The sequence below is a fragment of the Telmatherina bonti genome, assembly GCF_933228915.1.
Source record: "Telmatherina bonti genome assembly, chromosome: 13".
NCBI classification, from domain to species: domain Eukaryota; kingdom Metazoa; phylum Chordata; class Actinopteri; order Atheriniformes; family Telmatherinidae; genus Telmatherina; species Telmatherina bonti.
This window is the reverse complement of record NC_136611.1, coordinates 2,765,940-2,910,118: the sequence shown is the minus strand read 5'-3', so window position 1 is coordinate 2,910,118 and position 144,179 is coordinate 2,765,940. Positions and strand designations below refer to the sequence as shown.

The 144,179-nt window shown below is 44.3% G+C and overlaps 2 protein-coding genes across 2 annotated transcripts; one reads left to right on the top strand and one right to left on the bottom strand.

The window, feature by feature from the left end:
• Positions 1–51,382: 51,382 nt before the first annotated feature.
• On the bottom strand, positions 51,383–93,182 carry snx2 (sorting nexin 2). The gene is made up of 15 exons (XM_079251838.1): positions 93,016–93,182; positions 87,025–87,118; positions 86,584–86,744; positions 84,869–84,935; positions 84,419–84,462; positions 81,719–81,860; positions 74,218–74,296; positions 72,864–72,939; positions 70,050–70,163; positions 69,854–69,947; positions 69,564–69,769; positions 67,539–67,682; positions 52,852–52,932; positions 52,421–52,492; positions 51,383–52,343 (listed from the first exon to the last, which is right to left on the bottom strand). The coding sequence occupies exons 1-15, from the start codon at positions 93,106–93,108 to the stop codon at positions 52,293–52,295; spliced, it is 1,518 nt and encodes a 505-aa protein (XP_079107964.1). The 5' UTR covers positions 93,109–93,182; the 3' UTR covers positions 51,383–52,292.
• A 985-nt stretch (positions 93,183–94,167) lies between these two features.
• rnf214 (ring finger protein 214) lies at positions 94,168–103,075 on the top strand. The gene is made up of 6 exons (XM_079250971.1): positions 94,168–94,463; positions 98,417–98,679; positions 98,747–98,880; positions 98,958–99,186; positions 99,271–99,480; positions 102,072–103,075. The coding sequence occupies exons 1-6, from the start codon at positions 94,343–94,345 to the stop codon at positions 102,813–102,815; spliced, it is 1,701 nt and encodes a 566-aa protein (XP_079107097.1). The 5' UTR covers positions 94,168–94,342; the 3' UTR covers positions 102,816–103,075.
• The last annotated feature ends 41,104 nt before the right edge of the window (positions 103,076–144,179 follow it).

Genomic DNA, 144,179 nt, shown 5'->3' with positions numbered 1-144,179 from the left:
ATGATGAATAACCAGCTCCTCTTCCATCCCATAATGATCCATAACCAGTTCCTCTTCCATCCCATAATGATCCATAACCAGCTCCTCTTCCATCCCATAATGATGAATAACCAGCTCCTCTTCCATCCCATAATGATCCATAACCAGCTCCTCTTCCATCCCATAATGATCAATAACCATCTCCTCTTCCATCCCATAATTATCCATAACCATCTCCTCTTCCATCCCATAATGATCCATAACCAGTTCCTCTTCCATCCCATAATGATCGATAACCAGTTCCTCTTCCATCCCATAATGATCGATAACCAGTTCCTCTTCCATCCCATAATGATCCATAACCAGTTAATCTTCCATCCCATAATGATCCATAACCAGCTCCTCTTCCATCCCATAATGATCCATAACCAGTTCCTCTTCCATCCCATAATGATCCATAACCATCTCCTCTTCCATCCCATAATGATCCATAACCAGCTCCTCTTCCATCCCATAATGATCCATAACCAGTTCCTCTTCCATCCCATAATTATCCATAACCATCTCCTCTTCCATCCCATAATGATCCATAACCAGTTAATCTTCCATCCCATAATGATCCATAACCAGCTCCTCTTCCATCCCATAATGATCCATAACCAGCTCCTCTTCCATCCCATAATGATCCATAACCATCTCCTCTTCCATCCCATAATGATCCATAACCAGTTCCCCTTCCATCCCATAATGATCCATAACCAGTTAATCTTCCATCCCATAATGATCCATACCTAGTTCCTCTTCCATCCCATAATGATGAATAACCAGTTCCTCTTCCATCCCATAATGATCCATAACCAGTTCCTCTTCCATCCCATAATGATCCATAACCAGTTCCTCTTCCATCCCATAATGATCCATAACCAGTTAATCTTCCATCCCATAATGATCCATAACCACTTAATCTTCCATCCCATAATGATCCATAACCAGTTCCTCTTCCATCCCATAATGATGAATAACCAGTTCCTCTTCCATCCCATAACGATCCATAACCATCTCCTCTTCCATCCCATAATGATCCATAACCAGTTCCTCTTCCATCCCATAATGATCCATAACCATCTCCTCTTCCATCCCATAATGATCCATAACCAGTTAATCATCCATCCCATAATGATCCATAACCAGCTCCTCTTCCATCACATAATGATCCATAACCATCTCCTCTTCCATCCCATAATGATCCATAACCAGTTCCTCTTCCATCCCATAATGATCCATAACCAGTTAATCTTCCATCCCATAATGATCCATAACCAGTTCCGCTTCCATCCCATGATGATGAATAACCAGTTCCTCTTCCATCCCATAATGATCCATAACCAGCTCCTCTTCCGTCCCATAATGATCCATAACCAGTTCCTCTTCCATCCCATAATGATCCATAACCAGTTAATCTTCCATCCCATAATGATCCATAACCAGTTCCTCTTCCATCCCATAATGATGAATAACCAGTTCCTCTTCCATCCCATAACGATCCATAACCATCTCCTCTTCCATCCCATAATGATGAATGACCAGTTCCTCTTCCATCCCATAATGATCCATAACCAGCTCCTCTTCCATCCCATAATGATCCATAACCAGCTCCTCTTCCATCCCATAATGATCCATAACCAGTTCCTCTTCCATCCCATAATGATCCATAACCAGTTAATCTTCCATCCCATAATGATCCATAACCAGTTCCTCTTCCATCCCATAATGATCCATAACCAGCTACTCTTCCATCCCATAATGATGAATAACCAGCTCCTCTTCCATCCCATAATGATCCATAACCAGTTCCTCTTCCATCCCATAATGATCCATAACCAGCTCCTCTTCCATCCCATAATGATGAATAACCAGCTCCTCTTCCATCCCATAATGATCCATAACCAGTTCCTCTTCCATCCCATAATGATCCATAACCAGCTCCCCTTCCATCCCATAATGATGAATAACCAGCTCCTCTTCCATCCCATAATGATCCATAACCAGCTCCTCTTCCATCCCATAATGATCCATAACCAGCTCCTCTTCCATCCCATAATGATCCATAACCAGCTCCTCTTCCATCCCATAATGATCAATAACCATCTCCTCTTCCATCCCATAATTATCCATAACCATCTCCTCTTCCATCCCATAATGATCCATAACCAGTTCCTCTTCCATCCCATAATGATCGATAACCAGTTCCTCTTCCATCCCATAATGATCGATAACCAGTTCCTCTTCCATCCCATAATGATCCATAACCAGTTAATCTTCCATCCCATAATGATCCATAACCAGCTCCTCTTCCATCCCATAATGATCCATAACCAGTTCCTCTTCCATCCCATAATGATCCATAACCAGTTCCTCTTCCATCCCATAATGATCCATAACCAGCTCCTCTTCCATCCCATAATGATCCATAACCAGTTCCTCTTCCATCCCATAATTATCCATAACCATCTCCTCTTCCATCCCATAATGATCCATAACCAGTTAATCTTCCATCCCATAATGATCCATAACCAGCTCCTCTTCCATCCCATAATGATCCATAACCAGCTCCTCTTCCATCCCATCATGATCCATAACCATCTCCTCTTCCATCCCATAATGATCCATAACCAGTTCCTCTTCCATCCCATAATGATACATAACCAGTTAATCTTCCATCCCATAATGATCCATAACCAGTTCCTCTTCCATCCCATAATGATCCATAACCAGTTCCTCTTCCATCCCATAATGATCCATAACCAGCTCCTCTTCCATCCCATAATGATCCATAACCAGTTCCTCTTCCATCCCATAATGATCCATAACCAGTTCCTCTTCCATCCCATAATGATCCATAACCAGCTCCTCTTCCATCCCATAATGATCCATAACCAGTTCCTCTTCCATTCCATAATGATCCATAACCATCTCCTCTTCCATCCCATAATGATCCATAACCAGTTCCTCTTCCATCCCATAATGATCCATAACCAGCTCCCCTTCCATCCCATAATGATCCATAACCAGTTCCTCTTCCATCCCATAATGATCCATAACCACTTCCTCTTCCATCCCATAATGATCCATAACAAGTTCCTATTCCATCCCATAATGATCCATAACCAGCTCCCCTTCCATCCCATAATGATCCATAACCAGTTCCTCTTCCATCCCATAATGATCCATAACCAGTTCCTCTTCCATCCCATAATGATCCATAACAAGTTCCTATTCCATCCCATAATGATCCATAACCAGTTCCTCTTCCATCCCATAATGATCCATAACCAGTTCCTCTTCCATCCCATAATGATCCATAACCAGCTCCCCTTCCATCCCATAATGATCCATAACCAGTTCCTCTTCCATCCCATAATGATCCATAACCAGTTCCTCTTCCATCCCATAATTATCCATAACAAGTTCCTATTCCATCCCATAATGATCCATAACCAGTTCCTCTTCCATCCCATAATGATCCATAACCATCTCCTCTTCCATCCCATAATGATCCATAACCAGTTAATCTTCCATCCCATAATGATCCATAACCAGTTAATCTTCCATCCCATAATGATCCATAACCAGCTCCTCTTCCATCCCATAATGATCCATAACCAGTTCCTCTTCCATCCCATAATGATCCATAACCAGTTCCTCTTCCATCCCATAATGATCCATAACCAGCTCCTCTTCCATCCCATAATTATCCATAACCAGTTAATCTTCCATCCCATAATGATCCATAACCAGTTAATCTTCCATCCCATAATGATCCATAACCAGTTCCTCTTCCATCCCATAATGATCCATAACCAGTTAATCTTCCATCCCATAATGATCCATAACCAGTTCCTCTTCCATCCCATAATGATGAATAACCAGTTCCTCTTCCATCCCATAACGATCCATAACCATCTCCTCTTCCATCCCATAATGATGAATGACCAGTTCCTCTTCCATCCCATAATGATCCATAACCAGCTCCTCTTCCATCCCATAATGATCCATAACCAGCTCCTCTTCCATCCCATAATGATCCATAACCATCTCCTCTTCCATCCCATAATGATCCATAACCAGTTAATCTTCCATCCCATAATGATCCATAACCAGTTCCTCTTCCATCCCATAATGATCCATAACCAGCTCCTCTTCCATCCCATAATGACGAATAACCAGCTCCTCTTCCATCCCATAATGATCCATAACCAGCTCCTCTTCCATCCCATAATGATCCATAACCAGCTCCTCTTCCATCCCATAATGATCCATAACCAGCTCCTCTTCCATCCCATAATGATCAATAACCATCTCCTCTTCCATCCCATAATTATCCATAACCATCTCCTCTTCCATCCCATAATGATCCATAACCAGTTCCTCTTCCATCCCATAATGATCGATAACCAGTTCCTCTTCCATCCCATAATGATCGATAACCAGTTCCTCTTCCATCCCATAATGATCCATAACCAGTTAATCTTCCATCCCATAATGATCCATAACCAGCTCCTCTTCCATCCCATAATGATCCATAACCAGTTCCTCTTCCATCCCATAATGATCCATAACCAGTTCCTCTTCCATCCCATAATGATCCATAACCAGCTCCTCTTCCATCCCATAATGATCCATAACCAGTTCCTCTTCCATCCCATAATTATCCATAACCATCTCCTCTTCCATTCCATAATGATCCATAACCAGTTAATCTTCCATCCCATAATGATCCATAATCAGCTCCTCTTCCATCCCATAATGATCCATAACCAGTTCCTCTTCCATCCCATAATTATCCATAACCAGTTAATCTTCCATCCCATAATGATCCATAACCATCTCCTCTTCCATTCCATAATGATCCATAACCAGTTCCTCTTCCATCCCATAATTATCCATAACCAGTTCCTCTTCCATCCCATAATGTCGAATAACCAGTTCCTCTTCCATCCCATAATGATCCATAACCAGTTCCTCTTCCATCCCATAATGATCCATAACCAGTTCCTCTTCCATCCCATAATGATCCATAACCAGTTAATCTTCCATCCCATAATGATCCATAACCAGTTAATCTTCCATCCCATAATGATCCATAACCAGTTCCTCTTCCATCCCATAATGATGAATAACCAGTTCCTCTTCCATCCCATAACGATCCATAACCATCTCCTCTTCCATCCCATAATGATCCATAACCAGTTCCTCTTCCATCCCATAATGATCCATAACCAGTTCCTCTTCCATCCCATAATGATCCATAACCAGTTCCTCTTCCATCCCATAATGATCCATAACCAGTTCCTCTTCCATCCCATAATGATCCATAACCAGTTCCTCTTCCATCCCATAATGATCCATAACCAGCTCCTCTTCCATCCCATAATGATCCATAACCAGTTCCTCTTCCATTCCATAATCATCCATAACCATCTCCTCTTCCATCCCATAATGATCCATAACCAGTTCCTCTTCCATCCCATAATGATCCATAACCAGCTCCCCTTCCATCCCATAATCATCCATAACCAGTTCCTCTTCCATCCCATAATGATCCATAACCAGTTCCTCTTCCATCCCATAATGATCCATAACAAGTTCCTATTCCATCCCATAATGATCCATAACCAGTTCCTCTTCCATCCCATAATGATCCATAACCAGTTCCTCTTCCATCCCATAATGATCCATAACCAGTTAATCTTCCATCCCATAATGATCCATAACCAGTTAATATTCCATCCCATAATGATCCATAACCAGCTCCTCTTCCATCCCATAATGATCCATAACCAGTTCCTCTTCCATCCCATAATGATCCATAACCAGTTCCTCTTCCATCCCATAATGATCCATAACCAGCTCCTCTTCCATCCCATAATTATCCATAACCAGTTAATCTTCCATCCCATAATGATCCATAACCAGTTCCTCTTCCATCCCATAATGATCCATAACCAGTTCCTCTTCCATCCCATAATGATCCATAACCAGTTAATCTTCCATTCCATAATGATCCATAACCAGTTAATCTTCCATCCCATAATGATCCATAACCAGCTCCTCTTCCATCCCATAATGATCCATAACCAGCTCCTCTTCCATCCCATAATGATCCATAACCAGTTCCTCTTCCATCCCATAATGATCCATAACCAGCTCCTCTTCCATCCCATAATGATCCATAACCAGTTAATCTTCCATCCCATAATGATCCATAACCAGTTCCTCTTCCATCCCATAATGATCCATAACCAGTTCCTCTTCCATCCCATAATGATTCATAACCAGTTCCTCTTCCATCCCATAATGATCCATAACCAGTTCCTCTTCCATCCCATAATGATCCATAACCAGCTCCTCTTCCATCCCATAATGATCCATAACCAGTTCCTCTTCCATCCCATAATGATCTATAACCAGTTCCTCTTCCATCCCATAATGATCCATAACCAGCTCCTCTTCCATCCCATAATGATCCATAACCAGCTCCTCTTCCATCCCATAATGATCCATAACCAGTTCCTCTTCCATCCCATAATGATCCATAACCAGCTCCTCTTCCATCCCATAATGATCCATAACCAGCTCCTCTTCCATTCCATAATGATCCATAACCAGCTCCTCTTCCATCCCATAATGATCCATAACCATCTCCTCTTCCATCCCATAATGATCCATAACCAGCTCCTCTTCCATCCCATAATGATCCATAACCAGTTCCTCTTCCATCCCATAAGGATCTATAACCATTTCCTCTTCCATCCCATAATGATCCATAACCATCTCCTCTTCCATCCCATAATGATCCATAACCAGTTCCTCTTCCATCCCATAATGATCCATAACCAGCTCCCCTTCCATCCCATAATGATCCATAACCAGTTCCTCTTCCATCCCATAATGATCCATAACCAGTTCCTCTTCCATCCCATAATGATCCATAACCAGTTCCTCTTCCATCCCATAATGATCCATAACCAGCTCCTCTTTCATCCCATAATGATCCATAACCAGCTCCTCTTCCATCCCATAATGATCCATAACCAGCTCCTCTTCCATCCCATAATGATCCATAACCAGTTCCTCTTGGATCCCATAATGATCCATAACCAGTTCCTCTTCCATCCCATAATGATCCATAACCAGTTCCTCTTCCATCCCATAATGATCCATAACCAGCTCCTCTTCCATCCCATAATGATCCATAACCAGCTCCTCTTCCATCCCATAATGATCCATAACCAGTTCCTCTTCCATCCCATAATGATCCATAACCAGTTCCTCTTCCATCCCATAATGATCCATAACCAGTTCCTCTTCCATCCCATAATGATCCATAACCAGCTCCTCTTCCATCCCATAATGATCCATAACCAGTTCCTCTTCCATCCCATAATGATCCATAACCAGCTCCTCTTCCATCCCATAATGATCCATAACCAGCTCCTCTTCCATCCCATAATGATCCATAACCAGTTCCTCTTCCATCCCATAATGATCCATAACCAGCTCCTCTTCCATCCCATAATGATCCATAACCAGTTCCTCTTCCATCCCATAATGATCCATAACCAGTTCCTCTTCCATCCCATAATGATCCATAACCAGTTCCTCTTCCATCCCATAATAATCCATAACCAGTTAATCTTCCATCCCATAATGATCCATAACCAGTTAATCTTCCATCCCATAATGATCCATAACCAGCTCCTCTTCCATCCCATAATGATCCATAACCAGCTCCTCTTCCATCCCATAATGATCCATAACCAGTTCCTCTTCCATCCCATAATGATCCATAACCAGTTCCTCTTCCATCCCATAATGATCCATAACCAGTTAATCTTCCATCCCATAATGATCCATAACCAGTTCCTCTTCCATCCCATAATGATCCATAACCAGTTAATCTTCCATCCCATAATGATCCATAACCAGTTCCTCTTCCATCCCATAATGATCCATAACCAGTTCCTGTTCCATCCCATAATGATCCATAACCAGTTCCTCTTCCATCCCATAATGATCCATAACCAGTTCCTCTTCCATCCCATAATGATCCATAACCAGGTCCTCTTCCATCCCATAATGATCCATAACCAGTTCCTCTTCCATCCCATAATGATCCATAACCAGTTCCTCTTCCATCCCATAATGATTCATAACCAGTTCCTCTTCCATCCCATAATGATCCATAACCAGTTCTTCTTCCATCCCATAATGATCCATAACCAGTTCCTCTTCCATCCCATAATGATCCATAACCAGCTCCTCTTCCATCCCATAATGATCCATAACCATCTCCTCTTCCATCCCATAACGATCCATTACCAGTTCCTCTTCCATCCCATAATGATCCATAACCAGCTCCTCTTCCATCCCATAATGATCCATAACCAGTTCCTCTTCCATCCCATAATGATCCATAACCAGTTCCTCTTCCATCCCATAATGATCGATAACCAGTTCCTCTTCCATCCCATAATGATCCATAACCAGTTCCTCTTCCATCCCATAATGATCCATAACCAGCTCCTCTTCCATCCCATAATGATCCATAACCAGTTCCTCTTCCATCCCATAATGATCCATAACCAGTTCCTCTTCCATCCCATAATGATCCATAACCAGCTCCTTTTTCATCCCATAATGATCCATAACCAGCTCCTCTTCCATCCCATAATGATCCATAACCGTCTCCTCTTCCATCCCATAACGATCCATAACCAGTTCCTCTTCCATCCCATAATGATCCATAACCATCTCCTCTTCCATCCCATAACGATCCATTACCAGTTCCTCTTCCATCCCATAATGATCCATAACCAGCTCCTCTTCCATCCCATAATGATCCATAACCAGTTCCTCTTCCATCCCATAATGATCCATAACCAGTTCCTCTTCCATCCCATAATGATCGATAACCAGTTCCTCTTCCATCCCATAATGATCCATAACCAGTTCCTCTTCCATCCCATAATGATCCATAACCAGCTCCTCTTCCATCCCATAATGATCCATAACCAGTTCCTCTTCCATCCCATAATGATCCATAACCAGTTCCTCTTCCATCCCATAATGATCCATAACCAGTTCCTCTTCCATCCCATAATGATCCATAACCAGTTAATCTTCCATCCCATGATGATCCATAACCAGTTAATCTTCCATCCCATAATGATCCATAACCAGCTCCTCTTCCATCCCATAATGATCCATAACCAGTTCCTCTTCCATCCCATAATGATCCATAACCAGTTCCTCTTCCATCCCATAATGATCCATAACCAGTTCCTCTTCCATCCCATAATAATCCATAACCAGTTCCTCTTCCATCCCATAATGGTCCATAACCAGTTCCTCTTCCATCCCATAATGATCCATAACCAGTTCCTCTTCCATCCCACAATGATCCATAACCAGCTCCTCTTCCATCCCATAATGATCCATAACAAGTTCCTCTTCCATCCCATAATGATCCATAACCAGATCCTCTTCCATCCCATAATGATTCATAACCAGTTAATCTTCCATCCCATAATGATCCATAACCAGTTCCTCTTCCATCCCATAATGATCCATAACCAGTTCCTCTTCCATCCCATAATGATCCATAACCAGTTCCTCTTCCATCCCATAATGATCCATAACCAGCTCCTCTTCCATCCCATAATGATCCATAACCAGTTCCTCTTCCATCCCATAATGATCCATAACCAGTTCCTCTTCCATCCCATAATGATCCATAACCAGTTAATCTTCCATCCCATAATGATCCATAACCAGTTAATCTTCCATCCCATAATGATCCATAACCAGTTAATCTTCCATCCCATAATGATCCATAACCAGTTCCTCTTCCATCCCATAATGATCCATAACCAGCTCCTCTTTCATCCCATAATGATCCATAACCAGCTCCTCTTCCATCCCATAATGATCCATAACCAGCTCCTCTTCCATCCCATAATGATCCATAACCAGTTCCTCTTCCATCCCATAATGATCCATAACCAGTTCCTCTTCCATCCCATAATGATCCATAACCAGTTCCTCTTCCATCCCATAATGATCCATAACCAGTTAATCTTCCATCCCATAATGATCCATAACCAGTTAATCTTCCATCCCATAATGATCCATAACCAGTTCCTCTTCCATCCCATAATGATCCATAACCAGCTCCTCTTCCATCCCATAATGATCCATAACCAGTTAATCTTCCATCCCATAATGATCCATAACCAGTTCCTCTTCCATCCAATAATGATCCATAACCAGTTAATCTTCCATCCCATAATTATCCATAACCAGTTCCTCTTCCATCCCATAATGATCCATAACCAGTTAATCTTCCATCCCATAATGATCCATAACCAGTTAATCTTCCATCCCATAATGATCCATAACCAGCTCCTCTTCCATCCCATAATGATCCATAACCAGTTCCTCTTCCATCCCATAATGATCCATAACCAGTTCCTCTTCCATCCCATAATGATCCATAACCAGTTCCTCTTCCATCCCATAATAATCCATAACCAGTTCCTCTTCCATCCCATAATGGTCCATAACCAGTTCCTCTTCCATCCCACAATGATCCATAACCAGCTCCTCTTCCATCCCATAATGATCCATAACCAGCTCCTCTTCCATCCCATAATGATCCATAACCAGTTAATCTTCCATCCCATAATGATCCATAACCAGTTAATCTTCCATCCCATAATGATCCATAACCAGCTCCTCTTCCATCCCATAATGATCCATAACCAGTTCCTCTTCCATCCCATAATGATCCATAACCAGTTCCTCTTCCATCCCATAATGATCCATAACCAGTTCCTCTTCCATCCCATAATAATCCATAACCAGTTCCTCTTCCATCCCATAATGGTCCATAACCAGTTAATCTTCCATCCCATAATGATCCATAACCAGTTAATCTTCCATCCCATAATGATCCATAACCAGCTCCTCTTCCATCCCATAATGATCCATAACCAGTTCCTCTTCCATCCCATAATGATCCATAACCATCTCCTCTTCCATCCCATAATGATCCATAACCATCTCCTCTTCCATCCCATAATGATCCATAACCAGTTCCTCTTCCATCCCATAATGATCCATAACCAGTTCCTCTTCCATCCCATAATAATCCATAACCAGTTCCTCTTCCATCCCATAATGGTCCATAACCAGTTAATCTTCCATCCCATAATGATCCATAACCAGTTAATCTTCCATCCCATAATGATCCATAACCAGCTCCTCTTCCATCCCATAATGATCCATAACCAGTTCCTCTTCCATCCCATAATGATCCATAACCATCTCCTCTTCCATCCCATAATGATCCATAACCATCTCCTCTTCCATCCCATAATGATCCATAACCAGTTCCTCTTCCATCCCATAATGATCCATAACCAGTTCCTCTTCCATCCCATAATGATCCATAACCATCTCCTCTTCCATCCCATAATGATCCATAACCAGTACCTCTTCCATCCCATAACGATCCATAACCAGTTCCTCTTCCATCCCATAACGATCCATAACCGGTTCCTCTTCCATCCCATAATGATCCATAACCAGTTCCTCTTCCATCCCATAATGATCCATAACCAGTTCCTCTTCCATCCCATAATGATCCATAACCATCTCCTCTTCCATCCCATAATGATCCATAACCAGCTCCTCTTCCATCCCATAATGATCCATAACCAGTTCCTCTTCCATCCCATAATGATCCATAACCATCTCCTCTTCCATCCCATAATGATCCATAACCAGTTCAACTTCCATCCCATAATGATCCATAACCAGTTCCTCTTCCATCCCATAATGATCCATAACCATCTCCTCTTCCATCCCATAATGATCCATAACCAGTTCCTCTTCCATCCCATAATGATCAATAACCAGTTAATCTTCCATCCCATAATGATCCATAACCAGTTCCTCTTCCATCCCATAATGATCCATAACCAGTTCCTCTTCCATCCCATAATGATCCATAACCAGTTCCTCTTCCATCCCATAATGATCCATAACCAGTTCCTCTTCCATCCCATAATGATCCATAACCAGTTCCTCTTCCATCCCATAATGATCCATAACCAGTTCCTCTTCCATCCCATAATGATCCATAACCATCTCCTCTTCCATCCCATAATGATCCATAACCAGTTTCTCTTCCATCCCATAATGATCCATAACCAGTTCCTCTTCCATCCCATAATGATCCATAACCAGCTCCTCTTCCATCCCATAACGATCCATAACCAGCTCCTCTTCCATCCCATAACGATCCATAACCAGCTCCTCTTCCATCCCGTAATGATCCATAACCAGCTCCTCTTCCATCCCATAATGATCCATAACCAGTTCCTCTTCCATCCCATAATGATCCATAACCAGTTCCTCTTCCATCCCATAATGATCCATAACCAGTTAATCTTCCATCCCATAATGATCCATAACCAGCTCCTCTTCCATCCCATAATGATCCATAACCAGTTCCTCTTCCATCCCATAATGATCCATAACCAGTTCCTCTTCCATCCCATAATGATCCATAAACAGTTCCTCTTCCATCCCATAATGATCCATAACCAGTTCCTCTTCCATCCCATAATGATCCATAACCAGTTCCTCTTCCATCCCATAATGATCCATAACCAGTTAATCTTCCATCCCATAATGATCCATAACCAGTTAATCTTCCATCCCATAATGATCCATAACCAGCTCCTCTTCCATCCCATAATGATCCATAACCAGTTCCTCTTCCATCCCATAATGATCCATAACCATCTCCTCTTCCATCCCATAATGATCCATAACCATCTCCTCTTCCATCCCAATATGATCCATAACCAGTTCCTCTTCCATCCCATAATGATCCATAACCAGTTCCTCTTCCATCCCATAATGATCCATAACCATCTCCTCTTCCATCCCATAATGATCCATAACCAGTTCCTCTTCCATCCCATAATAATCCATAACCAGTTCCTCTTCCATCCCATAATGGTCCATAACCAGTTCCTCTTCCATCCCACAATGATCCATAACCAGCTCCTCTTCCATCCCATAATGATCCATAACCAGCTCCTCTTCCATCCCATAATGATCCATAACCAGTTAATCTTCCATCCCATAATGATCCATAACCAGTTAATCTTCCATCCCATAATGATCCATAACCAGCTCCTCTTCCATCCCATAATGATCCATAACCAGTTCCTCTTCCATCCCATAATGATCCATAACCAGTTCCTCTTCCATCCCATAATGATCCATAACCAGTTCCTCTTCCATCCCATAATAATCCATAACCAGTTCCTCTTCCATCCCATAATGGTCCATAACCAGTTAATCTTCCATCCCATAATGATCCATAACCAGTTAATCTTCCATCCCATAATGATCCATAACCAGCTCCTCTTCCATCCCATAATGATCCATAACCAGTTCCTCTTCCATCCCATAATGATCCATAACCATCTCCTCTTCCATCCCATAATGATCCATAACCATCTCCTCTTCCATCCCATAATGATCCATAACCAGTTCCTCTTCCATCCCATAATGATCCATAACCAGTTCCTCTTCCATCCCATAATAATCCATAACCAGTTCCTCTTCCATCCCATAATGGTCCATAACCAGTTAATCTTCCATCCCATAATGATCCATAACCAGTTAATCTTCCATCCCATAATGATCCATAACCAGCTCCTCTTCCATCCCATAATGATCCATAACCAGTTCCTCTTCCATCCCATAATGATCCATAACCATCTCCTCTTCCATCCCATAATGATCCATAACCATCTCCTCTTCCATCCCATAATGATCCATAACCAGTTCCTCTTCCATCCCATAATGATCCATAACCAGTTCCTCTTCCATCCCATAATGATCCATAACCATCTCCTCTTCCATCCCATAATGATCCATAACCAGTTCCTCTTCCATCCCATAACGATCCATAACCAGTTCCTCTTCCATCCCATAACGATCCATAACCGGTTCCTCTTCCATCCCATAATGATCCATAACCAGTTCCTCTTCCATCCCATAATGATCCATAACCAGTTCCTCTTCCATCCCATAATGATCCATAACCATCTCCTCTTCCATCCCATAATGATCCATAACCAGCTCCTCTTCCATCCCATAATGATCCATAACCACTTCCTCTTCCATCCCATAATGATCCATAACCATCTCCTCTTCCATCCCATAATGATCCATAACCAGTTCAACTTCCATCCCATAATGATCCATAACCAGTTCCTCTTCCATCCCATAATGATCCATAACCATCTCCTCTTCCATCCCATAATGATCCATAACCAGTTCCTCTTCCATCCCATAATGATCAATAACCAGTTAATCTTCCATCCCATAATGATCCATAACCAGTTCCTCTTCCATCCCATAATGATCCATAACCAGTTCCTCTTCCATCCCATAATGATCCATAACCAGTTCCTCTTCCATCCCATAATGATCCATAACCAGTTCCTCTTCCATCCCATAATGATCCATAACCAGTTCCTCTTCCATCCCATAATGATCCATAACCAGTTCCTCTTCCATCCCATAATGATCCATAACCATCTCCTCTTCCATCCCATAATGATCCATAACCAGTTCCTCTTCCATCCCATAATGATCCATAACCAGTTCCTCTTCCATCCCATAATGATCCATAACCAGCTCCTCTTCCATCCCATAACGATCCATAACCAGCTCCTCTTCCATCCCATAACGATCCATAACCAGCTCCTCTTCCATCCCGTAATGATCCATAACCAGCTCCTCTTCCATCCCATAATGATCCATAACCAGTTCCTCTTCCATCCCATAATGATCCATAACCAATTCCTCTTCCATCCCATAATGATCCATAACCAGTTAATCTTCCATCCCATAATGATCCATAACCAGCTCCTCTTCCATCCCATAATGATCCATAACCAGTTCCTCTTCCATCCCATAATGATCCATAACCAGTTCCTCTTCCATCCCATAATGATCCATAAACAGTTCCTCTTCCATCCCATAATGATCCATAACCAGTTCCTCTTCCATCCCATAATGATCCATAACCAGTTCCTCTTCCATCCCATAATGATCCATAACCAGTTAATCTTCCATCCCATAATGATCCATAACCAGTTAATCTTCCATCCCATAATGATCCATAACCAGCTCCTCTTCCATCCCATAATGATCCATAACCAGTTCCTCTTCCATCCCATAATGATCCATAACCATCTCCTCTTCCATCCCATAATGATCCATAACCATCTCCTCTTCCATCCCAATATGATCCATAACCAGTTCCTCTTCCATCCCATAATGATCCATAACCAGTTCCTCTTCCATCCCATAATGATCCATAACCATCTCCTCTTCCATCCCATAATGATCCATAACCAGTTCCTCTTCCATCCCATAACGATCCATAACCAGTTCCTCTTCCATCCCATAACGATCCATAACCAGTTCCTCTTCCATCCCATAATGATCCATAACCAGTTCCTCTTCCATCCCATAATGATCCATAACCAGTTCCTCTTCCATCCCATAATGATCCATAACCATCTCCTCTTCCATCCCATAATGATCCATAACCAGTTCCTCTTCCATCCCATAATGATCCATAACCAGTTCCTCTTCCATCCCATAATGATCCATAACCAGCTCCTCTTCCATCCCATAACGATCCATAACCAGTTCCTCTTCCATCCCATAATGATCCATAACCAGCTCCTCTTCCATCCCATAATGATCCATAACCAGCTCCTCTTCCATCCCATAATGATCCATAACCAGTTCCTCTTCCATCCCATAATGATCCATAACCAGTTCCTCTTCCATCCCATAATGATCCATAACCAGTTAATCTTCCATCCCATAATGATCCATAACCAGCTCCTCTTCCATCCCATAATGATCCATAACCAGTTCCTCTTCCATCCCATAATGATCCATAACCAGTTAATCTTCCATCCCATAATGATCCATAACCAGTTCCTCTTCCATCCCATAATGATCCATAACCAGTTCCTCTTCCATCCCATAATGATCCATAACCAGTTCCTCTTCCATCCCATAATGATCCATAACCAGTTCCTCTTCCATCCCATAATGATCCATAACCAGCTCCTCTTCCATCCCATAATGATCCATAACCAGTTAATCTTCCATCCCATAATGATCCATAACCAGTTCCTCTTCCATCCCATAATGATCCATAACCAGTTCCTCTTCCATCCCATAATGATCCATAACCAGTTAATCTTCCATCCCATAATGAACCATAACCAGTTAATCTTCCATCCCATAATGATCCATAACCAGTTCCTCTTCCATCCCATAATGATCCATAACCAGTTCCTCTTCCATCCCATAATGATCCATAACCAGTTCCTCTTCCATTCCATAACGATCGATAACCAGTTCCTCTTCCATCCCATAATGATCCATAACCAGTTCCTCTTCCATCCCATAATGATCCATAACCAGTTCCTCTTCCATCCCATAATGATCCATAACCAGTTCCTCTTCCATCCCATAATGATCCATAACCAGTTCCTCTTCCATCCCATAATGATCCATAACCATCTCCTCTTCCATCCCATAATGATCCATAACCAGTTCCTCTTCCATCCCATAATGATCCATAACCAGTTCCTCTTCCATCCCATAATGATCCATAACCATCTCCTCTTCCATCCCATAATGATCCATAACCATCTCCTCTTCCATCCCAATATGATCCATAACCAGTTCCTCTTCCATCCCATAATGATCCATAACCAGTTCCTCTTCCATCCCATAATGATCCATAACCATCTCCTCTTCCATCCCATAATGATCCATAACCAGTTCCTCTTCCATCCCATAACGATCCATAACCAGTTCCTCTTCCATCCCATAACGATCCATAACCAGTTCCTCTTCCATCCCATAATGATCCATAACCAGTTCCTCTTCCATCCCATAATGATCCATAACCAGTTCCTCTTCCATCCCATAATGATCCATAACCATCTCCTCTTCCATCCCATAATGATCCATAACCAGTTCCTCTTGCATCCCATAATGATCCATAACCAGCTCCTCTTCCATCCCATAACGATCCATAACCAGCTCCTCTTCCATCCCATAATGATCCATAACCAGCTCCTTTTCCATCCCATAATGATCCATAACCAGCTCCTCTTCCATCCCATAATGATCCATAACCAGTTCCTCTTCCATCCCATAATGATCCATAACCAGTTCCTCTTCCATCCCATAATGATCCATAACCAGTTAATCTTCCATCCCATAATGATCCATAACCAGCTCCTCTTCCATCCCATAATGATCCATAACCAGTTCCTCTTCCATCCCATAATGATCCATAACCATCTCCTCTTCCATCCCATGATCCATAACCAGTTCCTCTTCCATCCCATAATGATCCATAACCATCTCCTCTTCCATCCCATAATGATCCATAACCAGTTCCTCTTCCATCCCATAATGATCCATAACCAGTTCCTCTTCCATCCCATAATGATCCATAACCAGTTCCTCTTCCATCCCATAATGATCCATAACCAGTTCCTCTTCCATCCCATAATGATCCATAACCAGCTCCTCTTCCATCCCATAATGATCCATAACCACTTCCTCTTCCATCCCATAATGATCCATAACCATCTCCTCTTCCATCCCATGATCCATAACCAGTTCCTCTTCCATCCCATAATGATCCATAACCAGTTCCTCTTCCATCCCATAATGATCCATAACCAGTTCCTCTTCCATCCCATAATGATCCATAACCAGTTCCTCTTCCATCCCATAATGATCCATAACCAGTTCCTCTTCCATCCCATGATGATCCATAACCAGTTCCTCTTCCATCCCATAATGATCCATAACCAGTTCCTCTTCCATCCCATAATGATCCATAACCATCTCCTCTTCCATCCCATAATGATCCATAACCAGTTCCTCTTCCATCCCATAATGATCCATAACCAGTTCCTCTTCCATCCCATAATGATCCATAACCATCTCCTCTTCCATCCCATAATGATCCATAACCATCTCCTCTTCCATCCCAATATGATCCATAACCAGTTCCTCTTCCATCCCATAATGATCCATAACCAGTTCCTCTTCCATCCCATAATGATCCATAACCATCTCCTCTTCCATCCCATAATGATCCATAACCAGTTCCTCTTCCATCCCATAACGATCCATAACCAGTTCCTCTTCCATCCCATAACGATCCATAACCAGTTCCTCTTCCATCCCATAATGATCCATAACCAGTTCCTCTTCCATCCCATAATGATCCATAACCAGTTCCTCTTCCATCCCATAATGATCCATAACCATCTCCTCTTCCATCCCATAATGATCCATAACCAGTTCCTCTTCCATCCCATAATGATCCATAACCAGTTCCTCTTGCATCCCATAATGATCCATAACCAGCTCCTCTTCCATCCCATAACGATCCATAACCAGCTCCTCTTCCATCCCATAATAATCCATAACCAGCTCCTCTTCCATCCCATAATGATCCATAACCAGCTCCTCTTCCATCCCATAATGATCCATAACCAGTTCCTCTTCCATCCCATAATGATCCATAACCAGTTCCTCTTCCATCCCATAATGATCCATAACCAGTTAATCTTCCATCCCATAATGATCCATAACCAGCTCCTCTTCCATCCCATAATGATCCATAACCAGTTCCTCTTCCATCCCATAATGATCCATAACCATCTCCTCTTCCATCCCATGATCCATAACCAGTTCCTCTTCCATCCCATAATGATCCATAACCATCTCCTCTTCCATCCCATAATGATCCATAACCAGTTCCTCTTCCATCCCATAATGATCCATAACCAGTTCCTCTTCCATCCCATAATGATCCATAACCAGTTCCTCTTCCATCCCATAATGATCCATAACCAGTTCCTCTTCCATCCCATAATGATCCATAACCAGTTCCTCTTCCATCCCATAATGATCCATAACCAGTTCCTCTTCCATCCCATAATGATCCATAACCAGTTCCTCTTCCATCCCATAATGATCCATAACCATCTCCTCTTCCATCCCATAATGATCCATAACCAGTTCCTCTTCCATCCCATAATGATCCATAACCAGTTCCTCTTCCATCCCATAATGATCCATAACCAGCTCCTCTTCCATCCCATAACGATCCATAACCAGCTCCTCTTCCATCCCATAACGATCCATAACCAGTTCCTCTTCCATCCCATAACGATCCATAACCAGCTCCTCTTCCATCCCATAACGATCCATAACCAGCTCCTCTTCCATCCCATAACGATCCATAACCAGCTCCTCTTCCATCCCATAATGATCCATAACCAGCTCCTCTTCCATCCCATAATGATCCATAACCAGTTCCTCTTCCATCCCATAATGATCCATAACCAGTTCCTCTTCCATCCCATAATGATCCATAACCAGTTAATCTTCCATCCCATAATGATCCATAACCAGTTAATCTTCCATCCCATAATGATCCATAACCAGCTCCTCTTCCATCCCATAATGATCCATAACCAGTTCCTCTTCCATCCCATAATGATCCATAACCATCTCCTCTTCCATCCCATAATGATCCATAACCAGTTCCTCTTCCATCCCATAATGATCCATAACCAGCTCCTCTTCCATCCCATAACGATCGATAACCAGTTCCTCTTCCATCCCATAATGATCCATAACCAGTTCCTCTTCCATCCCATAATGATCCATAACCAGCTCCTCTTCCATCCCATAATGATCCATAACCAGTTCCTCTTCCATCCCATAATGATCCATAACCAGTTCCTCTTCCATCCCATAATGATCCATAAACAGTTCCTCTTCCATCCCATAATGATCCATAACCAGTTCCTCTTCCATCCCATAATGATCCATAACCAGTTCCTCTTCCATCCCATAATGATCCATAACCAGTTAATCTTCCATCCCATAATGACCCATAACCAGTTAATCTTCCATCCCATAATGATCCATAACCAGCTCCTCTTCCATCCCATAATGATCCATAACCAGTTCCTCTTCCATCCCATAATGATCCATAACCATCTCCTCTTCCATCCCATAATGATCCATAACCAGTTCCTCTTCCATCCCATAATGATCCATAACCTGCTCCTCTTCCATCCCATAATGATCCATAACCATCTCCTCTTCCATCCCATAATGATCCATAACCAGTTCCTCTTCCATCCCATAACGATCCATAACCAGTTCCTCTTCCATCCCATAATGATCCATAACCAGTTCCTCTTCCATCCCATAACGATCCATAACCAGTTCCTCTTCCATCCCATAATGATCCATAACCAGTTCCTCTTCCATCCCATAATGATCCATAACCAGTTCCTCTTCCATCCCATAATGATCCATATCCAGTTCCTCTTCCATCCCATAATGATCCATAACCAGCTCCTCTTCCATCCCATAATGATCCATAACCAGTTCCTCTTCCATCCCATAACGATCCATAACCAGCTCCTCTTCCATCCCATAATGATCCATAACCAGTTCCTCTTCCATCCCATAATGATCCATAACCAGCTCCTCTTCCATCCCATAATGATCCATAACCAGTTCCTCTTCCATCCCATAATGATCCATAACCAGCTCCTCTTCCATCCCATAATGATCCATAACCAGTTCCTCTTCCATCCCATAATGATCCATAACCAGTTCCTCTTCCATCCCATAATGATCCATAACCAGTTCCTCTTCCATCCCATAATGATCCATAACCAGTTCCTCTTCCATCCCATAATGATCCATAACCATCTCCTCTTCCATCCCATAATGATCCATAACCAGTTCCTCTTCCATCCCATAATGATCCATAACCAGCTCCTCTTCCATCCCATAACGATCCATAACCAGCTCCTCTTCCATCCCATAATGATCCATAACCAGCTCCTCTTCCATCCCATAATGATCCATAACCAGCTCCTCTTCCATCCCATAATGATTCATAACCAGTTCCTCTTCCATCCCATAATGATCCATAACCAGTTCCTCTTCCATCCCATAATGATCCATAACCAGTTAATCTTCCACGATCCATAACCAGTTAATCTTCCATCCAATAATGATCCATAACCAGCTCCTCTTCCATCCCATAATGATCCATAACCAGTTCCTCTTCCATCCCATAATGATCCATAACCAGTTCCTCTTCCATCCCATAATGATCCATAACCAGTTCCTCTTCCATCCCATAATGATCCATAACCAGTTCCTCTTCCATCCCATAATGATCCATAACCATCTCCTCTTCCATCCCATAATGATCCATAACCAACTCCTCTTCCATCCCATAATGATCCATAACCAACTCCTCTTCCATCCCATAACGATCGATAACCAGTTCCTCTTCCATCCCATAATGATCCATAACCAGTTCCTCTTCCATCCCATAATGATCCATAACCAGCTCCTCTTCCATCCCATAATGATCCATAACCAGTTCCTCTTCCATCCCATAATGATCCATAACCAGTTCCTCTTCCATCCCATAATGATCCATAACCAGTTCCTCTTCCATCCCATAATGATCCATAACCAGTTCCTCTTCCATCCCATAATGATCCATAACCAGTTCCTCTTCCATCCCATAATGATCCATAACCAGTTAATCTTCCATCCCATAATGATCCATAACCAGTTAATCTTCCATCCCATAATGATCCATAACCAGCTCCTCTTCCATCCCATAATGATCCATAACCAGTTCCTCTTCCATCCCATAATGATCCATAACCAGTTCCTCTTCCATCCCATAATGATCCATAACCAGTTCCTCTTCCATCCCATAATGATCCATAACCATCTCCTCTTCCATCCCATAAAGATCCATAACCAGTTCCTCTTCCATCCCATAATGATCCATAACCAGTTCCTCTTCCATCCCATAATGATCCATAACCAGTTCCTCTTCCATCCCATAATGATCCATAACCAGTTCCTCTTCCATCCCATAATGATCCATAACCAGCTCCTCTTCCATCCCATAACGATCGATAACCAGTTCCTCTTCCATCCCATAATGATCCATAACCAGTTCCTCTTCCATCCCATAACGATCCATAACCAGCTCCTCTTCCATCCCATAACGATCGATAACCAGTTCCTCTTCCATCCCATAATGATCCATAACCAGTTCCTCTTCCATCCCATAATGATCCATAACCAGCTCCTCTTCCATCCCATAATGATCCATAACCAGTTCCTCTTCCATCCCATAATGATCCATAACCAGTTCCTCTTCCATCCCATAATGATCCATAACCAGTTCCTCTTCCATCCCATAATGATCCATAACCAGTTCCTCTTCCATCCCATAATGATCCATAACCAGTTCCTCTTCCATCCCATAATGATCCATAACCAGTTAATCTTCCATCCCATAATGATCCATAACCAGCTCCTCTTCCATCCCATAATGATCCATAACCAGTTCCTCTTCCATCCCATAATGATCCATAACCATCTCCTCTTCCATCCCATAATGATCCATAACCAGTTCCTCTTCCATCCCATAATGATCCATAACCAGTTAATCTTCCATCCCATAATGATCCATAACCAGTTCCTCTTCCATCCCATAATGATCCATAACCAGTTCCTCTTCCATCCCATAATGATCCATAACCAGTTCCTCTTCCATCCCATAATGATCCATAACCAGTTCCTCTTCCATCCCATAATGATCCATAACCAGCTCCTCTTCCATCCCATAATGATCCATAACCAGTTAATCTTCCATCCCATAATGATCCATAACCAGTTCCTCTTCCATCCCATAATGATCCATAACCAGTTCCTCTTCCATCCCATAATGATCCATAACCAGTTCCTCTTCCATCCCATAATGATCCATAACCAGTTCCTCTTCCATCCCATAATGATCCATAACCAGTTCCTCTTCCATCCCATAATGATCCATAACCAGTTCCTCTTCCATCCCATAACGATCGATAACCAGTTCCTCTTCCATCCCATAACGATCCATAACCAGCTCCTCTTCCATCCCATAACGATCCATAACCAGTTCCTCTTCCATCCCATAATGATCCATAACCAGTTCCTCTTCCATCCCATAATGATCCATAACCAGTTCCTCTTCCATCCCATAATGATCCATAACCAGTTCCTCTTCCATCCCATAATGATCCATAACCAGTTCCTCTTCCATCCCATAATGATCCATAACCAGCTCCTCTTCCATCCCATAATGATCCATAACCAGTTCCTCTTCCATCCCATAATGATCCATAACCAGTTCCTCTTCCATCCCATAATGATCCATAACCAGTTAATCTTCCATCCCATAATGATCCATAACCAGTTAATCTTCCATCCCATAATGATCCATAACCAGTTCCTCTTCCATCCCATAATGATCCATAACCAGTTCCTCTTCCATCCCATAATGATCCATAACCAGTTAATCTTCCATCCCATAATGATCCATAACCAGTTAATCTTCCATCCCATAATGATCCATAACCAGTTCCTCTTCCATCCCATAATGATCCATAACCAGTTCCTCTTCCATCCCATAATGATCCATAACCAGTTCCTCTTCCATCCCATAATGATCCATAACCAGCTCCTCTTCCATCCCATAACGATCCGTAACCATCTCCTCTTCCATCCCATAATGATCCGTAACCAGTTCCTCTTCCATCCCATAATGATCCATAACCAGTTAATCTTCCATCCCATAATGATCCATAACCGGTTAATCTTCCATCCCATAATGATCCATAACCGGTTAATCTTCCATCCCATAATGATCCATAACCAGCTCCTCTTCCATCTCATAATGATCCATAACCAGTTCCTCTTCCATCCCATAATGATCCATAACCAGTTCCTCTTCCATCCCATAATGATCCATAACCAGTTCCTCTTCCATCCCATAATGATCCATAACCAGTTCCTCTTCCATCCCATAATGATCCATAACCAGTTCCTCTTCCATCCCATAACGATCCATAACCAGTTCCTCTTCCATCCCATAACGATCGATAACCAGTTCCTCTTCCATCCCATAATGATCCATAACCAGTTCCTCTTCCATCCCATAATGATCCATAACCAGTTCCTCTTCCATCCCATAATGATCCATAACCAGTTCCTCTTCCATCCCATAATGATCCAGAACCATCTCCTCTTCCATCCCATAATGATCCAGAACCATCTCCTCTTCCATCCCATAATGATCCATAACCAGTTCCTCTTCCATCCCATAACGATCCATAACCAGCTCCTCTTCCATCCCATAACGATCCATGACCAGCTCCTCTTCCATCCCATAATGATCCATAACCAGCTCCTATTCCATCCCATAATGATCCGTAACCAGCTCCTCTTCCATCCCATAATGATCCGTAACCAGTTCCTCTTCCATCCCATAATGATCCATAACCAGTTCGTCTTCCATCCCATGATGATCCATAACCAGTTAATCTTCCATCCCATAATGATCCATAACCAGTTCCTCTTCCATCCCATAATGATCCATAACCAGCTCCTCTTCCATCCCATAATGATCCATAACCATCTCCTCTTCCATCCCATAATGATCCATAACCATCTCCTCTTCCATCCCATAATGATCCATAACCAGTTCCTCTTCCATCCCATAATGATCCATAACCAGTTCCTCTTCCATCCCATAATGATCCATAACCATCTCCTCTTCCATCCCATAATGATCCATAACCATCTCCTCTTCCATCCCATAATGATCCATAACCAGTTCCTCTTCCATCCCATAATGATCCATAACCAGTTCCTCTTCCATCCCATAACGATCCATAACCATCTCCTCTTCCATCCCATAACGATCCGTAACCATCTCCTCTTCCATCCCATAATGATCCGTAACCAGTTCCTCTTCCATCCCATAATGATCCATAACCAGTTCCTCTTCCATCCCATAATGATCCATAACCAGTTAATCTTCCATCCCATAATGATCCATAACCGGTTAATCTTCCATCCCATAATGATCCATAACCAGCTCCTCTTCCATCTCATAATGATCCATAACCAGTTCCTCTTCCATCCCATAATGATCCATAACCAGTTCCTCTTCCATCCCATAATGATCCATAACCAGTTCCTCTTCCATCCCATAATGATCCATAACCAGTTCCTCTTCCATCCCATAATGATCCATAACCAGTTCCTCTTCCATCCCATAATGATCCATAACCAGTTCCTCTTCCATCCCATAACGATCCATAACCAGTTCCTCTTCCATCCCATAATGATCCATAACCAGTTCCTCTTCCATCCCATAATGATCCATAACCAGTTCCTCTTCCATCCCATAATGATCCAGAACCAGTTCCTCTTCCATCCCATAATGATCCAGAACCATCTCCTCTTCCATCCCATAATGATCCAGAACCATCTCCTCTTCCATCCCATAATGATCCATAACCAGTTCCTCTTCCATCCCATAACGATCCATAACCAGCTCCTCTTCCATCCCATAACGATCCATGACCAGCTCCTCTTCCATCCCATAATGATCCATTACCAGCTCCTATTCCATCCCATAATGATCCGTAACCAGCTCCTCTTCCATCCCATAATGATCCGTAACCAGTTCCTCTTCCATCCCATAATGATCCATAACCAGTTCGTCTTCCATCCCATGATGATCCATAACCAGTTAATCTTCCATCCCATAATGATCCATAACCAGTTCCTCTTCCATCCCATAATGATCCATAACCAGCTCCTCTTCCATCCCATAATGATCCATAACCATCTCCTCTTCCATCCCATAATGATCCATAACCATCTCCTCTTCCATCCCATAATGATCCATAACCAGTTCCTCTTCCATCCCATAATGATCCATAACCAGTTCCTCTTCCATCCCATAATGATCCATAACTGCTTCCTCTTCCATCCCATAACGATCCATAACCAGCTCCTCTTCCATCCCATAACGATCGATGACCAGTTCCTCTTCCATCCCATAATGATCCATAACCAGTTCCTCTTCCATCCCATAATGATCCATAACCAGCTCCTCTTCCATCCCATAATGATCCATAACCAGTTCCTCTTCCATCCCATAATGATCCATAACCAGTTCCTCTTCCATCCCATAATGATCCATAACCAGTTCCTCTTCCATCCCATAATGATCCATAACCAGTTCCTCTTCCATCCCATAATGATCCATAACCAGTTCCTCTTCCATCCCATAATGATCCATAACCAGTTAATCTTCCATCCCATAATGATCCATAACCAGTTAATCTTCCATCCCATAATGATCCATAACCAGTTAATCTTCCATCCCATAATGATCCATAACCAGTTCCTCTTCCATCCCATAATGATCCATAACCAGTTCCTCTTCCATCCCATAATGATCCATAACCAGTTCCTCTTCCATCCCATAATGATCCATAACCAGTTCCTCTTCCATCCCATAATGATCCATAACCAGTTCCTCTTCCATCCCATAATGATCCATAACCAGCTCCTCTTCCATCCCATAATGATCCATAACCAGTTAATCTTCCATCCGATAATGATCCATAACCAGTTCCTCTTCCATCCCATAATGATCCATAACCAGTTCCTCTTCCATCCCATAATGATCCATAACCAGTTAATCTTCCATCCCATAATGATCCATAACCAGTTATTCTTCCATCCCATAATGATCCATAACCAGTTCCTCTTCCATCCCATAATGATCCATAACCAGTATCTCTTCCATCCCATAATGATCCATAACCAGTTCCTCTTCCATCCCATAACGATCGATAACCAGTTCCTCTTCCATCCCATAATGATCCATAACCAGTTCCTCTTCCATCCCATAATGATCCATAACCAGTTCCTCTTCCATCCCATAACGATCCATAACCAGCTCCTCTTACATCCCATAACGATCGATAACCAGTTCCTCTTCCATCCCATAATGATCCATAACCAGTTCCTCTTCCATCCCATAATTATCCATAACAAGCTCCTCTTCCATCCCATAATGATCCATAACCAGTTCCTCTTCCATCCCATAATGATCCATAAGCAGTTCCTCTTCCATCCCATAATGATCCATAACCAGTTCCTCTTCCATCCCATAATGATCCATAACCAGTTCCTCTTCCATCCCATAATGATCCATAACCAGTTAATCTTCCATCCCATAATGATCCATAACCAGTTAATCTTCCATCCCATAATGATCCATAACCAGTTAATCTTCCATCCCATAATGATCCATAACCAGTTCCTCTTCCATCCCATAATGATCCATAACCAGTTCCTCTTCCATCCCATAATGATCCATAACCAGTTCCTCTTCCATCCCATAATGATCCATAACCAGTTCCTCTTCCATCCCATAATGATCCATAACCAGTTCCTCTTCCATCCCATAATGATCCATAACCAGTTCCTCTTCCATCCCATAATGATCCATAACCAGTTCCTCTTCCATCCCATAACGATCGATAACCAGTTCCTCTTCCATCCCATAACGATCCATAACCAGCTCCTCTTCCATCCCATAATGATCCATAACCAGTTCCTCTTCCATCCCATAATGATCCATAACCAGTTCCTCTTCCATCCCATAATGATCCATAACCAGTTCCTCTTCCATCCCATAATGATCCATAACCAGTTCCTCTTCCATCCCATAATGATCCATAACCAGTTCCTCTTCCATCCCATAATGATCCATAACCAGCTCCTCTTCCATCCCATAATGATCCATAACCAGTTCCTCTTCCATCCCATAATGATCCATAACCAGTTCCTCTTCCATCCCATAATGATCCATAACCAGTTAATCTTCCATCCCATAATGATCCATAACCATCTCCTCTTCCATCCCATGATCCATAACCAGTTCCTCTTCCATCCCATAATGATCCATAACCATCTCCTCTTCCATCCCATAATGATCCATAACCATCTCCTCTTCCATCCCATAATGATCCATAACCAGTTCCTCTTCCATCCCATAATGATCCATAACCAGTTCCTCTTCCATCCCATAACGATCCATAACCATCTCCTCTTCCATCCCATAACGATCCGTAACCATCTCCTCTTCCATCCCATAATGATCCGTAACCAGTTCCTCTTCCATCCCATAATGATCCATAACCAGTTCCTCTTCCATCCCATAATGATCCATAACCAGTTAATCTTCCATCCCATAATGATCCATAACCGGTTAATCTTCCATCCCATAATGATCCATAACCAGCTCCTCTTCCATCTCATAATGATCCATAACCAGTTCCTCTTCCATCCCATAATGATCCATAACCAGTTCCTCTTCCATCCCATAATGATCCATAACCAGTTCCTCTTCCATCCCATAATGATCCATAACCAGTTCCTCTTCCATCCCATAATGATCCATAACCAGTTCCTCTTCCATCCCATAATGATCCATAACCAGTTCCTCTTCCATCCCATAACGATCCATAACCAGTTCCTCTTCCATCCCATAATGATCCATAACCAGTTCCTCTTCCATCCCATAATGATCCATAACCAGTTCCTCTTCCATCCCATAATGATCCAGAACCAGTTCCTCTTCCATCCCATAATGATCCAGAACCATCTCCTCTTCCATCCCATAATGATCCAGAACCATCTCCTCTTCCATCCCATAATGATCCATAACCAGTTCCTCTTCCATCCCATAACGATCCATAACCAGCTCCTCTTCCATCCCATAACGATCCATGACCAGCTCCTCTTCCATCCCATAATGATCCATTACCAGCTCCTATTCCATCCCATAATGATCCGTAACCAGCTCCTCTTCCATCCCATAATGATCCGTAACCAGTTCCTCTTCCATCCCATAATGATCCATAACCAGTTCGTCTTCCATCCCATGATGATCCATAACCAGTTAATCTTCCATCCCATAATGATCCATAACCAGTTCCTCTTCCATCCCATAATGATCCATAACCAGCTCCTCTTCCATCCCATAATGATCCATAACCATCTCCTCTTCCATCCCATAATGATCCATAACCATCTCCTCTTCCATCCCATAATGATCCATAACCAGTTCCTCTTCCATCCCATAATGATCCATAACCAGTTCCTCTTCCATCCCATAATGATCCATAACTGCTTCCTCTTCCATCCCATAACGATCCATAACCAGCTCCTCTTCCATCCCATAACGATCGATGACCAGTTCCTCTTCCATCCCATAATGATCCATAACCAGTTCCTCTTCCATCCCATAATGATCCATAACCAGCTCCTCTTCCATCCCATAATGATCCATAACCAGTTCCTCTTCCATCCCATAATGATCCATAACCAGTTCCTCTTCCATCCCATAATGATCCATAACCAGTTCCTCTTCCATCCCATAATGATCCATAACCAGTTCCTCTTCCATCCCATAATGATCCATAACCAGTTCCTCTTCCATCCCATAATGATCCATAACCAGTTAATCTTCCATCCCATAATGATCCATAACCAGTTAATCTTCCATCCCATAATGATCCATAACCAGTTAATCTTCCATCCCATAATGATCCATAACCAGTTCCTCTTCCATCCCATAATGATCCATAACCAGTTCCTCTTCCATCCCATAATGATCCATAACCAGTTCCTCTTCCATCCCATAATGATCCATAACCAGTTCCTCTTCCATCCCATAATGATCCATAACCAGTTCCTCTTCCATCCCATAATGATCCATAACCAGCTCCTCTTCCATCCCATAATGATCCATAACCAGTTAATCTTCCATCCGATAATGATCCATAACCAGTTCCTCTTCCATCCCATAATGATCCATAACCAGTTCCTCTTCCATCCCATAATGATCCATAACCAGTTAATCTTCCATCCCATAATGATCCATAACCAGTTATTCTTCCATCCCATAATGATCCATAACCAGTTCCTCTTCCATCCCATAATGATCCATAACCAGTATCTCTTCCATCCCATAATGATCCATAACCAGTTCCTCTTCCATCCCATAATGATCGATAACCAGTTCCTCTTCCATCCCATAATGATCCATAACCAGTTCCTCTTCCATCCCATAATGATCCATAACCAGTTCCTCTTCCATCCCATAACGATCCATAACCAGCTCCTCTTACATCCCATAACGATCCATAACCAGTTCCTCTTCCATCCCATAATGATCCATAACCAGTTCCTCTTCCATCCCATAATTATCCATAACAAGCTCCTCTTCCATCCCATAATGATCCATAACCAGTTCCTCTTCCATCCCATAATGATCCATAAGCAGTTCCTCTTCCATCCCATAATGATCCATAACCAGTTCCTCTTCCATCCCATAATGATCCATAACCAGTTCCTCTTCCATCCCATAATGATCCATAACCAGTTAATCTTCCATCCCATAATGATCCATAACCAGTTAATCTTCCATCCCATAATGATCCATAACCAGTTAATCTTCCATCCCATAATGATCCATAACCAGTTCCTCTTCCATCCCATAATGATCCATAACCAGTTCCTCTTCCATCCCATAATGATCCATAACCAGTTCCTCTTCCATCCCATAATGATCCATAACCAGTTCCTCTTCCATCCCATAATGATCCATAACCAGTTCCTCTTCCATCCCATAATGATCCATAACCAGTTCCTCTTCCATCCCATAATGATCCATAACCAGTTCCTCTTCCATCCCATAACGATCGATAACCAGTTCCTCTTCCATCCCATAACGATCCATAACCAGCTCCTCTTCCATCCCATAATGATCCATAACCAGTTCCTCTTCCATCCCATAATGATCCATAACCAGTTCCTCTTCCATCCCATAATGATCCATAACCAGTTCCTCTTCCATCCCATAATGATCCATAACCATCTCCTCTTCCATCCCATAATGATCCATAACCAGTTCCTCTTCCATCCCATAATGATCCATAACCAGCTCCTCTTCCATCCCATAATGATCCATAACCAGTTCCTCTTCCATCCCATAATGATCCATAACCAGTTCCTCTTCCATCCCATAATGATCCATAACCAGTTAATCTTCCATCCCATAATGATCCATAACCAGTTAATCTTCCATCCCATAATGATCCATAACCAGTTCCTCTTCCATCCCATAATGATCCATAACCAGTTCCTCTTCCATCCCATAATGATCCATAACCAGTTAATCTTCCATCCCATAATGATCCATAACCAGTTAATCTTCCATCCCATAATGATCCATAACCAGTTCCTCTTCCATCCCATAATGATCCATAACCAGTTCCTCTTCCATCCCATAATGATCCATAACCAGTTCCTCTTCCATCCCATAATGATCCATAACCAGCTCCTCTTCCATCCCATAACGATCCGTAACCATCTCCTCTTCCATCCCATAATGATCCGTAACCAGTTCCTCTTCCATCCCATAATGATCCATAACCAGTTCCTCTTCCATCCCATAATGATCCATAACCAGTTAATCTTCCATCCCATAATGATCCATAACCGGTTAATCTTCCATCCCATAATGATCCATAACCGGTTAATCTTCCATCCCATAATGATCCATAACCAGCTCCTCTTCCATCTCATAATGATCCATAACCAGTTCCTCTTCCATCCCATAATGATCCATAACCAGTTCCTCTTCCATCCCATAATGATCCATAACCAGTTCCTCTTCCATCCCATAATGATCCATAACCAGTTCCTCTTCCATCCCATAATGATCCATAACCAGTTCCTCTTCCATCCCATAATGATCCATAACCAGTTCCTCTTCCATCCCATAACGATCGATAACCAGTTCCTCTTCCATCCCATAATGATCCATAACCAGTTCCTCTTCCATCCCATAATGATCCATAACCAGTTCCTCTTCCATCCCATAATGATCCATAACCAGTTCCTCTTCCATCCCATAATGATCCAGAACCATCTCCTCTTCCATCCCATAATGATCCAGAACCATCTCCTCTTCCATCCCATAATGATCCATAACCAGTTCCTCTTCCATCCCATAACGATCCATAACCAGCTCCTCTTCCATCCCATAACGATCCATGACCAGCTCCTCTTCCATCCCATAATGATCCATAACCAGCTCCTATTCCATCCCATAATGATCCGTAACCAGCTCCTCTTCCATCCCATAATGATCCGTAACCAGTTCCTCTTCCATCCCATAATGATCCATAACCAGTTCGTCTTCCATCCCATGATGATCCATAACCAGTTAATCTTCCATCCCATAATGATCCATAACCAGTTCCTCTTCCATCCCATAATGATCCATAACCAGCTCCTCTTCCATCCCATAATGATCCATAACCATCTCCTCTTCCATCCCATAATGATCCATAACCATCTCCTCTTCCATCCCATAATGATCCATAACCAGTTCCTCTTCCATCCCATAATGATCCATAACCAGTTCCTCTTCCATCCCATAATGATCCATAACCATCTCCTCTTCCATCCCATAATGATCCATAACCATCTCCTCTTCCATCCCATAATGATCCATAACCAGTTCCTCTTCCATCCCATAATGATCCATAACCAGTTCCTCTTCCATCCCATAATGATCCATAACCAGCTCCTCTTCCATCCCATAATGATCCATAACCAGTTCCTCTTCCATCCCATAATGATCCATAACCAGTTCCTCTTCCATCCCATAATGATCCATAACCAGTTCCTCTTCCATCCCATAATGATCCATAACCAGTTCCTCTTCCATCCCATAATGATCCATAACCAGTTAATCTTCCATCCCATAATGATCCATAACCAGCTCCTCTTCCATCCCATAATGATCCATAACCAGTTCCTCTTCCATCCCATAATGATCCATAACCAGTTCCTCTTCCATCCCATAATGATCCATAACCATCTCCTCTTCCATCCCATAATGATCCATAACCAGTTCCTCTTCCATCCCATAATGATCCATAACCAGTTCCTCTTCCATCCCATAATGATCCATAACCATCTCCTCTTCCATCCCATAATGATCCATAACCAGTTCCTCTTCCATCCCATAATGATCCATAACCAGTTCCTCTTCCATCCCATAATGATCCATAACCAGTTCCTCTTCCATCCCATAATGATCCATAACCAGTTCCTCTTCCATCCCATAATGATCCATAACCAGTTCCTCTTCCATCCCATAATGATCCATAACCAGTTTCTCTTCCATCCCATAACGATCCATAACCAGTTCCTCTTCCATCCCATAACGATCCATAACCAGTTCCTCTTCCATCCCATAACGATCCATAACCAGTTCCTCTTCCATCCCATAACGATCCATAACCAGCTCCTCTTCCATCCCATAACGATCGATAACCAGTTCCTCTTCCATCCCATAACGATCGATAACCAGTTCCTCTTCCATCCCATAATGATCCATAACCAGCTCCTCTTCCATCCCATAACGATCGATAACCAGTTCCTCTTCCATCCCATAACGATCCATAACCAGTTCCTCTTCCATCCCATAACGATCCATAACCAGCTCCTCTTCCATCCCATAACGATCGATAACCAGCTCCTCTTCCATCCCATAATGATCCATAACCAGTTCCTCTTCCATCCCATAATGATCCATAACCAGTTCCTCTTCCATCCCATAATGATCCATAACCAGTTCCTCTTCCATCCCATAATGATCCATAACCAGTTCCTCTTCCATCCCATAATGATCCATAACCAGTTCCTCTTCCATCCCATAATGATCCATAACCAGTTCCTCTTCCATCCCATAATGATCCATAACCAGTTCCTCTTCCATCCCATAATGATCCATAACCAGTTCCTCTTCCATCCCATAATGATCCATAACCAGTTAATCTTCCATCCCATAATGATCCATAACCAGTTAATCTTCCATCCCATAATGATCCATAACCAGCTCCTCTTCCATCCCATAATGATCCATAACCAGTTCCTCTTCCATCCCATAATGATCCATAACCATCTCCTCTTCCATCCCATAATGATCCATAACCAGTTCCTCTTCCATCCCATAATGATCCATAACCAGTTCCTCTTCCATCCCATAATGATCCATAACCAGTTCCTCTTCCATCCCATAATGATCCATAACCAGTTCCTCTTCCATCCCATAATGATCCATAACCAGTTAATCTTCCATCCCATAATGATCCATAACCAGTTAATCTTCCATCCCATAATGATCCATAACCAGCTCCTCTTCCATCCCATAACGATCGATAACCAGTTCCTCTTCCATCCCATAACGATCGATAACCAGTTCCTCTTCCATCCCATAACGATCCATAACCAGCTCCTCTTCCATCCCATAATGATCCATAACCATCTCCTCTTCCATCCCATAATGATCCATAACCAGTTCTTCTTCCATCCCATAATGATCCATAACCAGTTCCTCTTCCATCCCATAATGATCCATAACCAGTTCCTCTTCCATCCCATAATGATCCATAACCATCTCCTCTTCCATCCCATAATGATCCATAACCAGTTCCTCTTCCATCCCATAATGATCCATAACCAGTTCCTCTTCCATCCCATAATGATCCATAACCAGTTCCTCTTCCATCCCATAATGATCCATAACCATCTCCTCTTCCATCCCATAATGATCCATAACCAGTTCCTCTTCCATCCCATAATGATCCATAACCAGTTCCTCTTCCACCCCATAATGATCCATAACCAGCTCCTCTTCCATCCCATAACGATCCATAACCATCTCCTCTTCCATCCCATAATGATCCATAACCAGTTCCTCTTCCATCCCATAATGATCCATAACCAGTTCCTCTTCCATCCCATAATGATCCATAACCAGTTAATCTTCCATCCCATAATGATCCATAATCAGTTAATCTTCCATCCCATAATGATCCATAACCAGCTCCTCTTCCATCCCATAATGATCCATAACCAGTTCCTCTTCCATCCCATAATGATCCATAACCAGTTCCTCTTCCATCCCATAATGATCCATAACCAGTTCCTCTTCCATCCCATAATGATCCATAACCAGTTCCTCTTCCATCCCATAATGATCCATAACCAGTTAATCTTCCATCCCATAATGATCCATAACCAGTTCCTCTTCCATCCCATAATGATCCATAACCAGTTCCTCTTCCATCCCATAATGATCCATAACCAGTTCCTCTTCCATCCCATAACGATCGATAACCAGTTCCTCTTCCATCCCATAACGATCCATAACCAGTTCCTCTTCCATCCCATAATGATCCATAACCAGTTCCTCTTCCATCCCATAATGATCCATAACCAGTTCCTCTTCCATCCCATAACGATCGATAACCAGTTCCTCTTCCATCCCATAATGATCCATAACCAGTTCCTCTTCCATCCCATAATGATCCATAACCATCTCCTCTTCCATCCCATAATGATCCATAACCAGTTCCTCTTCCATCCCATAATGATCCATAACCAGCTCCTCTTCCATCCCATAATGATCCATAACCAGCTCCTCTTCCATCCCATAATGATCCATAACCAGCTCCTCTTCCATCCCATAATGATCCATAACCAGTTCCTCTTCCATCCCATAATGATCCATAACCAGTTCCTCTTCCATCCAGTAATGATCCATAACCATCTCCTCTTCCATCCCATAATGATCCATAACCAGTTCCTCTTCCATCCCATAATGATCCATAACCAGCTCCTCTTCCATCCCATAATGATCCATAACCATCTCCTCTTCCATCCCATAATGATCCATAACCAGTTCCTCTTCCATCCCATAATGATCCATAACCAGTTCCTCTTCCATCCCATAATTATCCATAACCATCTCCTCTTCCATCCCATAATGATCCATAACCAGTTCCTCTTCCATCCCATAATGATCCATAACCAGTTCCTCTTCCATCCCATAATGATCCATAACCAGTTCCTCTTCCATCCCATGATCCATAACCAGTTCCGCTTCCATCCCATAATGATCCATAACCATCTCCTCTTCCATCCCATAATGATCCATAACCAGTTCCTCTTCCATCCCATAATGATCCATAACCATCTCCTCTTCCATCCCATAATGATCCATAACCAGTTCCTCTTCCATCCCATAATGATCCATAACCATCTCCTCTTCCATCCCATAATGATCCATAACCAGTTCCTCTTCCATCCCATAATGATCCATAACCAGCTCCTCTTCCATCCCATAATGATCCATAACCATCTCCTCTTCCATCCCATAATGATCCATAACCAGTTAATCTTCCATCCCATAATGATCCATAACCAGTTCCTCTTCCATCCCATAATGATCCATAACCAGTTCCTCTTCCATCCCATAATGATCCATAACCAGCTCCTCTTCCATCCCATAATGATCCATAACCATCTCCTCTTCCATCCCATAATGATCCATAACCAGTTAATCTTCCATCCCATAATGATCCATAACCAGTTCCTCTTCCATCCCATAACGATCCATAACCAGTTCCTCTTCCATCCCATAATGATCCATAACCAGTTCCTCTTCCATCCCATAATGATCCATAACCAGTTCCTCTTCCATCCCATAATGATCCATAACCAGTTCCTCTTCCATCCCATAATGATCCATAACCAGTTCCTCTTCCATCCCATAATGATCCATAACCATCTCCTCTTCCATCCCATAATGATCCATAACCAGTTCCTCTTCCATCCCATAACGATCCATAACCAGTTCCTCTTCCATCCCATAATGATCCATAACCAGCTCCTCTTCCATCCCATAATGATCCATAACCATCTCCTCTTCCATCCCATAATGATCCATAACCATCTCCTCTTCCATCCCATAATGATCCATAACCATCTCCTCTTCCATCCCATAATGATCCATAACCAGTTCCTCTTCCATCCCATAATGATCCATAACCATCTCCTCTTCCATCCCATAATGATCCATAACCAGTTCCTCTTCCATCCCATAATGATCCATAACCAGTTCCTCTTCCATCCCATAATGATCCATAACCAGCTCCTCTTCCATCCCATAATGATCCATAACCAGCTCCTCTTCCATCCCATAATGATCCATAACCATCTCCTCTTCCATCCCATAATGATCCATAACCATCTCCTCTTCCATCCCATAATGATCCATAACCAGTTCCTCTTCCATCCCATAACGATCCATAACCAGTTCCTCTTCCATCCCATAATGATCCATAACCAGTTCCTCTTCCATCCCATAACGATCCATAACCAGTTCCTCTTCCATCCCATAATGATCCATAACCAGTTCCTCTTCCATCCCATAATGATCCATAACCAGTTCCTCTTCCATCCCATAATGATCCATAACCAGTTCCTCTTCCATCCCATAATGATCCATAACCATCTCCTCTTCCATCCCATAATGATCCATAACCAGTTCCTCTTCCATCCCATAATGATCCATAACCATCTCCTCTTCCATCCCATAATGATCCATAACCAGTTCCTCTTCCATCCCATAACGATCCATAACCAGTTCCTCTTCCATCCCATAATGATCCATAACCATCTCCTCTTCCATCCCATAATGATCCATAACCAGTTCCTCTTCCATCCCATAACGATCCATAACCATCTCCTCTTCCATCCCATAATGATCCATAACCAGTTCCTCTTCCATCCCATAATGATCCATAACCAGTTCCTCTTCCATCCCATAATGATCCATAACCAGCTCCTCTTCCATCCCATAATGATCCATAACCATCTCCTCTTCCATCCCATAATGATCCATAACCAGTTCCTCTTCCATCCCATAATGATCCATAACCATCTCCTCTTCCATCCCATAATGATCCATAACCAGTTCCTCTTCCATCCCATAACGATCCATAACCAGTTCCTCTTCCATCCCATAATGATCCATAACCATCTCCTCTTCCATCCCATAATGATCCATAACCAGTTCCTCTTCCATCCCATAACGATCCATAACCATCTCCTCTTCCATCCCATAATGATCCATAACCAGTTCCTCTTCCATCCCATAATGATCCATAACCAGTTCCTCTTCCATCCCATAATGATCCATAACCAGTTCCTCTTCCATCCCATAATGATCCATAACCATCTCCTCTTCCATCCCATAATGATCCATAACCAGCTCCTCTTCCATCCCATAATGATCCATAACCAGTTCCTCTTCCATCCCATAATGATCCATAACCAGTTCCTCTTCCATCCCATAATGATCCATAACTCTATTCTTTATTCTGGATTCTGTATCCTGATTCCTGCAGGTGATAAAATGAGTTAGTTGTGTCGGAGTCCGTTGTTGGGACTGTGAGCTGGTCTGTTGTCGGTTCCACGTCGGTCTTTTTGTATCCAAACCGCATCCAGACAGAAATTTCCCTCTTCTAGGAACAAACTCATCAGTTTGGGTCGGCTGCTCATCTTTTAGTGAATTATCCTCTGAAACACGTCTGCTGCCGTCTTCCTCCATGTTTATGTATCGCAGCGTGCCGTAAAGCTAGACGTTACTGCAGGCCTGGAACAGTCAGATCCCAGTTTTACATTGCCTCACACACACACACACACACACACACACACACACACACACACACACACATACACACACACACACACACACACACGCGCGTGTTACATGTGTCGCCCTGAACATGTGTAAGAAATAACGAGAAAAGGCATCTTGCAGCTTTTACAGTGCAGCCTCTCTCCCCGCCGCTGTCACACTTCATCAAAGCTCCATCACCAATGATAATGTGACCCGGCCGACTCAGCACCGCCGCTCCCCGCTGCCCAGAATATTGGCAAGTGTCAGATAGCCAATAGATTTATGTATGCAAATCACCCGGATCGATGGCGTCTGCCACGGACCCAGATCTACAAGCGCGCCACATCGCCCGCAATATTTCCTGTCAGATAAAATCCAGCGGCAGAGCGAAGGGAGCGGCGAGGAAAAAACTTAATATGAGAGGAAAAATGATGTGAAGAGGAGCAGAAAGCGGAGATATGATGAAGGCGGCTCGCTGTGGAGATGGCCAATCAGCAGAGAGAATAAATCTGCACGCGGCTGTCAGGAGGCGGCGGGACGACGCTTCACAGTCGCATCACATCCGACGCCAACGTGTCAAATCTTCTTCTCATCCTGGATTTTCCTCATTTTTCCAGGATTCTGATCAAACTCATCATAATTACTGTAAAACATGAAGTTTTCATAATTAATGTGTTTTAATTTCACTAGAATGTTAAATAAGATCAAATCTTATTAGTTTAAATCATTTAAAAAGTTTTAATCACTAAAATGATTTTTAAAAATTGCATTTTTTTATGATCAATAATAAAAATTTGTCCAGTTTTATCTTTTGTGTTGATTGAGGACGTTTTATACTCTAATTTAAAACATGTATATTTAATTTTATTTACAATAGTTGTGGGGAAAAAAATAATTTTTTAAGTGAAATTTTTCTATTTTCTCTTAATTTAATGTTTATTTTTTTTCATTGTTCTAATTGTAATTTTGTGAATCCATTTTTTTTTTTACAGGAAATCAACCAACTTGCCTTAAAATGACACTAGAGACATGACAACAGGGTGTAAACGTTGTTGCTTGGTCCCTGCGATGCACCGGCCACCTGTCCAGGTGTTCCTGCCTCCCGCCTGATGATTGACAGATTCCTGCAAAACTTCATTTGACTAAACGGCATAAAAATCAAGGAATGTTAAAACTATAAAATGGTTACATTATTGGGGAAATTAATTAATTTTCTGCAGCTACAAATAAAGTGATGTTTTACTGTATTTCATGTTGATTTTAATTATTTGAATTTGTGTTAATTTTGTGGATATTTAAAAATACGTTTCTAATTGTTAATCAACCAAAACAACTAAATATGACTTAAAATCTTAACACTGAAGAAGTTTGAATGAAAATGTTTCATTTCAGACTGTAGTTTTATATTTTGCATTCAATGAGACTTATTTAATTATAAAAATAATTTGTTTTACAATAATTGTTGTAAAAAATATTCTGTAATTTTAGTGAAATTTTGCTATTAAATATTTTCTGATAATTTTTTAAAACAATTTTTGAATGAAACCAAAAACATGCAGCATAAAACATCTTTTACAAGAATGATCTCACTTAATTTAGCAAGAAGTGTTTGTATTATATTGCTAGATTAATAATAAGATATGACATATGGTATGATATATAAACCAAATTAAACACAAATATTCTGTTATTCCTTGTATAAGTTCTTTAATCATACATGAAAACATTATTTAAAATTTTATCAGGAAAATGTTCCACTTTTTATTGTTTTGCATAAATAAAACTTAGTTTCTTTGTTTGTTTTTTTAAAATAAAGTGTATTATTAAATAAGCTGTATAAATTTAAATAATTTAAATACATATTTTTTACCTATTTGCATATTTAGTTTTCAGCAGCTTTATTGAAATATTTCTGGTCTGTTTACATGTTAAAACTGGAACATTTTTCAGCCAGCAGAGCGACCAGACCCCCCCCCCAACTAAGCGGAGAGGAGGGCGGCGAGACGGAGGAGGAGGGGGGCGTCGCTAACAGCTGCCATGTCGCCGCGTCCCCTCTGGGAGCCGCCCGTCAAACGAAAGGTTGTGCCACATCTGCATAATCGTTACCACGACGGCAGAAAGTCATTCTGGGAAACAATCAATGTTGTTTTAAAGAGACTTTTAAAAAAAAGGAAAGAAGGAGAAGAGGCGTCTCATGGCGGCCGGCGGCAGCATTTTACCTGCAGACATTACTGACCTGGTGGCATTCAAGCCTTTAAACGCCGGCATTTAACGCTTCACACGCCACGTTGTAAAAGAAAATGTAATGTTTGGACACGTGGCGACCTGTCCAGGGAGGCCCCACCTCCCATCCGATGATCGTTAGGTTCCAGCATTCCCGCGGCCCTTCCACGCGGTGAGGAAGATAAATGAATGACTGTAAAAGGAACACTGTAAAAAAAATTAGAAAAAAATGTTGAAATGTAGCAAAAATCTATGATGACAGAAAAATTTTTCCATTTGATTTTGTATTGTTGCTTCACAGGTTTTCAGATTCCAGAAATTTTATTATGAATTTTAACTTTATATAAAAGATTTATAAATTAACCAGAAAAGCAGGAGGTAAAGTGGGTTTTGTGTATTTAAACTTTAAAGAGTTAGCAACTTGTCATTATTAGATTACGGTCCACAGTGTCATAATTTCACTATTTAAGCATTATCTTTTTCTCCAGTGAGAATTTGTTTCATACTTTTATTTAGAGGACAAAGTTTTACTGTTATATTTTATTTATATACCTTTACATACATCTAGTCCAGGTCTCGCCTGTTTTCATGTCCAAGAAAACCAAACTATCTCCAACTGGCTTCTTTCAGACCCGAGGAGGAAATCTTACGCTCAGAAACAGTAACTGGAAGGCTAGCTGCTAGCTCGCTGCAAGCTCTGTCGTTCACCGTTTGCTGCCCAGACGCTTTAGGGGGACGGACCGGCCTGTCCCCCTAAAGAGTATGATTTTAGGCTCTTTTCTCACTTTACAGCTGAATTCTGTCATTTAATTATTGCAGAAAATAAAAGTTTTTCACATTTACAGATTGTAGTTTACTCGCGAAGAAATGCTGCGTTGGTCTCCGCTTCCTACGACATTGGTGCTGCCATATTGGTTCTGAGAAGTTATTGATGTTTAGAAAACTATTCTCAGCTTTTGTCATGATCATGTGATCTGCATGTTGGCAGTTTTTGTGGTGGTAAACATAAAAAAGCAGGCTAGCTGCTAGCGACTCATCTGCTACAGCAGGCTTGCTGCTAGCAACTAATCTGCTACAGCAGGCTAGCTGCTAGCAGCTTGGCTTCTCCTGGGTCTCTGGATGTTCCAGTCTGCTTCCCGATGCTGGATTTCATGTTCCAGACCGCTTGCTGAGCCTGAATCACGGGATTAACGTGTTTCTGTCAAGCAGCAACCTTCAGCGGTTTAAAGTGAAGCCTATGTGGAAGTGCATAAAACTGCAGTTCCCCCTTCATCCACTAGGGGCTGCAAAACAGAGCAAATCCCCATAGACTCCCATGTTAAAAAGACCAACTTCTCGGCAGAAATAAACACGTTTACAGCAGAAATAAACATGTTTACAGAAGAAATAAACACGTTTACAGCAGAAATAAACATGTTTACAGCCTGGTACAAAAATCCCTTTTAGGTTTAATAGGTCCGGTTTACCTTCATGACAACTGTGGGGGGAGTGAATTTTTTTCTAACTCGCCCGTTTAAAAGTAATTTAGTCTTGAAGTTCGACATATTTAGGGGCGTGTCCTTTTGATTGACAGGTACCCGATCTCCTGCTTCAAGTCAGAAGAACGTACAACAACCGCGGTTTTTAGCCGGTTAACAACGTGACTTAGCTTTTTTACCTCCATTAGCTGGTTAGCTCCTGTTAGCTCTGGGTTAGCTCGGTTAGCTCTTAGCTACAGAAAGCTCAAAATTTGCTCGATGTCAATCATCCACCATGATGCTCACAGCCCCCCTCTCAGCTCCACCTCTTTGCCCATATTTCTATTTTCCGGGTGAGACGACACGCATGCCCCTGCCAAGATGGTGATGGTCGGAACCGCCCACCGAGCTTCAATTCAGCTCTTCAGAAACCTATGTTGACGTCACGAAGGCTCCGGCCATCTTTTACATACAGTCTATGGTTGCTGCATCAGAGCAGATACCTGGAAGCCTCTAGGCTGTGCTAGCAGCCCTTTGTTGCTGTTAATGTTACAATGAAGTTGGTTGTGACAGATTCAACCGTCACGGTGTTAGAGATATGGAGACAACAGTTTCTGTGTTGATGAGAAGCTTTGATATTTTTCATTCATGGAATCAATAAAAATATAAAATATCAACATTTTCCTCACAGTAACGTTAACTCCTAAATAAAACACAGAGACATCTCTCATTTCTACATCACGCTAACGTTTTCTGCATCTGCTGGTTTTTACTCGACATGAAGAGGAAACACTTTGGGGAACTTTCCACAGCTGGATTCCCATCCTGCCACCAGACATTATTAAACCTCCAACCAGAGGCTTTTAGTCCTGCTGCTGTCAAACTTCCCAGCTCATTGTAAGTGTGCTCGGAAGTTAAATCTGCTAGCTAAACCTGTTAGCGAAATCTGCTTACTAAACCTGCTAGCTAAACCTGCTTGCTAAATCTGCTGGCTAAACCTTCTAGTTAAACCTACTAGCTACACCTGCTAGCTAAACCTAGCTAAACCTGCTAGCTAAATCTGCTAGCTAAACCTTCTAGCTAAACCTACTAGCTAAACCTGCTAGCTGAATCTCTGTCAGTTGGCAGTTTGAAAAAGAGCAGGATTTTGGAAAATCATGCATGTCCCGATCAGCAACAAGCTGTTTGAAGTGAACTCATCAGAGCTGAGCTGGTTGGGAAAGTGTGGCGTTTGCTAGCAGCATCCTCCAGCTAGCTTTTAGCCTCCTAACATGACGGCATAACAATGTAGCGTCACTGAGAATGGTCTATAAGGCTGAGCTAATGACTAATATGGTCTATTAGTCATATGTTACATGATTTTATCTGAGTCATCCATTGTGCAAACTTAACATTCTGACATTTAATCATGTTTGACTGGGCTACACGGTGGTGTAGCGGTCAGCGCCACCTCCCTGTGGGGAGACTGCATGTTCTCCCAGCGTATCCATCGGTTCTTTCCAGGTTCTCTGTGCAAACACCTGTGTGTCAGGTTAACTGGTCAGTAAAAACCTTTCCAGGTGTCACTGTGAGCAGGACTGGTAGTTTGTCTTGTGACAGGTGTCGCTGTGTCTCGCCCAGAGACTGCGGCGCTGAATGACTTAAATCAGCTGCAAAACCTCAGAAAAGGTTGAAAACTAGAAAGAAAGAGAATTTACAGAATGTGAGAATACGATGGAGGAAAAGACAAAGAGGAGACTAAACAGAGGAAATAGGAGCAGAGAAGGAGGAGAATGAAGAAGCCAAAGGCGAGGAGGGCTTGTTTTCAATCAGCAGATAAGACGTAGAAAGAGATTAATCCTACTGGCCGGCGAGCTTCTTCCAGCTTCTTATCTGCTCGCCTTCATCAACTCGGGACACATTTCATAGAAATTTGCGAAATCAGGAAGCAGCGTATCACGTCATCGATCAGCGGCAGACGCCGGCTCATACATCCTCCAGGATTCACAATAAGCTGCAATTGACACTTTTTATAAAGTTTCTCCGGAATAATCCGCTGCTTCAAGGTCAAACGGAGTTGGAGGTTCTCATGGAACGCCGCGGGAATCCCGTTTACAGCAGCTCCAAGTCAACCGGCTGCAGACGCCGCCGCCAGACATGCCATGGCCAGACCCGCCGCCGCTTCAACGCTGATGATGGGAGGAAACACCAGGACCAGGACCAATCATTAACATCCGTCAATATCACCTGATCAGATGGTTCAGAACCTAGACTGAGTCAGGGTTTTATGTCACAAAACTGTAACTGGAGGAGGAGGAGGTCTGTGATAACTCGGTTGGTGTAAACTAAAGTCTTTCCAGCAGCGGATGTGAAACCCAGTAAACCCAGTGGAAGAACTGGTTTTGCTCCTGTAGGAACAGTGAAGAACTGGATCCACTAAAAACCAGTTTGGTCTCCTGGAGTTTTCCAGTATGGATGTTATCTTACTGGTATCGACTGATATTTGGATCAATCAGCCTGCGAAGCCCCCTGGCCCGAGTTCCACCAGTTCCCCCATCCTCCACCCTCCCAGTTCCACCAGTTCCCCCATCCTCCACCCTCCCAGTTTCACCAGTTCCCCCATCCTCCACCCTCCCAGTTTCACCAGTTCCCCCATCCTCCACCCTCCCAGTTTCACCAGTTCCCCCATCCTCCACCCTCCCAGTTCCACCAGTTCCCCCATCCTCCACCCTCCCAGTTCCACCAGTTCCCCCATCCTCCACCCTCTCAGTTCCACCAGTTCCCCCATCCTCCACCCTCTCAGTTCCACCAGTTCCCCCATCCTCCACCCTCCCAGTTCCACCAGTTCCTCCACCCTCCCAGTTCCACCAGTTCCCCCATCCTCCACCCTCCCAGTTCCACCAGTTCCCCCATCCTCCACCCTCCCAGTTCCACCAGTTCCCCCATCCTCCACCCTCCCAGTTCCACCAGTTCCCCCATCCTCCACCCTCCCAGTTCCACCAGTTCCCCATCCTCCACCCTCTCAGTTTCACCAGTTCCCCATCCTCCACCCTCCCAGTTCCACCAGTTCCCCCATCCTCCACCCTCCCAGTTCCACCAGTTCCCCCATCCTCCACCCTCCCAGTTCCACCAGTTCCCCCATCCTCCACCCTCCCAGTTCCACCAGTTCCCCCATCCTCCACCCTCTCAGTTTCACCAGTTCCCCCATCCTCCACCCTCCCAGTTCCACCAGTTCCCCATCCTCCACCCTCCCAGTTCCACCAGTTCCCCCATCCTCCACCCTCTCAGTTCCACCAGTTCCCCATCCTCCACCCTCTCAGTTTCACCAGTTCCCCATCCTCCACCCTCTGTTTCACCAGTTCCCCATCCTCCACCCTCTCAGTTTCACCAGTTCCCCATCCTCCACCCTCTGTTTCACCAGTTCCCCATCCTCCACCCTCCCAGTTCCACCAGTTCCCCATCCTCCACCCTCCCAGTTCCACCAGTTCCCCCATCCTCCACCCTCCCAGTTCCCCCATCCTCCACCCTCCCAGTTCCACCAGTTCCCCATCCTCCACCCTCCCAGTTCCACCAGTTCCCCCATCCTCCACCCTCCCAGTTCCACCAGTTCCCCCATCCTCCACCCTCCCAGTTCCACCAGTTCCCCATCCTCCACCCTCCCAGTTCCACCAGTTCCCCATCCTCCACCCTCCCAGTTCCACCAGTTCCCCATCCTCCACCCTCCCAGTTCCACCAGTTCCCCCATCCTCCACCCTCCCAGTTCCACCAGTTCCCCATCCTCCACCCTCCCAGTTCCCCCATCCTCCACCCTCCCAGTTCCACCAGTTCCCCATCCTCCACCCTCCCAGTTCCACCAGTTCCCCATCCTCCACCCTCCCAGTTCCACCAGTTCCCCCATCCTCCACCCTCCCAGTTCCACCAGTTCCCCATCCTCCACCCTCCCAGTTCCACCAGTTCCCCATCCTCCACCCTCCCAGTTCCACCAGTTCCCCCATCCTCCACCCTCCCAGTTCCACCAGTTGGTGGTGGATGAAGCTACTGGTGTTGTTTATGACAAACTGGTCCAATTCCAGGCTCCTGATTATGCTGCACGTGTTCCTCCTCTCAGATGTGGATCGTTGTGGGGGGGGGCGAGGCCATTCCCGCTCCGACAGCAGGAATAATGGCGCCTCCTCCCCCCCCCCACGCCGCTTTATGAGCCTCTTATCAGGCGGCTGGAGGTCGTCGATCACATGAGGTCATCCTGGCCACAGCACCACGAGGAGATACGGGACATGGAGGAGGAGCAGCGTTATCTGCCTCCTTCCTCCTCCTGCTCCTTCCCGTTCTCCTCCTCCTCCTCCTCCTCCTCCTCCTCCTTCTTCTTCCTGGTCTCCTCCTGCTGCTCCTCCTCTGGGGGCGGGGGGGGGGGGGGGGGGGGGGGGGGGGGGTAAAGGCTAAGAGTGTGTTACTAAGCATCTACATTATGTTGGAGCAGTGAGAGCAGGAGGTCAGCAGGAAAACACACGTTCCGAGGCAGAGGTGAAGCTGGAAAACTGCACGTTCCATTATTCTTCCGTTAAAGTGAAGCGGCGATTCCACTTTTCCTACATTAGTCGCCACCTGAGGCGTCTGGGAACGCCGCTGGAGCAGCTGGGAAACGCTCCCGTAGGATTCTAGACAGGAAATGATGCAACAGTCAAGATGGACGGTGAGTCCCGGAGCAGTCCGACATCATCCAGATACAGCCGCCGCTCACCAGGAGCAGAATTCCCAACTCCTACAGAAAGCCAGGTGGAGAGGCCGGGAACGGCACAGGGGGTGATGCTGGAACCAGCACTGGGAATGAAACTGGGAGTGATGCTGGAACCAGCACTGGGAATGAAACTGGGAGTGATGCTGGAACCAGCACTGGGAATGAAACTGGGAGTGATGCTGGGAATGAAACTGGGAGTGATGCTGGGAATGAAACTGGGAGTGATGCTGGAACCAGCACTGGGAATGAAACTGGGAGTGATGCTGGGAATGAAACTGGGAGTGATGCTGGGAATGAAACTGGGAGTGATGCTGGAACCAGCACTGGGAATGAAACTGGGAGTGATGCTGGGAATGAAACTGGGAGTGATGCTGGGAATGAAACTGGGAGTGATGCTGGAACCAGCACTGGGAATGAAACTGGGAGTGATGCTGGGAATGAAACTGGGAGTGATGCTGGGAATGAAACTGGGAGTGATGCTGGAACCAGCACTGGGAATGAAACTGGGAGTGATGCTGGGAATGAAACTGGGAGTGATGCTGGGAATGAAACTGGGAGTGATGCTGGAACCAGCACTGGGAATGAAACTGGGAGTGATGCTGGGAATGAAACTGGGAGTGATGCTGGAACCAGCACTGGGAATGAAACTGGGAGTGATGCTGGAACCAGCACTGGGAATGAAACTGGGAGTGATGCTGGGAATGAAACTGGGAGTGATGCTGGGAATGAAACTGGGAGTGATGCTGGAACCAGCACTGGGAATGAAACTGGGAGTGATGCTGGGAATGAAACTGGGAGTGAAGCTGGGAATGAAACTGGGAGTGATGCTGGAACCAGCACTGGGAATGAAACTGGGAGTGATGCTGGAACCAGCACTGGGAATGAAACTGGGAGTGATGCTGGGAATGAAACTGGGAGTGATGCTGGAACCAGCACTGGGAATGAAACTGGGAGTGATGCTGGAACCAGCACTGGGAATGAAACTGGGAGTGATGCTGGGAATGAAACTGGGAGTGATGCTGGAACCAGCACTGGGAATGAAACTGGGAGTGATGCTGGAACCAGCACTGGGAATGAAACTGGGAGTGATGCTGGGAATGAAACTGGGAGTGATGCTGGGAATGAAACTGGGAGTGATGCTGGAACCAGCACTGGGAATGAAACTGGGAGTGATGCTGGGAATGAAACTGGGAGTGATGCTGGGAATGAAACTGGGAGTGATGCTGGAACCAGCACTGGGAATGAAACTGGGAGTGATGCTGGGAATGAAACTGGGAGTGATGCTGGGAATGAAACTGGGCCTTTTCGCCTTCCACTCCTGCTCTCCTCGAAGGCGGACGCTTTTCTCTCCTTCGTGTCTGATTCAGAGCCTCTTCTTACATCTTTTTTCCTCAAATGTTTACATCATGGATGTGATCGGCTGGTCTCTCAACGCATTCGGGATTCTTCTGATTGGCGCTGGCGGAGTCCTGATCTACCTGAAGAGCCGTGAGATTCTGGCAACAGCTGGCAGGCTGGCTGAATTCTGTAACGGTATGTGCCGAGCTGGCAGTGCACAGACTCTTGCACTGACCGGACTCGACTGTAAGCAGGATACCAGTTTATCCCACACTGGTCGTCTTGCGTCGGTTCCAGAGCTGGTACACAGAATTGACAACAACATTGACCCCCCCCCCAATCATATCTGGATTAGGCTTCCCAGCGGCCTTGGGCCGATGCAACCCCCCTGAGAACGGAAGAAGACATGTTCATAGATGCTCTGTCCCCCCTCTGGGAATGATACTGGGCCTCATTAAAATTCGGAACCTGGCATTTTCTCAGGTGAGAAGCAGATTGGGGTTCCCCTTCTGTGCGTCAGGTCCGGACTGCGCTGCGGCTTTGTGGGTTGGGTGGTTGCACGTTGGTCTAACTGGACCTCCTCGAACTTTGCGGTCCAGGATGACCCGGGAGACCCGGTTTTCAACTGGACCAGAGTTCAGTGTTTGGGTCCAAAGATGGTTCAGATGAGGAACTTAGATTCCATGTTACCGATGTTCCTTGTAGATCCCGGAACGGAAGCTGTGGAAGTTCACGGCTGCCATGTTTTCTGCAGAAACCTGCAGCCTGAATATGACAGCTAGTCAATGCAGCCACCATGCAAACACGCCCCCTCCCCCCCCCCCCCCCCCCCCACGCCGACGTGACGCGAGGCCTCCTGACAGGCTGCAGCTCTGATCAGCAAATCCAGCTGCTGACACGGAAACACAAAACAGCTGGACGCCAAGAACAGCTTACAGATTAGTGACAGGATGAGAACGCAGGCCTGGAGGGTAAACGCCGGCGGCAGCATCCTCATCACAGTCTCAGTCATTTACACTATATACACACACACCCACCCACACACATTATACACACCCACACACATTATACACACACACTCATTATACACACACACTCATTATACACACACACACGCAACAGACCCAACATGCACGAGGCTAATTTCATCGCACGTCTCCGTCCTCTTACTTCCAAGCATCTCCTACGCTGCCATGCCATCAGTCAGTCCGTCCACCAGGGGGCAGTGCTGAGTGCAGACAGCAGTTCGTAGCTGTAAATGTCATCACAACCGTATGAAAACACCAGAAGAAGAAAACCAGGAAGCTTCTTTTCACTCAACTTTTTTGGGTGCTTTTATTTGGCGGTTTGTGTGTCGTCTTCTCCTGCTCCTCCTCTTCTTCTCTGGTTTGTTTCCCTGGCTGTGTGACGGCTGTACGGCCCGACGCTGCCCCTGGTGGTGAGATGGACGAAACTGTAGGTCTGCGTATCCGAGCTCTGCGTCCAGGAGAGATGGATCTCAGCCCGACACTCAGAAACGGACGATGATTATTTTAAAGTTTTTAGATTTGGAAGATTTTATTCCAACTTGTGAGAAATCAAATTTCAGCCGAGATTTCTCGACGTTAATGGCGGCCGACCTCCTGAACGCAGCGGGAAATCCTCGTAAAGAAAACAGTCCAGTCAGGAATGACATCCATTCCTTTATTATAATCAACTCAAACCAAAAAATGATCCTCTGGGAAATAAAAAGTCGTTTCAATCGTTGCACTTCATTCAATTCAGGAAAATGGAATCAAATATTCAATAAACCAAAAAGTTCAAGTTGAGTTTTCTGATTTTAGACAGACGACAGAATCAGAAACACTTCAAGTCTTTAACTTTCAGTCTGGAAGTTTCCAGAACCGAAGCGAAAGCAGACGTGAAGCGAAGATTCGCCGGGATTTACGCTTCGAAGTCTGTTTCAGGACGGACAAAAGGATCTACTCCATCTTCAGCTTCACTTCCGACCTGAACTCTGATCCAAAATCCTCCAGACTGGTTTGCTTCCGATTCTTCTGCAGGAATAACATCATCCAACAGATAAAAAATTATTTGTTTTCATTAAAAAGTAAGAGAAAAGTCCAGAAATGTGAAATAAAGAAATCCCACGCCGGCTGGGAATCCTGGTCTGAAGCTCGAAGGGAACGTCGACGTTCCGACACAAAACACGATGTTGCCTTCACTGTCGATCATGCAGCAACAAACGCAGGAGGGGCGGGGCCGAAGGGGGACGACGACGGTCCTCCTGACAGACCTTCCGCTCTGGTTGGCGATACGTGTGGCGTTCGGGGTCCTCAGGACATTTTGATGGTTTCAAACTCTGAACCACAAAAACACGAAACACGAGTTCAAACGAAAAAACCCGAAGAAAACCGGATTTCCTCCACGTTCAGCCTGAGGTTCTGGGCGGGGAGTGGGAGGGTGGAGGATGTGTCGGAGTGTGTATGAAGGACGTTTCTTGCCGTAAACAGTGATGGAAATACGATTATTCTACAACAATATCTGAACATTTTAACTCTTATTTCATGGAAACACGTTAAAATCTCTGCTCCAGTCTTCTGCCCCCCGGTGGACACACGTCGTACTGCGGTCATTCTGGCATCGCCGTCACATGGATGCTACATACATGCTATTTACTGCTTTTACTAGTTTACATTTAGCTCAAACACAAAATCTCCTCAGTTTGCCTTCGTTGTAAACGAGTCGATGGTTTGATTCCAGTCGAACATTTAGTTATTTGTTAACAAAAATCAAAATATTTGTAATTATATATATATATATATACATATATATATATATACATATATATATATATTTATATACATATATATATATATATATATATATATATATATATATATATATATATATATATATATGTATACATATATATATGAACATAAAAGTCAGAAATAGTTTAGGGTAAAACCGGATTTAACGCATCAGCTGTTAATTTACGGCGTATAAATAAAGTTGTGAGCTGAAGGAGAGTTTTTATGACAATAATCGGACATTTTGCCAGTTTGAAGCTGCAGCTTCCGTTCTCGTCAACGTCGTTTCTGTTCGGGAAGAAAGTTTTTTTTTTTTTTTTTTTTTTTTTACCTCGTTTCTTCACACGCAGAAAAAACGTGTAAAAACTCTGGAACGTTTACATGTGATCCACATGTAAATCATACACGGTCCATGTTTGAATCCTGTGATTGACACACAGTTTACGTTTTTACACAAGAACATGTCAATCATGTGAAGATCATGTAAATCCCAAACAACTCGCATCACATGTTTGACATGGGATTCACATATGAACCTCATGTAAATGACATGCTGGTCACATGTGGATCCCATGAAATTACTCCAAAAACTTCACGTGTTTTTGCTGCAAAGTTTCTTATTCTGACCAAACGAACTAAACTCAGACTCGAATTCTCATCCTGCTTTTCCAACTTTCTGGTTTTTATGGCAAGAATGTGTCTCATCATCCCTCCATCCATCGCTCCATCCCTCCCTCCGCCTGTCTCTCCGTCTGTCTCTCCAGGATCTACATCAGTTATTAAAGTTTATCTTCGGGTCTAAAACTGGACGAAATATTGATGTTTGTTGGCCGTAAATCTCAACCTCGTGCTGCGTTCACTGTCGCTCTGTTTTATGAGCTTTAGATCTTTTTTGTTTGTTTCTTTCCAGGTGAATGATGGTTTGGGACGTGGACATGTGAATGCAACATCGAGTTCAGCAGAAGAAGAAACCGAATCCAGAGCAGAAAAGTCCGTTTCAGGAGGGCGAGGACAGGGGGATTATGGGTAGTGTAGTCTGACTGGACGGACCATTATGAGATGGCCTTGGCCTCGGGTAGGAAGGCGTCCCAGTATTTAATCAGCTGCAGGGAGAAAAAAGAAAGAAAAAGGTTGTTTTATGATGAAAGTGTTGTAAATCAGTAATAATAATAATGTTTACCTGTTGTTGTGTCTGAACCAGAGACTCCAGGTATTTAATTATGATCATTTTAAAATCCTTCACTCTTTCTTTCTGGTAGAAAAAAAGAACCAAATGTTCTTTAACATGAATATATTTATAACATATTTAATGTAAATCAGTGTGAGAGAATAATAAGGAAAATGTGGACAAACAGGGAGAATAAATCTGTTTGTTGCCATAATAACTGACATTCCAGCAGGAAACAACCATATTATCTACAGCCAACATATAATCATGATCTTAGTTTCATATGAATTATAATACCGTTAATAAACAAAAGATTATGTAGATAAATTAGGAAAAACTAACAAACAAGATAAATAAAATAATTCAACAATGAAATTACAGTGTGATTAGAAACATGTCATATAAAGATAAATATGGCAGAATCCAGTTGTCTCACATCTCACCTCAAACCTGCTGACTTCTTTTCGAATGGTTTTAGAGATCTGCTCAAAGTCTCGTTCTCCCTGCTGGACCTTCCCCTCCAGCTGCAACACAAACACAAGTCCAGAGTCCTCCTGAAAACCCGCAGACTTCCACTGGACCTGAACACAACGGATTTACGCCTGCGCGCCTGGTTCATCAGCTTTTATTATGAAAAGTAAATCTGCTTCCTCTTCCTGCCTCGTTTCTAAACATGTTTTCACATCATGTCCCATCATCAATGTGTCGATCAGAACTGGAACATTTCTGATCGGAACCGATCATTAAACCAGAACAAAAGAGAAAAAAAACTAAGATTACATAACTGCTTCTAACTGGTTTTACTGGGCTGGTTTTACTGGGCCAGAACTTCACTAATGTAATGACATTAGGAGTAGGAACACACATGCTGTGTTAAACCAGTATAAACCAGTATAAACCTGCTGGGATTAGTGAGGTGAAAAACGTTCAGGTGGTCAGAACGACGACACACATGTGGAAATGTACATTATGTATGTAGGCCAACGGCAGACTTACTGGGAAGATAAAGTATTCTTTTACTGGTTTTACTGGTTTGACGACTGGAGGAATAAAGATTTCCAGTGAAACTACAGAATCTGCCTCCGGTCGTCACAAACCAGCAGAAAATGTTTCATTTTATTTTTAATAAATTATTCATTTTAATTGTTCGTTTAATTCATCAAGAAAAAAAGACTCCAAACCGTCAGAACCCCATGTTGGTCACCTCCATCCCATACCCGCCTGCTCCACCTGGTTCCTCCACCTGGTTCCTCCACCAGGTTCCTCCACCAGGTTCCTCCATCTGGTTCCTCCATCTGGTTCCTCCACCAGGTTCCTCCATCTGGTTCCTCCATCTGGTTCCTCCACCGGGTTCCTCCACCGGGTTCCTCCACCAGGTTCCTCCATCTGGTTCCTCCACCGGGTTCCTCCACCGGGTTCCTCCACCTGGTTCCTCCACCTGGTTCCTCCACCAGGTTCCTCCACCAGGTTCCTCCACCAGGTTCCTCCATCTGGTTCCTCCATCTGGTTCCTCCACCGGGTTCCTCCACCTGGTTCCTCCACCTGGTTCCTCCACCAGGTTCCTCCACCAGGTTCCTCCATCTGGTTCCTCCACCGGGTTCCTCCACCGGGTTCCTCCATCTGGTTCCTCCATCTGGTTCCTCCATCTGGTTCCTCCACCAGGTTCCTCCATCTGGTTCCTCCACCAGGTTCCTCCACCTGGTTCCTCCACCTGGTTCCTCCACCAGGTTCCTCCACCAGGTTCCTCCATCTGGTTCCTCCACCTGGTTCCTCCATCTGGTTCCTCCACCAGGTTCCTCCATCTGGTTCCTCCACCAGGTTCCTCCACCTGGTTCCTCCACCAGGTTCCTCCACCTGGTTCCTCCACCTGGTTCCTCCACCAGGTTCCTCCATCTGGTTCCTCCACCAGGTTCCTCCATCTGGTTCCTCCACCAGGTTCCTCCACCAGGTTCCTCCACCAGGTTCCTCCACCTGGTTCCTCCACCAGGTTCCTCCACCTGGTTCCTCCACCTGGTTCCTCCACCTGGTTCCTCCACCAGGTTCCTCCATCTGGTTCCTCCATCTGGTTCCTCCACCTGGTTCCTCCATCTGGTTCCTCCACCAGGTTCCTCCACCTGGTTCCTCCACCTGGTTCCTCCACCTGGTTCCTCCACCAGGTTCCTCCACCAGGTTCCTCCATCTGGTTCCTCCACCTGGTTCCTCCATCTGGTTCCTCCACCAGGTTCCTCCATCTGGTTCCTCCACCTGGTTCCTCCATCTGGTTCCTCCACCAGGTTCCTCCATCTGGTTCCTCCACCTGGTTCCTCCATCTGGTTCCTCCACCTGGTTCCTCCACCTGGTTCCTCCACCTGGTTCCTCCACCAGGTTCCTCCATCTGGTTCCTCCACCTGGTTCCTCCACCTGGTTCCTCCATCTGGTTCCTCCACCTGGTTCCTCCATCTGGTTCCTCCACCAGGTTCCTCCATCTGGTTCCTCCACCTGGTTCCTCCACCTGGTTCCTCCACCTGGCGGTGAGGCTGTGGAGGAGTTTCCGTCTCTTCTCTACAGAATGTAACTCGGCCACATTGAAGGCTTCCCAGTATGAACTGCTCCAACCACAGCGCTTCAGCTGGACTCAGGTCTGGACTGGGACTCGGACCCTCCAGAACCGTCCGTCAGTTTGTCTAGAGACGCTGCGAGGTTCTCTCGCTGTGTTCCGAGTCGCTGTTCTGTTGCAGAACCTCAATCTGACTGAGCTCCAGGTGATGATCTGAACGCCTTCCTTCAGGATGTTCTGGTGGAAGCAGGTTAATGGTTCCATTAATCCCAGCAAGTCCAGTTCCATCACACTGCCACCACCGTGCCTGACAGACCATCACACTGCCACCACCGTGCCTGACAGACCATCACACTGCCACCACCGTGCCTGACAGACCATCACACTGCCACCACCGTGCCTGACAGACCATCACACTGCCACCACCGTGCCTGACAGACCATCACACTGCCACCACCGTGCCTGACAGACCATCACACTGCCACCACCGTGCCTGACAGACCATCACACTGCCACCACCGTGCCTGACAGACCATCACACTGCCACCACCGTGCCTGACAGACCATCACACTGCCACCACCGTGCCTGACAGACCATCACACTGCCACCACCGTGCCTGACAGACCATCACACTGCCACCACCGTGCCTGACAGACCATCACACTGCCACCACCGTGCCTGACAGACCATCACACTGCCACCACCGTGCCTGACAGACCATCACACTGCCACCACCGTGCCTGACAGACCATCACACTGCCACCACCGTGCCTGACAGACCATCACACTGCCACCACCGTGCCTGACAGACCATCACACTGCCACCACCGTGCCTGACAGACCATCACACTGCCACCACCGTGCCTGACAGACCATCACACTGCCACCACCGTGCCTGACAGACCATCACACTGCCACCACCGTGCCTGACAGACCATCACACTGCCACCACCGTGCCTGACAGACCATCACACTGCCACCACCGTGCCTGACAGACCATCACACTGCCACCACCGTGCCTGACAGACCATCACACTGCCACCACCGTGCCTGACAGACCATCACACTGCCACCACCGTGCCTGACAGACCATCACACTGCCACCACCGTGCCTGACAGACCATCACACTGCCACCACCGTGCCTGACAGACCATCACACTGCCACCACCGTGCCTGACAGACCATCACACTGCCACCACCGTGCCTGACAGACCATCACACTGCCACCACCGTGCCTGACAGACCATCACACTGCCACCACCGTGCCTGACAGACCATCACACTGCCACCACCGTGCCTGACAGACCATCACACTGCCACCACCGTGCCTGACAGACCATCACACTGCCACCACCGTGCCTGACAGACCATCACACTGCCACCACCGTGCCTGACAGACCATCACACTGCCACCACCGTGCCTGACAGACCATCACACTGCCACCACCGTGCCTGACAGACCATCACACTGCCACCACCGTGCCTGACAGACCATCACACTGCCACCATCGTGCCTGACAGACCATCACACTGCCACCATCGTGCCTGACAGACCATCACACTGCCACCATCGTGCCTGACAGACCATCACACTGCCACCACCGTGCCTGACAGACCATCACACTGCCACCACCGTGCCTGACAGACCATCACACTGCCACCATCGTGCCTGACAGACCATCACACTGCCACCACCGTGCCTGACAGACCATCACACTGCCACCACCGTGCCTGACAGACCATCACACTGCCACCACCGTGCCTGACAGACCATCACACTGCCACCATCGTGCCTGACAGACCATCACACTGCCACCACCGTGCCTGACAGACCATCACACTGCCACCACCGTGCCTGACAGACCATCACACTGCCACCATCGTGCCTGACAGACCATCACACTGCCACCACCGTGCCTGACAGACCATCACACTGCCACCACCGTGCCTGACAGACCATCACACTGCCACCATCGTGCCTGACAGACCATCACACTGCCACCATCGTGCCTGACAGACCATCACACTGCCACCATCGTGCCTGACAGACCATCACACTGCCACCATCGTGCCTGACAGACCATCACACTGCCACCATCGTGCCTGACAGACCATCACACTGCCACCACCGTGCCTGACAGACCATCACACTGCCACCACCGTGCCTGACAGACCATCACACTGCCACCACCGTGCCTGACAGACCATCACACTGCCACCACCGTGACTGCCGGATGTAACGGGACGTACGTTCCACCTCAGTCTGGTTTTGTCAAGAAGTCTCCTGATGTTTCCTGGCAGATGTGAGACGATCTTCCGGTTCAGTCGTGGTTTTGGAACTCTCCCATGAGGGCATTTCTGTCGGACCTCTTTCTGATTGGTGCATCGTGAACTCCGAGCTTAACAGTCCAGTAAAGTCTGTCGTTCTTCACACGACGTTCTGGCTTCTTCTGAGACTCCTGGATGAATCGTCGTAACGTTGGAATGCCGAGCGAGTTAGGGTCCGGGTCCGAGGTCCGTTCCCGCTCACCATGTGTGGACGGCGGCTCTGATTGGTAGGCTGCAGTCCTAAACCTCAGAAGCGGCTTGTGACCCTCCAGACCGACAGATTTCAGTCACTAGCATGATGTGTTTCCGTTCTACATCTACTAGCCTGCTTCGCTTCCTCACATCGCTTCTGTTCACGTTGTTTCTGAACTGATCTGGGAAACTAAAATCAACTTTCATCACACGTCATGCGGGACTGTACGGAGGGGCAGGGTCTTTTTCACATGAGGTCATGTAGTCTTGGAAAGACTCTTCACTTAATGAATCAAATCAAATCTGCAAACCAGTAAATCAGGCGAATACTTGTCCCAGCACTGTATCCCGATGCGGGATCATGGAACCAGACCGGGTCTGGAGACGTCGCACGGATCAGGATGCGAAGCGTCACATCAAAGACTTCGTCTGACTTTACAATTTTCTGGTTTCAGAAAGAAAAACAAACTAAAACTGTTTTCAGGATGAATTTCTTCTCATTTCTCTGGTTTGAAATGTCAGAACGCTGAGAGGAAAACGACAAAGTGACTGATGTGACAGGAAAACAAACAGGACAGAAGCAGAGGATGGCGTAGCGGTGGAGGATGAGGCTGACGGACAGACAGACAAACGGCAGGTCCTACCTCCTCAATCTCCTGTCGCAGGAAGGCATGGCGGGAAAAATGCAACAAAATTTAAAAGGCTGAAAAAAAAGAAGCAGAAAGAGGAAAATCCACCGACAGGAGCAGAGCGAGAAGGAAAACCATCGGAATGGTGCAGAATCAGACGTCCGACACCGAGACGGAGACGTCGCTGATAATCACCAATAATCTGATAAAGTTTTACTGATTCAGGCAGAAACATGAAGACGTCAGGTGGTCTCCACGGTTTCAGCGGCCATGTTGGACGCTTTTCTCACGATAAGATGATTAAAGCGGGCTCAGAGTTCGTGGTTGCCGGGTTACAGCAGATTCCATTGATCACGTGATGGCTGTGGGGGCGGAGCTTAAGTCATAAACGTGAATCATAGGCCAAGTTTTTAACATCGGATTCATGTTTGTCAGACGTGTATCCCCGCTTCACCTTTTTCACGTGTAATTCACATGTTCCTGTCAAAAACACACAAAGCCACGATCCACGTTTTACACATGTGGATGAAAGGAAGGTGTCTGGCTGTGCGCGGTGCGGAGGCGGTCGGCGAGGCGCTGACTGAGTGCCGGGTTTCCGTCAGCACGCACCGGGACAGCACGGATGAACCAAAGAAATCTAATCCATAATTATGATTATTACGTGGTTTACATGTGCACACTCATGTGAACCACATGTGGTTGACACATAAATCACATGATGACAACATGTAAACCACTGGGATCACGTGTTTGGCAGGTTTTACTCGTGTGTTAAAATCGTTCCAAAACTAACGTTTGCACATGTGGAACACGTCTTTCTACACATGTGAACCACATGTGGAACACGTCTTTCTACACATGTGAACCACATGTGGAACACGTCTTTCTACACATGTGAACCACATGTGGAACACGTCTTTCTACACGTGAACCACATGTGGAACACGTCTTTCTACACATGTGAACCACATGTGGAACACGTCTTTCTACACATGTGAACCACATGTGGAACACGTCTTTCTACACATGTGAACCACATGTGGAACACGTCTTTCTACACATGTGAACCACATGTGGAACACGTCTTTCTACACATGTGAACCACATGTGGAACACGTCTTTCTACACATGTGAACCGCATGTGGAACACGTCTTTCTACACATGTGAACCGCATGTGGAACACGTCTTTCTACATGTGAACCACATGTGGAACACGTCTTTCTACACATGTGAACCACATGTGGAACACGTCTTTCTACACATGTGAACCACATGTGGAACACGTCTTTCTACACATGTGAACCACATGTGGAACACGTCTTTCTACATGTGAACCACATGTGGAACATGTCTTTCTACACATGTGAACCACATGTGGAACACGTCTTTCTACATGTGAACCACATGTGGAACATGTCTTTCTACACATGTGAACCACATGTGGAACATGTCTTTCTACACGTGAACCGCATGTGGAACACGTCTTTCTGCACATGTGAACCGCATGTGGAACACGTCTTTCTACACATGTGAACCGCATGTGGAACACGTCTTTCTACATGTGAACCGCATGTGGAACACGTCTTTCTACATGTGAACCGCATGTGGAACACGTCTTTCTACACATGTGAACCACATGTGGAACACGTCTTTCTACACATGTGAACCACATGTGGAACACGTCTTTCTACACATGTGAACCACATGTGGAACACGTCTTTCTACATGTGAACCACATGTGGAACACGTCTTTCTACACGTGAACCGCATGTGGAACACGTCTTTCTACACATGTGAACCACATGTGGAACACGTCTTTCTACATGTGAACCACATGTGGAACACGTCTTTCTACATGTGAACCACATGTGGAACACGTCTTTCTACACATGTGAACCACATGTGGAACACGTCTTTCTACACATGTGAACCACATGTGGAACACGTCTTTCTACACATGTGAACCACATGTGGAACACGTCTTTCTACACGTGAACCACATGTGGAACACGTCTTTCTACATGTGAACCACATGTGGAACACGTCTTTCTACACATGTGAACCACATGTGGAACACGTCTTTCTACACATGTGAACCACATGTGGAACACGTCTTTCTACACATGTGAACCACATGTGGAACACGTCTTTCTACATGTGAACCACATGTGGAACACGTCTTTCTACACATGTGAACCACATGTGGAACACGTCTTTCTACATGTGAACCACATGTGGAACACGTCTTTCTACACATGTCAACCACATGTGGAACACGTCTTTCTACACATGTGAACCACATGTGGAACACGTCTTTCTACACATGTGAACCACATGTGGAACACGTCTTTCTACACATGTGAACCACATGTGGAACACGTCTTTCTACACATGTGAACCACATGTGGAACACGTCTTTCTGCACATGTGAACCGCATGTGGAACACGTCTTTCTACACATGTGAACCGCATGTGGAACACGTCTTTCTACATGTGAACCACATGTGGAACACGTCTTTCTACATGTGAACCGCATGTGGAACATGTCTTTCTACACATGTGAACCACATGTGGAACACGTCTTTCTACACATGTGAACCACATGTGGAACACGTCTTTCTACACATGTGAACCACATGTGGAACACGTCTTTCTACACATGTGAACCACATGTGGAACATGTCTTTCTACATGTGAACCACATGTGGAACACGTCTTTCTACATGTGAACCACATGTGGAACATGTCTTTCTACACATGTGAACCACATGTGGAACATGTCTTTCTGCACATGTGAACCGCATGTGGAACACGTCTTTCTACACATGTGAACCGCATGTGGAACACGTCTTTCTACATGTGAACCACATGTGGAACACGTCTTTCTACACATGTGAACCACATGTGGAACACGTGGTTCACATGAGAGGCTTGTCAGCCTTGAAGTAAAATCAGATGTATTGATCAGTGATTATGTTCTGGGATTCCTCTTTGATCCACCAGTTGATTTCAGGTTTCTCTGTATTTCCATGACGATTTTCACAAAATAAAAGCAAAGTTTTGAAAGTTTCGAAAGAGAAAAACTATGATTTGCAGATGTTTCCAGTGAACAGTGTTCGGTGCATAAACCTCGGTTTCCGTCAAATCTCGTATTCGTTTACGCGAGGAGCCGCATAGCGTTATTTTGGGGTTGTTTTGGTTATTTTATTTTTGATTTTTTTTCTTTGCTTATGGGACTTTTCCGCGGTTTTTCGGAGCCTTTCACCCGCATTTAATTTTTTTAATTCATTGTAAAACTCTGAAATTCGCTGGTTTTTGTGCCGCTCCGCGCCAGCTCTACAGGCAGTGAACTGGTCACATGACCTCCTGTCACATCCGGGGACATGTAAATGCAAAAAAAGTGTTTCCATCACACTTTTATGATATACTTCCACATCGAAACATCTGGAAAACCACCTCATAAGAGTTTAAAAACCTTTTAGCAATATTTACATAATTTCCAAACGTAGGTGTTTCCATTAGCGTTTTTTAAATTGCAGTATTTAGTTTTTGCGCAAAGTCTCAATTTAAATTGTGTTTCCATCACATAATGATAGCTGTGTAACGGAAACACAGCTTGTGATGGACTAAGAACCCCTGGAATAGGCTCCGCCCCCTCACAACCCTGTATTTAGAATAATCTGTTCTTTCTGATCCTGTCATCCTGAGAAAAAACATCTAAAACAGCAGCTCTGTCTGCCTTGTTCAGAGATCCAATTAAACAAATCCATTTTAAACACCTTTGTTTCTATTTTCAGACAGCCACTGAGCTGTCAATAAAGTTTTATTTCCTCCCTCAGGACCAGAGAGACCACCTGAAAGAGTCCACTGTTGTCTGAAAAGTCTCAGATTTCCCCGATTCTGGACAAACTCAAGCAGAAATGATCTAAATAATAATAAAAACAAGGAAATATGATGGGCGAAGCAAAACAACAGAAGAAGCAGTTGTCTGAGAAATACTTTAAATAAAGTTTTCCTGTCTTTTCACTCATAAATAAAACATCATTTTTACTGAAAGTGTCTAGTTGTTATAAAAATCAGTTCATCAGAACAAATAAATCATTACATTCTTTCTTTTCTGTCAGTGAAAACTGGACTTTATTTCACAACACGAGTAGAAACTAAAGCAGGACAGAAAAGCTGCAGCATTAAAAGAAATATCATTAAAATTATTCATTTAAATCCTCTAAATAAAAAAATAAAATAAAGAGTAGATTTAGAGTGCAGTTTTTGATGACTTTTAAGGGTAAAAACTAAATAAAACCCTGACTTTGCCACAGAAGCGGTGGCTGTAGTTACAGGGAGCTGTCACAGGGGGCGCTGTGGGGAACCTGTAGCTGATCATGAAGCTTATTAAGATGATTTTTACATCCTCAGCTTCAGATTTACAAATAAAATGTTAAAAAATAATGAGATTATGAAGTAAAAGCCTGGATATTTTTACATGATGTATTTTATTCTGATTGGACGTTTGATTGGATCAAAGTTCTCCATGGAAACGCAGCTAATGATCCGTTATTACAACCCAGCTCAAATTTAGTTTGGACATGGTGTAAATAAAAAACAGAATATAATGATTTGCTTTTAAAACTTTATTCACCTGAATCTGTAACAAAGACGAGACGTGATTGTTTAACCTGATAAACTTTGTTTGTTATTTTAACTGTCTCCTCATGAAGCGGCCCCGCCCACTGAATAGCTAAGCTTTTCAGACAGGCTCCTTTTGTACCCAATCATGGCACCGCCTGTTTCCAATCAACCTTTTGCTGAAACAATAAGAGTTTAATAAAATGTTAAAAAGGTGTTTTATAAAACATCACTGGCGTCATGACGTCGTACCGTCCTCCTAATGGAGATTTATGTCGTATGGTAATTATTTAATCGATTATTATCTAAGAGATATCTTTCGTTCAAAAGCATTTTTATCGCGTTGTTTTCTAAAAGAAGCCTCCCACGTCCAGGTAAAGGTCCAGGTAGAGGACCAGGTAGAGGACCAGGTAGAGGTCCAGGTAGAGGACCAGGTAGAGGTCCAGGTAGAGGACCAGGTAGAGGTCCAGGTAGAGGACCAGGTAGAGGACCAGGTAGAGGTCCAGGTAGAGGACCAGGTAGAGGACCAGGTAGAGGACCAGGTAGAGGACCAGGTAGAGGTCCAGGTAGAGGACCAGGTAGAGGACCAGGTAGAGGTCCAGGTAGAGGACCAGGTAGAGGTCCAGGTAGAGGTCCAGGTAGAGGACCAGGTAGAGGTCCAGGTAGAGGACCAGGTAGAGGTCCAGGTAGAGGTCCAGGTAAAGGTCCAGGTAGAGGTCCAGGTAAAGGTCCAGGTAGAGGACCAGGTAGAGGACCAGGTAGAGGACCAGGTAGAGGACCAGGTAGAGGTCCAGGTAGAGGACCAGGTAGAGGACCAGGTAGAGGTCCAGGTAGAGGACCAGGTAGAGGTCCAGGTAGAGGTCCAGGTAGAGGACCAGGTAGAGGTCCAGGTAGAGGACCAGGTAGAGGTCCAGGTAGAGGTCCAGGTAGAGGTCCAGGTAAAGGTCCAGGTAGAGGTCCAGGTAGAGGACCAGGTAGAGGTCCAGGTAGAGGACCAGGTAGAGGTCCAGGTAGAGGACCAGGTAGAGGACCAGGTAGAGGACCAGGTAGAGGTCCAGGTAAAGGTCCAGGTAGAGGTCCAGGTAGAGGACCAGGTAGAGGTCCAGGTAGAGGTCCAGGTAGAGGACCAGGTAGAGGTCCAGGTAGAGGTCCAGGTAGAGGTCCAGGTAGAGGACCAGGTAGAGGACCAGGTAGAGGTCCAGGTAGAGGACCAGGTAGAGGTCCAGGTAGAGGTCCAGGTAGAGGTCCAGGTAGAGGTCCAGGTAGAGGACCAGGTAGAGGACCAGGTAGAGGACCAGGTAGAGGTCCAGGTAGAGGACCAGGTGGAGGTCCAGGTAGAGGACCAGGTAGAGGTCCAGGTAGAGGTCCAGGTAGAGGACCAGGTAGAGGACCAGGTAGAGGACCAGGTAGAGGACCAGGTAGAGGACCAGGTAGAGGTCCAGGTAGAGGACCAGGTGGAGGACCAGGTAGAGGTCCAGGTAGAGGACCAGGTAGAGGTCCAGGTAGAGGTCCAGGTAGAGGTCCAGGTAGAGGACCAGGTAGAGGTCCAGGTAGAGGTCCAGGTAGAGGACCAGGTAGAGGTCCAGGTAGAGGTCCAGGTAGAGGTCCAGGTAGAGGTCCAGGTAGAGGACCAGGTGGAGGTCCAGGTAGAGGTCCAGGTAGAGGACCAGGTAGAGGTCCAGGTAGAGGACCAGGTAGAGGTCCAGGTAGAGGACCAGGTAGAGGTCCAGGTAGAGGTCCAGGTAGAGGACCAGGTGGAGGACCAGGTAGAGGTCCAGGTAGAGGACCAGGTGGAGGTCCAGGTAGAGGTCCAGGTAGAGGTCCAGGTAGAGGACCAGGTGGAGGACCAGGTAGAGGTCCAGGTAGAGGTCCAGGTAGAGGTCCAGGTAGAGGACCAGGTAGAGGTCCAGGTAGAGGACCAGGTAGAGGTCCAGGTAGAGGTCCAGGTAGAGGACCAGGTGGAGGACCAGGTAGAGGTCCAGGTAGAGGTCCAGGTAGAGGACCAGGTAGAGGACCAGGTAGAGGACCAGGTAGAGGTCCAGGTAGAGGTCCAGGTAGAGGTCCAGGTAGAGGACCAGGTAGAGGACCAGGTAGAGGACCAGGTAGAGGACCAGGTGGAGGTCCAGGTGGAGGTCCAGGTAGAGGACCAGGTAGAGGTCCAGGTAGAGGACCAGGTAGAGGTCCAGGTAGAGGACCAGGTAGAGGACCAGGTAGAGGACCAGGTAGAGGACCAGGTGGAGGACCAGGTAGAGGTCCAGGTGGAGGACCAGGTGGAGGACCAGGTGGAGGTCCAGGTAGAGGACCAGGTAGAGGTCCAGGTAGAGGTCCAGGTAGAGGACCAGGTAGAGGACCAGGTAGAGGTCCAGGTAGAGGACCAGGTAGAGGACCAGGTAGAGGTCCAGGTAGAGGACCAGGTGGAGGACCAGGTAGAGGTCCAGGTAGAGGACCAGGTAGAGGACCAGGTAGAGGACCAGGTAGAGGACCAGGTGGAGGTCCAGGTAGAGGACCAGGTAGAGGACCAGGTAGAGGTCCAGGTAGAGGTCCAGGTAGAGGACCAGGTAGAGGACCAGGTAGAGGTCCAGGTAGAGGACCAGGTGGAGGACCAGGTGGAGGACCAGGTGGAGGACCAGGTGGAGGTCCAGGTAGAGGACCAGGTGGAGGTCCAGGTAGAGGACCAGGTAGAGGACCAGGTAGAGGTCCAGGTAGAGGACCAGGTAGAGGACCAGGTAGAGGTCCAGGTAGAGGACCAGGTAGAGGACCAGGTAGAGGACCAGGTAGAGGTCCAGGTAGAGGACCAGGTAGAGGTCCAGGTAGAGGACCAGGTAGAGGACCAGGTAGAGGACCAGGTAGAGGACCAGGTAGAGGTCCAGGTAGAGGTCCAGGTAGAGGACCAGGTGGAGGACCAGGTAGAGGTCCAGGTAGAGGACCAGGTAGAGGTGCAGGTAGAGGACCAGGTAGAGGTGCAGGTAGAGGACCAGGTAGAGGACCAGGTGGAGGACCAGGTGGAGGACCAGGTGGTCCTCTACCTGGTCTCCACCCTGATCCAGGTCTTCAGCAGGTTTACAGGAACTCCATCCATCAGAGAGAAAAAGCTGCAGTGTTTTCCTGACAGACTCCTGACAAGCAGCAAAACTCTCCTCGGCTCCAAATAAATGTGAGTTGTAACTCACGATCCGTCCTGGTCTGCAGCCTCTAACCGCCCCCCCTCCTCTCTCCTGAATACTGCTTGCATATTTATTTACTGAAAAACAAATCGATTAAAATAAATACATTTGAATCATATTTCTATCATAATTTTATGCTTTTTCTGTGTTATTTATTTATTTATTTATTATTTATTCAGTTTTATTTTTCAATTAATTATTTTAAGCATTAAAATGTTTTCTTGCATATTCATTTATGTTTCAATAAATAATGAAATAAATGTATTTTTCTACAATGTGTTCTTATTCCTTTTCATTTTTATTAAATTTCAATTAAATATTTAAAATATTTTAGTATTTAAAAATAAAATAAATTTAGAAATAAAATTCAGAAAGAAATAAAAAAAATTCAGAAAGTCAAAGGGATCATTATATCTATAAAGCTTCCCTTAGCAGAGAAAATTTGCTCAGCAGAACATCCAGAGCATCATTCTGCTGCCTAAATGCTGGACAAGACAAAATAAATAAATAAATCCTGAAATATCATTTTTTCTAAAATTCATCTTTTCTTTATTTACATCCAGGAAGTCATCGATGCTTTTTTCTGTAGATTCAACAACAACTGGACCCGGACCTGCACCTAGACCTGGACCTGGACCCGGACCCGGACCCAGACCCAGACCCGAACCCGGACCTGGACCTGGACCCGGACCCGGACCTGGACCCGGACCCGAACCCGGACCTGGACCTGGACCCGGACCCGGACCCAGACCCAGACCCAGACCCGAACCCGAACCCGGACCTGGACCTGGACCTGGACCTGGACCCGGACCCGGACCTGGACCCGGACCCGAACCCGGACCCAGACCTGTGACTTGACCCAGACCCAGGCCCAGACCCGGACCCAGACCCAGACCCAGGACCGAGACCCAGACCCAGACCCGGACCTGAACCCAGACCCAGACCCAGGACCGAGACCTAGACCCAGACCCGGACCTGAACCCAGACCCAGACCCGGACCCGGACCCGGATCCGGACCTGTGACTTGACCCAGACCCAGGCCCAGACCCGGACCCAGACCCAGACCCAGGACCGAGACCTAGACCCAGACCCGGACCTGAACCCAGACCCAGACCCAGGACCGAGACCTAGACCCAGACCCGGACCTGAACCCAGACCCAGACCCGGACCCGGACCCGGATCCGGACCTGTGACTTGACCCAGACCCAGGCCCAGACCCGGACCCAGACCCAGACCCAGGACCGAGACCTAGACCCAGACCCGGACCTGAACCCAGACCCAGACCCAGGACCGAGACCTAGACCCAGACCCGGACCTGAACCCAGACCCAGAACCGGACCTGGACCCAGACCTGAACCCAGACCCGGACCCGGACCCGGACCCAGACCTGGACCCAGACCCAGACCTGGACCCGGGAGGCTTCTTTCTGCGTTTGAACATGTGTTTCCTGAGGACTGAACTCTTCAAGTTTGTTAACCACAGCTGGTTTCCATGGCAACCCGAACAGTACCGTCCTCTCGGGCTACATTTCCTTCCTCTACAGACGTGATGGGGAGTTCTCGCTGCTGACTGGAACCAGTCTGGAACCAGTCTAACCGGACCTGGTATGATTCCAGACTGAGAAGGAATCCCTGTAGGTCAGGTCCTCTTACCTCTTTGATCTCGTCCTTGGCCTGCTGCAGCTTGTCAGGCTTGTTGGTGACTTGCAGTTTGGCTTCAGCTTCTCGTTTCTTCTGCAGCAGCATCTGGCTGTCCTGCCACTTCTGCCACGTCTTCATGCGGTGGTCGAACACGCCCTGGAACACGCCAGAGGAGCGCGGGTCACCATGACAACATAGACATGACATCTGCATCTCGTCTAACGAGCAGAATCGTCATAGAAACATAACGGCAGCGTTCCTGATCCCAGCGGGCTTCATCAGGACGCTCCATCCATCCATCCATTACTCCATCTATCCATCCATCCATCCATTACTCCATCCATCCATCCATCCATCCATCATCCCTCCATCCATCCATCCATCCATTACTCCATCTATCCATCCATCCATCCATTACTCCATCTATCCATCCATCCATCCATTACTCCATCTATCCATCCATCCATCCATTACTCCATCCATCCATCCATCCATCCATCATCCCTCCATCCATCCATCCATCCATTACTCCATCTATCCATCCATCCATCCATTACTCCATCTATCCATCCATCCATCCATTACTCCATCCATCCATCCATCCATCCATCATCCCTCCATCCATCCATCCATCCATTACTCCATCTATCCATCCATCCATCCATTACTCCATCCATCCATCCATCCATCCATCCATCATCCCTCCATCCATCCATCCATCCATCCATCATCCCTCCATCCATCCATCCATTACTCCATCCATCCATCCATTACTCCATCTATCCATCCATCCATCCATTACTCCATCTATCCATCCATCCATCCATTACTCCATCCATCCATCCATCCATCCATCATCCCTCCATCCATCCATCCATCCATTACTCCATCTATCCATCCATCCATCCATTACTCCATCTATCCATCCATCCATCCATTACTCCATCCATCCATCCATCCATCCATCCATCATCCCTCCATCCATCCATCCATCCATCCATCCATCATCCCTCCATCCATCCATCCATTACTCCATCCATCCATCCATTACTCCATCCATCATCCCTCCATCCATCCATTACTCCATCCATCCATCCATCCATCCATTACTCCATCCATCCATTACTCCATCCATCCATCCATCCATCCATCATCCCTCCATCCATCCATCCATTACTCCATCCATCCATCCATCCATTACTCCATCCATCCATCCATCCATCCATTACTCCATCTATCCATCCATCCATCCATCCATCCATTACTCCATCCATCCATCCATCCATCCATCATCCCTCCATCCATCCATCCATCCATCCATCATCCCTCCATCCATCCATCCATCCATTACTCCATCCATCCATCCATTACTCCATCTATCCATCCATCCATCCATTACTCCATCTATCCATCCATCCATCCATCCATTACTCCATCCATCCATCCATCCATCCATTACTCCATCCATCCATCCATCCATCCATTACTCCATCCATCCATCCATTGCTCCATCCATCCATCCATCCATCCATTGCTCCATCCATCCATCCATCCATCCATTACTCTATCTATCCATCCATCCATCCATTACTCTATCTATCCATCCATCCATCCATTACTCCATCTATCCATCCATCCATTACTCCATCTATCCATCCATCCATTACTCTATCTATCCATCCATCCATCCATTACTCCATCTATCCATCCATCCATCATACCTTCATCCCTCCATCCATCTATCCATTACTCCATCCATCCATCCATCATCCCTCCATCCATCCATCTATCCATTACTCCATCCATCCATCCATCATCCCTCCATCCATTACTCCATCCATCCCTTCATCTATCATCTATCCATCCATCCATCCATCACTTCACCCATCCATCAGCCATCCATCCATTACTCCATCCATCCATCCATCACTTCACCCATCCATCAGCCATCCATCCATTACTCCATCCATCATCCATCAACCTATCCATCATCCATCCATCCATCATCCATCCATCCCTCCATCAGACGGCTCCAACCTTCACGGCGGTGATCAGACGGACGTAGTCCCCCAGGAGTTCAGAGAAGAGGTAGAAGTCTGCGTTTGCCTGGTCCTGGTGCAGCAGGTCGATCTTCTCCTCCACCTCGGCCAGCTGGGACAGAGCTCGGGACAGCGCCGTGTGGTCCTCGCTGTTCCCCAACATGGCGGCCGACTTGGCGAACTGGGCCGTGTTGACAGACAGCTCTGAGGAAGACGTCATCATCATCATGTGGACGTGTCCAGAAGGATGAACGTCCGTCCCTCCACCCCTCCCTCTACCCGTCTCACCTTTCCGGTGGCAGACCAGAGACTCCACACTGGCGTGAAGTTTCCTCAGCTGGACGTCCAGATTCTCAAAGTGTTGCTGTTTCTCCTCGAACCACTGAAACACACGAACTTCACCTTCATTCATCCCTCCATCCACTTCCTTTTTTCCTCCCATATTCTCCCCATCCTTTCCTCCCTCCACCCTGCCTCCACTCACGGCGTCCGACTCGTTCATCTTGATGGTCATCTTACTGACGGCGTCGGCGGCCTTGTTGACCATCCGCAGGATCCCGGCGCCGCTCAGCGCCTGAGTGCTGACGGCCCGCGGCAGCTGGACGATAAACACACACACAATCATCTGACCAGTTTGATTCTTTTCTTCACCTCATCAGGGTTTCGGTTCATCCACCGTTTTTACCCCCTCCCCTCTGATTAGGATGTCCTGCACGTTCTCGTCCAATCAGAATTCCAGCAGCTGTTTTACGTGCTGAGCAGTTCCAACCTGAAGACGTCGGTCCTGAACTGCTGGCTCGTTTATCTACAGACCGCCTCATTTTTCTTCATTTTGGAAAAGTTTACTTTTTCCAGACGTACGGGGGTTTTCCTCTAACATCCCCCCCCCCCCCCCCACATCGACCCACCCTCCCCTCTCTGATCTCATTTAACCAGAACACCAGCAGTCAGGGGACGGCTCCGTCCCCGGGGTCCTCAAAGAAGGAGGGACAAGGGTAAGTGAGCGGAGGTGGGAGTGGAGAGCAGGGGAAGGGGAGGGGGGTTAAAATAGCCTTCACCCCCCCCCCTTGTTGGTTGTGTTTCATTAAGCGGCCGGACGAACCGACACGCTCGCTTCATCTGTTAAATCCATGACACGAAGCCATTTGTTCTGGAGCCGCCCCCCCACCCCCCACACCCCCCACACCGGACCAAACATTTCGCCGGATCACGTCTGAGTGGAAAATAAAGTCAGGAAACCTGTATGCTGACTTCATTCTATTTATTATTTTTATTTGATCGTTTTCTTATTTTTTTTTTTTTTTTATTACACGTAAAATCTTATTTCCTATTTATATTCATTTGTAATTTTTGACATTTTGTTTTTTATTGTTTTCTTACTTTAAATCATTTTTTTTATATAAAGTTTTTAATGTAATGAATATTTTTTTTAAACATTTTTTCACTAAATTCAGTTTTTATTTTATTGTCAGCAGATTTTATTTTCATTTTATTTTTTTCTTCTTTTCAATATTTCATTTTTCTTTTCTTTCCTGTTTCCTTGATTTTTCTTTTAAATAAGAATTCATAAATATAAATTGATTGGCTTCAGTCAACAGTTTTAAGGTTCCGGGAACTTTTAATTGATTAAAACCTTTTAATTCATCCTCAACCTGTAAAATATAGTAGTTTTTTTGTTTAAAAAATATAAAACTAACAATTTACTGCCATTTACTGTCAATAAGACGAATAAAACATATGATACGAGATTTTAAACACTAAATGTTCCCTATCAGCTGGTTTGGAAATTACCGAATACAGGCCCGACTCGACCGGGGACACGGCCCGACTGATCCATGACGGTGATGCAGCAGCCGCTTTTATGCGAAGCGACTCTGGGAAACATGCGAACTCCACACAGAAAGACCGTTCAGACGTCGCCCAGCTAAGAGTCGAACCAGCGAACCCGCAGACGAGATCATGCGAGCTGGTTAAGGAGCGGCATTTCGGGGTTTTCGACTTGGTGCAGAGGATTCTCTTCAGCTTTTCCAGGTCTTTCTCCCTCATTTCTTTCTATTTATCGTGAAACTGCATTTTGTTGCTGTTCGCTCCACACCCGCCATCTTTACTGGAAACGAACTGGTTACGTGACCCCCGACGTCTGGGGATGTGGAAATGCGAAAGAAGCGTTTCTAACACTTTTTTGCGATATTTGTCTAAATGATGACATTAAAGAACACGTTACTGGGATTAAAACCACCGCATTAGACTGGTTCCAGTCATATTTATTGGATAGATTTCAGTTTGTTCATGAACATTATGAGTCTTGGAGTTCCTCAGGGTTCTGTACTTGGACCAATACTTTTCACATTATCCATGCTTCGCCTTAATATCAGACCAGCTCTTATAGTTATGGGTAGTCTAGCCATCCATTACTTATGTAGCAATGGGGATGTTACCTGATGCACTGAGAAGTACCTCACTCTATTTCTCTAATATATTAATGTATAAATATATGACAATATGGCCGTCTCTAACTTATTTCTCCTTTTTTCTGCAAGTCTTCCTGAATAAGTGCAGTTGTACATGTTGATCTGTCTTTCCTGTCCTCTCCACCCCAACCAGTCGAGGCAGATGGCTGCCCTCCCTGAGCCGGGTTCTGCCGGAGGTTTTCTTCCTGTTAAAGGGGAGTTTTTTCCTTCCCACTGTCGCCGCGTGCAGCTCAGGATGGAGGATTGGATCCAAGTCATGACTCGATGCAACCAGTTAGTTTCTATTATAGGATATGTATGAATTGGCTTGAAATGATGTGGATGTAAAGTGTCCTGTGACAACATTGTTGTAAAGTGGCGCTATACGAATAAAGTTGAATTGAATTAAAAAACAGGACAACATGACAGGATTAAAACATTTTAACGTTTGAGCGTTTTTTTGCTTGTTTTTTTTTAAATATACGCGTTTCCTTTTTTATGTCATATTTAGGTTTTGTGTAAATCAAAATGTTATGAAAATGCAGTTTGAGACAACCTGGATCTAAAACTGAAGATCCACCAGCGACAGAGTATCCGAGAACTGGGAGGAATCTCTGTATGCCGGGACCGTGTAAACATTTCAGATGTATGTTGCTTTGACTCGATGAGGTCGGTAAATCATTGGACGTCTCCTGTGGGGTTGCCTGGGATCTCAGGTGGATAACAAACACTGAAACTTCTCTACATATCAGACCAAACGCAGAATTCAGCTCATTTTCCTGCACATTGATTGTAATGAAGAATTCTGCGATGTTACTGAGCATGCCCAGTAACCAGGCGGTTTTTACCTCGGAGCTCTCCAGGAACTGCAGGACGTCAGGATCCTTCAGCAGGATGGGATGCTTCACCGTCCTCATCAGATACCTGCAATACAGAAAGCGCTGGTTTGATTCCCACGCAGCTCATTCCACTGAAGCTTCTTCTAACCGAGGCAGTTTCCACTCATGAGGCCAGATTTTATCCTCCATCAGAGCGATCAGGAGAGACGTGTTTATCAGGAAACAATCCGCCACTGATCTGCTCGGAATCGGCTCATTTAATGGTTGTTTCAGATTAAAAGCATTGAAACAACCGCAGCTCATTTTAAAACATTAAAATAACCATTTCAGACAGAAATCCTGTATTCCTGTATCCATGTATTAAACCTGAATCTTTGGAGCGCACGTGGAAACATCTGGCGGACGAACGATCATCGTTCCCATCCATAAACTTCCTGCATTAAATATCATTCAGGGACAAAAAGAGATTTTTTGTTCCTGGGAAGAGACACAGGTTGTTCCTCATCAGTTTAATCAATAAAAATCTGAAAACTTTGGTCTTTTTTGCTCTTTATAAAAACTTGTGGAAAGTTTAATTATTTTTATGTAGTTTGATTAAATTAAAAAAAAAAAAAAACACACCAACGAGTTGTTTTATTAAAAAATGGAGCTCTAATTAACTTTCAAAGTGATGATTAATGAAGATTTTGGTCCTCTTTAGCCTCTCATGTCCATCAGCATGGAGTTCTGCAGTTCGGAGCTCCGTCAGCTGTCATTGGCCGACCTTCCTGTCAATCAAACGGCATCAGAAGGGCAGCGGACTGTTAGCCCCGCCCTCTTTTCCACTCAAACATGAGGATGTGTCATCCCGACCTACCGGTACCAGAAGGTCCTGACGGAGAGGACGACCCGGTACCAGGAGGTCCTGACGGAGAGGACGACCCGGTACCAGAAGGTCCTGACGGAGAGGACGACCCGGTACCAGGAGGTCCTGACGGAGAGGACGACCCGGTACCAGAAGGTCCTGACGGAGAGGACGACCCGGTACCAGTAGGTCCTGACGGAGAGGACGACCCGGTACCAGGAGGTCCTGACGGAGAGGACGACCCGGTACCAGGAGGTCCTGACGGAGAGGACGACCCGGTACCAGGAGGTCCTGACTGAGAGGACGACCCGGTACCAGAAGGTCCTGACGGAGAGGACGACCCGGTACCAGGAGGTCCTGACGGAGAGGACGACCCGGTACCAGAAGCTGGTCCATCCATCAGGAATTAACTTTTTCTCACATCATGATGAATAAACCAGTTAAACCAATAGGACTGAACGAGTCCCTGAAGGGTCAAAGGTCAACAGGATTGATACTTCATGTCCGGCGGCGTCTCACCTCTCCAGCGCCGACCTCCTCTTCTCCACAAACTCGTTGGACGATTGGTCCTCCTTCCCCACCTTCACCTTGGTCATCCCTGCAGGAGACGCCGCACTGCGTTAGTTTGTACACATTGCACGGTTCCAGGTGACCCCGGTCCAGAAGCCGGATCGTAGAACCCCCCAGCCATGACCCAACGGGTCGTCACCACGGCAACCAGCCAGCCATGACCCAACGGGTCGTCACCACGGCAACCAGCCAAATCCAGTCGGGTCCGCAGCACAACCACAGGGCTGCGGCGCAGGACCCCGACCTCCCTAACAGGGACGGTCAGCACAGCACCGACCCCCGTCAGAGACAAAACAAAACAAAAATAGAAATAGCAGAAAAATAATTTGATGAAAACAATCAGAAAATACTTTTTAAAAGGGAAAAAAACTAAAAGAAAAACTATAAAAATAAAAATTCAGAGCAGCAGAGCTGCCGGTTTCTTCATTTTAAGTCTTTTTTTAACCTTTCATAAGATTCTAAAGTAAAACAAAAAAAACCTCCGTCAAGCGCCGCAGTTCTTATATTCTGATTATTCCTTCTGTAGAAAGGTCTGGTTTCAAGTTTCTTTCTGTAATTTTTGGTTTTGTTTTTTATCATTAAAACGACCAAAAGAAGAACCGGTTTCTGGACTTCTGCTTCCTGAAGAGCAGAGTGTTGAGTACAGAACCAAGAGGTCCAAAGCTAATGGGTCAGCCCTGCTGCAGCCACATCTTCTCTTCCTGTGATGAAAATCCCAAAGGCGCCCCATGTTTCCATATCCTGGATCATAGAATCCGGACTGATTCCTCGACCTGGATCAGACTTCCAGGTATTTTACAGCCTGTTGGAAACGTGTCCGGCATCCTCAGCGCTCCGACCGTTTGGGTTGGAGATACGAGCAGAAATGCTGAACATGGACCTAAATCCCAATGTTAAAGAATCCTTTCTAAAGTTCCTGGACCCAGATCCAGACCCTGATCCAGATCCAGACCCTGATCCAGATCCAGACCCTGATCCAGATCCAGACCCTGATCCAGATCCAGACCCTGATCCAGACCCTGATCCAGATCCTGATCCAGATCCAGATCCAGACCCTGATCCAGATCCAGACCCTGATCCAGACCCTGATCCAGATCCAGACCCTGATCCAGACCCTGATCCAGATCCAGACCCTGATCCAGACCCTGATCCAGATCCTGATCCAGATCCAGACCCTGATCCAGACCCTGATCCAGATCCAGATCCAGACCCTGATCCAGATCCAGACCCTGATCCAGACCCTGATCCAGATCCAGACCCTGATCCAGACCCTGATCCAGATCCAGACCCTGATCCAGATCCAGACCCTGATCCAGACCCTGATCCAGATCCAGATCCAGACCCTGATCCAGACCCTGATCCAGATCCAGACCCTGATCCAGATCCAGACCCTGATCCAGACCCTGATCCAGATCCAGACCCTGATCCAGACCCTGATCCAGACCCTGATCCAGATCCAGACCCTGATCCAGATCCAGACCCTGATCCAGACGCTGATCCAGATCCAGACCCTGATCCAGATCCAGACCCTGATCCAGACCCTGATCCAGATCCAGATCCAGACCCTGATCCAGATCCAGACCCTGATCCAGACCCTGATCCAGATCCAGACCCTGATCCTGATCCAGACCCTGATCCAGACCCTGATCCAGATCCAGACCCTGATCCAGACCCTGATCCAGATCCAGACCCTGATCCAGATCCAGACCCTGATCCAGATCCAGATCCAGACCCTGATCCAGATCCAGACCCTGATCCAGACCCTGATCCAGATCCAGACCCTGATCCAGATCCAGACCCTGATCCAGACGCTGATCCAGATCCAGACCCTGATCCAGATCCAGACCCTGATCCAGACGCTGATCCAGATCCAGACCCTGATCCAGATCCAGACCCTGATCCAGATCCAGACCCTGATCCAGATCCAGATCCAGACCCTGATCCAGATCCAGACCCTGATCCAGACCCTGATCCAGATCCAGACCCTGATCCAGACCCTGATCCAGATCCAGATCCAGACCCTGATCCAGATCCAGACCCTGATCCAGACCCAGACCCTGATCCAGATCCAGATCCTGATCCAGACCCTGATCCAGATCCAGACCCTGATCCTGATCCAGACCCTGATCCAGATCCAGACCCTGATCCAGATCCAGACCCTGATCCAGACCCTGATCCAGACCCTGATCCAGATCCAGACCCTGATCCAGACCCTGATCCAGATCCAGATCCAGACCCTGATCCAGATCCAGACCCTGATCCAGATCCAGACCCTGATCCAGACCCTGATCCAGATCCAGACCCTGATCCAGATCCAGACCCTGATCCAGACCCTGATCCAGATCCAGACCCTGATCCAGATCCAGACCCTGATCCAGACGCTGATCCAGATCCAGACCCTGATCCAGATCCAGACCCTGATCCAGACCCTGATCCAGATCCAGACCCTGATCCAGATCCAGACCCTGATCCAGACACTGATCTGATCCGGACCCAGACCCTGATCCAGATCCAGACCCTGATCCAGATCCAGATCCAGACCCTGATCCAGATCCAGACCCTGATCCAGACGCTGATCCAGATCCAGACCCAGACCCTGATCCAGACCCTGATCCAGATCCAGACCCTGATCCAGACCCTGATCCAGACCCTGATCCAGATCCAGACCCTGATCCAGACCCTGATCCAGATCCAGACCCTGATCCAGACCCAGACCCTGATCCAGATCCAGACCCTGATCCAGATCCAGATCCAGACCCTGATCCAGATCCAGACCCTGATCCTGATCCAGATCCAGACCCAGACCCTGATCCAGATCCAGACCCTGATCCAGATCCAGACCCTGATCCAGACCCAGACCCTGATCCAGATCCAGACCCTGATCCAGATCCAGACCCTGATCCAGACCCAGACCCTGATCCAGATCCAGATCCAGACCCTGATCCAGATCCAGATCCAGACCCTGATCCAGATCCAGACCCTGATCCAGATCCAGACCCTGATCCAGACCCTGATCCAGATCCAGACCCTGATCCAGACCCAGACCCTGATCCAGATCCAGACCCTGATCCAGATCCAGACCCTGATCCAGACCCAGACCCTGATCCAGATCCAGACCCTGATCCAGACCCAGACCCTGATCCAGATCCAGATCCAGACCCTGATCCAGACCCTGATCCAGATCCAGACCCTGATCCAGATCCAGATCCAGACCCTGATCCAGATCCAGACCCTGATCCAGACCCAGACCCTGATCCAGACCCAGACCCTGATCCAGACCCAGACCCAGACCCTGATCCAGATCCAGACCCTGATCCAGACCCAGACCCTGATCCAGATCCAGACCCTGATCCAGATCCAGACCCTGATCCAGACCCTGATCCAGATCCAGATCCAGACCCTGATCCAGATCCAGACCCTGATCCAGACCCTGATCCTGATCCAGATCCAGACCCTGATCCAGATCCAGACCCTGATCCAGACCCAGACCCTGATCCAGATCCAGACCCTGATCCAGACCCAGACCCTGATCCAGACCCAGACCCTGATCCAGACCCTGATCCAGATCCAGATCCAGACCCTGATCCAGATCCAGACCCTGATCCTGATCCAGATCCAGACCCTGATCCAGACCCAGACCCTGATCCAGATCCAGACCCTGATCCAGATCCAGACCCTGATCCAGACCCAGACCCTGATCCAGACCCAGACCCTGATCCAGATCCAGACCCTGATCCAGACCCTGATCCAGATCCAGATCCAGACCCTGATCCAGATCCAGACCCTGATCCTGATCCAGATCCAGACCCTGATCCGGATCCAGACCCTGATCCAGATCCAGACCCTGATCCAGATCCAGACCCTGATCCTGATCCAGATCCAGACCCTGATCCAGACCCAGACCCTGATCCAGACCCAGACCCTGATCCAGATCCAGACCCTGATCCAGACCCTGATCCAGATCCAGACCCTGATCCAGACCCTGATCCTGATCCAGACCCTGATCCAGACCCTGATCCTGATCCAGATCCAGACCCTGATCCTGATCCAGATCCAGACCCTGATCCAGATCCAGACCCTGATCCAGACCCTGATCCAGATCCAGACCCTGATCCAGATCCAGACCCTGATCCAGACCCTGATCCAGATCCAGATCCAGACCCTGATCCAGATCCAGACCCTGATCCAGACCCAGACCCTGATCCAGATCCAGACCCTGATCCAGACCCAGACCCTGATCCAGACCCTGATCCAGATCCAGACCCTGATCCAGACCCTGATCCAGATCCAGACCCTGATCCAGACCCAGACCCTGATCCAGATCCAGACCCTGATCCAGACCCAGACCCTGATCCAGACCCTGATCCAGATCCAGATCCAGACCCTGATCCAGACCCTGATCCAGATCCAGACCCTGATCCAGACCCTGATCCTGATCCAGATCCAGACCCTGATCCAGACCCAGACCCTGATCCAGACCCAGACCCTGATCCAGATCCAGACCCTGATCCAGACCCTGATCCAGATCCAGACCCTGATCCAGACCCTGATCCTGATCCAGATCCAGACCCTGATCCAGACCCAGACCCTGATCCAGATCCAGACCCTGATCCAGACCCAGACCCTGATCCTGATCCAGACCCTGATCCAGATCCAGACCCTGATCCAGATCCAGACCCTGATCCAGACCCTGATCCTGATCCAGATCCAGACCCTGATCCAGATCCAGACCCTGATCCAGACCCTGATCCAGATCCAGACCCTGATCCAGACCCTGATCCAGATCCAGACCCTGATCCAGACCCTGATCCAGATCCAGATCCAGACCCTGATCCAGACCCTGATCCAGACCCTGATCCAGATCCAGACCCTGATCCTGATCCAGATCCTGATCCAGATCCAGACCCTGATCCAGACCCTGATCCAGATCCAGACCCTGATCCAGACCCTGATCCTGATCCAGACCCTGATCCAGATCCAGACCCTGATCCAGATCCAGACGCTGATCCGGATCCAGACGCTGATCCAGATCCAGACCCTGATCCAGACCCTGATCCTGATCCAGACCCTGATCCAGATCCAGACCCTGATCCAGACGCTGATCCAGATCCAGACCCTGATCCAGATCCAGACCCTGATCCAGATCCAGACGCTGATCCGGATCCAGACGCTGATCCAGATCCAGACCCTGATCCGGATCCAGACCCTGATCCAGATCCAGACCCTGATCCAGACCCTGATCCTGATCCAGACCCTGATCCGGACCCAGACGCTGATCCGGATCCAGACGCTGATCCAGATCCAGACCCTGATCCAGATCCAGACCCTGATCCAGACGCTGATCCAGATCCAGACGCTGATCCGGATCCAGACCCTGATCCAGATCCAGACCCTGATCCAGACGCTGATCCAGATCCAGACCCTGATCCAGATCCAGACCCTGATCCAGACGCTGATCCAGATCCAGACCCTGATCCAGATCCAGACCCTGATCCAGACCCTGATCCAGATCCAGACCCTGATCCAGACCCTGATCCAGACCCTGATCCTGATCCAGACCCTGATCCAGACCCTGATCCTGATCCAGATCCAGACCCTGATCCAGATCCAGACCCTGATCCAGATCCAGACCCTGATCCAGACCCTGATCCAGATCCAGACCCTGATCCAGATCCAGACCCTGATCCAGACCCTGATCCAGATCCAGATCCAGACCCTGATCCAGATCCAGACCCTGATCCAGACCCAGACCCTGATCCAGATCCAGACCCTGATCCAGACCCAGACCCTGATCCAGACCCTGATCCAGATCCAGACCCTGATCCAGACCCTGATCCAGATCCAGACCCTGATCCAGACCCAGACCCTGATCCAGATCCAGACCCTGATCCAGACCCAGACCCTGATCCAGACCCTGATCCAGATCCAGATCCAGACCCTGATCCAGACCCTGATCCAGATCCAGACCCTGATCCAGACCCTGATCCTGATCCAGATCCAGACCCTGATCCAGACCCAGACCCTGATCCAGACCCAGACCCTGATCCAGATCCAGACCCTGATCCAGACCCTGATCCAGATCCAGACCCTGATCCAGACCCTGATCCTGATCCAGATCCAGACCCTGATCCAGACCCAGACCCTGATCCAGATCCAGACCCTGATCCAGACCCAGACCCTGATCCAGATCCAGACCCTGATCCAGATCCAGACCCTGATCCAGACCCTGATCCAGATCCAGACCCTGATCCAGATCCAGACCCTGATCCAGACCCTGATCCAGATCCAGACCCTGATCCAGACCCTGATCCAGATCCAGACCCTGATCCAGACCCTGATCCAGATCCAGATCCAGACCCTGATCCAGACCCTGATCCAGACCCTGATCCAGATCCAGACCCTGATCCTGATCCAGATCCTGATCCAGATCCAGACCCTGATCCAGACCCTGATCCAGATCCAGACCCTGATCCAGATCCAGACCCTGATCCAGACCCTGATCCTGATCCAGACCCTGATCCAGATCCAGACCCTGATCCAGATCCAGACGCTGATCCGGATCCAGACGCTGATCCAGATCCAGACCCTGATCCAGACCCTGATCCTGATCCAGACCCTGATCCAGATCCAGACCCTGATCCAGACGCTGATCCAGATCCAGACCCTGATCCAGATCCAGACCCTGATCCAGATCCAGACCCTGATCCAGATCCAGACGCTGATCCGGATCCAGACGCTGATCCAGATCCAGACCCTGATCCGGATCCAGACCCTGATCCAGATCCAGACCCTGATCCAGACCCTGATCCTGATCCAGACCCTGATCCGGACCCAGACGCTGATCCGGATCCAGACCCTGATCCAGACGCTGATCCAGATCCAGACCCTGATCCAGATCCAGACCCTGATCCAGACGCTGATCCAGATCCAGACGCTGATCCGGATCCAGACCCTGATCCAGATCCAGACCCTGATCCAGACGCTGATCCAGATCCAGACCCTGATCCAGATCCAGACCCTGATCCAGATCCAGACCCTGATCCAGACGCTGATCCAGATCCAGACCCTGATCCAGATCCAGACCCTGATCCAGATCCAGACGCTGATCCGGATCCAGACGCTGATCCAGACGCTGATCCGGATCCAGACCCTGATCCAGATCCAGACCCTGATCCAGACCCTGATCCTGATCCAGACGCTGATCCGGACCCAGACGCTGATCCAGATCCAGACCCTGATCCGGATCCAGACCCTGATCCAGATCCAGACCCTGATCCAGACGCTGATCCAGATCCAGACGCTGATCCGGATCCAAACGCTGATCCGGATCCAGACGCTGATCCGGATCAGCACCAACATTAAACCAGTTCAGTCCTGAATGCAGATGAGCAGGAACATGAATGACCTCATACGGACACGCTTTTCTGTCGTCATGACGACGGAGACTTACCCACGATGCTTTTCTCTGGCGCGGGGGGGACGATGTAGCCGATGTGAAGGTACTTGGAGGCCAGTTTACTGTGTAGACCGAGAAAATCACTGAAACGGCGTTTAACTGAGAAGTCGCTCTGCGAGAAGAGGGACATGGACGTCTGCGGCACGAAGACAGAGAAGACATCATGTTAACATCCCAGCAGGTATACACACACACACACACACACACACACACACACACACACACACACACACATATATATACACTATTCACAAAAAGTTAGGGATATTCAGCTTTTGGGTGAAATTTCACAACAAGCCTAAAATGCCTTCAAACCTGTACAGGTGAACTTAATGTGATCTTCTCTAAGCTTTTAAATGCACATGTCCAACTGTTAAATGTTTCAATAAATTTTGCACAAGTTGCTGTTCTCTAACAAGGAGCTTAACGGCAAAAATCACGGCAGGTGTGTGATCCTTGTATTGACCAATAAATGTCCTGGTTCAATTAGAGCTGGTGTTTAAACAGTTGTCCTCATCATGCTGTTCACATTTTGACATCATGAGACCAAGACGACACCTAACAATGGAACAACAGTCCCTTGCCATTGCCATGCTTCAAACAGGACGTTCTCAGACAGAAGTGGCCACTGAGCTTGGAGTGTCACAGAGTGTCATCAGCAGGTTGCAACAGAGATATGGAGAGACTGGAAGAGTCACAGAAAGGCCTAGAAGTGGACGTCCTTTGGCCACATCCCGTGCTGATGACCGCTACATTGTGAACACTGCCCTGAGAAACCGGATGATGAATGCCACTCAACTCCAGGCACGTTTAAGAGAGGTGAGAGGCACCCAAGTGTCACGTCAGACCATTCCAAACCGTTTCCATCAGCGTGGTCTGCGTGCTAGACGACCTGCACGGGTACCTGACCACACCACCAGGCACAGGCATCATCGTCTTGCATGGGCCAGGGAGCATTTACGCTGGACGAGGAACCAGTGGGCCTCAGTGCTGTTCTCTGATGAAAGTCGATTCCCACTGAGCAGAAATGATGGCCGGCAACGATGTTGGAGACGTCAGGGAGAGCGCTATGCATCAGCCACTGTTGTCACCAGGCCAGCTTTTGGTGGTGGCGGTGTTACAGTGTGGGCAGGGGTGTCCACTTGGTACAGAACTGCCCTACACTTTGTGAATGGTACAGTGACAAGCCCATACTACCTGAATAACATCATTAATCCAGTGATTGTGCCCCTACATGAACAGCACAGGCCTAATTTCATCTTCATGGACGACAATGCTCCTGCTCATCGAGGCCGCATCATCAGGGAACGGCTGTTGGAGACTGGTGTACCTCAAATGGAACGGCCTGCACTCTCTCCAGACCTGAATCCCATTGAAAACCTGTGGGATCAGCTGAGCCGTCGTGTAGAGGCTCGAGACCCTGCACCCCAGAACCTCAATGACCTGAGGGCTGCCCTTCAAGAAGAGTGGGATGCCATGCCTCAGCAGGCAATAAGTTGCCTTGTGAACAGCATGAGACGTCGTTGTCAAGCTGTAATTGATGCTCAAGGGAACATGACGAGATATTGAGACGTTCACATTTTTTGTTGTGGTGTAACTACCATTGTTGTTACCTTTTGTGTTGAATGAATTTTTTGAGATGAGGAAATCAGTAGTGCATCCTTCTACTTAAATGTCTTACTTTTATGATATTATATCACTGTAGCATGAACATATTGCATTTTCCATAAATTTCACCTGAAAGCCAAATATCCCTAACTTTTTGTGTATATACATATATACATATACATATGTATATATACATATACATATGTATATATACATATACATATGTATATATACATATACATATATATATATACATATACATGTATATATATATATATATATATATATATATACATGTATATTTATATATATATATATATATACATGTATATTTATATATATATATATATATATATATATATACATGTATATTTATATATATATATATATATATATATATATATATATATATATATATATATATATATATACATGTATATTTATATATATATATATATATATATATATATACATGTATATTTATATATATATATATATATATATATATATATATATATATATATATATATATATATATATATACATGTATATTTATATATATATATATATATATATATACATGTATATTTATATATATATATATATATATATATATATATATACATGTATATTTATATATATATATATATATATATATATATATACATGTATATTTATATATATATATATATATATATATATATACACATGTATATTTATATATATATATATATATATATATATATATATATGTGTGTGTGTATATATATGTATAATATGTGTGTGTATATATGTATAATATGTGTGTATATATATATATATATATATATATATATATATATATGTGACCAGGTCTTCCAGTCAGACCAGAACCGGACCATGTCTTCCAGGTGGACCAGGACCAGAACCGGACCAGGTCTTCCAGGTGGACCAGGACCAGAACCGGACCAGGTCTTCCAGTCAGACCAGACCGGACCATGTCTTCCAGGTGGACCAGGACCAGAACCGGACCAGGTCTTCCAGGTGGACCAGAACCGGACCAGGTCTTCCAGTAGGACCAGAACAGCAGACTTGCTGGTTCCTCACCTTGGTGGTGACTTTATAGGCCATGTAGGCGTTCATGCCGTCACCTGGAAGACAGAACCAGGTGTCACGTTAACAGGTAACAAGCCTCCAAACAGAAACTGGAGATCAGCTCAGATATCAAACTGGTTTTACTGGTTTCTGACTGGTTTCTTTAAGGTCTCTGAGGTTTAACCCTCATGTCTCCCCAACAGTCAGCAGGTAAACGTCAGGGGCGTAGAATGATTGACACCTGCTGTCATCCAATCAGATCCATGTAAGCAGGCCCACAGAGGATTCTGGGAAATGGAGTTTCCCAGAACGAGTGGATCAATCATTTGTTTTCCTGCCAATTAAATGTTTAACTGAGTCAATCAGAAGTTAACCACTGATTTCTGCCTTAACTTCTCATTTGTTCCAGAACTTTCCAGGTTATTCCAGGAATACTGAGACATGACTTCTGGACGAACTCACCGACTTTCTCCGGGTCAGACACCGATATGTGGATGTCGAAAGAATCGCCGCCCTCCTCCTCTTCAATCTGCAGAAAACAGCAACCAAGCGTGATTGTCAGGTTTCAGATCAGTTGTCTGAGATACGACATCTGGACGTAGGATCCGGGATCGACTCGTCCTCCTGGATGAAGCTGAGCTTTATTTTACTTCCTAGTTCCATGTTAAACACACGAATAAACGTTGCTGCAAATCCACCGAAATGCACGGAATAAAAGCGGTTTTCATCGGATCCAGCAGCTTCAGCAGAAACCACCGGATCCAGATCAGTAGACCAAAACCGAAAAGGTTGCCTGAACATCTGATCAGAGCCGTCCTCGTTTTTCAGACCTTTCCTTTGAAGGGTTCTTAACAAACTGACCAAAACGGTGGAGCTTCACACAACGGCGTCTGCTGATTGGTTCAAAGATCATCGTTTCCCGTTTGACTCAGTCATCAGGACAAACAGGAAGGTCTCCATATTTGCAGATGATGTGGTTCTGTTGGCGTGGTTGAGTTTGGTGATCCTAACAGGTTTTCTGAGCACATGGTGTTGGTTGTTTCTCCTCCCAATCATCTTCACCACTTCCTTCTTCTTCTTCTTCTTCTTCAGGCTTTTCTACAGTTGGCAGACGTCCCCTTCTGATTGGTCGCTGCAGGATAGGACTGGGCGACACGACCAAAACCTCATATCCCGACATCGCTCATCTTACATCCCATAATGATCCATTACCATATAAACTGTGTAATGTTGTGTCAGCCATCAGTTATGTATCAGGTGTTGCTAGGCAACAGCAGCAGGGATCTCCTTCCATCTGGGGGAACTATGGCCGTATGACGTTCCACAGGTAAATACCTGCTGCAGCGTCTGGAGTTTATTCTCCTCCACTTGACGCTGCTTTTATTGACTCTATTCTTTATTCTGGATTCTGTATCCTGATTCCTGCAGGTGATAAAATGAGTTAGTTGTGTCGGAGTCCGTTGTTGGGACTGTGAGCTGGTCTGTTGTCGGTTCCACGTCGGTCTTTTTGTATCCAAACCGCATCCAGACAGAAATTTCCCTCTTTTAGGAACAAGATCATCAGTTTGGGTCGGCTGCTCATCTTTTAGAGAATTATCCTCTGAAACACGTCTGCTGCCGTCTTCCACCATGTTTATGTATCGCAGCGTGCCGTAAAGCGCATCTTGACATAAAATACTGCAGTAAAGCAGCTTATGGTGGCGTAAATGATATGAAACAACGGACATTTTCTATCGTCCAGACGATATATATCGTCATATCGCCCAAGCCTACTGCTGCCCGACCCAGACCCCCAGCCTTCAGGCAGACCAGAGTCCGCATCAGAGTTCCTGAGAGTTGATATTCAGACGGATCATCGGAGCACGGTGTGAACCAATCAGCTCCATAAAGAGGTCAGACTTCCAGATTTTCCCAACGGAGCGCCTGGAAGTAGACCGACAGGCCGAGGAATGGATTCATGGGGCAGAAAGTGGCTTTGCTGCCCCTGGATCAGTCTTTTATTTCTGCATCACAGATTCCGGAGAAGTGGAAACGTTCCTTGTGATCACTAGAGGAATCTGGGAAATATCATTCCTGAGATCAATCAAATCAAATCAAAGAGACTTTATTCATCCCCGAAGGGAAACACAATGGACCCCTTCCACCATTCCCTGACGAGGTGACCTCTTCAAACTCACCTCGTCGAACGAGGAGTGTGTGAACATGTCGTCGTGGGCGTGGCCAATGCGAGGGGTGATGACGGAAGTGGGCGGAGTGATGGGGGTGATGGCAGGTGAAGGGCCGTCCGACAGCAGGACGTCCCTCTCTGGACTGTCCAAAGACACTTCCTCTGTGGCCTCTGCGACAGACACACAACCACCTTACTCTGATAAAGATTACAGCAGTTTCTACCTACATTTAAATGAGAACAGACAGAAATTAGACGAAACGATGATGATTTGTTCACCGCAAGGCTCAAAAACCAACATGAAGGGAAGAATTACGGTAGCCCTGAAGTCCAAAATTTAAGCAGCACAACGGCAAGGTAGGAAGCAACATTAAGCTACTGTAAGAAGTACGTTCAAGTCGGCGAGTTCATTTTAGCTGCTTTATTTAACAACTTGTGTGCGAGTTCAAACCTGCGAACAGATCCTCCGTCTCATCGTCAAATAGCAAATCCTGTTTGGGTCCATTTGAGTTGGCGCTGATGTCCACCGCGGTCAGACTCGCCGACTGTTCACAGACAAACACAAGAAAACACCATCTGTCACTTTCTGAGAGGCGGACACGATGTTTGAAGCTAAATTACAGGAAATATCCAACAAGCGCGGTGAAATTTTCCCCGCCAGAAGTCCAAGTCAACGTTTCAGTTAAATTCAGTAAATTCCAGGTAACGATGCTAACACGTAGCATCCAGGATTAGCTCGTAATGGAGGTCTTTCAGAAGTGTAGATGTTCACAACAGAGTTGGAAGCGGCTGGATTAACATGAAAAACCACGTTAAGTTACGATCTCTGCATTAAGACTTGCAGGACAAACGTAGTCGCGTTGTTAGGCGTTAGCGATGCCATCTGATTAAACACAACGGCGAAGCATCCAGCGAGCGCCACACCTTCACACACATCGTACAACTTTTTAGCCCAACGCGAAGTTCGTTTATCCCGAGCGTTTTTCAGCCCAATACGACAAAACATGTCGGAGGATTTTTTTTTATCTAAAGCAAAACAAAAAAAGACCAAAATAACATCAAAAATCCCCTTTTTCCCCCAATCGACCAATGTAAAGTTGCACCAAATGTTACGTTACAAATGTGTTCTGGATTTCACGCGTGTCACGCGTGGATTTCACGGCCGGAGCTTCATGCAAAACCAGCGTTAAGAAGGGAGGAATGGACACTTTGACCCAAAACGGACGACTTTGACGCTTTTAGGCTGCACAAAGATTTTTCTTTGTTCATGGAGAAAATTCAACAAATTTCAGAAAAAGTGATGCGGTGCAGTTTTTGGTGGTGGTGCAGTTGAGTCATTAAACCCGAACATGCGCATCGCTGCCATGCATGGAGGCCGTTAATGTCGGGAGAAGATGGGATTATTGGTAAATTAGTCATTCAGCACGTTTAAACTCACCGGAGAACTAATAAATTATAAAATAAAAGAAAGTTTTCCAGGAAAAGACTCAGCTGTTGTTCATAAAAATATAATAAACATAAATATCAATATTTTTATTGAATATTTTTACCGTATCAACACATTAAATAATTTTTATACAATATTTCTATAATTATGATTTTAAAATATGTAAATATTTATTTTACATGAATATTAAAACATATTTAAATGTTTTCTAAAAATACATACTAAAACTAAATAAGTTAAAATAAGAATAAAAGTAAAGAAAACTGCACGTGTGCAGAAGGAAAATGTCTAAAAATGTGATGCTTTTTTTTATTTTATAATTCATACAACAGAGGATTAATTAAAAGTCCTTTTTTATCTCAGAATGAAATAAGTTTGATGTTTAAAAGTCGGTTGACTGTGCTGAGCGACGTCCTGGTCTGCACGGTGGCCCCGCGGACTCGTCATATTCCAGAGAAGAAGATGTTTCAGCTTCCTGTTGAACTGCAGAACTTCCTGTGTGCAGGAAGCGTGCAGCTGAAAAGTGATGCATCAGCAGAAACATGGAGGCAGACGGCGGTCACATCCAGTCGCCGAGCAGGATGGCCGACTCGCATCGTCACAGGAAGCTCACGCCGAGCTGTCAAAAAGGTGAAGCTTCTGGAAGGTCCCGTAAGGCAGATAAAAAGGCTTCATGAAGGATTCACTCCAAAGACAAAGTAAACTTCAGGATTATTTCACACATGGAAACGTACACGTATATCCATTTAAAATAAAAAGTTCTATTTATTTTCCCCAAATTATATGTTTGCTGATTTTATGCATCAGAAGCTGAAAAACACAAATCAAAATATAAACAAAAAAACAGAACAAGTAAAAAAGACTTAAAAAACAGAAATATATACAATAAAACATACAATATTTAATATATATGCACAAAAAATTATTGGATATCAATCTATTTAAATACATTATCAACAAATAAATATTGTGATTTAAATATATATATATATAACATGTTGATAAATAAATTATAAATTTCAATGAAATGATTTTAAATGTTTATAAATTCAAGTCCATTTTTAACATAATCTTTAGGTTTTCAACAATAATTATTCTATAATTCTTCTCACTATCAACTTTTATTACATCAATAATAATAAATATAAATAAAATGTAAATCAAACAACACAATTATGTAGATGTGAAACTGAACCAAATAAGGTTCAATCTTTTCACAAAAACAGGCGACAAAATCTGGAATTTTAGGTCAAAAGAGGCACCGGCGTTTCATCCAGTCGTTTGTGGGAAGAAGTATCGTTTCATAAAAAAGGTCAGAGCAAGCGCCAAGCGTCACGCGGTTAGCGTCAAGTGGCTAGCGCCACGTGGCTAGCCACTAGTGGAATATGTCGCTTGGTCACGATGTAAGAAGACGGGTTTCACACGTTAACCTCAAAACCCTGATTTCCAAGAAAATTGTGTCAGAAATTAAACCGACCTCTGATAAACCGAGTTCTGAGCTGAGAACTCGTAACTCGCAGACAACCCCGAAATCCCACATTTAAAGATGGCTGCGGGACCATCGTTGTCGTTAATAAAATTGTTTATTTTGTTTTCCGTTAAGTTTCTCATGTAAACAGCAGCGACTTGTTTCTTATGATCACGTAGCTGCGGTTCGTTTGTGAAAAATCGCATCAAAACTTGGTTTAATGATCATAATCACCTCAATCAGCTTGTGTTGTCATGACGACGTGATTTTCCTCTTATAAATATTTGTGGATGCTAACTGGTGGGGTGTTTTTGAGGCGTCCATTTTCCCCCATTTGGTGCAACCAGAAACGCAGCAAAGGGATGAAAACTTGCCTAAAATAAAGACCTTAGATGAAAATCTGGATGTTTTAAGACGCTGCAGGAAGTATTCGTTTATAACGATTCTAGATTATTCTTTCCATTCGTTCCTTTTCTTTATGACAGTTTCTACGAGTGAACAAGAAATGTAAAAGCTGTAAAAATGTGGAGCGAATCTGGGCAGCAGGTGGAGGTTTCTCAGGTCAGCGGGAAGAACAAACGCTGAATGAAAACACACCTGTACAGGAAGATGGAGGGATTTTAGCTGAGGGGACAGAAAAGAAGAGGACGGAGGACAGAAGAGGAAATGAGTGATGAAAACGAGCAGTTTCCTTTCTCCTGACTCAGCAAAGTGAACACACGCAGGAAGGTTTAACAAGCTTTCACCAGCTGGGTGAAGTGAAGGAAGCTAATCCTGAAGCTAGCTGCTGCTAACCGCTGCTGGGTCAAGTACAGGAAGCTAATCCTGAAGCTAGCTGCTGCTAACCGCTGCTGGGTCAAGTACAGGAAGCTAATCCTGAAGCTAGCTGCTGCTAACCGCTGCTGGGTCAAGTACAGGAAGCTAATCCTGAAGCTAGCTGCTGCTAACCACTGCTGGATAAAGTAAAGGAAGCTAATCCTGAAGCTCGCTACTGCTAACCGCCGCTGGGTAACGCAAAGGAAGCTAATCCTGAAGCTAACTGCTAACCACTGCTGGGGAAAGTGGGGGAAAGCCAATCCTGAAGCTATCTGTTGCTAACCACTGCTGGGTAAAGTAAAGGAAGCTAATCCTGAAGCTAGCTGCTGCTAACCACTGCTGGGTAAAGTGAAGGAAGCTAATCCTGAAGCTAGATGCTGTTAACTGCTGCTGGGTAAAAGCAAAGAAAGCTAATTCTGAAGCTAGTTGTTAACTACTGCTGGGTAAAAGTGAAGGAAGCTAATCCTGAAGCTAGCTTTTAACTACTGCTGGGTAAAAGTAAAGAAAGCTAACCCTGAAGCTAGCTTTTAACTACTGCTGGGTAAAAGTAAAGAAAGCTAATTCTGAAGCTAGTTGTTAACTACTGCTGGGTAAAAGTGAAGGAAGCTAATCCTGAAGCTAGCTTTTAACTACTGCTGGGTAAAAGTAAAGAAAGCTAACCCTGAAGCTAGCTTTTAACTACTGCTGGGTAAAAGTAAAGAAAGCTAATTCTGAAGCTAGCTGTTAACTACTGCTGGGTAAAAGTAAAGAAAGCTAATTCTGAAGCTAGCTTTTAACTACTGCTGGGTAAAAGTAAAGAAAGCTAATTCTGAAGCTAGTTGTTAACTACTGCTGGGTAAAAGTGAAGGAAGCTAATTCTGAAGCTAGTTGTTAACTACTGCTGGGTAAAAGTAAAGAAAGCTAACCCTGAAGCTAGCTTTTAACTACTGCTGGGTAAAAGTAAAGAAAGCTAACCCTGAAGCTAGCTTTTAACTACTGCTGGGTAAAAGTAAAGAAAGCTAATCCTGAAGCTAGCTGCTGTTGTGAAAAAATGAGAGGAGAAATATATCAGAAACAGAACTAGGAAGGACGGCCATATTTTTGGACCCGTTTCAGGTATTGGCTGTCAGACACTTTTATTTTAACAGAACTTTTATTCCGATTATGATTAAATCCTGACATGATCACCATGGCAACAGATAAAGAAAGATTTGATGGATTTGACCCTCAGATCTGGATCAAATCATCTTTAATACCTACAATTGAACTAAACTCAGAGTCTGGCCTGAAACAAAAACCTGCTCTGACAATCGGCAGTGAAACGGACTGCTGGCTATGCCTCCTGTTACCATGACGACCACGCATTGATCCTCACAGAGGAAGGAAATGATCCATTTTTTTATTTGGTTTTGTTCCTCTGGTGCTGGACCAGATAATATTGAATCAATAAAATAATTTAACTACGATTTGGTTTGAAGTTGGGATTATTTTCCCTCTTCGTGGGACGGCGTCTGAATAAAAGTGTTTTAGGACTGAAAGTGGAAAATTTAAGATAAAGATCAAAACTAGACAAGCTCTTGGAAAGCAGAAACCTCCGCCAAGCGCTGCGGTTCTCCTCATGTTCTGATTATTTCTTCTCTTCCTGTGATAAAAATCCCAAAGGCATGTTTTCATATCCTGGATCATAGAATCCGGACTGATTCCTCGACCTGGATCAGACTTCCAGATGTTTTACAGCCTGTTGGAAGCGTGTCCTGCATCCTCAGTGCTTCAACCGTTTTGGTTGGAGTTTTGTGCATTATGCCGAAAATGGCATAAATCACAATGTTAAAGAATCCTTTCTAAAGTTCCTGGATCCAAACGGTGATCCGGATCAGCACCAACATGAAACCAGTTCTTCCTTTTCACATTTCCAACTAGTCCTGAAAATTTTATGGCAATCCGTCCAGAACTTTAACTTATCAGAATAACTCTGGGTAAAACAAAACCTCCTAGACAGAGGTAAAAACATGTTTTATACTGAACGGGTAGTTAAAAAATTTAAAAAAAAATAAATAAATAAATAAAAACCTTATTTTTTATAGAGCAAACATGAAGATTTAAAGTTTCTGTTCAGATGGTTTGTTAGAAACTGGAATTAGTTGAGCTCTTGCTACTACTTTTTCAATGTGTTTTTACACGCGCGCGCGCGCGCGCACACACACACAGCATCTAAATGAATTAATCATCTCTATTTTTAATGTTGCATTAACTCTTCTGGATGATTTTGGATTTTCTAAACACGAGCAAAAACAAGCAGCTGTTAATGAATAAATTAAATCCATTTTTGCCCATATTTAAGGTATTTTAAAACTAAATTGAAAGTATTTAACTATTGAATGAAATTAGTTAAAACATAAAACACTTTTTCTGTTGGAAATGACCGTGAAGGCGTTTTTCCGCTGTTCCATGAACGCACCACCCGCACCTGTGTGACAGTCACCTGACTGCACGGAAACACACCTTTTTTACATCGACCCTCTTCGGCTCGTGGACCCGCGGCTCTGAAGGCCACCTTGCCGTGTTTTTTTACACGCAACATTCATGTGACTAAAGGTGGCACGTGAAGCTTCCACGCGCACCAAACCTCATTCAGAGAATTTCTCCTCCCAAGTTTTCCTCTGTTGACATGTGAAGGCATCACGCCCTGCTCCCTTTCTTCACCATCCTCACCTCCTCTTCATCATGCTCACCTCCTGTGTGCCCGCTGGGAGCAGGTCCTCCCCGGCCTCCACCTCCTGGAAGCCGCTGAGCTCGGGCGGAGGGTCCCTGGCTGCGTCCGCCATGTTCGCGTCGTCACTGCGGGCTTCCAAGCTAAAAGACACGCAAACACACGCACACACACGCACCGAAACAGCCAGGAAACGGTGAACTGACAGGAGGAGGAAGAGGAGCAGGGAGTCAGGTGGTTCCCGGTTCAGTCATGTGACCCACGAGCTGGCTGTCAGAGAGGAGCCGAAAGAAACAAGAGGTTTCACTCCGTCTTGAAATCACGCAACAGGGAATTTACTCAATACTGAACAGTAAAAAATAATTAAATTACCATAATGACAAGAGTTATTTACTATTACACAGAATTTATATACTGATGTACATATTATACTTTAAACAATGTACTTTGAAATACTTCAGGCATTAACCTCATGGTTTTAGTTATGCATATACATATTATATACACTATATACATATGAACTATATATATATATATATATATATATATATATATATATATATATATATATATATATATATATATATATATATTTTATTTTATTTTTTTGTTATTAAAAAAACCCCAAAAAACTCCTCCCTCACCCACTGCTCCCAACTCCTCATGCAGTAGTATATATATATATATATATATATATATATATATATATATATATATATATATATATATATATATATATATACTCCAGAAAGGGTGGGTATATATATATGTATATATATATATATATATATATATATATATATATATATATATATATATATATATATATATATATATATATATATATTTCTTTTGCTGGAGGAACTGAGAGGTGGAGTCTGCAGATTATTTTCACATTGTCTGTTTTTGCAGATCTTTAAGAGTTTAAACAAGTTATCTCTGAACTCACTTTACACAGCATTAGATTGTTCCTGTTCTGTTATCTTGAAAATATCTCCGAAGGTCTGTTTACTAGAGCTAATTTTTATCTGTTGTGCGTTCAATCTTCAAACAATTATATTTCTCCTTCATTAATCACCCTAATTTTGTCATAAGGAACCAACTGGTTTAATAAACGATCTTTGTTCCCGACCTGCATGGAGGATCACGTGTTTCAGTCGGATCATAATAAAAGATACACTTCCGGTTTCCGACAAACTGCTAACGGAGTTTAAAGGCATCAAATATAAAATAAACGTTTTTCAGAAAGTTTTTATGAACCTTCAAAACTCTTTCTGTAATCGCAGTTCGCTAGCAGTCCGCGTGAATGTCGCGTGAGAAAACCTGAAGTTTAATTTTGATCTGTTAGCATGGATGCTAATGGAGCGGCTAGCGTAGATTCTGAGGAAAAAAAGTTCAAAGTTCAGTTTCTAAGTGATGAAGATCTGGATCTGGACATAGACATGGAGCTAGCCAAGATGTCGGTGGAAGGTAAACTGCTGATTTTAACGGGATAAAAGTGGAATTTTGTTATTTTCGAGTTATTTGTGGTAAAAGTTCCTGAAGAAAAAACTGTTGACAAAAATGTTTTATCAGATGTGATTTTTCTTCATTATAATGTGTATAAATGATATTTCTGTTTGTTTGTAGTTATTTTAGAAGCTCAGATGAATAACTTCGGTCATTTTTTAGAAACAAATGTTCATTTTAATGTTTCATGGTCGCCATGTTGCTACGGTGTCTCTGAATGGACAAACTACGTTATGCGCGAAAAGCGCGGCCTCCTGTCTCATTTCAACGGTTTACTTCTGCCTTCTGCGCACGCGCGCCACACACTGGAATGTCTGCGTGAACCGCTCGTCTCGGTCCGATTTGGGGTTCAGGACCAGGATCGTCTCACGCTGCAACTCACACAAATTGGACTTTTAAAAAAAAAAAAAAACGTGTTTCACAAAAAGACATGGAGCTTCACCAGGCCCCGGCGGTCCTGGTGGACTAGTTCCCGGTGGTTTGGATGGACCAGGTCCTGGTGGACCAGATGGACCAGCTCCCGGTGGTTTGGATGGACCAGGTCCTGGTGGTCCGGATGGAACAAGTTTCTTCCCTCCAGGTCCGCCTATCACCCCACAACGGACTTAGTACTCCACTTCCTGTAGGTGGTCGGCTGGAGTCGGAGCAAGACTGGCAGCTGATTAGAACCCGAAGTGACGGCCGCTGTGGGAATCAAACCTGCATCTGCAGGTCTGGAGTCGCCTCGCTGTGCCACTGTTCCGCCTCAACATTCCATGACGCAGCGTGTTTGTCTTCCATCCGTCCAGAAAGATTTACAATTTTTTCATTCATAAAAATATATTATTGAATTTTTTTTATCTTCATCTTCATACCGCTTATCCGGGGTCGGGTCGCGGGGGCAGCAGCCTAAGGAGGGCAGCCCAGACTTCCCTCTCCCCAGCCACATTTGCCAACTCTGCGGGGGGATCCCGAGGCGTTCCCAGGCCAGCCGAGAGATATAATCCCTCCAGTGTGTCCTGGGACTTCCCAACGGGGAGGCGTCCAGGAGGCATCCTGACCAGATGCCCGAGCCACCTCAACTGGTTCCTCTCGATGTGGAGGAGCAGCGGCTCTACTCTGATCTCCTCCCGGATGACCGAGCTCCTCACCCTATCTCTAAGGGAGAGCCCGGCCACCCTGCAGAGGAAACTCATTTCAGCCGCCTGTATACGAGATCTCCTTTCGGTCACGACCCACAGCTCATGACCATAGGTGAGGGTAGGAACGTAGATTGACTGGTAAATCGAGAGCTTCGCCTTCTGGCTCAGCTCATTCTTCACCTTCTCCTCCTTCTGCAGGCGCCACACCGATCCGTCTGTCCATCTCACGCTCCATCCTTCCCTCACTCGTGAACAAGACCCCGAGATATTTAAACTCCTCCACTTGAGGCAGGACCTGACTCCCGACCCGGAGAGGGCAATCCACCCTATTCCGGCTGAGGACCATGGTCTCAGATTTGGAGGTGCTGATTCTCATCCCAGCCGCTTCACACTCGGCCGCGAATCGCTCAAGTGAGAGCTGGAGATCACGACCAGATGAACCTAACAGGACCACGTCATCTGCAAAAAGCAGGGACCCAATCCTGAGGCCACCAAGCCGGATCCCCTCAACACCTCGGCTGCACCTAGAAATTCTGTCCATATAAGTTATGAACAGAATCGGTGATAAACAAATCCGACTTACTACCGGCAATGGAGACCAAGCTCTGACACCTGTCGTACAGGGACTGGACAGCTCGTACAAGGGGGTCCGGTACCCCATACCCCCGGAGTACCCCCCACAGGAGCCCCCGAGGGACACGGTCAAACGCCTTCTCCAGGTCCACAAAGCACATGTAGACTGGTTGGGCAAACTCCCATGCCCCCTCCAGGACCCCAAAGAGGGTATAGAGCTGGTCCACTGTTCCGCGACCAGGACAAAAACCACACTGCTCCTCCTCAATCCGAGATTCAACTATCCGATGGACCCTCCTCTCCAGGACCCCTGAATAGACCTTACCAGGGAGGCTGAGGAGTGTGATTCCTCTGTAGTTGGAACACACCCTCCGGTCCCCCTTCTTAAAAAAGGGGGACCACCACCCCAGTCTGCCAGTCCAGCCCCACAGCGTGTTAACTACCTCAGCGACTTCAGCTCCAGAAATAGGAGAGTCCACCCCTGAGTCCCCTAGCTCTGCTTCCTCATAGTAAGACGTGTTGGTAGGATTGAGGAGGTCTTCGAAGTATTCCCTCCACAGACCCACAACGTCCCGAGTTGAGGTCAGCAGCTCCCCATCGCCGCATGCCGCTTAGCCTGTCGGTCCCCATCAGCTGCCTCCAGAGTCCCACAGGCCAAGAAGGCCCGATAGGACTCCTTCTTCAGCTTGACGGCATCCCTCACTGCTGGTGTCCACCAACGAGTCCTGGGATTACCGCCACGACAGGCACCAACGACCTTGCAGCCACAGCTCCGGCTGGCCGCCTCAGCAATAGAGCCACGGAACACAGCCCATTCGGACTCAATGTCCCCCGCCTCACTCGGGACATGGTTGAAGCTCTGCTGAAGGTGGGAGTTGAAGCTCGCTCTGACGGGGGACTCAGCCAGACGTTCCCAGCAGACCCTCACAACACGTTTGGGCCTGCCAGATCTGACCGGCTTCCTCCCCCACCATCTGAGCCAACTCACCACCAGGTGGTGATCAGTTGAAGCTCCGCCCCGTCTTCACCCGAGTGTCCAAGGCATGTGGCCGCAGGTCTGATGATACGACTACAAAATCGATCATCAAACTGCGGCCCAGGGAATCCTGATGCCAGGTGTACATATGGACACTCTTATGTTGGAACATGGTGTTCGTTATAGACAATCCATGACGAGCACAGAAGTCCAATAACAAAACACCATTTGGGTTCAGAGGGGGGGGGCCATGCCTCCCAATCACTCCCCTCCAGGTCTCACTGTCATTGCCCACGTGAGCATTGAAGTCCCCCAGCAGAACAATGGAGTCCCCAGAAGGAGCACCCTCCAGCACTCCCTCCAAGGACCCCAGAAAGGGTGGGTACTCTGAACTGCTGTTCGGTGCATAAGCACAGACAACAGTCAGGACCCGTCCCCCCACCCGGAGGCGGAGGGAAACTACCCTTTCATCCACCGGGGTAAACCCCAACGTGCAGGCACCAAGCTGGGGGCTGATGAGAATGCCCACACCTGCTCGGTGCCTCTCACCATGAGCAACTCCAGAGTGGAAGAAGGTCCAGCCCTTCTCGAGGGTACTGGTTCCAGAGCCCAAGCCATGCGTCGAGGTGAGTCCAACTATATCTAGCCGGAACCGCTCAACCTCACGCACAAGCTCAGGCTCCTTCCCGACCAGAGAGGTGACGTTCCACGTCCCTAGAGCCAGCTTCTGCAGCCGGGGATCGGACCGCCAGGGTCCCCGCCCCTTGCTGCCGCCCAGCTCACATTGCACCCGACCCCTACGGCTCCTCCCGCAGATGGTGAGCCCACGGGAGGTGGGGCCCATGTAACCCTTTCGGGCTGAGCCCGACCGGGCCCCAGGGGCGAAGGCCCGGCCACCAGACGCTCGCTCTCGTACCCCACCTCCAGGCCTGGCTCCAGAGGGGGGCCCCGGTAACCCGCGTCCGGGCAAGGGAACATTTATGCCCAGGTTTGTGGTCTTCATAGAGGTCTTTGAGCCGTACTTGGTCTGGTCCCTCCCCTAGACACCTGTTTGCCATGGTGACCCTACCAGGGGCATAAAGCCCCCGACAACATAGCTTCATGACACACAAACCCCTCCACCACGATAAGGTGACGGCTCATGGAGGGAATTTTTTTTATTTCTAAAATTTTTCAATTTTTATTTTTTTAATAGTTTTGTTTTTAAATATCAAAACTACTAATTTGCTCACCTCTCTTGCCAGACCAGGTCCAGAACCAGATCCAGGACCAGGTCCAGAACCAGATCCAGGATCAGGCTGTCCAGACGGACAACAACCGGACCGAGTGCGGCGCCAACACGCAGCCAGACTGGGAGAAGGAGGCGGCGGTCATGCTGGAGCTGATCTGCAGCCTGCAGGAGGAGCACGGTCGTCTGGTGAAGAAGCAGCAGGAGGCAACGGAGGTTCAGGAGAAGCACAAGCAGCAGCTGCAGAAGAAGAAGGAGGACGCCACTCGGCAGCACCAGGTGAGTGGGGGGCGGGGCGGTTCTGGCGGGGGCGGTTCTGGACCCGGACTCAGCGGTGTGTTTTCAGGCTCTCCTGGAGAAACTGGAGTCTCTTCGGGTCAAACTGCAGCTGAACAACAGCAAGGCCTCCAGGAAGAACTTCCAGAGCAAGAAACTGGAAATGACATCAGAGAGGAGCAGAGCGGAGGAGGAGAGGAGCAGGTGAGGGGGCGGGGGGGGGGGGGGGCACACCTGGACTTCACCAGAACCAGAAAGTTACTTCCTCTTCCTGCCTTCAGGTTGGCCAAGGAGTCGGAGGAGAGCGAGCGGAGGATGGCGGCGTTCACCGAGGAGCAGAGTGAGGAGCAGAGGAGGTGGAGGGAGGAGCTGGAGGAGCTGAAGCAGGAGATGGAGAAGGTGAGGAAGGAGGCGCAGGAGGCCCAGCTTCAGGCTCTGAAGGATGAGATCGTCGCCGTGGAGAAGCAGCGAGACAACGCCATGAGTCGCATCGAGGCCTGGCTGAAGGAGGTACGACCAATCACGGCTCAGTTTCCCACCTGGCAGCCAATCAGGTGTCAGAAATGTGATCGGTGCGGTCTTGGCTCGTTGCAGGTGTCCCAGTACCTGAACGCTCTCCAGGTGGAGTTTCCTCACCAGTTCCACGACGAGAAGCTCAACTGGGAGAAGAAGGAAGGTCTGGTTCGGAAGAGCCGAGCCGAGCTCCAGAACCGCTTCCAGGAGGTTCTGCAGCAGCTGCAGCAGGGTCGGGAGTTGGAGTCTCTGCCCCGGATCAACGTCCCGACTCTTCCGCAGGTTCCCATGGTGAGATAATCCGCGTCAGGTCTGGATCCGGTTCGGGTCTGGATCTGCTCCTAGTCTGGATTTGGTTCAGGTCTGGGTCCCGGTCCCGGTCTGGATTCGACTCAGGTCCAGGCCTGAATCTGTTCCGTTTGTTGTCCGGATCCAGTCCTCCAAGCCCGATGTCCTGAAGGTTTTCCCTGCTCCAACACGCCTGATTAATCAACCAGTCATTGTGCAGAACTTCATAGGTTGTTGGGTCCATTTAGTCGGAACCAGGTGTTTTGGAGCAGGAAAGCCAGAAAAGCTTCTGGAAAATTTTTCAGTTGTAGATAAACGACGACCTTAGCATGTCGTTGTGTTGTCTGTAGCTGACCATGCGTGTCCTGACCCGTGTCTTGTTGCGTGTCCCGAGACGTGTCTTGTCGCGTGTCCCGAGACGTGTCTTGTTGCGTGTCCCGACCCGTGTCCCGAGACGTGTCTTGTTGCGTGTCCCGAGACGTGTCTTGTCGCGTGTCCCGAGACGTGTCTTGTTGCGTGTCCCGACCCGTGTCCCGAGACGTGTCTTGTTGCGTGTCCCGAGACGTGTCTTGTTGCGTGTCCCGAGACGTGTCTTGTCGCGTGTCCCGACCCGTGTCCCGAGACGTGTCTTGTTGCGTGTCCCGAGACGTGTCTTGTTGCGTGTCCCGACCCGTGTCTTGTTGCGTGTCCCGAGACGCGTCTTGTTGCGTGTCCCGAGACGCGTCTTGTCGCGTGTCCCGAGACGCGTCTTGTCGCGTGTCCCGAGACGTGTCTTGTCGCGTGTCCCGACCCGTGTCCCGAGACGTGTCTTGTTGCGTGTCCCGAGACGTGTCTTGTTGCGTGTCCCGAGACGCGTCTTGTTGCGTGTCCCGAGACGCGTCTTGTCGCGTGTCCCGAGACGCGTCTTGTCGCGTGTCCCGACACGTGTCCCGAGACGCGTCTTGTCGCGTGTCCCGAGACGCGTCTTGTCGCGTGTCCCGAGACGCGTCTTGTCGCGTGTCCCGAGACGTGTCTTGTTGCGTGTCCCAATGCGTGTCCCGACGCGTGTCCCAATGCGTGTCCCGACGCGTGTCCCGAGACATGTCTTGTTGCGTGTCCCGACCCGTGTCCCGACCCGTGTCCCGACGCGTGTCCCGAGACGTGTCTTGTTGCGTGTCCCGACCCGTGTCCCGACGCGTGTCCCGACCCGTGTCCCGACCCGTGTCCCGACGCGTGTCCCGACCCGTGTCCCGACCCGTGTCCCGACGCGTGTCCCGACCCGTGTCCCGACGCGTGTCCCGACCCGTGTCCCGACGCGTGTCCCGAGACGTGTCTTGTTGCGTGTCCCGACCCGTGTCCCGACGCGTGTCTCGAGACGTGTCTTGTTGCGTGTCCCGACCCGTGTCCCGACGCGTGTCTCGAGACGTGTCTTGTTGCGTGTCCCGACCCGTGTCCCGACGCGTGTCTCGAGACGTGTCTTGTCGCATGTCCCGAGACGTGTCTTGTTGCGTGTCCCGACCCGTGTCCCGACGCGTGTCCCGAGACGTGTCTTGTTGCGTGTCCCGACCCGTGTCCCGACGCGTGTCCCGAGACGTGTCTTGTTGCGTGTCTCGACCCGTGTCCCGACGCGTGTCCCGAGACGTGTCTTGTTGCGTGTCCCGACCCGTGTCCCGACGCGTGTCCCGAGACGTGTCTTGTTGCGTGTCTCGAGACGTGTCTTGTCGCGTGTCCCGAGACATGTCTTGTTGCGTGTCCCGACGCGTGTCCCGAGACGTGTCTTGTTGCGTGTCTCGAGACGTGTCTTGTCGCGTGTCCCGAGACATGTCTTGTTGCGTGTCCCGACCCGTGTCCCGACGCGTGTCCCGACCCGTGTCCCGACGCGTGTCCCGAGACGTGTCTTGTTGCGTGTCCCAATGCGTGTCCCGACCCGTGTCCCGACGCGTGTCTCGAGACGTGTCTTGTTGCGTGTCCCGACCCGTGTCCCGACGCGTGTCTCGAGACGTGTCTTGTCGCATGTCCCGAGACGTGTCTTGTTGCGTGTCCCGACCCGTGTCCCGACGCGTGTCCCGAGACGTGTCTTGTTGCGTGTCCCGACCCGTGTCCCGACGCGTGTCCCGAGACGTGTCTTGTTGCGTGTCTCGACCCGTGTCCCGAGACGTGTCTTGTTGCGTGTCCCGACCCGTGTCCCGACGCGTGTCCCGAGACGTGTCTTGTTGCGTGTCTCGAGACGTGTCTTGTCGCGTGTCCCGAGACATGTCTTGTTGCGTGTCCCGACCCGTGTCCCGACGCGTGTCCCGAGACGTGTCTTGTTGCGTGTCTCGAGACGTGTCTTGTCGCGTGTCCCGAGACGTGTCTTGTTGCGTGTCCCGACCCGTGTCCCGACGCGTGTCCCGAGACGTGTCTTGTTGCGTGTCTCGAGACGTGTCTTGTCGCGTGTCCCGAGACATGTCTTGTTGCGTGTCCCGACCCGTGTCCCGACGCGTGTCCCGAGACGTGTCTTGTTGCGTGTCCCGAGACATGTCTTGTTGCGTGTCCCGAGAGGCGTCTTGTCGCGTGTCCCGACACTCGTCTTGTTGCGTGTCCTGAGTAAAGTTCCGTGTTTTTTCCTCCAACAGGCGGACCTGAGGTTCAACCAGGTGATGCAGTCTCTGGCTCCGCCCCCTTTCACAGCCCCTCCCCCTAACCACCCCTTCCCTCCGCAGAGACACCCCCACTATTACATGCCTCGACAGCGCCCCCCCCCTCCTCACCAACCCCACTTCAGAGGCTCCTTCCACCCCCCACCCCCCCACTATTTCCATCCTCCCCCCCCTCCCCACTTCCACGTCAGACCTCCAGTGAGGGTGACCCCCCCTCCCAGCCTGTCCCCCTCCCCTCCCGCTCAGCCGGTGGCCCCCTCCCCCCCTCCCCCCGCAGCCCCCACCGCGTCTGCTGGGAAACTGGACAAAGTCCTGGAGAAACTGGGCAGCAGATTCCCACAATGCAACAGGGCTCAGCTGACGTCGCTGCTGCAGCAGGTGAAGAGTTCCCGCGGTACGCTGGCGGGGATGTCCATGGAGGACGTGGTGGAGCAAGTGGGCTTCAAGCTGTCCCAGGCCGAGAGGGCGGCCCCGGGGCCCATCCAGAGGCCTCTGCCTCCGGGGCCCATCCAGAGGCCGACCCCCCCGCTGCAGAGAGCCCCCGCCGCCGCGGTGGGTGGGGCCTCCGGGGCCCGGAAGCTCTGCCTCATGTGCCAGAACCACGTGGACCCGGAGAGCCGGCACCAGCTGAGCTGCTCCCACACCATCCACAAGGACTGCATCCAGATGTGGCTCCAGTCCAGCAGGAACAACTCCTGCCCCTTCTGTCCCGGGAAGTGATGAGCGCCCGGAGCTGGCCCGGGGGGGTCCAGTGGTGTTCCCGCTGAGGTTCGGACTCGGAATGGTTCCGCTTCCTGGAACCCAGAGAGTTCTGTATGTCTTCTGTTTGCAAATAAAGTTTTCTAAGTGAAATAAAAAAAATTTGGGGATTCCTCCTGATCCGCCTCGGCGTTCCTGGTCCGGCCAGACGAATGGATTTATAAAACTCTTTCCGACGACAACTGACAGAAAACATTCGGGCTGTAACGATATGCTTTTGATCCAATTTGATCCGATTCTGATTTTTTGGGTGCCGATTCGATTTAAATTGTGATTCTCACAATTCTTCGATATTTCTCATTTTTGGAGATTAAAAACAAAATAAATGTAAAAAAATTTTTTGTATGTCATTTTTCTTGATTTCAGTTGGTTATAAAAAACCCAGCAGCCAGACCATCATTTTGCTGCTGTAATGCCTAAGTCGACAAGTGGAAAGATTAAAAAAAAAAAAAAAAAGACGAAAAAATTTATCATAGATTTTGATTTGGAAAAAATCAATTTCTTTTAACAAAAAATCGGTTTTAAAATTGTCAAGGAAAAAAAATCCAGATTTTTCGATTTGATTTTTCCACCCCTAGAAAATAATTCCAACAATAGATAAAACAATTAAACAAAGCGGAAGAGGTGAACCCGTGGAGCAGCTCAGACGTCGTTTAAAAGGATTTAAAATGGACCCTGACCAGAACAGCAGGATTAACGTGTTCCCGTTAGCAGACTCTCTCCTGCTGCAGACCGGACAAACATGTCTGGGTGACGCTAAATCGTAAATGGACTTGTACTTCTATAGCGCTTTTCTAGTCATACAGACCACTCAAAGCGCTTTACACTACTTGTCACATTCACCCATTCACACACACACTCATTCTACACACTCATACCCCGATAGGCACATCGGGGGGCAGTTTGGGGTTCAGTGTCTTGCCCTAGGACACTTCGGCATTTCAGGGGAAGCCTGGAATCGATCCCTCAACTTAAGCTGAAGGACAACTGCTCTTCCTCCTGAGCTACAGCCGCCCCACAACGCCCTAAGAGCGTTGCAGCAGTTATAAAGACATGAATTCCAGTTTAGAAGTCCTGCCTTGGAAGATGTTCGGCCTTTCCCAGTTGGAAACCTCCAGGTTAACCACTGCACTGGTCTGCCAGTCTGGTTTAAAACCAGTCCAGTTTCAGTCCAACATGGCGGCAGCAGGTTTACAGTACAGTGCCAGAAGGCCCTGATCTGCAGGAGGATCCACCAGCGTGGCGGGATGAGGAAGATTCTGACCTCATGCAGACGGTTAAAAGGGTTACGTTGGGAATCAGAGCCCTTATCAGGGACATAAACCCGGGTGTCACCGGCGTAGAGACGGAGGAACAGCCGCGTTTCCTGATGACCGACCGACGGGATGGAGGTACGATGATTCAGCTCAAGACGAGACGGGGGTTCCCGACTCTTCTGCAGATCCGATCTGGACTCCAATCCCCTCATTGGAAACGGAAGTAGTTTTTTTTCGGACATTTTTCGTCCCGTTGCTGAATGAGGCCGCAGATGAAGCTCGGACGTTCCCGTTAAACATGTTCTGCAGATTTATTGGAGCTCTTCTCTCTGTGTGGCGTGTTGGTGGCGGGGGGGGTGGGATCTCCGGGGTTATTGTGATTCTCGCTGTGTCTCCAGTGTTTCCTGCTACAGCTCTGTCGTGTGTGATTTACAGGCCGTTGGACAAACAAGCGTCATTACTGCAAACATAGGACTGACTGCTCCCACACTGTGGACCGCGGGGGCCCTGAAGAGGCAGCCGGAGGACCCTTCAGCCAAACGAGGGGCTTTTATTTGACTGAGTCATTCAGACAGAGATAATGGACAGAGACGGAGAGATCGGAGGTTTCAGCCCCAGTTTGCCGTAAAACGATGGAAAACGTCTGGTTCACATTTACATGCTGCTTCTCCGTAATGAAGCCCACAGAGTCTCGTTGTCCTAAGCGTAGAGACGAGGTGGCTTTAGCGCCCCGCGGCGCTTCACACTCAAGTCATGAAACACAAAGATTGTCTTCCTGTAAGATAAAGTGTTTTGTCATGAATTTACGAAGAAAATTTATTTTTACTATTTGGTCGTGTTTTGGTGACGATGCCCTCAGAGCTCGATTCGACTTCCAGCCTGTCGGTCGCCAAGGTTGCAGTTTGGTGCACCAACGTTGAAAACATGGACGCCTCGGAGACGAAGAAGAACATAAAGACATCAGAGACGTAGGAGAAGACAACGAAGACAAAGGAGGACGAAGACGACAAAGACGAAGGAGGACGAAGACGGAGGACGAAGACGACAAAGGAGAAACGAAGAACATGAAGATGGAAAAAAAAAAGACACAAAAATGATGACGATGATGGCGAGAACAGCGAAGAGAAAGAAGCTCCAACAGAACCACTTGGCAGACGGACCGTCAGGAACACGTTGGTCCAGATCCAGAAACCCCAGACTGGATCATGGCGAGAGAAAGAGAGGTTACCATGGAGAGACAAGGTCTCCTAGAACCCCGGACATAAAACGGTACGAGACCAAAAAGGTGGATCCGGGTCACCTGGGCCGGACTTTACTGATGGCGTCAAATAAGTCCAGGGTTTGGTCCGGATTCCAGTACAGGTTCCGGTCCAGGGTCTGGTCTGCGTTCCAGTACAGGTTCCGGTTCAAGGTCTGGTCCGGGTTCCAGTACAGGTGCCGGTCCAGGGTCTGGTCTGGGTTCCAGTACAGGTTCCGGTTCAAGGTCTGGTCCGGGTTCCAGTACAGGTGCCGGTCCAGGGTCTGGTCTGGGTTCCAGTACAGGGTCTGGAGATTACAGAAACCTCTGAACCAGGGATCAGTTCCGGACCGCTGGAACCAGACCCCTGCGGGGTTTTAGGGTTTCCTGCTGCAACACACTTGACAAAATGTTGCAGAATAATTGTACCCAGGTGTGTTCCAGCGGGAAAACCCGCAGGACGGTGGCTGAAGCGGTCCAGAGATGGTGATGCCGGATGTAGCGCCGGCGGTCTTACGGACTGGGAACCAGGCGCTGAAACAGATTCATCGTTATCTTTGGCAAACAGGAACTTTTTCTGGAGATCATTTTAAAATGATGAGGCTGAAAAAGCTGTGCAGTGTGGCCCTTCTCAGCTTCTGTGCGATAAAATACCTCGTTGGATCAATGAAATCTAGAATTCTGGCGGGAAAAGGGGTCCTGGATCCTGGGAGAATTTAAACCTGGAATAATGTTGGAAGGTTTAGAAAAGAATCCAATGCCAGTCGAGACGTAGGAATGCTAAACTGAACCAGTTTAATGAGCTGAAACTGGAGCTTTTCCTCCACCGATGTCAATGGTTTTACTGGTTTGAGACAGGGTTATACTGGTTTGAGACAGTTTTACTGGTTTGAGACAGTTATACTGGTTTGAGACAGTTATACTGGTTTGAGACAGTGTTTTACTGGTTTGAGACAGTGTTTTACTGGTTTGAGACAGGGTTTTACTGGTTTGGGACAGAGTTTTACTGGTTTGAGGCAGTTTTACTGGTTTGAGACAGGGTTTTACTGGTTTGAGACAGGGTTTCACTGGTTTGAGACAGGGTTTTACTGGTTTGGGACAGAGTTTTACTGGTTTGAGGCAGGGTTTTACTGGTTTGAGACAGTTTTGCTGGTTTGAGACAGGGTTTTACTGGTTTGAGACAGTGTTTTACTGGTTTGACACATGGTTATACTGCTTTGAGACAGTGTTTAACTGGTTTGATACAGAGTTTTACTGGTTTGAGACAGAGTTTTACTGGTTTGAGACAGAGTTTTACTGGTTTGAGACATGGTTATACTGGTTTGAGACAGTTTTACTGGTTTGAGACAGGGTTTCACTGGTTTGAGACATGGTTTTACTGGTTTGAGACAGGGTTTTACTGGTCTTAGACATGGTTTTACCAGTCTGAGACATGGTTTTAGTGGTTTGAGACAGAGTTTAACTGGTTTGTCACAGTTTTACTGGTTTGAGACAGTTTTACTGGTTTGATACAGAGTTTTACTGGTTTGAGACAGTTTTACTGGTTTGATACAGAGTTTTACTGGTTTGAGACAGGTTATACTGGTTTGAGACAGGGTTTTACTGGTTTGAGACATGGTTATACTGGTTTGAGACAGGGTGTCACTGGTTTGAGACAGGGTTTTACTGGTCTTAGACATGGTTTTACCAGTCTGAGACATGGTTTTAGTGGTTTTAGACAGAGTTTTACTGGTTTGAGACAAAGTTTAACTGGTTTGTGACAGTGTTACTGGTTTGAGACAGTTTTACTGATTTGAGACAGTGTTTTACTGGTTTGATACTGAGATTTACTGGTTTGAGACATGGTTATACTGGTTTGAGACAGTTTTACTGGTTTGACAGTGTTTTATGGTTTGAGACATGGTTATACTGGTTTGAGACATGGTTATACTGGTTTGAGACAGTTTTACTGGTTTGAGACAGGGTTTTACTGGTTTTAGACATGGTTTTACTGGTTTGAGACATGGTTTTACTGGTCTGAGACATGGTTTTACTGGTTTGAGACAGAGTTTTACTGGTTTGAGACAGAGTTTAACTGGTTTGTCACAGTTTTACTGGTTTGAGACAGTTTTACTGTTTGATACAGAGTTTTACTGGTTTGAGACAGGTTTTTTACTGGTTTGAGACAGGGTTTTACTGGTTTGAGACATGGTTATACTGGTTTGAGACAGTTTTACTGGTTTGGGACAGGGTTTCACTGGTTTGAGACAGGGTTTTACTGGTTTTAGACATGGTTTTACTGGTTTGAGACATGGTTATACTGGTTTGAGACAGTTTTACTGCTTTGATACAGTGTTTTGCTGGTTTGAGACAGGGTTTTACTGGTTTGAGACAGTGTTTTACTGGTTTGAGATATGGTTATACTCGTTTGAGACAGTTTTACTGCTTTGAGACAGTGCTTTACTGGTCTGAAACATGGTTTTACTGGTTTGAGACAGGGTTTTACTGGTTTGAGACATGGTTTTACTTGTCTGAAACATGGTTTAACTGGTTTGTCACAGTTTTACTGGTTTGAGACAGTTTTACTGATTTGATACAGAGTTTTACTGGTTTGAGACAGGTTTTTACTGGTTTGAGACAGGGTTTTACTGGTTTGAGACATGGTTATACTGGTTTGAGACAGTTTTACTGGTTTGAGACAGGTTTTTACTGGTTTGAGACAGGGTTATACTCGTTTGAGACAGTTTTACTGCTTTGAGACAGTGTTTTACTGGTCTGAAACATGGTTTTACTGGTTTGAGACATGGTTTTACTGGTCTGAGACATGGTTTTACTGGTTTGAGACAGAGGTTTACTGGTTTGAGACGGAGTTTAACTGGTTTGTCACAGTTTTACTGGTTTGAGACAGTTTTACTGATTTGAGACATGGTTATACTGGTTTGAGACAGTTTAACTGGTTTGAGACAGGTTTCACTGGTTTGAGACAGGGTTTTACTGGTTTGAGACATGGTTATACTGGTTTGAGACAGGTTTTTACTGGTTTGAGACAGGGTTTTACTGGTTTGAGACATGGTTATACTGGTTTGAGACAGTTTTACTGGTTTGAGACAGTGTTTTACTGGTTTGAGACAGTGTTTTACTGGTTTGAGACAGTTTTACTGCTTTGAGACAGTGTTTTACTGGTTTGAGACAGTTTTACTGCTTTGAGACAGTTTAACTGGTTTGTGACAGTTTTACTGGTTTGAGACAGGGTTTTACTGGTTTGAGACAGAGTTTAACTGGTTTGAGACAGTTTTACTGGTTTGAGACAGTGTTTTACTGGTTTGAAACAGGGTTTTACTGGTTTGAGACAGTTTCACTGGTTTGAGACGGTGTTTTACTATTTTGAAAAAGGGTTTTACTGGTCTGAAACATGGTTTTACTGGGTTGAGACATGGTTATACTGGTTTTAGACTGTTTCACTGCTTTGAGAGAGTGTTTTACTGGTTTGAGACAGTTTTACTGGTCTGAGACATGGTTTCACTGGTTTGAGACAGAGTTTCACTGGTTTGAGACAGTTTAACTGGTTTGTGACAGTTTTACTGGTTTGAGACAGGGTTTTACTGGTTTGAAACAGGGTTTTACTGGTTTGAGACAGGGCTTTACTGGTTTTAGACATGGTTTTACTGGTTTGAGACATGGTTTTACTGGTCTGAAACATGGTTTTACTGGTTTGAGACAGAGTTTAACTGGTTTGAGACAGAGTTGAACTGGTTTGAGACAGGTTTACTGGTTTGTGACAGGGTTTTACTGGTTTGAGACAGTGTTTTACTGGTTTGAGACAGTTTAACTGGTTTGTGACAGTGTTTTACTGGTTTGAGACAGGGTTTTACTGGTTTGAGACATGGTTTTACTTGTCTGAAACATGGTTTTACTGGTTTGAGACAGTTTTACTGGTTTGAAACAGTTTCACTGGTTTGAGACGGTGTTTTACTATTTTGAATAAGGTTTTTAATGGTCTGAAACATGGTTTTACTGGGTTGAGACATGGTTATACTGGTTTTAGACTGTTTCACTGCTTTGAGACAGTGTTTTACTGGTTTGAGACAGTTTAACTGGTTTGTGACAGTTTTACTAGTTTGAGACAGGGTTTTACTGGTTTGAGACATGGTTTTACTTGTCTGAAACATGGTTTTACTGGTTTGAGACAGAGTTTAACTGGTTTGAGACAGAGTTTAACTGGTTTGAGACAGTTTTACTGGTTTGAGACAGTGTTTTACTGGTTTGAAACAGGGTTTTACTGGTTTGAGAGTGTCACTGGTTTGAGACGGTGTTTTACTATTTTGAAAAAGGGTTTTACTGGTCTGAAACATGGTTTTACTGGGTTGAGACATGGTTATACTGGTTTTAGACTGTTTCACTGCTTTGAGAGAGTGTTTTACTGGTTTGAGACTGTTTTACTGGTCTGAGACATGGTTTTACTGGTTTGAGACAGAGTTTCACAGGTTTGAGACAGTTTAACTGGTTTGTGACAGTTTGACTGGTTTGAGACAGGGTTTTACTGGTTTGAAACAGGGTTTTACTGGTTTGAGACAGGGTTTTACTGGTATGAAACAGAGTTTTACTGGTTTGAGACTGATTTTTACTGGTTTGAGACAGGGTTTTAAAGGTTTTAGACATGGTTTTACTGCTTTGAGACATGGTTTTACTGGTCTGAAAAATGGTTTTACTGGTTTGAGACAGTGTTTTACTGGTTTGAGACAGAGTTTTACTGGTTTGAGACAGAGTTTTACTGGTTTGAGACAGTTTAACTGGTTTGTGACAGTTTTACTGGTTTGAGACAGTTTCACTGGTTTGAGACGGTGTTTTACTATTTTGAAAAAGGGTTTTACTGGTCTGAAACATGGTTTTACTTGGTTGAGACATGGTTATACTGGTTTGAGACAGTTTTACTGGTTTGACACAGTGTTTTATGGTTTGAGACATGGTTATACTGGTTTGAGACATGGTTATACTGGTTTGAGACAGTTTTACTGGTTTGAGACAGGGTTTTACTGGTTTTAGACATGGTTTTACTGGTTTGAGACATGGTTATACTGGTTTGAGACATGGTTATACTGGTTTGAGACAGTTTCACTGGTTTGAGACAGGGTTTTACTGGTTTTAGACATGGTTTTACTGGTTTGAGACATGGTTATACTGGTTTGAGACAGTTTTACTGCTTTGATACAGTGTTTTGCTGGTTTGAGACAGGGTTTTACTGGTTTGAGACAGTGTTTTACTGGTTTGAGATATGGTTATACTCGTTTGAGACAGTTTTACTGCTTTGAGACAGTGCTTTACTGGTCTGAAACATGGTTTTACTGGTTTGAGAAAGGGTTTTACTGGTTTGAGACATGGTTTTACTTGTCTGAAACATGGTTTAACTGGTTTGTCACAGTTTTACTGGTTTGAGACAGTTTTACTGATTTGATACAGAGTTTTACTGGTTTGAGACAGGTTTTTACTGGTTTGAGACAGGGTTTTACTGGTTTGAGACATGGTTATACTGGTTTGAGACAGTTTTACTGGTTTGAGACAGGTTTTTACTGGTTTGAGACAGGGTTATACTCGTTTGAGACAGTTTTACTGCTTTGAGACATTGTTTTACTGGTCTGAAACATGGTTTTACTGGTTTGAGACATGGTTTTACTGGTCTGAGACATGGTTTTACTGGTTTGAGACAGAGGTTTACTGGTTTGAGACGGAGTTTAACTGGTTTGTCACAGTTTTACTGGTTTGAGACAGTTTTACTGATTTGAGACATGGTTATACTGGTTTGAGACAGTTTAACTGGTTTGAGACAGGTTTCACTGGTTTGAGACAGGGTTTTACTGGTTTGAGACATGGTTATACTGGTTTGAGACAGGTTTTTACTGGTTTGAGACAGGGTTTTACTGGTTTGAGACATGGTTATACTGGTTTGAGACAGTTTTACTGGTTTGAGACAGTGTTTTACTGGTTTGAGACAGTGTTTTACTGGTTTGAGACAGTTTTACTGCTTTGAGACAGTGTTTTACTGGTTTGAGACAGTTTTACTGCTTTGAGACAGTTTAACTGGTTTGTGACAGTTTTACTGGTTTGAGACAGGGTTTTACTGGTTTGAGACAGAGTTTAACTGGTTTGAGACAGTTTTACTGGTTTGAGACAGTGTTTTACTGGTTTGAAACAGGGTTTTACTGGTTTGAGACAGTTTCACTGGTTTGAGACGGTGTTTTACTATTTTGAAAAAGGGTTTTACTGGTCTGAAACATGGTTTTACTGGGTTGAGACATGGTTATACTGGTTTTAGACTGTTTCACTGCTTTGAGAGAGTGTTTTACTGGTTTGAGACAGTTTTACTGGTCTGAGACATGGTTTCACTGGTTTGAGACAGAGTTTCACTGGTTTGAGACAGTTTAACTGGTTTGTGACAGTTTTACTGGTTTGAGACAGGGTTTTACTGGTTTGAAACAGGGTTTTACTGGTTTGAGACAGGGCTTTACTGGTTTTAGACATGGTTTTACTGGTTTGAGACATGGTTTTACTGGTCTGAAACATGGTTTTACTGGTTTGAGACAGAGTTTAACTGGTTTGAGACAGAGTTGAACTGGTTTGAGACAGGTTTACTGGTTTGTGACAGGGTTTTACTGGTTTGAGACAGTGTTTTACTGGTTTGAGACAGTTTAACTGGTTTGTGACAGTGTTTTACTGGTTTGAGACAGGGTTTTACTGGTTTGAGACATGGTTTTACTTGTCTGAAACATGGTTTTACTGGTTTGAGACAGTTTTACTGGTTTGAAACAGTTTCACTGGTTTGAGACGGTGTTTTACTATTTTGAATAAGGTTTTTAATGGTCTGAAACATGGTTTTACTGGGTTGAGACATGGTTATACTGGTTTTAGACTGTTTCACTGCTTTGAGACAGTGTTTTACTGGTTTGAGACAGTTTAACTGGTTTGTGACAGTTTTACTAGTTTGAGACAGGGTTTTACTGGTTTGAGACATGGTTTTACTTGTCTGAAACATGGTTTTACTGGTTTGAGACAGAGTTTAACTGGTTTGAGACAGAGTTTAACTGGTTTGAGACAGTTTTACTGGTTTGAGACAGTGTTTTACTGGTTTGAAACAGGGTTTTACTGGTTTGAGAGTGTCACTGGTTTGAGACGGTGTTTTACTATTTTGAAAAAGGGTTTTACTGGTCTGAAACATGGTTTTACTGGGTTGAGACATGGTTATACTGGTTTTAGACTGTTTCACTGCTTTGAGAGAGTGTTTTACTGGTTTGAGACTGTTTTACTGGTCTGAGACATGGTTTTACTGGTTTGAGACAGAGTTTCACAGGTTTGAGACAGTTTAACTGGTTTGTGACAGTTTGACTGGTTTGAGACAGGGTTTTACTGGTTTGAAACAGGGTTTTACTGGTTTGAGACAGGGTTTTACTGGTATGAAACAGAGTTTTACTGGTTTGAGACTGATTTTTACTGGTTTGAGACAGGGTTTTAAAGGTTTTAGACATGGTTTTACTGCTTTGAGACATGGTTTTACTGGTCTGAAAAATGGTTTTACTGGTTTGAGACAGTGTTTTACTGGTTTGAGACAGAGTTTTACTGGTTTGAGACAGAGTTTTACTGGTTTGAGACAGTTTAACTGGTTTGTGACAGTTTTACTGGTTTGAGACAGTTTCACTGGTTTGAGACGGTGTTTTACTATTTTGAAAAAGGGTTTTACTGGTCTGAAACATGGTTTTACTTGGTTGAGACATGGTTATACTGGTTTGAGACAGTTTTACTGGTTTGACACAGTGTTTTATGGTTTGAGACATGGTTATACTGGTTTGAGACATGGTTATACTGGTTTGAGACAGTTTTACTGGTTTGAGACAGGGTTTTACTGGTTTTAGACATGGTTTTACTGGTTTGAGACATGGTTATACTGGTTTGAGACATGGTTATACTGGTTTGAGACAGTTTCACTGGTTTGAGACAGGGTTTTACTGGTTTTAGACATGGTTTTACGTGTTTGAGACATGGTTATACTGGTTTGAGACAGTTTTACTGCTTTGAGACAGTGTTTTGCTGGTTTGAGACAGTGTTTTACTGGTTTGAGATATGGTCATACTCGTTTGAGACAGTTTTACTGCTTTGAGACAGTGCTTTACTGGTCTGAAACATGGTTTTACTGGTTTGAGACATGGTTTTACTGGTCTGAGACATGGTTTTACTGGTTTGAGACAGAGGTTTACTGGTTTGAGACAGAGTTTAACTGGTTTGTCACAGTTTTACTGGTTTGAGACAGTTTTACTGATTTGATACAGAGTTTTACTGGTTTGAGACAGGTTTTTACTGGTTTGAGACAGGGTTTTACTGGTTTGAGACATGGTTATACTGGTTTGAGACAGTTTTACTGGTTTGAGACAGGTTTTTACTGGTTTGAGACAGTTTCACTGGTTTGAGACAGGGTTTTACTGGTTTGAGACATGGTTTTACTTGCCTGAAACATGGTTTTACTGGTTTGAGACAGAGTTTAACTGGTTTGAGACAGAGTAACTGGTTTGAGACAGTTTTACTGGTTTGAGACAGTGTTTTACTGGTTTGAGACGGTGTTTTACTATTTTGAAAAAGGGTTTTACTGGTCTGAAACATGGTTTTACTGGGTTGAGACATGGTTATACTGGTTTTAGACTGTTTCACTGCTTTGAGAGAGTGTTTTACTGGTTTGAGACAGTTTTACTGGTCTGAGACATGGTTTCACTGGTTTGAGACAGAGTTTCACTGGTTTGAGACAGTTTAACTGGTTTGTGACAGTTTTACTGGTTTGAGACAGGGTTTTACTGGTTTGAAACAGGGTTTTACTGGTTTGAGACAGATTTTCACTGGTTTGAGACAGGGTTTTACAGGTTTTAGACATGGTTTTACTGCTTTGAGACATGGTTTTACTGGTCTGAAACATGGTTTTACTGGTTTGAGACAGTGTTTTACTGGTTTGAGACAGAGTTTTACTGGTTTGAGACAGAGTTTTACTGGTTTGAGACAGTTTAACTGGTTTGTGACAGTTTTACTGGTTTGAGACAGTTTCACTGGTTTGAGACGGTGTTTTACTATTTTGAAAAAGGGTTTTACTGGTCTGAAACATGGTTTTACTTGGTTTAGACATGGTTATACTGGTTTGAGACAGTTTTACTGGTTTGACACAGTGTTTTATGGTTTGAGACATGGTTATACTGGTTTGAGACATGGTTATACTGGTTTGAGACAGTTTTACTGGTTTGAGACAGGGTTTTACTGGTTTTAGACATGGTTTTACGTGTTTGAGACATGGTTATACTGGTTTGAGACAGTTTTACTGCTTTGAGACAGTGTTTTGCTGGTTTGAGACAGTGTTTTACTGGTTTGAGATATGGTTATACTCGTTTGAGACAGTTTTACTGCTTTGAGACAGTGCTTTACTGGTCTGAAACATGGTTTTACTGGTTTGAGACATGGTTTTACTGGTCTGAGACATGGTTTTACTGGTTTGAGACAGAGGTTTACTGGTTTGAGACAGAGTTTAACTGGTTTGTCACAGTTTTACTGGTTTGAGACAGTTTTACTGATTTGATACAGAGTTTTACTGGTTTGAGACAGGTTTTTACTGGTTTGAGACATGGTTTCACTGGTCTGAGACATGGTTTTACTGGTTTGAGACAGAGGTTTACTGGTTTGAGACAGAGTGTAACTGGTTTGAGACAGAGGTTTACTGGTTTGAGACAGAGTGTAACTGGTTTGTCACAGTTTTACTGGTTTGAGACAGTTTTACTGATTTGATACAGAGTTTTACTGGTTTGAGACAGGTTTTTACTGGTTTGAGACATGGTTTTACTGGTTTGAGACAGGTTTTTACTGGTTTGAGACAGTTTTACTGGTTTGAGACAGGGTTTTACTGGTTTGAGACATGGTTATACTGGTTTGAGACAGGTTTTTACTGGTTTGAGACATGGTTATACTGGTTTGAGACAAGTTTTTACTGGTTTGAGACATGGTTATACTGGTTTGAGACAGTTTTACTGTTTTGAGACAGTGTTTTACTGGTTTGAGACAGTTTTACTGCTTTGAGACAGTGTTTTACTGGTTTGAGACAGTTTTACTGCTTTGAGACAGTTGAACTGGTTTGTGACAGTTTTACTGGTTTGAGACAGGGTTTTACTGGTTTGAGACAGAGTTTAACTGGTTTGAGACAGTTTTACTGGTTTGAGACAGTGTTTTACTGGTTTGAGACAGGGTTTTACTGGTTTGAGACAGTTTCACTGGTTTGAGACGGTGTTTTACTATTTTGAAAAAGGGTTTTACTGGTCTGAAACATGGTTTTACTGGGTTGAGACATGGTTATACTGGTTTTAGACTGTTTCACTGCTTTGAGAGAGTGTTTTACTGGTTTGAGACAGTTTTACTGGTCTGAGACATGGTTTTACTGGTTTGAGACAGAGTTTCACTGGTCTGAGACAGTTTAACTGGTTTGTGACAGTTTTACTGGTTTGAGACAGGGTTTTACTGGTTTGAAACAGGGTTTTACTGGTTTGAGACAGATTTTTACTGGTTTGAGACAGGGTTTTACAGGTTTGAGAGAGGTTTTCACTGGTTTGAGACAGGGTTTTACTGGTTTTAGACATGGTTTTACTGGTTTGAGACATGGTTTTACTGGTCTGAAACATGGTTTAACTGGTTTGAGACAGAGTTGAACTGGTTTGAGACAGGTTTACTGGTTTGTGACAGGGTTTTACTGGTTTGAGACAGTGTTTTACTGGTTTGAGACATGGTTTTACTGGTCTGAAACATGGTTTTACTGGTTTGAGACATGGTTTTACTGGTTTGAGACATGGTTTTACTGGTTTGAGACAGAGTTTCACTGGTTTGAGACAGTTTAACTGGTTTGTGACAGTTTTACTGGTTTGAGACAGGGTTTTACTGGTTTGAAACAGGGTTTTACTGGTTTTAGACATGGTTTTACTGGTTTGAGACATGGTTTTACTGGTCTGAAACATGGTTTTACTGGTTTGAGACAGTGTTTTACTGGTTTGAGACAGAGTTTTACTGGTTTAAGACAGGGTTTTACTGGTTTGAGACATGGTTTTACTGGTTTGAGACATGGTTTTACTTATCTGAAACATGGTTTTACTGGTTTGAGACAGAGTTTAACTGGTTTGAGACAGAGTTTAACTGGTTTGAGACAGTTTTACTGGTTTGTGACAGTTTTACTGGTTTGAGACATGGTTTTACTTGTCTGAAACATGGTTTTACTGGTTTGAGACAGATTTTTACTGGTTTTAGACAGGGTTTTACAGGTTTGAGAGAGGTTTTCACTGGTTTGAGACAGGGTTTTACTGGTTTTAGACATGGTTTTACTGGTTTGAGACATGGTTTTACTGGTCTGATACATGGTTTGACTGGTTTGAGACAGAGTTGAACTGGTTTGAGACCGATTTTTACTGGTTTGAGACATGGTTTTACTGGTTTGAGACAGTGTTTTACTGGTTTGAGACAGAGTTTTACTGGTTTGAGACAGTTTAACTGGTTTGTGACAGTTTTACTGGTTTGAGACAGAGTTTAACTGGTTTGAGACAGAGTTTAACTGGTTTGAGACAGTTTTACTGGTTTGTGACAGTTTTACTGGTTTGAGACATGGTTTTACTTGTCTGAAACATGGTTTTACTGGTTTGAGACAGAGTTTAACTGGTTTGAGACAGAGTTTAACTGGTTTGAGACAGTTTTACTGGTTTGAGACAGTGTTTTACTGGTTTGAAACAGGGTTTTACTGGTTTGAGACAGTTTCACTGGTTTGAGACGGTGTTTTACTATTTTGAAAAAGGGTTTTACTGGTCTGAAACATGGTTTTACTGGGTTGAGACATGGTTATACTGGTTTTAGACTGCTTCACTGCTTTGAGAGAGTGTTTTACTGGTTTGAGACTGTTTTACTGGTCTGAGACATGGTTTTACTGGTTTGAGACAGAGTTTCACAGGTTTGAGACAGTTTAACTGGTTTGTGACAGTTTTACTGGTTTTTAACAGGGTTTTACTGGTTTGAAAAAGGGTTTTACTGGTTTGAGACAGGGTTTTACTGGTTTGAGACAGATTTTTACTGGTTTGAGACAGGGTTTTACTGGTTTGAGAGAGGTTTTCACTGGTTTTTGACAGGGTTTTACTGGTTTTAGACATGGTTTTACTGGTTTGAGACAGGGTTTTACTGGTTTGAGACAGGGTTTTACTGGTCTGAGACAGTTTCACTGGTTTGAGACAGAGTTTTACTGGTTTGAGACAGGGTTTCACTGGTTTGAGACATGGTTTTACTGGTTTGAGACATGGTTTTACTGGTTTGAGACAGAGTTTAACTGGTTTGAGACAGTTTTACTGGTTTGAGACAGTGTTTTACTGGTTTGAAACAGGGTTTTACTGGTTTGAGAGTTTCACTGGTTTGAGACGGTGTTTTACTATTTTGAAAAAGGGTTTTACTGGTCTGAAACATGGTTTTACTGGGTTGAGACATGGTTATACTGGTTTTAGACTGTTTCACTGCTTTGAGAGAGTGTTTTACTGGTTTGAGACAGTTTTACTGGTCTGAGACATGGTTTTACTGGTTTGAGACAGAGTTTCACTGGTTTGAGACAGTTTAACTGGTTTGTGACAGTTTTACTGGTTTGAGACAGGGTTTTACTGGTTTGAAACAGGGTTTTACAGGTTTGAGAGAGGTTTTCACTGGTTTGAGACAGGGTTTTACTGGTTTTAGACATGGTTTTACTGGTTTGAGACATGGTTTTACTGGTCTGAAACATGGTTTTACTGGTTTGAGACAGAGTTGAACTGGTTTGAGACAGGTTTACTGGTTTGTGACAGGGTTTTACTGGTTTGAGACAGTTTAACTGGTTTGTGACAGTTTTACTGGTCTGAGACAGGGTTTCACTGGTTTGAGACAGGTTTTTACTGGTTTGAGACATGGTTTCACTGGTCTGAGACATGGTTTTACTGGTTTGAGACAGAGGTTTACTGGTTTGAGACAGAGTGTAACTGGTTTGAGACAGAGGTTTACTGGTTTGAGACAGAGTGTAACTGGTTTGTCACAGTTTTACTGGTTTGAGACAGTTTTACTGATTTGATACAGAGTTTTACTGGTTTGAGACAGGTTTTTACTGGTTTGAGACATGGTTTTACTGGTTTGAGACAGGTTTTTACTGGTTTGAGACAGTTTTACTGGTTTGAGACAGGTTTTTACTGGTTTGAGACAGGGTTTTACTGGTTTGAGACATGGTTATACTGGTTTGAGACAGGTTTTTACTGGTTTGAGACATGGTTATACTGGTTTGAGACAAGTTTTTACTGGTTTGAGACATGGTTATACTGGTTTGAGACAGTTTTACTGTTTTGAGACAGTGTTTTACTGGTTTGAGACAGTTTTACTGCTTTGAGACAGTGTTTTACTGGTTTGAGACAGTTTTACTGCTTTGAGACAGTTTAACTGGTTTGTGACAGTTTTACTGGTTTGAGACAGGGTTTTACTGGTTTGAGACAGAGTTTAACTGGTTTGAGACAGTTTTACTGGTTTGAGACAGTGTTTTACTGGTTTGAGACAGAGTTTAACTGGTTTGAGACAGTTTTACTGGTTTGAGACAGTGTTTTACTGGTTTGAGACAGGGTTTTACTGGTTTGAGACTGTTTCACTGGTTTGAGACGGTGTTTTACTATTTTGAAAAAGGGTTTTACTGGTCTGAAACATGGTTTTACTGGGTTGAGACATGGTTATACTGGTTTTAGACTGTTTCACTGCTTTGAGAGAGTGTTTTACTGGTTTGAGACAGTTTTACTGGTCTGAGACATGGTTTTACTGGTTTGAGACAGAGTTTCACTGGTCTGAGACAGTTTAACTGGTTTGTGACAGTTTTACTGGTTTGAGACAGGGTTTTACTGGTTTGAAACAGGGTTTTACTGGTTTGAGACAGATTTTTACTGGTTTGAGACAGGGTTTTACAGGTTTGAGAGAGGTTTTCACTGGTTTGAGACAGGGTTTTACTGGTTTTAGACATGGTTTTACTGGTTTGAGACATGGTTTTACTGGTCTGAAACATGGTTTAACTGGTTTGAGACAGAGTTGAACTGGTTTGAGACAGGTTTACTGGTTTGTGACAGGGTTTTACTGGTTTGAGACAGTGTTTTACTGGTTTGAGACATGGTTTTACTGGTCTGAAACATGGTTTTACTGGTTTGAGACATGGTTTTACTGGTTTGAGACATGGTTTTACTGGTTTGAGACAGAGTTTCACTGGTTTGAGACAGTTTAACTGGTTTGTGACAGTTTTACTGGTTTGAGACAGGGTTTTACTGGTTTGAAACAGGGTTTTACTGGTTTTAGACATGGTTTTACTGGTTTGAGACATGGTTTTACTGGTCTGAAACATGGTTTTACTGGTTTGAGACAGTGTTTTACTGGTTTGAGACAGAGTTTTACTGGTTTAAGACAGGGTTTTACTGGTTTGAGACATGGTTTTACTGGTTTGAGACATGGTTTTACTTATCTGAAACATGGTTTTACTGGTTTGAGACAGAGTTTAACTGGTTTGAGACAGAGTTTAACTGGTTTGAGACAGTTTTACTGGTTTGTGACAGTTTTACTGGTTTGAGACATGGTTTTACTTGTCTGAAACATGGTTTTACTGGTTTGAGACAGATTTTTACTGGTTTTAGACAGGGTTTTACAGGTTTGAGAGAGGTTTTCACTGGTTTGAGACAGGGTTTTACTGGTTTTAGACATGGTTTTACTGGTTTGAGACATGGTTTTACTGGTCTGATACATGGTTTTACTGGTTTGAGACAGAGTTGAACTGGTTTGAGACAGATTTTTACTGGTTTGAGACATGGTTTTACTGGTTTGAGACAGTGTTTTACTGGTTTGAGACAGAGTTTTACTGGTTTGAGACAGTTTAACTGGTTTGTGACAGTTTTACTGGTTTGAGACAGAGTTTAACTGGTTTGAGACAGAGTTTAACTGGTTTGAGACAGTTTTACTGGTTTGTGACAGTTTTACTGGTTTGAGACATGGTTTTACTTGTCTGAAACATGGTTTTACTGGTTTGAGACAGAGTTTAACTGGTTTGAGACAGAGTTTAACTGGTTTGAGACAGTTTTACTGGTTTGAGACAGTGTTTTACTGGTTTGAAACAGGGTTTTACTGGTTTGAGACAGTTTCACTGGTTTGAGACGGTGTTTTACTATTTTGAAAAAGGGTTTTACTGGTCTGAAACATGGTTTTACTGGGTTGAGACATGGTTATACTGGTTTTAGACTGCTTCACTGCTTTGAGAGAGTGTTTTACTGGTTTGAGACTGTTTTACTGGTCTGAGACATGGTTTTACTGGTTTGAGACAGAGTTTCACAGGTTTGAGACAGTTTAACTGGTTTGTGACAGTTTTACTGGTTTTTAACAGGGTTTTACTGGTTTGAAAAAGGGTTTTACTGGTTTGAGACAGGGTTTTACTGGTTTGAGACAGATTTTTACTGGTTTGAGACAGGGTTTTACTGGTTTGAGAGAGGTTTTCACTGGTTTTTGACAGGGTTTTACTGGTTTTAGACATGGTTTTACTGGTTTGAGACAGGGTTTTACTGGTTTGAGACAGGGTTTTACTGGTCTGAGACAGTTTCACTGGTTTGAGACAGAGTTTTACTGGTTTGAGACAGGGTTTCACTGGTTTGAGACATGGTTTTACTGGTTTGAGACATGGTTATACTGGTTTGAGACATGGTTTTGCTGGTTTGAGACATGGTTTTACTGGTTTGAGACAGAGTTTAACTGGTTTGAGACAGTTTTACTGGTTTGAGACAGTGTTTTACTGGTTTGAAACAGGGTTTTACTGGTTTGAGAGTTTCACTGGTTTGAGACGGTGTTTTACTATTTTGAAAAAGGGTTTTACTGGTCTGAAACATGGTTTTACTGGGTTGAGACATGGTTATACTGGTTTTAGACTGTTTCACTGCTTTGAGAGAGTGTTTTACTGGTTTGAGACAGTTTTACTGGTCTGAGACATGGTTTTACTGGTTTGAGACAGAGTTTCACTGGTTTGAGACAGTTTAACTGGTTTGTGACAGTTTTACTGGTTTGAGACAGGGTTTTACTGGTTTGAAACAGGGTTTTACAGGTTTGAGAGAGGTTTTCACTGGTTTGAGACAGGGTTTTACTGGTTTTAGACATGGTTTTACTGGTTTGAGACATGGTTTTACTGGTCTGAAACATGGTTTTACTGGTTTGAGACAGAGTTGAACTGGTTTGAGACAGGTTTACTGGTTTGTGACAGGGTTTTACTGGTTTGAGACAGTTTAACTGGTTTGTGACAGTTTTACTGGTCTGAGACAGGGTTTCACTGGTTTGAGACATGGTTTTACTGGTTTGAGACATGGTTATACTGGTTTGAGACATGGTTTTGCTCGTTTGAGACATGGTTATACTGGTTTGAGACATGGTTTTGCTGGTTTGAGACATGGTTTTACTTGTCTGAAACATGGTTTTACTGGTTTGAGACAGTTTTACTGGTTTGAGACAGTGTTTTACTGGTTTGAAACAGTTTCACTGGTTTGAGACGGTGTTTTACTGGTTTGAAACAGTTTCACTGGTTTGAGACGGTGTTTTACTATTTTGAAAAAGGTTTTTACTGGTCTGAAACATGGTTTTACTGGGTTGAGACATGGTTATACTGGTTTTAGACTGTTTCACTGCTTTGAGAGAGTGTTTTACTGGTTTGAGACAGTTTTACTGGTTCGTGACAGTTTTACTGGTTTGAGACAGAGTTTCACTGGTTTGAGACAGAGTTTAACTGGTTTGAGACAGTTTTACTGGTTTGAGACAGGGTTTTACTGGTTTGAAACAGGGTTTTACTGGTTTGAGACAGAGTTTCACTGGTTTGAGACAGTTTTACTGGTTTGAGACAGGGTTTTACTGGTTTGAAACAGGGTTTTACTGGTTTTAGACATGGTTTTACTGGTTTGAGACATGGTTTTACTGGTCTGAAACATGGTTTTACTGGTTTGAGACAGAGTTTTACTGGTTTAAGACAGAGTTTTACTGGTTTAAGACAGGGTTTTACTGGTTTGAGACAGGGTTTTACTGGTTTGAGACAGATTTTTACTGGTTTTAGACAGGGTTTTACAGGTTTGAGAGAGGTTTTCACTGGTTTGAGACAGGGTTTTACTGGTTTTAGACATGGTTTTACTGGTTTGAGACATGGTTTTACTGGTCTGATACATGGTTTTACTGGTTTGAGACAGAGTTGAACTGGTTTGAGACAGATTTTTACTGGTTTGAGACATGGTTTTACTGGTTTGAGACAGTGTTTTACTGGTTTGAGACAGAGTTTTTCTGGTTTGAGACAGTTTAACTGGTTTGTGACAGTTTTACTGGTTTGAGACAGAGTTTAACTGGTTTGAGACAGAGTTTAACTGGTTTGAGACAGTTTTACTGGTTTGTGACAGTTTTACTGGTTTGAGACATGGTTTTACTTGTCTGAAACATGGTTTTACTGGTTTGAGACAGAGTTTAACTGGTTTGAGACAGAGTTTAACTGGTTTGAGACAGTTTTACTGGTTTGAGACAGTGTTTTACTGGTTTGAAACAGGGTTTTACTGGTTTGAGACAGGGTTTTACTGGTTTGAGACAGATTTTTACTGGTTTGAAACAGGGTTTTACTGGTCTGAAACATGGTTTTACTGGGTTGAGACATGGTTATACTGGTTTTAGACTGTTTCACTGCTTTGAGAGAGTGTTTTACTGGTTTGAGACTGTTTTACTGGTCTGAGACATGGTTTTACTGGTTTGAGACAGAGTTTCACAGGTTTGAGACAGTTTAACTGGTTTGTGACAGTTTTACTGGTTTGAAACAGGGTTTTACTGGTTTGAAAAAGGGTTTTACTGGTTTGAGACAGGGTTTTACTGGTTTGAGACAGATTTTTACTGGTTTGAGACAGGGTTTTACTGGTTTGAGAGAGGTTTTCACTGGTTTTTGACAGGGTTTTACTGGTTTTAGACATGGTTTCACTGGTTTGAGACAGGGTTTTACTGGTTTGAGACAGGGTTTTACTGGTCTGAGACAGTTTCACTGGTTTGAGACAGAGTTTTACTGGTTTGAGACAGGGTTTCACTGGTTTGAGACATGGTTTGACTGGTTTGAGACATGGTTATACTGGTTTGAGACATGGTTTTGCTGGTTTGAGACATGGTTTTACTGGTTTGAGACAGAGTTTAACTGGTTTGAGACAGTTTTACTGGTTTCAGACAGTGTTTTACTGGTTTGAAACAGGGTTTTACTGGTTTGAGAGTTTCACTGGTTTGAGACGGTGTTTTACTATTTTGAAAAAGGGTTTTACTGGTCTGAAACATGGTTTTACTGGGTTGAGACATGGTTATACTGGTTTTAGACTGTTTCACTGCTTTGAGAGAGTGTTTTACTGGTTTGAGACAGTTTTACTGGTCTGAGACATGGTTTTACTGGTTTGAGACAGAGTTTCACTGGTTTGAGACAGTTTAACTGGTTTGTGACAGTTTTACTGGTTTGAGACAGGGTTTTACTGGTTTGAAACAGGGTTTTACAGGTTTGAGAGAGGTTTTCACTGGTTTGAGACAGGGTTTTACTGGTTTTAGACATGGTTTTACTGGTTTGAGACATGGTTTTACTGGTCTGAAACATGGTTTTACTGGTTTGAGACAGAGTTGAACTGGTTTGAGACAGGTTTACTGGTTTGTGACAGGGTTTTACTGGTTTGAGACAGTTTAACTGGTTTGTGACAGTTTTACTGGTCTGAGACAGGGTTTCACTGGTTTGAGACATGGTTTTACTGGTTTGAGACATGGTTATACTGGTTTGAGACATGGTTTTGCTGGTTTGAGACATGGTTATACTGGTTTGAGACATGGTTTTGCTGGTTTGAGACATGGTTTTACTTGTCTGAAACATGGTTTTACTGGTTTGAGACAGTTTTACTGGTTTGTGACAGTTTTACTGGTTTGAGACAGAGTTTCACTGGTTTGAGACAGGGTTTAACTGGTTTGAGACAGTTTTACTGGTTTGAGACAGTGTTTTACTGGTTTGAAACAGGGTTTTACTGGTTTGAGACAGAGTTTCATAGGATTGAGACAGGGTTTTACTGGTTTGAAACAGGGTTTTACTGGTTTTAGACATGGTTTTACTGGTTTGAGACATGGTTTTACAGGTCTGAAACATGGTTTTACTGGTTTGAGACAGTGTTTTACTGGTTTGAGACAGAGTTTTACTGGTTTAAGAAAGAGTTTTACTGGTTTAAGACAGGGTTTTACTGGTTTGAGACAGGGTTTTACTGGTTTGAGACAGGGTTTTACTGGTTTGAGACAGGGTTTTACTGGTTTGAGACAGGGTTTCACTGGTTTGAGACATGGTTTTACTGGTTTGAGACATGGTTATACTGGTTTGAGACATGGTTTTGCTGGTTTGAGACATGGTTTTACTGGTTTGAGACAGAGTTTAACTGGTTTGTCACAGTTTTACTGGTTTGAGACAGTTTTACTGATTTGATACAGAGTTTTACTGGTTTGAGGCAGGTTTTTACTGGTTTGAGACAGGGTTTTACTGGTTTGAGACATGGTTATACTGGTTTGAGACAGTTTAACTGGTTTGAGACAGGTTTTTACTGGTTTGAGACAGGGTTTCACTGGTTTGAGACAGGTTTTTACTGGTTTGAGACAGGGTTTTACTGGTTTGAGACATGGTTATACTGGTTTGAGACAGTTTTACTGGTTTGAGACAGTGTTTTACTGGTTTGAGACAGTGTTTTACTGGTTTGAGACAGTTTTACTGCTTTGAGACAGTGTTTTACTGGTTTGAGACAGTTTTACTGCTTTGAGACAGTTTAACTGGTTTGTGACAGTTTTACTGGTTTGAGACAGGGTTTTACTGGTTTGAGACAGAGTTTAACTGGTTTGAGACAGAGTTTAACTGGTTTGAGACAGTTTTACTGGTTTGAGACAGTGTTTTACTGGTTTGAAACAGGGTTTTACTGGTTTGAGACAGTTTCACTGGTTTGAGACGGTGTTTTACTATTTTGAAAAAGGGTTTTACTGGTCTGAAACATGGTTTTACTGGGTTGAGACATGGTTATACTGGTTTTAGACTGTTTCACTGCTTTGAGAGAGTGTTTTACTGGTTTGAGACAGTTTTACTGGTCTGAGACATGGTTTCACTGGTTTGAGACAGAGTTTCACTGGTTTGAGACAGTTTAACTGGTTTGTGACAGTTTTACTGGTTTGAGACAGGGTTTTACTGGTTTGAAACAGGGTTTTACTGGTTTGAGACAGGGCTTTACTGGTTTTAGACATGGTTTTACTGGTTTGAGACATGGTTTTACTGGTCTGAAACATGGTTTTACTGGTTTGAGACAGAGTTTAACTGGTTTGAGACAGAGTTGAACTGGTTTGAGACAGGTTTACTGGTTTGTGACAGGGTTTTACTGGTTTGAGACAGTGTTTTACTGGTTTGAGACAGTTTAACTGGTTTGTGACAGTGTTTTACTGGTTTGAGACAGGGTTTTACTGGTTTGAGACATGGTTTTACTTGTCTGAAACATGGTTTTACTGGTTTGAGACAGTTTTACTGGTTTGAAACAGTTTCACTGGTTTGAGACGGTGTTTTACTATTTTGAATAAGGTTTTTAATGGTCTGAAACATGGTTTTACTGGGTTGAGACATGGTTATACTGGTTTTAGACTGTTTCACTGCTTTGAGACAGTGTTTTACTGGTTTGAGACAGTTTAACTGGTTTGTGACAGTTTTACTAGTTTGAGACAGGGTTTTACTGGTTTGAGACATGGTTTTACTTGTCTGAAACATGGTTTTACTGGTTTGAGACAGAGTTTAACTGGTTTGAGACAGAGTTTAACTGGTTTGAGACAGTTTTACTGGTTTGAGACAGTGTTTTACTGGTTTGAAACAGGGTTTTACTGGTTTGAGAGTGTCACTGGTTTGAGACGGTGTTTTACTATTTTGAAAAAGGGTTTTACTGGTCTGAAACATGGTTTTACTGGGTTGAGACATGGTTATACTGGTTTTAGACTGTTTCACTGCTTTGAGAGAGTGTTTTACTGGTTTGAGACTGTTTTACTGGTCTGAGACATGGTTTTACTGGTTTGAGACAGAGTTTCACTGGTTTGAGACAGTTTAACTGGTTTGTGACAGTTTGACTGGTTTGAGACAGGGTTTTACTGGTTTGAAACAGGGTTTTACTGGTTTGAGACAGGGTTTTACTGGTATGAAACAGAGTTTTACTGGTTTGAGACTGATTTTTACTGGTTTGAGACAGGGTTTTACAGGTTTTAGACATGGTTTTACTGCTTTGAGACATGGTTTTACTGGTCTGAAAAATGGTTTTACTGGTTTGAGACAGTGTTTTACTGGTTTGAGACAGAGTTTTACTGGTTTGAGACAGAGTTTTACTGGTTTGAGACAGTTTAACTGGTTTGTGACAGTTTTACTGGTTTGAGACAGTTTCACTGGTTTGAGACGGTGTTTTACTATTTTGAAAAAGGGTTTTACTGGTCTGAAACATGGTTTTACTTGGTTGAGACATGGTTATACTGGTTTGAGACAGTTTTACTGGTTTGACACAGTGTTTTATGGTTTGAGACATGGTTATACTGGTTTGAGACATGGTTATACTGGTTTGAGACAGTTTTACTGGTTTGAGACAGGGTTTTACTGGTTTTAGACATGGTTTTACTGGTTTGAGACATGGTTATACTGGTTTGAGACATGGTTATACTGGTTTGAGACAGTTTCACTGGTTTGAGACAGGGTTTTACTGGTTTTAGACATGGTTTTACGTGTTTGAGACATGGTTATACTGGTTTGAGACAGTTTTACTGCTTTGAGACAGTGTTTTGCTGGTTTGAGACAGTGTTTTACTGGTTTGAGATATGGTCATACTCGTTTGAGACAGTTTTACTGCTTTGAGACAGTGCTTTACTGGTCTGAAACATGGTTTTACTGGTTTGAGACATGGTTTTACTGGTCTGAGACATGGTTTTACTGGTTTGAGACAGAGGTTTACTGGTTTGAGACAGAGTTTAACTGGTTTGTCACAGTTTTACTGGTTTGAGACAGTTTTACTGATTTGATACAGAGTTTTACTGGTTTGAGACAGGTTTTTACTGGTTTGAGACAGGGTTTTACTGGTTTGAGACATGGTTATACTGGTTTGAGACAGTTTTACTGGTTTGAGACAGGTTTTTACTGGTTTGAGACAGTTTCACTGGTTTGAGACAGGGTTTTACTGGTTTGAGACATGGTTTTACTTGCCTGAAACATGGTTTTACTGGTTTGAGACAGAGTTTAACTGGTTTGAGACAGAGTAACTGGTTTGAGACAGTTTTACTGGTTTGAGACAGTGTTTTACTGGTTTGAAACAGGGTTTTACTGGTTTGAGAGTGTCACTGGTTTGAGACGGTGTTTTACTATTTTGAAAAAGGGTTTTACTGGTCTGAAACATGGTTTTACTGGGTTGAGACATGGTTATACTGGTTTTAGACTGTTTCACTGCTTTGAGAGAGTGTTTTACTGGTTTGAGACAGTTTTACTGGTCTGAGACATGGTTTCACTGGTTTGAGACAGAGTTTCACTGGTTTGAGACAGTTTAACTGGTTTGTGACAGTTTTACTGGTTTGAGACAGGGTTTTACTGGTTTGAAACAGGGTTTTACTGGTTTGAGACAGATTTTCACTGGTTTGAGACAGGGTTTTACAGGTTTTAGACATGGTTTTACTGCTTTGAGACATGGTTTTACTGGTCTGAAACATGGTTTTACTGGTTTGAGACAGTGTTTTACTGGTTTGAGACAGAGTTTTACTGGTTTGAGACAGAGTTTTACTGGTCTGAGACAGTTTAACTGGTTTGTGACAGTTTTACTGGTTTGAGACAGTTTCACTGGTTTGAGACGGTGTTTTACTATTTTGAAAAAGGGTTTTACTGGTCTGAAACATGGTTTTACTTGGTTGAGACATGGTTATACTGGTTTGAGACAGTTTTACTGGTTTGACACAGTGTTTTATGGTTTGAGACATGGTTATACTGGTTTGAGACATGGTTATACTGGTTTGAGACAGTTTTACTGGTTTGAGACAGGGTTTTACTGGTTTTAGACATGGTTTTACGTGTTTGAGACATGGTTATACTGGTTTGAGACAGTTTTACTGCTTTGAGACAGTGTTTTGCTGGTTTGAGACAGTGTTTTACTGGTTTGAGATATGGTTATACTCGTTTGAGACAGTTTTACTGCTTTGAGACAGTGCTTTACTGGTCTGAAACATGGTTTTACTGGTTTGAGACATGGTTTTACTGGTCTGAGACATGGTTTTACTGGTTTGAGACAGAGGTTTACTGGTTTGAGACAGAGTTTAACTGGTTTGTCACAGTTTTACTGGTTTGAGACAGTTTTACTGATTTGATACAGAGTTTTACTGGTTTGAGACAGGTTTTTACTGGTTTGAGACATGGTTTCACTGGTCTGAGACATGGTTTTACTGGTTTGAGACAGAGGTTTACTGGTTTGAGACAGAGTGTAACTGGTTTGAGACAGAGGTTTACTGGTTTGAGACAGAGTGTAACTGGTTTGTCACAGTTTTACTGGTTTGAGACAGTTTTACTGATTTGATACAGAGTTTTACTGGTTTGAGACAGGTTTTTACTGGTTTGAGACATGGTTTTACTGGTTTGAGACAGGTTTTTACTGGTTTGAGACAGTTTTACTGGTTTGAGACAGGGTTTTACTGGTTTGAGACATGGTTATACTGGTTTGAGACAGGTTTTTACTGGTTTGAGACATGGTTATACTGGTTTGAGACAAGTTTTTACTGGTTTGAGACATGGTTATACTGGTTTGAGACAGTTTTACTGTTTTGAGACAGTGTTTTACTGGTTTGAGACAGTTTTACTGCTTTGAGACAGTGTTTTACTGGTTTGAGACAGTTTTACTGCTTTGAGACAGTTTAACTGGTTTGTGACAGTTTTACTGGTTTGAGACAGGGTTTTACTGGTTTGAGACAGAGTTTAACTGGTTTGAGACAGTTTTACTGGTTTGAGACAGTGTTTTACTGGTTTGAGACAGGGTTTTACTGGTTTGAGACAGTTTCACTGGTTTGAGACGGTGTTTTACTATTTTGAAAAAGGGTTTTACTGGTCTGAAACATGGTTTTACTGGGTTGAGACATGGTTATACTGGTTTTAGACTGTTTCACTGCTTTGAGAGAGTGTTTTACTGGTTTGAGACAGTTTTACTGGTCTGAGACATGGTTTTACTGGTTTGAGACAGAGTTTCACTGGTCTGAGACAGTTTAACTGGTTTGTGACAGTTTTACTGGTTTGAGACAGGGTTTTACTGGTTTGAAACAGGGTTTTACTGGTTTGAGACAGATTTTTACTGGTTTGAGACAGGGTTTTACAGGTTTGAGAGAGGTTTTCACTGGTTTGAGACAGGGTTTTACTGGTTTTAGACATGGTTTTACTGGTTTGAGACATGGTTTTACTGGTCTGAAACATGGTTTAACTGGTTTGTGAAAGGGTTTTACTGGTTTGAGACAGTGTTTTACTGGTTTGAGACATGGTTTTACTGGTCTGAAACATGGTTTTACTGGTTTGAGACATGGTTTTACTGGTTTGAGACATGGTTTTACTGGTTTGAGACAGAGTTTCACTGGTTTGAGACAGTTTAACTGGTTTGTGACAGTTTTACTGGTTTGAGACAGGGTTTTACTGGTTTGAAACAGGGTTTTACTGGTTTTAGACATGGTTTTACTGGTTTGAGACATGGTTTTACTGGTCTGAAACATGGTTTTACTGGTTTGAGACAGTGTTTTACTGGTTTGAGACAGAGTTTTACTGGTTTAAGACAGGGTTTTACTGGTTTGAGACATGGTTTTACTGGTTTGAGACATGGTTTTACTTATCTGAAACATGGTTTTACTGGTTTGAGACAGAGTTTAACTGGTTTGAGACAGAGTTTAACTGGTTTGAGACAGTTTTACTGGTTTGTGACAGTTTTACTGGTTTGAGACATGGTTTTACTTGTCTGAAACATGGTTTTACTGGTTTGAGACAGATTTTTACTGGTTTTAGACAGGGTTTTACAGGTTTGAGAGAGGTTTTCACTGGTTTGAGACAGGGTTTTACTGGTTTTAGACATGGTTTTACTGGTTTGAGACATGGTTTTACTGGTCTGATACATGGTTTTACTGGTTTGAGACAGAGTTGAACTGGTTTGAGACAGATTTTTACTGGTTTGAGACATGGTTTTACTGGTTTGAGACAGTGTTTTACTGGTTTGAGACAGAGTTTTACTGGTTTGAGACAGTTTAACTGGTTTGTGACAGTTTTACTGGTTTGAGACAGAGTTTAACTGGTTTGAGACAGAGTTTAACTGGTTTGAGACAGTTTTACTGGTTTGTGACAGTTTTACTGGTTTGAGACATGGTTTTACTTGTCTGAAACATGGTTTTACTGGTTTGAGACAGAGTTTAACTGGTTTGAGACAGAGTTTAACTGGTTTGAGACAGTTTTACTGGTTTGAGACAGTGTTTTACTGGTTTGAAACAGGGTTTTACTGGTTTGAGACAGTTTCACTGGTTTGAGACGGTGTTTTACTATTTTGAAAAAGGGTTTTACTGGTCTGAAACATGGTTTTACTGGGTTGAGACATGGTTATACTGGTTTTAGACTGCTTCACTGCTTTGAGAGAGTGTTTTACTGGTTTGAGACTGTTTTACTGGTCTGAGACATGGTTTTACTGGTTTGAGACAGAGTTTCACAGGTTTGAGACAGTTTAACTGGTTTGTGACAGTTTTACTGGTTTTTAACAGGGTTTTACTGGTTTGAAAAAGGGTTTTACTGGTTTGAGACAGGGTTTTACTGGTTTGAGACAGATTTTTACTGGTTTGAGACAGGGTTTTACTGGTTTGAGAGAGGTTTTCACTGGTTTTTGACAGGGTTTTACTGGTTTTAGACATGGTTTTACTGGTTTGAGACAGGGTTTTACTGGTTTGAGACAGGGTTTTACTGGTCTGAGACAGTTTCACTGGTTTGAGACAGAGTTTTACTGGTTTGAGACAGGGTTTCACTGGTTTGAGACATGGTTTTACTGGTTTGAGACATGGTTATACTGGTTTGAGACATGGTTTTGCTGGTTTGAGACATGGTTTTACTGGTTTGAGACAGAGTTTAACTGGTTTGAGACAGTTTCACTGGTTTGAGACAGTGTTTTACTGGTTTGAAACAGGGTTTTACTGGTTTGAGAGTTTCACTGGTTTGAGACGGTGTTTTACTATTTTGAAAAAGGGTTTTACTGGTCTGAAACATGGTTTTACTGGGTTGAGACATGGTTATACTGGTTTTAGACTGTTTCACTGCTTTGAGAGAGTGTTTTACTGGTTTGAGACAGTTTTACTGGTCTGAGACATGGTTTTACTGGTTTGAGACAGAGTTTCACTGGTTTGAGACAGTTTAACTGGTTTGTGACAGTTTTACTGGTTTGAGACAGGGTTTTACTGGTTTGAAACAGGGTTTTACAGGTTTGAGAGAGGTTTTCACTGGTTTGAGACAGGGTTTTACTGGTTTTAGACATGGTTTTACTGGTTTGAGACATGGTTTTACTGGTCTGAAACATGGTTTTACTGGTTTGAGACAGAGTTGAACTGGTTTGAGACAGGTTTACTGGTTTGTGACAGGGTTTTACTGGTTTGAGACAGTTTAACTGGTTTGTGACAGTTTTACTGGTCTGAGACAGGGTTTCACTGGTTTGAGACAGGTTTTTACTGGTTTGAGACATGGTTTCACTGGTCTGAGACATGGTTTTACTGGTTTGAGACAGAGGTTTACTGGTTTGAGACAGAGTGTAACTGGTTTGAGAAAGAGGTTTACTGGTTTGAGACAGAGTGTAACTGGTTTGTCACAGTTTTACTGGTTTGAGACAGTTTTACTGATTTGATACAGAGTTTTACTGGTTTGAGACAGGTTTTTACTGGTTTGAGACATGGTTTTACTGGTTTGAGACAGGTTTTTACTGGTTTGAGACAGTTTTACTGGTTTGAGACAGGTTTTTACTGGTTTGAGACAGGGTTTTACTGGTTTGAGACATGGTTATACTGGTTTGAGACAGGTTTTTACTGGTTTGAGACATGGTTATACTGGTTTGAGACAAGTTTTTACTGGTTTGAGACATGGTTATACTGGTTTGAGACAGTTTTACTGTTTTGAGACAGTGTTTTACTGGTTTGAGACAGTTTTACTGCTTTGAGACAGTGTTTTACTGGTTTGAGACAGTTTTACTGCTTTGAGACAGTTTAACTGGTTTGTGACAGTTTAACTGGTTTGTGACAGTTTTACTGTTTTGAGACAGTGTTTTACTGGTTTGAGACAGTTTTACTGCTTTGAGACAGTGTTTTACTGGTTTGAGACAGTTTTACTGCTTTGAGACAGTTTAACTGGTTTGTGACAGTTTTACTGGTTTGAGACAGGGTTTTACTGGTTTGAGACAGAGTTTAACTGGTTTGAGACAGTTTTACTGGTTTGAGACAGTGTTTTACTGGTTTGAGACAGAGTTTAACTGGTTTGAGACAGTTTTACTGGTTTGAGACAGTGTTTTACTGGTTTGAGACAGGGTTTTACTGGTTTGAGACTGTTTCACTGGTTTGAGACGGTGTTTTACTATTTTGAAAAAGGGTTTTACTGGTCTGAAACATGGTTTTACTGGGTTGAGACATGGTTATACTGGTTTTAGACTGTTTCACTGCTTTGAGAGAGTGTTTTACTGGTTTGAGACAGTTTTACTGGTCTGAGACATGGTTTTACTGGTTTGAGACAGAGTTTCACTGGTCTGAGACAGTTTAACTGGTTTGTGACAGTTTTACTGGTTTGAGACAGGGTTTTACTGGTTTGAAACAGGGTTTTACTGGTTTGAGACAGATTTTTACTGGTTTGAGACAGGGTTTTACAGGTTTGAGAGAGGTTTTCACTGGTTTGAGACAGGGTTTTACTGGTTTTAGACATGGTTTTCACTGGTTTGAGACATGGTTTTACTGGTCTGAAACATGGTTTAACTGGTTTGAGACAGAGTTGAACTGGTTTGAGACAGGTTTACTGGTTTGTGACAGGGTTTTACTGGTTTGAGACAGTGTTTTACTGGTTTGAGACATGGTTTTACTGGTCTGAAACATGGTTTTACTGGTTTGAGACATGGTTTTACTGGTTTGAGACATGGTTTTACTGGTTTGAGACAGAGTTTCACTGGTTTGAGACAGTTTAACTGGTTTGTGACAGTTTTACTGGTTTGAGACAGGGTTTTACTGGTTTGAAACAGGGTTTTACTGGTTTTAGACATGGTTTTACTGGTTTGAGACATGGTTTTACTGGTCTGAAACATGGTTTTACTGGTTTGAGACAGTGTTTTACTGGTTTGAGACAGAGTTTTACTGGTTTAAGACAGGGTTTTACTGGTTTGAGACATGGTTTTACTGGTTTGAGACATGGTTTTACTTATCTGAAACATGGTTTTACTGGTTTGAGACAGAGTTTAACTGGTTTGAGACAGAGTTTAACTGGTTTGAGACAGTTTTACTGGTTTGTGACAGTTTTACTGGTTTGAGACATGGTTTTACTTGTCTGAAACATGGTTTTACTGGTTTGAGACAGATTTTTACTGGTTTTAGACAGGGTTTTACAGGTTTGAGAGAGGTTTTCACTGGTTTGAGACAGGGTTTTACTGGTTTTAGACATGGTTTTACTGGTTTGAGACATGGTTTTACTGGTCTGATACATGGTTTTACTGGTTTGAGACAGAGTTGAACTGGTTTGAGACAGATTTTTACTGGTTTGAGACATGGTTTTACTGGTTTGAGACAGTGTTTTACTGGTTTGAGACAGAGTTTTACTGGTTTGAGACAGTTTAACTGGTTTGTGACAGTTTTACTGGTTTGAGACAGAGTTTAACTGGTTTGAGACAGAGTTTAACTGGTTTGAGACAGTTTTACTGGTTTGTGACAGTTTTACTGGTTTGAGACATGGTTTTACTTGTCTGAAACATGGTTTTACTGGTTTGAGACAGAGTTTAACTGGTTTGAGACAGAGTTTAACTGGTTTGAGACAGTTTTACTGGTTTGAGACAGTGTTTTACTGGTTTGAAACAGGGTTTTACTGGTTTGAGACAGTTTCACTGGTTTGAGACGGTGTTTTACTATTTTGAAAAAGGGTTTTACTGGTCTGAAACATGGTTTTACTGGGTTGAGACATGGTTATACTGGTTTTAGACTGCTTCACTGCTTTGAGAGAGTGTTTTACTGGTTTGAGACTGTTTTACTGGTCTGAGACATGGTTTTACTGGTTTGAGACAGAGTTTCACAGGTTTGAGACAGTTTAACTGGTTTGTGACAGTTTTACTGGTTTTTAACAGGGTTTTACTGGTTTGAAAAAGGGTTTTACTGGTTTGAGACAGGGTTTTACTGGTTTGAGACAGATTTTTACTGGTTTGAGACAGGGTTTTACTGGTTTGAGAGAGGTTTTCACTGGTTTTTGACAGGGTTTTACTGGTTTTAGACATGGTTTTACTGGTTTGAGACAGGGTTTTACTGGTTTGAGACAGGGTTTTACTGGTCTGAGACAGTTTCACTGGTTTGAGACAGAGTTTTACTGGTTTGAGACAGGGTTTCACTGGTTTGAGACATGGTTTTACTGGTTTGAGACATGGTTATACTGGTTTGAGACATGGTTTTGCTGGTTTGAGACATGGTTTTACTGGTTTGAGACAGAGTTTAACTGGTTTGAGACAGTTTCACTGGTTTGAGACAGTGTTTTACTGGTTTGAAACAGGGTTTTACTGGTTTGAGAGTTTCACTGGTTTGAGACGGTGTTTTACTATTTTGAAAAAGGGTTTTACTGGTCTGAAACATGGTTTTACTGGGTTGAGACATGGTTATACTGGTTTTAGACTGTTTCACTGCTTTGAGAGAGTGTTTTACTGGTTTGAGACAGTTTTACTGGTCTGAGACATGGTTTTACTGGTTTGAGACAGAGTTTCACTGGTTTGAGACAGTTTAACTGGTTTGTGACAGTTTTACTGGTTTGAGACAGGGTTTTACTGGTTTGAAACAGGGTTTTACAGGTTTGAGAGAGGTTTTCACTGGTTTGAGACAGGGTTTTACTGGTTTTAGACATGGTTTTACTGGTTTGAGACATGGTTTTACTGGTCTGAAACATGGTTTTACTGGTTTGAGACAGAGTTGAACTGGTTTGAGACAGGTTTACTGGTTTGTGACAGGGTTTTACTGGTTTGAGACAGTTTAACTGGTTTGTGACAGTTTTACTGGTCTGAGACAGGGTTTCACTGGTTTGAGACAGGTTTTTACTGGTTTGAGACATGGTTTCACTGGTCTGAGACATGGTTTTACTGGTTTGAGACAGAGGTTTACTGGTTTGAGACAGAGTGTAACTGGTTTGAGAAAGAGGTTTACTGGTTTGAGACAGAGTGTAACTGGTTTGTCACAGTTTTACTGGTTTGAGACAGTTTTACTGATTTGATACAGAGTTTTACTGGTTTGAGACAGGTTTTTACTGGTTTGAGACATGGTTTTACTGGTTTGAGACAGGTTTTTACTGGTTTGAGACAGTTTTACTGGTTTGAGACAGGTTTTTACTGGTTTGAGACAGGGTTTTACTGGTTTGAGACATGGTTATACTGGTTTGAGACAGGTTTTTACTGGTTTGAGACATGGTTATACTGGTTTGAGACAAGTTTTTACTGGTTTGAGACATGGTTATACTGGTTTGAGACAGTTTTACTGTTTTGAGACAGTGTTTTACTGGTTTGAGACAGTTTTACTGCTTTGAGACAGTGTTTTACTGGTTTGAGACAGTTTTACTGCTTTGAGACAGTTTAACTGGTTTGTGACAGTTTAACTGGTTTGTGACAGTTTTACTGTTTTGAGACAGTGTTTTACTGGTTTGAGACAGTTTTACTGCTTTGAGACAGTGTTTTACTGGTTTGAGACAGTTTTACTGCTTTGAGACAGTTTAACTGGTTTGTGACAGTTTTACTGGTTTGAGACAGGGTTTTACTGGTTTGAGACAGAGTTTAACTGGTTTGAGACAGTTTTACTGGTTTGAGACAGTGTTTTACTGGTTTGAGACAGAGTTTAACTGGTTTGAGACAGTTTTACTGGTTTCAGACAGTGTTTTACTGGTTTGAAACAGGGTTTTACTGGTTTGAGAGTTTCACTGGTTTGAGACGGTGTTTTACTATTTTGAAAAAGGGTTTTACTGGTCTGAAACATGGTTTTACTGGGTTGAGACATGGTTATACTGGTTTTAGACTGTTTCACTGCTTTGAGAGAGTGTTTTACTGGTTTGAGACAGTTTTACTGGTCTGAGACATGGTTTTACTGGTTTGAGACAGAGTTTCACTGGTTTGAGACAGTTTAACTGGTTTGTGACAGTTTTACTGGTTTGAGACAGGGTTTTACTGGTTTGAAACAGGGTTTTACAGGTTTGAGAGAGGTTTTCACTGGTTTGAGACAGGGTTTTACTGGTTTTAGACATGGTTTTACTGGTTTGAGACATGGTTTTACTGGTCTGAAACATGGTTTAACTGGTTTGAGACAGAGTTGAACTGGTTTGAGACAGGTTTACTGGTTTGTGACAGGGTTTTACTGGTTTGAGACAGTTTAACTGGTTTGTGACAGTTTTACTGGTCTGAGACAGGGTTTCACTGGTTTGAGACATGGTTTTACTGGTTTGAGACATGGTTATACTGGTTTGAGACATGGTTTTGCTGGTTTGAGACATGGTTATACTGGTTTGAGACATGGTTTTGCTGGTTTGAGACATGGTTTTACTTGTCTGAAACATGGTTTTACTGGTTTGAGACAGTTTCACTGGTTTGTGACAGTTTTACTGGTTTGAGACAGAGTTTCACTGGTTTGAGACAGGGTTTAACTGGTTTGAGACAGTTTTACTGGTTTGAGACAGTGTTTTACTGGTTTGAAACAGGGTTTTACTGGTTTGAGACAGAGTTTCATAGGTTTGAGACAGGGTTTTACTGGTTTGAAACAGGGTTTTACTGGTTTTAGACATGGTTTTACTGGTTTGAGACATGGTTTTACAGGTCTGAAACATGGTTTTACTGGTTTGAGACAGTGTTTTACTGGTTTGAGACAGAGTTTTACTGGTTTAAGAAAGAGTTTTACTGGTTTAAGACAGGGTTTTACTGGTTTGAGACAGGGTTTTACTGGTTTGAGACAGGGTTTTACTGGTTTGAGACAGGGTTTTACTGGTCTGAGACAGGGTTTCACTGGTTTGAGACATGGTTTTACTGGTTTGAGACATGGTTATACTGGTTTGAGACATGGTTTTGCTGGTTTGAGACATGGTTTTACTGGTTTGAGACAGAGTTTAACTGGTTTGAGACAGTTTTACTGGTTTGAGACAGTGTTTTACTGGTTTGAAACAGGGTTTTACTGGTTTGAGACAGATTTTTACTGGTTTGAGACAGGGTTTTACAGGTTTGAGAGAGGTTTTCACTGGTTTTAGACAGGGTTTTACTGGTTTTAGACATGGTTTTACTGGTTTGAGACATGGTTTTACTGGTCTGAAACATGGTTTTACTGGTTTGAGACAGTGTTTTACTGGTTTGAGACAGGGTTTCACTGGTTTGAGACATGGTTTTACTGGTTTGAGACATGGTTATACTGGTTTGAGACATGGTTTTGCTGGTTTGAGACATGGTTTTACTGGTCTGAAACATGGTTTTACTGGTCTGAGACAGTTTCACTGGTTTGAGACAGAGTTTTACTGGTTTGAGACAGGGTTTCACTGGTTTGAGACATGGTTTTACTGGTTTGAGACATGGTTATACTGGTTTGAGACATGGTTTTGCTGGTTTGAGACATGGTTTTACTGGTCTGAAACATGGTTTTACTGGTCTGAGACAGTTTCACTGGTTTGAGACAGTTTTACTGGTTTGAGACAGTGTTTTACTGGTTTGAGTGTTTCACTGGTTTGAGACGGTGTTTTACTATTTTGAAAAAGGGTTTTACTGGTCTGAAACATGGTTTTACTGGGTTGAGACATGGTTTTACTGGTTTTAGACTGTTTCACTGCTTTGAGAGAGTGTTTTACTGGTTTGAGACAGTTTCACTGGTCTGAGACATGGTTTTACTGGTTTGAGACAGTTTCACTGGTTTGAGACAGTTTAACTGGTTTGTGACAGTTTTACTGGTTTGAGACAGGGTTTTACTGGTTTGAAACAGGGTTTTACTGGTTTGAGACAGATTTTCACTGGTTTGAGACAGGGTTTTACTGGTTTTAGACATGGTTTTACTGGTTTGAGACATGGTTTTACTGGTCTGAAACATGGTTTTACTGGTTTGAGACAGTGTTTCACTGGTTTGAGACAGAGTTTTATTGGTTTGAGACAGAGTTTTACTGGTTTGAGACAGTTTAACTGGTTTGTGACAGTTTTACTGGTTTGAGACAGTGTTTTACTGGTTTGAGACATGGTTTTACTTGTCTGAAACATGGTTTTACTGGTTTGAGACAGAGTTTAACTGGTTTGAGACAGAGTTTAACTGGTTTGAGACAGTTTTACTGGTTTGAGACATGGTTTTACTTGTCTGAAACATGGCTTTACTGGTTTGAGACAGAGTTTAACTGGTTTGAGACAGAGTTTCACTGGTTTGAGACAGTTTTACTGGTTTGAGACAGTGTTTTACTGGTTTGAAACAGGGTTTTACTGGTTTGAGACAGTTTCACTGGTTTGAGACGGTGTTTTACTATTTTGAAAAAGGGTTTTACTGGGTTGAGACATGGTTATACTGGTTTTAGACTGTTTCACTGCTTTGAGAGAGTGTTTTACTGGTTTGAGACTGTTTTACTGGTCTGAGACATGGTTTTACTGGTTTGAGACAGAGTTTCACTGGTTTGAGACAGTTTCACTGGTTTGTGACAGTTTCACTGGTTTGAGACAGGGTTTTACTGGTTTGAAACAGGGTTTTACTGGTTTGAGACAGGGTTTTACTGGTTTGAGACAGGGTTTTACAGGTTTGAGAGAGGTTTTCACTGGTTTTAGACAGTTTAACTGGTTTGTGACAGTTTTACTGGTTTGAGACAGGGTTTTACTGGTTTGAAACAGGGTTTTACTGGTTTGAGACAGATTTTTACTGGTTTGAGACAGGGTTTTACAGGTTTGAGAGAGGTTTTCACTGGTTTTAGACAGGGTTTTACTGGTTTTAGACATGGTTTTACTGGTTTGAGACATGGTTTTACGGGTCTGAAACATGGTTTTACTGGTTTGAGACAGTGTTTTACTGGTTTGAGACAGGGTTTTACTGGTTTGAGACAGGGTTTCACTGGTTTGAGACATGGTTTTACTGGTTTGAGACATGGTTATACTGGTTTGAGACATGGTTTTGCTTTTTTGAGACATGGTTTTACTGGTCTGAAACATGGTTTTACTGGTCTGAGACAGTTTCACTGGTTTGAGACAGAGTTTTACTGGTTTGAGACAGGGTTTCACTGGTTTGAGACATGGTTTTACTGGTTTGAGACATGGTTATACTGGTTTGAGACATGGTTTTGCTGGTTTGAGACATGGTTTTACTGGTCTGAAACATGGTTTTACTGGTCTGAGACAGTTTCACTGGTTTGAGACAGAGTTTTACTGGTTTGAGACATGGTTTTGCTGGTTTGAGACATGGTTTTACTGGTTTGAGACAGAGTTTAACTGGTTTGAGACAGTTTTACTGGTTTGAGACAGTGTTTTACTGGTTTGAGAGTTTCACTGGTTTGAGACGGTGTTTTACTATTTTGAAAAAGGGTTTTACTGGTCTGAAACATGGTTTTACTTGTTTGAGACAGTTTTACTGGTCTGAGACATGGTTTTACTGGTCTGAGACAGTTTCACTGGTTTGAGACAGTTTAACTGGTTTGTGACAGTTTTACTGGTTTGAGACAGGGTTTTACTGGTTTGAAACTTGGTTTTACTGGTTTGAGACAGATTTTTACTGGTTTGAGACAGGGTTTTACAGGTTTGAGAGAGGTTTTCACTGGTTTGAGACAGGGTTTTACTGGTTTTAGACATGGTTTTACTGGTTTGAGACATGGTTTTACTGGTCTGAAACATGGTTTTACTGGTTTGAGACAGTGTTTTACTGGTTTGAGACAGTTTAACTGGTTTGTGACAGTTTTACTGGTTTGAGAGAGTGTTTTACTGGTTTGAGACATGGTTTTACTTGTCTGAAACATGGTTTTACTGGTTTGAGACAGAGTTTAACTGGTTTGAGACAGAGTTTAACTGGTTTGAGACAGTTTTACTGGTTTGTGACAGTTTTACTGGTTTGAGACATGGTTTTACTTGTCTGAAACATGGTTTTACTGGTTTGAGACAGAGTTTAACTGGTTTGAGACAGAGTTTAACTGGTTTGAGACAGTTTTACTGGTTTGAGACAGTGTTTTACTGGTTTGAAACAGGGTTTTACTGGTTTGAGACAGTTTCACTGGTTTGAGACGGTGTTTTACTATTTTGAAAAAGGGTTTTACTGGGTTGAGACATGGTTATACTGGTTTTAGACTGTTTCACTGCTTTGAGAGAGTGTTTTACTGGTTTGAGACTGTTTTACTGGTCTGAGACATGGTTTTACTGGTTTGAGACAGAGTTTGACTGGTTTGAGACAGATTTTTACTGGTTTGAGACAGGGTTTTACAGGTTTGAGAGAGGTTTTCACTGGTTTTAGACAGGGTTTTACTGGTTTTAGACATGGTTTTACTGGTTTGAGACATGGTTTTACGGGTCTGAAACATGGTTTTACTGGTCTGAGACAGGGTTTCACTGGTTTGAGACATGGTTTTACTGGTTTGAGACATGGTTATACTGGTTTGAGACATGGTTTTGCTGGTTTGAGACATGGTTTTACTGGTCTGAAACATGGTTTTACTGGTCTGAGACAGTTTCACTGGTTTGAGACAGAGTTTTACTGGTTTGAGACAGGGTTTCACTGGTTTGAGACATGGTTTTACTGGTTTGAGACATGGTTATACTGGTTTGAGACATGGTTTTGCTGGTTTGAGACATGGTTTTACTGGTCTGAAACATGGTTTTACTGGTCTGAGACAGTTTCACTGGTTTGAGACAGAGTTTTACTGGTTTGAGACATGGTTTTGCTGGTTTGAGACATGGTTTTACTGGTTTGAGACAGAGTTTAACTGGTTTGAGACAGTTTTACTGGTTTGAGACAGTGTTTTACTGGTTTGAGAGTTTCACTGGTTTGAGACGGTGTTTTACTATTTTGAAAAAGGGTTTTACTGGTCTGAAACATGGTTTTACTGGGTTGAGACATGGTTTTACTGGTTTTAGACTGTTTCACTGCTTTGAGAGAGTGTTTTACTGGTTTGAGACAGTTTCACTGGTCTGAGACATGGTTTTACTGGTTTGAGACAGTTTCACTGGTTTGAGACAGTTTAACTGGTTTGTGACAGTTTTACTGGTTTGAGACAGGGTTTTACTGGTTTGAAACAGGGTTTTACTGGTTTGAGACAGATTTTTACTGGTTTGAGACAGGGTTTTACAGGTTTGAGAGAGGTTTTCACTGGTTTGAGACAGGGTTTTACTGGTTTTAGACATGGTTTTACTGGTTTGAGACATGGTTTTACTGGTCTGAAACATGGTTTTACTGGTTTGAGACAGTGTTTTACTGGTTTGAGACAGAGTTTTATTGGTTTGAGACAGAGTTTTACTGGTTTGAGACAGTTTAACTGGTTTGTGACAGTTTTACTGGTTTGAGACAGTGTTTTACTGGTTTGAGACATGGTTTTACTTGTCTGAAACATGGTTTTACTGGTTTGAGACAGAGTTTAACTGGTTTGAGATAGAGTTTAACTGGTTTGAGACAGTTTTACTGGTTTGAGACATGGTTTTACTTGTCTGAAACATGGCTTTACTGGTTTGAGACAGAGTTTAACTGGTTTGAGACAGAGTTTCACTGGTTTGAGACAGTTTTACTGGTTTGAGACAGTGTTTTACTGGTTTGAAACAGGGTTTTACTGGTTTGAGACAGTTTCACTGGTTTGAGACGGTGTTTTACTATTTTGAAAAAGGGTTTTACTGGGTTGAGACATGGTTATACTGGTTTTAGACTGTTTCACTGCTTTGAGAGAGTGTTTTACTGGTTTGAGACAGTTTTACTGGTCTGAGACATGGTTTTACTGGTTTGAGACAGAGTTTCACTGGTTTGAGACAGTTTCACTGGTTTGTGACAGTTTCACTGGTTTGAGACAGGGTTTTACTGGTTTGAAACAGGGTTTTACTGGTTTGAGACAGGGTTTTACTGGTTTGAGACAGGGTTTTACAGGTTTGAGAGAGGTTTTCACTGGTTTTAGACAGTTTAACTGGTTTGTGACAGTTTTACTGGTTTGAGACAGGGTTTTACTGGTTTGAAACAGGGTTTTACTGGTTTGAGACAGATTTTTACTGGTTTGAGACAGGGTTTTACAGGTTTGAGAGAGGTTTTCACTGGTTTTAGACAGGGTTTTACTGGTTTTAGACATGGTTTTACTGGTTTGAGACATGGTTTTACGGGTCTGAAACATGGTTTTACTGGTTTGAGACAGTGTTTTACTGGTTTGAGACAGGGTTTTACTGGTTTGAGACAGGGTTTCACTGGTTTGAGACATGGTTTTACTGGTTTGAGACATGGTTATACTGGTTTGAGACATGGTTTTGCTTTTTTGAGACATGGTTTTACTGGTCTGAAACATGGTTTTACTGGTCTGAGACAGTTTCACTGGTTTGAGACAGAGTTTTACTGGTTTGAGACAGGGTTTCACTGGTTTGAGACATGGTTTTACTGGTTTGAGACATGGTTATACTGGTTTGAGACATGGTTTTGCTGGTTTGAGACATGGTTTTACTGGTCTGAAACATGGTTTTACTGGTCTGAGACAGTTTCACTGGTTTGAGACAGAGTTTTACTGGTTTGAGACATGGTTTTGCTGGTTTGAGACATGGTTTTACTGGTTTGAGACAGAGTTTAACTGGTTTGAGACAGTTTTACTGGTTTGAGACAGTGTTTTACTGGTTTGAGAGTTTCACTGGTTTGAGACGGTGTTTTACTATTTTGAAAAAGGGTTTTACTGGTCTGAAACATGGTTTTACTTGTTTGAGACAGTTTTACTGGTCTGAGACATGGTTTTACTGGTCTGAGACAGTTTCACTGGTTTGAGACAGTTTAACTGGTTTGTGACAGTTTTACTGGTTTGAGACAGGGTTTTACTGGTTTGAAACTTGGTTTTACTGGTTTGAGACAGATTTTTACTGGTTTGAGACAGGGTTTTACAGGTTTGAGAGAGGTTTTCACTGGTTTGAGACAGGGTTTTACTGGTTTTAGACATGGTTTTACTGGTTTGAGACATGGTTTTACTGGTCTGAAACATGGTTTTACTGGTTTGAGACAGTGTTTTACTGGTTTGAGACAGTTTAACTGGTTTGTGACAGTTTTACTGGTTTGAGAGAGTGTTTTACTGGTTTGAGACATGGTTTTACTTGTCTGAAACATGGTTTTACTGGTTTGAGACAGAGTTTAACTGGTTTGAGACAGAGTTTAACTGGTTTGAGACAGTTTTACTGGTTTGTGACAGTTTTACTGGTTTGAGACATGGTTTTACTTGTCTGAAACATGGTTTTACTGGTTTGAGACAGAGTTTAACTGGTTTGAGACAGAGTTTAACTGGTTTGAGACAGTTTTACTGGTTTGAGACAGTGTTTTACTGGTTTGAAACAGGGTTTTACTGGTTTG

What these genes read in the sequence shown, in the direction of transcription:
- snx2 (XM_079251838.1), bottom strand. Translation starts at nt 93,108, where the DNA reads ATGGCGGACGCAGCCAGGGACCCTCCGCCCGAGCTCAGCGGCTTCCAG. An exon ending in GTCTGACCCGGAGAAAGTCG is followed by an intron (nt 84,463 to 84,868) that starts GTGAGTTCGTCC and finishes TCTGTCTTCCAG; the next exon opens with GTGACGGCATGAACGCCTAC. An exon ending in TGGTTCAGACACAACAACAG is followed by an intron (nt 52,344 to 52,420) that starts GTAAACATTATT and finishes TTCTCCCTGCAG; the next exon opens with CTGATTAAATACTGGGACGC.
- rnf214 (XM_079250971.1), top strand. Translation starts at nt 94,343, where the DNA reads ATGGATGCTAATGGAGCGGCTAGCGTAGATTCTGAGGAAAAAAAGTTC. An exon ending in AGCCAAGATGTCGGTGGAAG is followed by an intron (nt 94,464 to 98,416) that starts GTAAACTGCTGA and finishes CTCTCTTGCCAG; the next exon opens with ACCAGGTCCAGAACCAGATC. An exon ending in ACGCCACTCGGCAGCACCAG is followed by an intron (nt 98,680 to 98,746) that starts GTGAGTGGGGGG and finishes GTGTGTTTTCAG; the next exon opens with GCTCTCCTGGAGAAACTGGA.